Here is a 120,860-nt window from a genome sequence, read left to right as displayed (position 1 = left end):
CTGTGAGCCCCCCTTGGGACAACCTGATCACCTTGTAACTTCCCCAGCGCTTAGTCCAGTGCTCTGCACATAGTAAGCGCTCAATACATACGATTGAATGAATAAATGCCATTACTACTGTTATTATTACAGCGTGAGCGTGTCCGGCGCATGCGTGCCCCCCAAGGCGTGGGCGGCCCGGCGCATGCGTGGCCCCCCCTCAGGCGTGGGTGTGTCCTGCGCATGCGTGCCCCCCCTCAGGCGTGGGCGCGTCCGGCGCATGCGTGCCCCTCCCTCCCGCCAGGCGTGGGCGTGTCCTGCGCATGCGTGCCTGCCCTCCCCGGCCTGTGCGTGTCCCGCGCATGCGCGCCCAGGGGCGGCCGGCACGTGGGCGTGGGGCTATGGCGAGCCAGGCCAAGCGGGCCCGGCCGCTCTTTGACCCTCGACCCCTGACCCCTGACCCCGGCGGTGACCCTGGCGACGACCCCGACCCCCTGCCCGCCTTCCTGCGCTGGGGCCGCCGGGTGGGCCTGCAGCTCAGCCCCAAGGTGAGCGGGCACCAGGGAAAAAACCCTCCTCCCTCTGCCCAATGATAATAACAACAACCATCATCATTATCATCATCATCATCATGGCACTTATTAAGCGCTTACTATGTGCCAAGCACTGTTCTGAGCGCTGGGGAGGTGACAAGGGGATCAGGTTGTCCCCCGTGGGACTCCCAGTCTTCATCCCTATTTGACAGAGGAGGTCACTGAGGCCCACAGAATAATAATAATAATAATGGCACTTATTAAGCGCTTACCATGGGCCCAGCACTGTTCTAAGCGCTGGGGAGGTGACAAGGAGATCGGGTTGTCCCCCGTGGGGCTCCCAGTCTTCATCCCTATTTGACAGAGGAGGTCACTGAGGCCCACAGAATAATAATAATAATAATAATAATGGCACTTATTAAGCGCTTACTATGGTAATATATTAATTTTAATATTAATATTAATATGATAATTGATACTTAAGTGCATACTATATGTGCCAAGCACTGCTATATATGATAATAATTATGATACTTAAGTGCTTACTATGTGCCAAGCCCTGTTATATATGATAATAATTATGATACTTAAGTGCTTACTATGTGCCAAGCACTGTTATATATGATAGTAATTATGATACTTAAGTGCTTACTATATGTGCCAAGCACTGTTATATATGATAATAATTATGATACTTAAGTGCTTACTATGTGCCAAGCACTGTTATATATGATAATAATTATGATACTTAAGTGCTTACTATGTGCCAAGCACCGTTCTAATAAGTGCCGTCAAGTTGTTTCCAATTCTTAGTGACTCCATGGATATATTTCTCCAGAACATCCTGTCTTTTGCCCTTCTAGACTGTGAGCCCACTGTTGGGTAGGGACCGTCTCTCTACGTTGCCAACTTGGCCTTCCCAAGCGCTTAGTCCAGTGCTCTGCACACAGTAAGCGCTCAATAAATCCGATTAAATGAATGAATGAATAATCCGCAGCCTTTAAGCGCTCAATAAATACGATTGATTGATTGATTGATTTCTAACGGTTCTTCCGTTCCCGTGGTCTGGTCTGCCTCTTCCTTGTTTCCCCTGGACTTTTCCCAGCCTGAGCGTCTTCTCCCGAGAATTAGCCGTCCTGATGCTGCGTCCAAAATATGCTCAACTAAGCCGAGTCCAAAGACCACTTTGGCTTAATTTGCCCTAATATCCATTTGTTCGTTTTTCGGGCCTTCTCCGACACCACATTTCAAAAGAATCGTTCTTTCTAACCTGTTTTTCCACCGTCGAGCTTTCGGGGCCATACGCTGTCCCTGGAAACACCGTAGAATTGATGATTTGTATTTTTGTGGCAGTTGTCTATACCAGCATTATTTCATGACTTTTTCTAGGCTCTTAATAGCAAATCTTTCTAACATTAATCTTTGGCACATTTCTTGACTACCAGTTCATTTATTATTGATCATCGATCCCGGGAGAGATAAATTGTCAACTGTTTCAATCCTCTCTCCAACCACTCCAAGTATGTGTTAAAACTTCCAGTTGTCATGATCTTTGTTTTCTTGACATTCATATCTAGGCCCATATTTTTGCTCTCTTCCTTAACTTGCAGTAATGATATATTTACTGCATATATCCATATCTATCTATCTATATATATATATATATCCAGCGCTTAGAACCGTGCTTTGCACATAGTAAGCGCTTAACAAATGCCATCATTATTATTATTATTGTTTATACATACAAACAAGTACATGTGTGTATGTGTGTGTATATAGGATAATAATTATAGGATTTGTTAAGCACTTACTGTGCCAGAAGCAGCGTGGCTCAGTGGAAAGAGCCCAGGCTTTGGAGTCAGAGGTCGTGGGTTCAAATCCCGTCTCCGCCACTCGTCAGCTGTGTGACTTTGGGCGAGTCACTTCACTTCTCTGGGCCTCAGTTCCCTCATCTGTAAAATGGGGATGAAGACTGTGAGCCCCTCGTGGGACAACCTGATTACCTTGTATCTACCCCAGCGTTTAGAGCAGTGCTTTGCACATAGTAAGCGCTTAACAAATACCAATATTATTATTATTATTATGTGCCAAGCACCGATCTAAGTGCCTAGGTAAATACAAGGTAATCAGGTGGTATGAGGGAACTGAAGCACAGAGAAGTTAAGTGGCTTGCCCAAGGCCACACAGCAGACAAGTGGCAGAGCCGGGATTAGCATCCATGTCCTCTAACTCCCAAGCCCATGATCTTTCCACGAAGCCACGGTGTGAATATATTCATTCAATCGTATTTATTGGGCGCTTACTGTGTGCAGAGCACTGTACTAAGCGCTTGGGAAGTACAAGTTGGCAACATATAGAAGCAGTGTAAATAGAAGCAGCACGGCGGACTAGCTAGAGCCTTGGCTTGGGTGTCAGTCAATCAATCGTATTTATTGAGCGCTTACTTTGTGCAGAGCACTGTACTAAGCGCTTGGGAAGTCCAAGTTGGCAACATATAGAGATGGTCCCTACCCACCAGTGGGCTCACAGTCTAGAAGGTCATGGGTTCTAGGCCCAGCTCTGCCACATGTCTGCTGTGGGACGGTGGGACTCTGTGCCTCAGTTCCCTCATCTGTAAAATGGGGATTGAGACTGTGAGCCCCACGTGGGACAGGGACTGGGTCCAACCCGATTTGCTTGTATCCTCCCCAGCACTTAATCAATCAATCAATTGTATTTATTGAGCGCTTACTGTGTGCAGAGCACTGTACTAAGCGCTTGGGAAGTACAAGTTGGCAACATATAGAAACAGTCCCTACCCAACAGTGGGCTCACAGTCTAAAAGTCTTAATACAGTGCCTGGCACACAGTAAGCGCTTAACAAGTACCGCAGTTATTATATGCTCATATATGTGTGTATATCGGAGTGTGTGGGTGTGTGTATTTTGGACACACAATCAGGAGGACTAATTGTCTGGAGAAAACATGAATGGTAGGAGAAGTCCAGGGAAAACGTGAAAGAGGCGGACAGAGGGTTAGAGACCCTAACAACGAGAACGGAAGAGCCGTTAGCAAGGTTACGGATTATGGCACAATCAATCAATCAATCAATTGTATTTTTTGAGCGCTTACTGTGTGCAGAGCACTGTACTAAGCGCTTGGGAAGTACAAGCTGGCAACATATAGAGACAGTCCCTACCCAACAGTGGGCTCACGGCCTAAAAGTCTTAATACAGTGCCCGGCACACAGTAAGCGCTTAACAAGTACCGCAGTTATTATATACGCATATATGTATATATATCGGAGTGTGTGGGTGTGTGTATTTTGGACACACAATCAGGAGGACTAATTCTCTGGAGAAAACATGAACGGTAGAAGTCCAGGGAAAACGTGAAAGAGGCAGACAGAGGGTTAGAGACCCTAACAACGAGAACGGAAGAGCCGTTAGCAAGGTTATGGATTATGGCAGAAGGCGGGATACTCTGGGGAAAAAAGGATCCAAAGAGTCAGTCAATCAATCGTATTTATTGAGCGCTTACTGTGTGCAGAGCACTGTACTAAGCGCTTGGGAAGTATAAACTGGGAACATATAGAGACAGTCCCTACCCAACAGTGGGCTCACCGACTCGGCGGCACTTGATGATGATAATATATGTCGGGGCGGGGTTCGCGGCCTCTGACTTGGCCGCCCTTTTCCTCCCTCCGTCCGTCCGTCCGTCCGTCCGCCCGCCCGTGGTTGCCCGGCGGCGGCAGGTGACGGTGAGCCGGGTGGGCACGGTTTCCGGCTACGGGATGCTGGCGCTGGAGGACCTGCAGCGGGGAGAGCTGCTGTTCTCCGTGCCGCGGGCCGTGCTGCTGTCCCAGCACACCACGTCCATCCGGGCCCTGCTGCACGCGGGTAAGGACGCGAGGCCCGGGCCGCGGGGGCCGCGGGGGCCGGGGGGGGGTGGGGTGGCCCTCAGCGGGGGACCGGCCCCGGGCTGAGATTGGGAGTTGTCGTCGTGCAGAGCGCCAGGCCCTGAAGAGCCAGTCCGGTTGGGTGCCCCTCCTCTTGGCCCTGCTCCACGAGTACCAAGCCAGCGACTCGCCCTGGCACCCCTACTTCTCTCTCTGGCCCGACCTCAATGACCTGGACCACCCCATGTTTTGGTGAGACGCTCAGCCGCCTTCCGGCCGCCGCTCGGGGCCGGGAACTCCCGAGCCGGGCGGGCCGAGGAGGAGAGGGTCGGGAGAGAGAAAGAGATTCCGGGCTGGGGCGGCTGCCGGCCAGAAATTTCACGCGGCTGAGGGTCCCAAAACGGACCTTGGGCCGGATCGGCGAGTGGGCTTTCCCCAGGTGGGCAGGAGGAGGGTGGAAAACGGGTCTCCCCCGAGGAGAGGCAGCGGGATCTGGGCCCGGGCTCTCCGCCTCTTCCCATCCGGGGCACTGCCAACCGCCGAGAGGGCGGGACCGGCGGCAAAAAACATGGGAAGCTGCCCGGCAAGGTCACACAGCCTGTTGGCACCACGGCTAGCCTGTAGCCCAGAGACAGACTGGGGCTCCTCAGGTGTCTCCCACCCATCCCCGAAAAGGCTCACATAAGCAGGGAAAAAGATGGTCTAGATACGATTTTTACCGGGAAAAAGCCCCGACCGTCAGTCCTCCACAGCTTCCCGGGTGAGCCGCTGCTCTGAATCGGTCATATTTATTGAGTGCTTACTGTGTGCGGAGCACCGCACTACGCTTGGGAGAGTACAGTATAACGGAGTTTGTCCAAGGACATTCTCTGTCCCCGTTCATTCATTCAATCGTTTTTATTGAGCGCTTACGGTGTGCAGAGCACTGTACTAAGCACTTGGGAAGTCCAAGTTGGCAACATGTAGAGACGCTCCCTACCCGACAGTCCCAGAATTCACCCACTGAGTTCCCGGCGCTTAGAACAGCGCTTAACAGATGCCACCGTTATTATTATTTACAGGACATTCCCAGGGAGGTGCTGGGCAGGAATAGCCTTCCGCAGCCACCCTGCAGGGTAGGATCCCGGAGGTCCCGAAAGCGGAGGGCTCGCGTGTCGCTAAGAACTGGGCGTCCCTCTGGCGCGGGTGAGAGAGGAGCCCGGGCCTGCACGCGTGCGCACGCGTGCGCGTGTCCCCTTCACAGGCCCGAGGAGGAGCGGGGGCGGCTGCTCCGGGGCACCGGCGTGCCCGAGGCGGTGGAGAAGGACCTGGCGAACATCAGCCGCGAGTACAGCAGCATCGTGTTGCCGTTCGTGGAGGCCCATCCCGATCTGTTCCCCGCCAGCTCCTGCTCGCTCCGGCTGTATTGCCGACTCGTGGCGCTGGTCATGGCCTACAGGTGAGGGGCCCGGCGCTCCGCCAGCTCTTCTCGGGGGGCGCGGGGGAAGGGGGCTGAGCCTCAGCCGGCCACGGACCCGGGAGAGAGTCGCCGGCCCCGTCCGGCTGGGAAGAGGCGCGGGCTGAAGAAGGGCCGTCCGCCACGCTCAAGGTAACGGGCCCCGTTAGGCGGCGTCCAAAACGGCATCCTCCTCCTGAAGGCCGTCGCGGGGAGAAGGAACACCCCGCCGTTTACCACGGTGCCCGGCCTATAGTCGGTGCTTCACGAGCCCCTCCGTTATTTATTACGGAGAAGCAGCGTGGCTCAGCGGAAAGAGCCCGGGCTTTGGAGTCGGGGGCCGTGGGTTCGAATCCCGGCTCCGCCACGAGTCTGCTGTGAGACCTTGGTCAAGTCGCTTCACTTCTCTGAGCCTCGGTTCCCTCATCTGTAAAGTGGGGATCATCAGTCGTATTTATTGAGCGCTTGCTATGTGCAGAGCAGAAGACTGTGAGCCCCGCGCGGGACAACCTGATCACCTTGTGTCCCCCAGTGCTTTGCACATAGTAAGCACTTAATAAATGCTGTTATTATCATCTATCGTATTTATTGAGCGCTTACTGTGTGCAGAACACTGTACTAAGTCCTTGGGAAGTACAAGCTGGCAACATATAGAGACAGTCCCTACCCAACAGTGGGCTCACGGTCTAAAAGACATTATTATTATTATTATTATTATTATTATTATTATTAGTATTAGTATTAAGCCATTCAGGGCTTGGTGCTGTTCCCTCTGGCCTTAAGTCCTTCTGGCTCCCGTCAGACCCCGCTCCAAGCTCGGGTGAGGGTGAGGATGAAGCCGCAGCCGGAGACATTCCCAAACTAGACTGTGAGCCCACTGTGGGGTAGGGACCATCTCTATATTGTGCCAACTTGTACTTCCCAAGCGCTTAGTACAGTAAATACAATTGATTGATTGATTGATTGATTGATCACTGCACCCGGACTTCGGTAGCCACGATGCTCCGTCTCGTACTTGTCGCCGTCCCGGTTGCCAATCTCCTCCGTATCCCCAATTCCTATCCTCCGATCGTGAGCCCTTCTGGAGGCCGGGGAGTGTCTGGTTTTTGATTAACGGTGCTTGGCACGTAGTAAGCGCTTAACAGACACCATCGTTATTATTATTATTCATTCATTCATTCAATCGTATTTATTGAGCGCTTACTGTGTGCAGAGCACTGGACTAAGCGCTTGGGAAGGACAAGTTGGCAACAGATAGAGATGTTATCAGTGACCTGTTTTTCCCGGTGCTTAGTACAGCGCACCATAGGTGCTTAGTAAATCCCGTTGAACCGAAAGGCTCGGTCCTCAGCTCGGCCCAATGTGGTCGGGGGTCTGTCCGGCAGTTTCCAGGAGCCTCTGGAGGAAGAAGAGGAAGAGGAGAAGGAGCCCAACCCTCCGATGATGGTGCCGGCCGCCGACCTCCTCAACCACGTGGCCAATCACAACGCCAACCTGGAGTACGGCCCGGTGAGCAGCCCCCTCTCCCTTTCAGGTTGAGCAGCGGGGCTCAGTGGAAAGAGCCCGGGCTTTGGAGTCAGAGGTCATGGGTTCAAATCCCGGCTCCGCCAGCTGTGTGACTTTGTCACTTCACTTCTCCATGCCTCAGTTCCCTCATCTGTAAAATGGGAATTAAGACTGTGAGCCCCCCCGTGGGACGGCCTGATCACCTTGTAACCTCCCCAGCGCTTAGAACAGTGCTCTGCACATAGTAAGCGTTTCACAAATACCATTATTATTAATAATATAATAATATATTATTATTATTATTAATAATATATTATCATTGCATTATTATATATCATTATATATTATAATATATTATTATATATAATATATTATTATATTAATAATATTATAATAATATAATATTGTTATTATTATTGAGCATCCCAGCTCTGTTCCTTTGGACCGGCAGAGGCCCCCTGGCCTGAGAAAAGGCCCCCCCCGGGGACAGGGTGAATCGGATCCGATAGAAGCAGTGTGGCTCAGTGGAAAGAGCCCGGGCTTTGGAGTTAGAGGTCATGGGTTCAAATCCTGGCTCCGCCACTTGTCAGCTGGGTGACTTTGGGCAACTCACTTCACTTCTCTGGGCCTCAGTTCCCTCATCTGTAAAATGGGGATGAAGACTGTGAGCCCCCCGTGGGACGGCCTGATCACCTTGTAACCTCCCCAGCGCTTAGAACAGTGCTCTGCACATAGTAAGCGCTTCACAAATACCATTATTATTAATAATACTATTATAATAATATTATGCTATTATTAATAATACATTATTATATTATATCATTATATATTTTAATATAATATATTATATAATATTATATTAACAATATTGTTATTATTATTATTATTAAGCATCCCAGCTCTGTTCCTTTGGACCGGCAGAGGCCCCCTGGCCTGAGAAAAGGCCCCCCACGGGGACAGGGTGAATCGGATCCGATAGAAGCAGCGTGGCTCCGTGGAAAGAGCCCGGGCTTTGGAGTCTGAGGTCATGGGTTTGAATCCCAGCTCCGCCACTTGTCAGCTGGGTGACTTTGGGCAACTCGCTTCACTTCCCTGTGCCTCAGTGCCCTCATCTGTAAAATGGGGATGAAGACTGTGAGCCCCCCGTGGGACAGCCTGATCACCTTGTAACCTCTCCAATGCTTAGAACAGTGTTCTGCACAGAGTAAGTGCTTCACAAATACCATTATTATTATTATTATTATTATTATTATTATTATTATTATTATTGAGCATCCCAGCTGTGTTCCTTTGGACCGGTAGAGACCCCCTGGCCTGAGAAAAGGCCCCCCACGGGGACAGGGTGAATCAGATCCGATAGAAGCAGCGTGGCTCAGTGGAAAGAGCCTGGGCTTTGGAGTCAGAGGTCATGGGTTCAAATCCCGGCTCCGCCACTTGTCAGCTGGGTGACTTTGGGCAACTCACTTCACTTCTCTGGGCCTCAGTGCCCTCATCTGTAAAATGGGGATGAAGACCGTGAGCCCCCCGTGGGACAGCCTGATCACCTTGTAACCTCCCCAGCGCTCTGCACATAGTAAGCGCTTCAGAAATACCATCATTATTATTATTGAGCGTCCCAGCTCTGTTCCTTTGGAGCGGCAGAGGCCCCCTGGCCTGAGAAAGGCTCCCACGGGGACAGGGTGAATCGGATCCGATCGCTGGGTCCTTGTCAGGGCCCGGGAACCTCCCCGGGGAGCGGGACTCGGTGAGCACTGCGCCTTGTGAGACGGGGTTAGGGAGAGGGAGGCAGTCCTAGGGGCCCAGCCGCCCCCCAGCCGCCCCTCCACCTCCCGTTGCAGGAGTGCCTGCGGATGGTGGCCACCCAGCCCATCCCCAAGGGCCAGGAGATCTTCAACACGTACGGGCAGATGGCCAACTGGCAGCTGCTGCACATGTACGGCTTTGCAGAACCCTACCCCGGCAACACGGACGACACGGCCGACATTCAGATGGTGACGGTGCGCGCCGCCGCCCTCCAGGGTGAGTCCCCCCGCTCCGGCGGCCCGGCTCGGCCCCGGCGGCTGGGGGCGGGGGGGGGGGGGGGTCAGCCTGCTTTGCCTTGACCTCTTCGGAAGCATCGCGCTACGTGTTTAGCGCTCACTATGTGCCCAGCGCTGTTCTAAGCGCCGGGGCGCTTTCAAGGTGATGGGGTCGGACACGGTCCCTGTCCCATACGGGGCTCGCCGTCTTAATCAATCAATCAATCAGTCGTATTTATTGAGCGCTTACTGTGTGCAGAGCACTGGACTAAGCGCTGGGAAGTACAAGTTGGCAACACATAGAGACGGTCCCTACCCAACAGCGGGTTCACAGTCTAATAGTCTCACAGTCTTAATGTGAGACTTAACCATGAGAAGCATGGTTCTAGACAGTGAGCCCGCTGTTGAGTAGGGACCGTCTCTATATGTTGCCAACTTGGACTTCCCAAGCACTTAGTACAGTGCTCTGCACACAGTAAGTGCTTAATAAATGCGATTGAATGAATGAATGAACCATGAGAAGCATGGTTTTAGACTGTGAGCCCGCTGTTGCGTAGGGACCATCTCTCTGTGTTGCCAACTTGTACTTCCCAAGTGCTTAGTACAGTGCTCTGCACACAGTAAGCGCTCAATAAGTAGGATTGAATGAATGAAAAGCAGCGTGGCTCAGTGGAAAGAGCGCTGGGCTTTGGAGTCAGAGGTCATGGGTTCAAATCCCGGCTCCGCCAACTGTCAGCTGTGTGACTTGGGGCAAGTAAGGTGGGGTGCAATCTGAGGCTGGCTCTCACCTACCGAGGACTCCCCCTTCTAGACTGTGAGCCCACTGTTGGGTAGGGACCGTCTCTATATGTTGCCAACTTGTACTACCCAAGTGCTCAGTACAGTGCTCTGCACACAGTAAGTGCTCAATAAATACGATTGAATGAAAGTCACTTCACTTCCCTGGGCCTGTGTTCCCTCATCTGTAAAATGGGGATTAAGACTGTGAGCCCCCCGTGTGGGACAACCTGATCATCTTGTAGCCTCCCCAGTGTTTAGAACAGTACTCTGCACATAGTAAGCGCTTAATAAATGTCATCATCATTATTATTATTATTATTCTCCACTTGATGATGATGATGGCATTTATTAAGTGCTTACTATGTGCAAAGCACTGTTCTAAGTGCTGGGGAGGTTACAAGGTGATCAAGTTGTCCGAGGGGGGGCTCACAGTCTTAATCCCCATTTTATAGATGAGGGAACTGAGGCCCAGAGAAGTGAAGTGACTTGCCCAGAGCCACACAGCTGACAATTGGTAGAGCGGGGATTTGAACCCGTGACCTCTGACTCCAAAGCCCAGGCTCTTTCCACTGAGCCAAGCTGCTTCTCTTTATGGATGAGGTAACTGAGGCTCAGAGAAGTTAAGCGACCTGCCCGAGGTCACACAGCAGACCGGGGCTCAGAACCCACGTCCCCCGGCCCCCAAGCCCGCGCCGTCTCCCCCGCCCCCAGGGCCCGGCTGCTGAGGGACTCGAAGGCAGGATTGGGGCCGGGTGGAGTTTCCTCCCACACCCCTTCCCGCTGGTTTTCCAAGCAGGCGCCGAGACAGAAGCGGAGAAGCAGTCGGTCCGCGAGCGCTGGGATCTCCTGTGCCGGCTGGAGATGGTGGGAGAGGAAGGCGCCTTTGTGGTTGGCTGGGAAGAGGTGCTGACCGAAGAAGAGCTGTCCGCCACGCTCAAGGTAACGGGCCCCGTTAGGCGGCATCCAAAACGGCGGCCTCCTCCTGAAGGCCGTCGCGGGGAGAAGGAACACCCCGCTGTTTACTACGGTGCCCGGCCTTTATTAAGTGCTTCACGAATCCCTCCGTTATTTATTAAGCCGTTCTGGGCTCGGTGGTGTTCCCTCTGGCCTTGTTTAGGATTGGAACTGGCTGGCCAATCTCAACTCAGTTGGAGTCTTCCCTCCCGCACCCAACTTCCTTTTCATGGATTTTAAGCGTTTACTATGGGCCGGGCACCGTTCTCGGTGCTGGGGTTGATCAGGTTGGACACGTTCCCGGGGCTCACGGTCGATCCCCACTTTACATATGAGGAAGCCGAGGCAGAGAGAAGTTAAGTGACTTGCCCAAGGTCACACGGCAGGCAGCCGCTCTTCCTCGGATGGCAGTCCGGCCTCCCCCACACTGCTGTGCCCCGAGATCCGTTTGGATCGGAGAGGATTTTGGCGGGGGGCAGAGGAGCAGCCAGATACCAGTTAGGTGTACTGGTCTAACTGGGGCAACGATGCCCGCCTGCCCTCTGCCTCTTTCCTCCACCGTCCCTCGGCCGCGGGCCCCCGGAGCCCCTCGGCCACTGGAGTTTGGGGGTCTTGTCCTTATTCCGACACGTGAGGGTCCGTGACGGTGCTAGTGGGGGTTTTGGAGGCAACGTCTTCACCCAGAGTAAGTGTTGCAGCACCAGTCTGTTGCAGAAGCAGAAGGCCTGCGTTTTTCCAACGGGACGTTTCGTTTTCCCAGGCACTTGGAACACCAGGTTAAGGTAGGATGACACAGGATCCCCGGAGACTTAAGGGGAAGTTAGACCGCTGTCTTTAGATGCACCGGCTAACCGCTGAAGAGACTTCTTTCCAGCGGCTCCCATCGTCCGCCTCTCTCTCTCCCTGGCTGCAGGTACTGTGCATGCCCGCCGAAGAGTTCAGGGAGTTTAAGGAGCACGAAGGCCGGGAGGAAGACGACGGTGAGGACGACGGCCTGAACCTGACCACCGAGACCATCCCCAAACTCAGAGCCTCGTGGAGGAAGCTCCTCCGCGACAGCGCGCTGCTCACGTTGCGGTCTTACGCCACGGACCTGAAAACCGAGCAGGAGCTGCTCGACAACGCGGCCGCCTACGCCCGACTCGGCCCCAGGGAGCGGCAGGCCTTTCAGGTTCGCTACGGCCAGAAAATGATCCTGCATCGACTGTTGGAACTGACTAGCTAACGGGGACCGTGCCACGGGAGGGGTTTTTTTTAACATGTACATAATCCTGCAGCTTTTCCCTTCCAGGTGTATAAAGTCCTACTCTTGGCCCGCCTATCTTCCCACTTCATGCCGGTTGCAGCTCAGGTCCAAACTTCCTCCCGCGAGCGGCAAGGGGGTAGGTGAAAACCTGGGCCACAGTGGCACTCGGTTTGAATTCGCGATTCCACGGCAGGACATCTTCCCTCACAGGAAGGGATTTTTCCAACAGCCCGGGTTAGAAAGCTCAGGGCCCCGACGGCCTCTTCCGCCCCCGCCACCTTTCGTCTGTCTGTGCTGTGACGGGAGCAGCATCGTAGGACTAAAGGCTTCCCTGCTCTCCAAACCACAAGTACGGCCTTGCGATAAGGCTCTCTCCAGAGAACGGAAGGCTGACATTTGCTTAACTTGCCCAGCTTTCACCGTATGGGTCCAGTTTAGATGGCACCGGCCCTTGCAGAACAGAAGGGCAGGTAATTCAGACTCTGCCCACTTCCACTCATTTATTATTTCTATTACTGGCTTACCCGGCGGGTGATTCTGAATGCCGCTTAACGAGGCACTTGGGAGAAGGGAAGATGAGCCCAAACCAGTCAAAAACCAGTTTGCCCCAGTGGGGTCCCAGTCCAGAATTAGGGGCCCAGGGCAAATCAGTTCAGACCTCTAAACGACTGTCCACTTTTGCCTTTCCTGCCCTTGCTGGCTGCTACCGAGAAAGCCACAGGGGACCGGATTGCATGTCATGACTTTTAATGTGTAACTACAGTATGCATACATACAAGAAGTGGGAGAACTAAAGCCCAGGAACTAGAAAGGCTACAAAATACAACACGTGGACCAATACATTTACAAAACATTCAAAATCCTTACAAAATGGGCTGTATTGGTCCTTTGTTTCTTTTTACAAACTTAGACTGTGTGGCTTCAGGGAGTAAGGAACGGGAGGAGGGGGAAGGCAGTTCAGAGATATATATAATTTTGTTCTCTCTCTCCCCACAAATTTACAAGTGTCAGGAAAAAAAAAAATAAAGCAGCTCTGGGCCTGGTCTGGGTTCCTTTAATACAAAGAGCTGACCCCGTCCCAGCGGGCCCCGAGGTGCATCTTCTCCAGCAGAAACGAGAAGTTCTTCCAACTGCAGCTCTCCCTGCCGACAGCTTTTGAGGGAGTCAAAAATGAAAGCCGGCAGGAGAAAAAAGCCCAAACAACTCAAAAAACAAACCAAAACCCATTGGGCCTTAACCCCGGACCCTCCCCCACATTCCATCGTATCCCATATTCCAACACGTCCACATTTTTTTTTTTAAACAACTTGGTGATTTAAAGGTCCCCTGTCGACATAAAAGAAAAAAAAAATAAGTTACATAATATTTAAACTGGCTTTTCAGTATTCTTTGGGAGTCCAGGAATGTCGGGCCGAGGAGATGTGCCCCAGACAAGAAGTGCTTGGCATCAGCAGCTGCCCCTTTATTACAAGCTCGACAGGTGCCAGTTTACCCCCCCTGCCTTTAAACACAATTTGCACAAACCCAGAAAGTCCAGACAAAAGGTTTTCGGTTTTCATGTATTTACACTAGTTCAAAACGATATTCACAGCATCTTCTAAATTTTGGCCAAGAGTCAGAAAATGTGTTTAAACTTTGGAACGTGCCCACGGGAGACTCGCCCCCTTCCCCCCTCCCGAGGGGGGTGGTGTGTACCCAAAATCCAAGGGAAGGCCGGGAAGAAGTCGGAAGGATTCTCCGGTTGGGGGGAACTCGGCGGAACGGGGACCTGCGAGGCGCGCTCCGTTTCTAACTGGCACCGGTCCCTTCCATCACTTGCTGAGCCTGCTTCTGCCCCATGCAGCATTGTGCAACCGACTGGAACAACCTGAACAGACACAAGAGGATCAGAGCCCTTCCTTCACCCCAAGACTGGCCAGGGAGCGTTGTTCGGGCGGTTGTTGGGGGACGCTCCCGCCGGGTAACCCTTGTAGATGCGTTCGGTCCCATCCGGGAGCTTACTGGGGGCCAAGCTCCGTACGGAGCGTTTGGGAGCGTGCGATGAAACAGTGACCGGACACGTCCCCCGCCCGCGACAAGCTCGCAGTCATAAGAATGAGTCCCACCCGAATACAACCTTGAAAGCAACCACTAGTAATCTAGCTCTCCAACACATTTAAGCGGCCATCTCGCTCTGGAGAAAGCACGCTTCGGTGCCAGGCGGTGCGCTCAAATCCCAAGACGGGCACCTGTGGCTCAACAGGCCTCCCCCTCCGCTCCGCTCCCTCTTCCGAACATTCAGAAGTCCCAGGAGCAGCTGCTTTGGGAGACCACTCTGATCCCAGGGCAGCCTTGCGGGGGCAAACGTGGGCCTCCTCACCCTCGGTTACGGGCACCCTGGCGCTGCCAAGGCCCTCGAGCCGCCGCGTGCTCGGCCCGCCGCCCAGGTGGGATCCCCAGCCCAGGCCCGGACGCGTCGAAAGACCCGCTCGACTCACTTTTCGATTTCTGGGGCACAGTGAACGAACTCGTGGTTCCAGAACTTAAACGCTGGGTTTTTAATCAGCTCGATGAAGGTAATGAGGAGACCCCAAGGATGTGGCCTATTTACAATCAACCGTTCCAAGAGAACCCTGGGGTGAAGAAGAAGGGAAAATTAAAAAGCGTCAGCCGAGAGGACGTGCAGATTCAGCTTGCTCGGCGACTACCGTAGTCATTCACCTGGGCGTGGGACAATTGAAGCAATTTTAGCGCCGAAAGCCTCCAGGAAGAGGCAAGGTTAAGTCACTGACAACGGAGGAGCTAGAAGGGTTGAAGACCATCCGCTTGACGCCCCCTCTGCCCCCCGCTTACCTGGTGATCTGTTCCTGGATAGCTTCAGTGTTGGCCTCTGCGAAAAGGTACAGCATGGTACAACTGAAGTAGTGAGTGTGGCTGTTCGGATATCGCAGCTGGTTAGCGATGGCATTCAAGAACAGGTACCGACCTAGAAACAGAGAGGGCAGCTGAGGCAACTCTGTCGGGGGAGGAGAATTTAAGCCGAACCTCCAAGTCCCGGACTGGAATTTCCGATTTGACTAGAGCGCTTTTAATAATAATAATTATGGCATCTATTGGGACCTATGTGCCAGGCACTGTACTAAACGCTGGGGTGGATCCAAGGAAATCAGGTCGGACACAGTCCCTGTCCCGCATGGGGCTCACGCTCTTCAATCCCCATCGTACGGAGGCACAGAAGAATGAAGCGACTCGCCCAAGGCCACACAGCAGACAAGTGGCAGAGCCGGGATTAGATCCCAGGACCTCCCGAGTCCCAGACCAGGGCTCTGAAGCGGGTATGAAGCAAGGACTTCATGGGGTACGGCTGTTGGGAGAGCGGACAATTACTGTGTCGAGATTACGCTGGCCGGCCCTCGGGACGTTCTCGCTACAGCGCACGCGTGCCGGCTGCAGGTAGTTCCATCGGAAGGAGTTAAGCAACCCCAGGCTTCCAAGCTAGTCGCTGTCGGTCACGGGGCCCTGGGATTCGGAACGGTCCGGTCACCTTCGGTGTCCAGGTCCACGGCCAGGTTCTGGAAGATGTCCATGTGCGCCGAATGGGTGATGGTGCTCATGGAGGGCGTGCTACCTTTGTTGTGGATGTGGGCGATGGCTTGCGTGCCCACGTACAGCACCAGGGCGTTGATCAGTTGGATGTTGTAACGATTCCCGGGTTCATTCGATACCTGGCGAGCCAAACAGAACGAGGCCGATCGGCTTGAGGAGGCCTCACTTCCTAAACCTGCCTCGCCACTCCTCTTTCCAAGCAGGGAACAGTGCTCAGCGCTTGGAACGGTGCTTCACACACAGTAAGTGCTTAATAAATGCCGTTAAAAAAGAAATACGTCAGTCCGCCATATTCTACCAGCAAAGGACTTTGAACCCAAAAATCCAATCGTGCTCCCCGGGGTATTTAGGCATACGGTGTCTATCTGCAACCGTTCCTCTATTTGGTGCCCACCCGAGCCACCGTTCGTTCATTCAACCGTATTTATTGAGCGTTTACTGTGTGCAGAGCACTGGACTAAGCGCGTGGGCAGTACAAGTTGGCAACCTGTCCACGTGTTTTGTTTTGTTGTCTGTCTCCCCCTTCTAGACTGTGAGCCCGTTGTTGGGTAGGGACCGTCTCTGTATGTCGCCAGCGTGTACTTCCCAAGCGCTTAGTACAGTGCTCTGCACACAGTAAGCACTCAATAAATGCAACTGAATGAATGAACATCTAGAGACGGTCCCTACCCAACAGCGGGCTCACAGTCTACAAGGGGGAGACAGACAACAAAACATATTATCAAAATAAAATAAACAGTAAATATGTACAAGTAAAATAGAGTAATAAATCTGTACAAACATATATACAGGTACTGTGGGCAGGGGAAGGAGGGAAGGAGGGGGCTCAGTCTGAGTGGAAAGTGAGTCTTAATAGCCCGTTAGTTGACCAAAGGTACAAGGTGAAGCTGAAAAGCAAGTTTTAAATGACAACCACCCTTCCACATCTCTTGAAAGAAAAACAGGGCTGGTTTTATATCGACCCTCTGGGCAAAGTTCTCCCGTCCTCATGCGTGACAGACAGGACTATAGTAAATCGGTGGTATTTACTGAGCACGTAATGCGGGCGGAGCACTATACCAAGCGCTCGGGAGAGTACAACAGAGTTGGTAGACACGTTCCCCGCCCACAAGCTGGGAGTGTAGAGACCTGTTCCCGTTTAAACTGAACAACCAGAGAACAGCTGGGCCTCTCCCACCAGGTCTTAGGAACTGGGCGGGTGGTTAGTGACATTCTACATCATCGGGCTCATTCCCAAATGAACAGTGATGCCAGAGATAGGAGTCCCAATTCGCTCTTAATCAAGGCTCCGCTATAAGTTCCTGCAGTTTCCACACAGATTAAGTGGTATAACACACCCCACAGGCCACAGCGATTTTTAATTTGACGCCCGGACGCTCGTCTCCCCAAGGTACCCCCCTCGACGTACCTGTAGGTTGCTGCGCAAGTCCGAAAGGAACGTGACCGGTGAGCGAGTTTTAAGGTAGGAATCCAAATCTTTTTTGAACTGAGGTGGCATCACTCCTGTGAAATTGGTGAGGATTCTGGGAGCAATGTTAATTTCACTTAACATATCCACCTGCCAAGGACAAAACCAGAGTCAGGGGAGTTTTATTCCGTGGCCCGCCTTAACCACCTTCTGGAAGCTTTACAGGGCACGCGGCAGGCAGGACACGCCGGTGCATCATCGCCTGTTAGTTTGACCGTACCCACAGCGACCTTCGCTCACGGCGTACAAAGCACTCGGGTATCGCCTGTGGCAAGAACCCTCTTTCCGAGACTTATCCGGTACGTGTGGCGTTCAGTGAATCTTGGCCTTGGAAATGGCAGGGATCTGCGGTATTCACAGTTGGCTTGACGACTGGCTTCTAAATGACTAGCAGCTCGTGCCCTTACGACTATCGCCCGGAGACTCTGTTCAAGAGTCACCGCCAACCATCTGAATCTCTGTTCTCAAAGACCCCCCTTGCGTGAAATAAACCACCCTCTGTAACACGCTGCTTCTCTGTAACAGTGAAGCAGCATGGCTCAGTGGAAAGAGCACCGGCTTTGGAGTCAGGGGTGATGGGTTCAAATCCCGACTCCGTCAACTGTCAGCTTGGGGCAAGTCACTTCTCTGTGCCTCAGTAACCTCATCTGTAAAATGGCGATGAAGACTGCGAGCCCCCCGTGGGACAACCTGATCACCTTGTAACCTCCCCAGCGCTTAGAACAGTGCTTTGCACATAGTAAGCGCTTAATAAATGTCCTTATTATTATTATTACGTGACACGGGGTTCAGATAGACACTTTTAAAAGCCAGAGAAATGTTGGATGAGATGTTAAGTCTGTCGGCTTAGGGTTCCCTAGAGATGTTTCCATTCCCCCCAGTAGTTAACATCTAAATTATCTTTATAAAGCTTTTCATGCCAAAGGAGAGCTGAGAACGGTGAAATCGAATACCCAAATCAAGACGGAAACTATCAGATCTATGGTATTTCAACACCTGCTACGAGCACTGTACTGCTATCGATGGACTGTCGGAAATACCCCTTCACCACTCGAGCGGCCGGTACAAAGTAATTCAGTTTTAATTCACTGGCTTCCCAGGGAGCTAGCCTACATTCTGCTGAGCGTGTGCTGTTCCTCAAATTCATTCAATTGTATTTATTGAGCGCTTACTGTGTGCAGAGCACTGGACTAAGCGCTTGGAAAGTCCAAGTTGGCAACATAGAGAGACGGTCCCTACCCAACAGCGGGCTCACCGTCTAGAAGACTCAAATGTAGCTCATTACCTTTAAGTTGGGAGTGAACGGGTCTGGGAGCCTCATGTTGCGTGGAAAGGCACTCAGGATCAAATTTCTTAGCTGGATGCAATTGGGCGGGATGACGTCACAGAACCCATAATGGTAATCACAAAGGAATTCTGGAAAGTCATGCAATAACACCAGGAGCACTCGTAAAGTACCCTATGGGGAAAAGACAGACACCCGGGGGAAGTTCAGAACCAAACATAGGAGAAAGACTTTTCCTGCATGTATATGAAATATCTAACGAGGCAAAAGGAGTTTGAGCCAATAACATATGGGCTCACCATTAGGAATGATCACTGCCTTCGTTATCTTCAAAAGAACAATGTATTATGAAGTAAATACCATAATGCCAGATTAAAAAAAAGTCAACAGAGCTACTTTTACCCTTTTAGGACTCCCCCTTTTCCCCAAAACAGACCTGCCAAATGTGAGCTTCAGATAAACTGAGAAGCAATTTATAAGATAACTGAGAAGCAGCGTTGTTTAGTGAAAAGAGCCCGGGTTTAGGAGTCAGAGGCCGTGGGTTCTAATCCCGCCTCCGCCACTTGTCAGCTGGGTGACTTTGGGCAAGCCACTTCACTTCTCGGTGCCTCAGTTACCTCATCTGTAAAATGGGGGTTGAGACTGTGAGCCCTCTGTGGGACAACCTGATTACCCTGTATCTACCCCAGCGCTTAGAACAGTGCTCGGCACATAGTAAGCGCTTAACAAACACCAACGGTATTATTATTATTATTATATATTAATACACACATACCAAAATAACATACCTTGTACAGGATTTGCATAGGTTTGGTAAGTTCCACATTTCTAAGGAAGGGAGCCAAATACTTGAACAAATCAATCAGTAGTTGGGCATACATGGGCCAGCCCTGAAAGAGGAGAAAGAGGGCACGAATCCATACATCAGGCACAAACTCATCATCAACAATATTTTAATCATCAAGGGGCTTACTGGGGAGTGGTCTTCGATTAAACCAGCTCTCCCAAAATCTCTACATGCATACTATTGCCTGGACTTTGACCCTCTCCATTATACACTGTCACCATTCTAGTCCACAAGTGGTTTTAGAGTATCTGAACAGAACAAGCTATCCCGGCCCTTGAATGCCTAGGACATTTCTGGTAAAACCTGAAAAATCCTGATGAACTGACAACCGGGCTACCCTTCTAAGAGCTGTTTCTGAAAAAGATACATCCCATATCCAATCGCTTGTGTTTTTCCTGGAATCTAAATGTCCTGTTCCTCCTTTGGCTTTTTTCCTTGGGGTCTTTAAGTACCTGATTTGAAATGATTAAAAATTCCTTCCGAGAGGCTGTTGGATTTTGCTCGATTTATGCTCAGAGGGCATCTTGGTACGTATTTACTATTCTGTGTTAATCTGTTTTGTTTTGTTGTCTGTCTTCCCCTTCTAGACTGTGAGCCCGCTGTTGGGTAGGGACCGTCTCTGTTGCCAACTTGTACTTCCCAAGCGTTTAGTACAGTCCTCTGCACACAGTAAGTGCTCAATAAATACAACTGAATGAATGAATGAGTGGAACGAAGGGTGCCTTATAAATGAATGAAGCTAACCAAAAGCACCCGCAGCTGGGCTTGCAGTACGTGGCTACGTATGAAACTAAATCGACCACTAATTAAAAACTGCTGAACATGGGTGCTGTCATTCACAGAAAATAAAGTGAGGCCATACCTTCTGCTGCGGTGTATGCGCCAGCATTCGTGCGATAAATATCCGGTGGGAGATCAGCTCAAGCCAGGCATACACAAAGCCCGGCGCTTTGGTAGGCCTCAAGATGTGGAATGTATTGCTGAAAAGAGACATACCAGTTAACAGCATAGCTCCTGATTTGATCAAATCAACAATAACTGGACCTTATAATACCCATTAAGAATACAGTTCAACTTAAAGCTTACCAAAAGTCTTTAAGAGCAGCGGCGACTGAAAGTATTTTGGTGGTCTCACCCAAAACGCTAAGCAAATTACCTTAGGTGGAGAAAGTCACATGCCAGACCCCAACCAAACCAAGGCCGAAACCCTCCAGAAGAAAATCCTTATTATTCAAAGCAATGTAGAGGGAGTAATCAGTAACATACCAGAAAGCTGTGAGCGTCTGAAAATTAATCGTCTCCAAGACATGCTCGGGGGCATTGAGTTCCAAAAGCAGCATGATGAAAATACGGTGGTACGGAAGCTGCTGAAAATCGTTTTGCCGAACATCGTGATCCTGCAGGAGGACGCCCACCACGATCCCGAGAACCTGGAGGAAGGGGACAGGTTTCAATGCCGGGCTTGAGAAAAACATTTCTACTCCCTCTCATTGGCTCTACGCTTTAAATGTTTCAAAAGTCATGAAGACACAATGACCAAACTGACTTCTCCCATTATTATCAATCACTTGGCTGGATTCCTCTCCTCATGCAGTGACAGATCAAATGACTTCCATTTTCTTAATGCTCTACAATCTAGACTTATTACACGTAATTGGAGGGGGCAGGGGAGAGAGTGCGTTTCAGAAAACAGTACACTGGAATCTTCATTCCAGGAAATGTTCTAAACTAGTGAACATCCAAATTTCCCTATCCTGCCCTGAAAATTAATCGTCTCCAAGACACGCTCGGGGGCATTGAGTTCCAAAAGCAGCATGATGAAAATACGGTGGTACGGAAGCTGCTGAAAATCGTTTTGCCGAACATCGTGATCCAGCAGCAGTGCCCTGCTTTGCACTTGTCCGTCCACCTTCATCCTTTACGGAGATTCCTTTTCTTACTCTGAATTTTACTGTCCTTCTAAATTTAGTAACTCCACCCAGATTGGTGGGTGACACTAAATGAGAGGGTACTGTAAGCCAAAATTAAAAATCAAATTGAAGTTGACATTGCTAGGACAGCTCACAGATTCATATATATATATATATATAGGACAAGGGAATATAGGCTAAGCATGACTACCGTCAAAAAGCTCAGGTCAAAGTCAACTACAAAAGCAGGCTCCTGTCCCGGAAGGACAGTCCAATCACCTCAGCCGTGTCTTCTCCAAGTCCAACCTGAATTCCTCAGAGGCACTATTTTCTACCCTGGACTTTTCCCGTTTCTCCGGACCATTTTTCAAAATAAATGGACCCAGTACTCTCATTTGGATTTTCACTTTTCTAGTCAATGGCTTGTTAGGCTATTTCAAGCTGAAATAATTATGTATCTACCTCCAAATATGTTCTCTACCTGTATACAGACAGGGAGATTACATTTGTGAGCTCCCTGAGGGCAGAGAACAGCCATCTCCCTTTGGCTGCACTCTTCCAGGAGCTCGGTACAGTGCCTCACACTCATTAAACACTCAATAAATACCACTGTTTGAACTAGAGAAAATAGGTACTAATATAAGCAGGAGAGAATTTGGGTGGTAATCGACTGGAGCTCCTTGGCATCAAACGGCCCGCCAACCCCGCTGCACTGGACCCTGAGGCGTTTGGTAGTGTTCCACATAGTGAGTGATTAACAAACTCTATTGCTTGATTGACTACAGTCGGAAATTTTTAAAGATAAAAGACTACAAAACATTTGAAAAGGACAGTGATGATGCAATGACTTGGTCTTTCTTTTTTTTTTTAAACCCAATTCCCCCTGAATAATCCCTAGGGACAGCTTCCCAGGCAGTGGGGCCTACTGGAAAGAAGACAGTTTTTTAAACCCAATTCCCCCTGAATAATCCCTAGGGGCAGCTTCCCAGGCAGTGGGGCCTACTGGAAAGAAGACAGGCCTGGACTTTTTTGATGGCATTTGTTATGTACTTTTTGTGCGCTAAACACTTTTCCAAGCGCTGGGGTAGGTAAGAGTTAATTTGGACACAGTTTAACTAGCGGAGTTTAATCCCAACTGCCAGTTGCCTACTGGGTGACCTTGGGCAAGTCATTTAACTTTTCGGAGTCTCCGTTCCTCATCTGTAAAACGGGGATTAGATTGCAAGCCCCATGTAGGACAGGGACTGATTAACTGGTATCCCCTGCAATGCTTAACACTTGAGCACCTGTCACCCGTCCCACAGTACACGTTTAACAAATACTACAGTTGTTATTATTATTAACAAGCTCCATCATTATTTACCTGCCTGGAGGAAGGGGGGAAGAGGTGGGAGGCTGGGCCCAAAGCCCTCTGGTTTTCCTTCCAGCACTATGCATGACCAATACTAAATTCTCCCAAAGCGCTTTAAGCGGTGATTCATTACTCCACTTAAAAGGCAACAGTGAAGTCAACCATCATTCAACAGGGAACACACAACTCAGAAGCTCAAGCAAAGGAGCGAGTGGCCCAGAAGCTCCGTGGGAGCTGTGCTTTACATCTTACCATTAGGCAAAACCTTCCATTTAACTTTCTAGTTATGAGAAAAACACACAAATGATATACTACTATCCTGGCCCAAACTGAAGCTCTTGAACTTAAAAGTAGGACAGACAACAGACTGGGGACAAAGTAGTTTTAGCCCTACACCTTACATTACACGCTGAGAAGCAGCGTGGCTCAGTGGAAAGAGCCCGAGCTTGGGAGTCAGAGGTCTAATCCCGGCTCCACCACTTGTCAGCTGTGTGACTTTGGGCAAGTCACTTAATTTCTCTGTGCCTCAGTTCCCTCATTGAGAAGCAGCGTGGTTCACTGGAAAGAGCACGGGCTTTGGAGTCAGGGGTCGTGGGTTTTGAATCCTGGCTCTGCCAATTGTCAGCTGTGTGACTTTGGGCAAGTCACTTAACTTCTCTGGGCCTCATCTGTAAAATGGGGATTAAGACTGTGAGCCCCCCGTGGGACAACCTGATCTCCTTGTAACCTCCCCAGCGCTTAGAACAGTGCTTTGCACATAGTAAGCGCTTAATAAATGCCATCATTATTGTTAATGTTGAGCTCAAGTCTCCCGGTGCCTAAAATTACTCTGATATTAAGTTTGGCATGGTGAGAGGAGAACGTTCTTTTAGACCACAAGAAGCTAATTGGATGCATTACCGCAGTCTGAAGCAATGTGCTATAAGCAGTCCCCGTTGTGGTCCGAAAGACTTGCCGTTCCTTCCGACATGCCCAACCTATCATCAGGGAGTAATTTTAGGCACTCAGAGAACTAGCCTCCCTCTTAACCTCGTTAGCCCACTCTACCAGTCGCCTATCGATCTAGGAAGCTGAAACGGAGTACTGCTCGGGGCAGCTGCAGACCGAAGGACCGTTCACCTTATTTAGCAGGTTTATCTTGGTGACCGTATTGGTGGCCTCCCCCGAGTGTTTGACCAGAAGGGCAATGAGTCGCACAAAAGCATCCAGGTTATGATAGCATTTGGCTCGGATCATGGTAGGGTTAGCCGCAGGATTGTGTTGCTGCTCGGCCTGAGCTCGATAGCTGATCTCAACACACATTTCTGTGCACAGGCGAAAGAATCTCGTTATGAGGTCGTCGGTCTTCAAGATTCCTTGCTGGTGCATCTATTATGGGGAAGAAAAGTAAACCCTCAGTACAATAAAATACAAAGAAACAGTCACTTAGATTCAATTATACTGATGTTCATAAAGAGACCCCACACGCCCAACCCTCCACCCATGTTTTACACCAATTAGGTGGCACAGAGTCAAGTGATTATTCCCAGGATTATTGGCCCCGATTTCACAGGAAATGGGTAAAGATGGGAAGCAATGGAAGTAAACGGTTAGACCAAGGATTCCCATGCACTAAATGGGCAATACAAGCTAACGGAATTCAGCTTGGTAATGCACTCAACGTCCCATCTGTTTTTCTCCAGAAAAATAAAAGTAGAGTGATACCCTATTAACATATGATTTGGCACAGCATAAAGTTGGGCCAAAGATGATGGCAACTCGAGGCCACTTTTAAAGGAAGTCTGTCGTCACAAAAACCCACTGAACTGTGCAGAGATTTAACATTGTTTTCCTTGGAAATTTTTTTTCAATATATAGAACATAAACAATTTAGTGTGGTAGACAAGCACCACGGAGAACAGACCGAGCCCATGAAATTAAATTAACTGCATTAACACATCTGGACATTAACCATCATATTACTTATTAAATATGCTAAATAAAAGTAAGAAGAGGGAAGACAGACAAGGTGATTCAATACATTAGATTAGAGAAGTCTTGGAAGTGTTTCCAGGAGATTCTTGCCATTGGAGTGGTCAGATCAAGAGAGAGGAAAAGTGAACAGTTTTCAGAAAACCAAGAAACGGAAAGTTTGAAAGAATGCCCCAATCTAGAAACCCAAAGGCGAGTTCGGTTCTCTAACTGGGGCCAGAAAGGCAAGAAGTAGGACTAAAGGTATCTGATACCAATGATGGGCTCACATACCCCTGGGCCAAGTGAAGAGGTGGGTAGGAGACTTTTGCATGGATTTGAAAGCTATATTTCATAGGAAAAAAAGAGATGGGAGAAAGGAAAGATACCAAAATCCCGCAGAGGAAGAATTTTTAAGCCACCAGGAAGAAAGAGTGAACATAAAAATACAGCAAATATTTTTTGTAAAGGGGCCAGGAGAGCAAGAAGCAAAACAAAAACCAGGAATAGGAGAGCTACAAGATTTGACAGGTTGCCTCATCCATACCCATGAAATGTTACAATTGTATGCTATAAATGAAATTGGAACGAATATCTTCCATCCAATCAGAAGCCACAGAACCGCCGTGTAGTAATGGCTGGTCACAAGTTACTTTCCCGCCCCCCTCTCCTCTCCCAAGCATGAGGGAGATTTTTTTTTTTAAATGTAATTCATTTCCTTGGGGGTTTTCGGAGATAAATTTGTTTGGAAGTAGCACGTAATAGTGTTAAACTTGTAAATAAGCCTCATTTGATTTTCAGACTTCTCTGAAAAATAAAGCTTCGTCTTCAGCTTTTCACTTATTAAACCTGTCCAGGCCAGCCCTATCATTCTTCTGTGGGATATTCCACTTTGTTTCTTAATGTATGGATATGAGACAATCTTAAAAAGGTCAATCAAAACCCCTGCCTTGTATGTCCCACCTTAGCCAGACTGCACTGTACTTCAGAAACGGCGGGACCATTTTGGTTCCATTTTTGCCAGGGTGTCACTGGGCAAAAAGATGCGTTTAACAGATGTGACGACCTCGCCCACAGTCTCTTAAACAGACTTCCAAGGAAGGGTACGTGGATATACTAATGAAGACCTGGCATGGGGAAGCAAAACTGCTCTGCTGCAAAATACTGGATAGGTTCCCTTCCTCTATTAAAGAAAAATTTTGGCGACCTAAATTTAGTTACGGTGTGTCTCCTGACATATCCAATTGAAGTCTACATTAAACCCAAACTCTCCAAAGCACTAGTTTGGCGAGCAGACTAGCTAGTTTACTTAGTATAACATTATTAAGCGCTTTGCCATTCCAAATTTTTTTTTGTCAAGTTTTGCCTTAGGTAATCCGAAAATGTGGAAAGTTAGGCAACAAAAACCCCATCGTGTGTTTCATGCTGATTTAAGTGTGCATTCCTCATGACTGCTGATCACCAAGGTGCATCCCAAGCGCTTAGTACAGTGCTCTGCACACAGTAAGCGCTCAATAAACACAATTGAATGAATCTCAGTGAGGCTCTCGGTTCCAGATTTACCCGGGGGGGAAAAGAAACCACCTCAGAATCGGACCCCATATTTAATATTTACGACCACTGAGCTGAGACACCGATGAAGGGATCCGGTTAAACACAGAGAGGTCTTGATGCAGTGATGACAGTCAGGGATGAGGAATTCAACAAGTATCCCGTGAATTTAATCGGGTTTCGACAAATACAATTTTTAGTTTGCATGAGTATGGAGGTAACTGTCCATGGGTACATATAACACTATGCTTTAACATTGGGGGTGGGGAGGGGGGGATCACACCCTACTTATGTCAAATAAAAAGCACCTTTCTTTCCAAAAGCTCTACCTGTCCAACAAACGCAGAGAAAGCTTTGGTACTGTCACGACCAGCTGCGGCTGAATGGTAGAGATTCACCCACTCCCTCAGGAGATACTCTGCCTTCTCCCTTAGGCCTGGAGGGTCATCATACTCGGAGGCTTGAGAGATTCCAGAATGCATCATGAAGTTAGGACCTCCATGAGCACGATCGATCATGGCTTCGTAGTTGGCCCGCACAACTTCCATCAGCTGGGGTAATCTGGGGTCAAACAGACGGTAAAAATCACATCGCTCATCTCCAAACTGCCAACGGCTGAACAGCCTTGCTTTTAGAGAAACAATACAGTAAATCACTTCGGTAAATGACACTCTTCACCTACTGTTTACTTTGTATTCGCACTGAACGGCACTGTTCGGCTACATGACTTATTTTTTCTCCCCCCCCACTGCGGGCTCGGCCCAGACACAAGGATGGTCTTTTAGTGGATCAACCACTGCTCGCAGCGCTCATTTTCCCTCTCTCCCGACATTTGAAGCCAATCCCTAAAATCTGGCTCCACTGCTGTAGGTTTCTACCTAGGAAGAGGCAACCGCAGATATGTTTCAGCTCTGCCCAACGCATTCGTCCAGGCCCAATTTCTTTTGGGCGAAATGGTCATCTTAAACTTTCTTAACGTTATAGATAGAGCAGAGTTATACAAGGAAATTTGTTTTTGAGTTCCCTCATTCATTTCCAGAGGATTTAAGGAGGTCGTTGAACAATGAAAGTCTACCGCACTATTTCATTCTCACCCTTCGGGGGCATTTCCTCTGGAGTGAGCATTAATCCTCATCAGAGTTTCAATGGTGTGAAATAAATCTGCCTCTGTTACATGGGCTACAGTCCTTTCATCCACCAACAGGATCTTCACCAACTGCATAGCAAATGCCACTGCCATGTAGTTCAAACCATTCTCCATTGACTGGCAACATGGAAAAATCACAAGATCAGGAGATTTGACATTTTCAGCAAGAACGCATCACAATTCTTTCTTTATGGCTCTTCGGGCTAATGCTTCCTTACCTGAGCCAGGTGCAGGTCATACTGCTGCATGTTAACTAGATGGTTCCGAATCAGCAGTTCCACTGCTTCAACGTTATACTTATATTCGTCTCGACACTCAATCAGGCACCTAATAAGAGTCAACATGTCACTCGTGTACGTGTGAAATAAATGAATGACAAAGACGAAGCGGCATCTCAAATTCGACCCAAGTGGAAGTCCGTACTCCCATCTAACCGTGAACCGCATCGGATGTCTGCCCTCTCTTTCCACATTTCCATCCAGGTGCTGTTAAACCCTTCCACTTCTACGTTAATGAGGTAAATTTCACTATGAACCACACTATGAATAAGTACCCAATTTTGCACAGAAAAAAACAAGACAAAACCAACATCCCACAGACCCACGGGGCTCCGACATTTGTTACACTTGCCCTTACTGACCTCGTGATCTGTTTATTACACCATGGCGAACCATAGGCCCGACCATCCTGCAGCGCTTTCAGGACGAGTAGATGACACTCTCGGTAACGCAGCAACAGGTCGGCATCCGCGCCGCTTGTGGCATCCAGTAAACCCTCTACTGCCTACGAGGAAGGAAACATCCAGCACCAATGATGAGAATGGGGTAAGATACGGTCTCTGCAATAGGTTTTTCATTCGTCACATCGGCCTGCCACAAAACTCTCAGCAGCCGCCCCCTCCACTCTTCTTCTACCTGAAATCCCATCGTTAACTTTCACCACCTTTTGTTCTCAGCAACAAAGCTTTTTTTTTTTTAACCCACCGCCTGTGATTTTTGCCCTGATTCCAAAGTCACCACCCTGCTACTCTCCACCCCTCGGTACAGAAGGAATATGTGGGAAAGCTAATCTGCGGGGGGTGACCACAAACGGATAACTGACCATTCTGCAAAGGGGAGGGTTGGGAGGTATGACTTTCGAAAGGCCATCTGACAAGACTCCGTGCCAAAAGCTTGTTTTTTTTTAAAAGAAAAAAAAATCGGAGTAATCTGGGGATGAAAGCTGGCAAGTAGATAGAAACCAAAAGGCAGAGACAATCAAATGGATGCTTTTCAGGATCAGGAAGTGAATAATGGGAAAAATAAAAGCACTATAAAAAAAAACAAAACAAAGCATTCTATCAGTGATGGGACTATTGTTGATTAGCACTTTCATAAGTGACCTGGGAAAGGAAGTGGACAGTGAAATCTTCAACTGTACAGATAACACTGAGCTGTGGCGAAGTGCAATGGAGACAGAAATAAAACCGCATAAACCACACAAAACTGAATGAGTGGCTGAAAAATTGCAAATGAACCTGAATGAGAGCATGTGAAAGACAATGCCCCTGGAGAAAAATCACCCAAATTACAATTATGTGATGATGGGCTCTGAGGCCTAAGTCACAACTCGGGACAGACCTTGAAATCACTGCGGGTCGTTCCCTTAAATCAGCCTAATGTGCAGTAGCAGCCCCAAAGGCCATCGAGAAAGGGATAAAAACACCCGAATGAATAGCTTGCCATCATAATACTGTGGTGTGTCTGCGCCTGGCATACCCAAGCAACTTTGTAACCAAGAATGGCAACCAAGGTGACAGGGAGACTATGGAAACGTATGATCGTAGACCTCATTCAAGTCCTCCCTCCTGCATGGAACTTCCTCCCCCTTCATTTCGAACAGAACCCCTCCTCTCAGAAAAAGCTCTCCCTGCCTCAAGGTCCTTCTGAAATCACACCTCCTCTAAGAAGCCATCTCTGATTAATGCATAATCTCCCAATTATATCCCCTCTGCCGCTTGAACACGACTTCTGTGCCACAGAACCACTCAAACTCCCTCACTACTTTGTTCCTACGTTCCATAAATACTTAGAACCCAAACTCACGCACAGAGCCCCCTTGCCATTTTCCTTCTAACAATCATTTTAGTACCTGGTCTCTCCTGTTAGACCGTAGGCTCCTTGAGGCGGTGATGTCGTCTACTGAGTTTACTGTACTCCCCTAAATTCAGGACTGGGCGCACAGCAAGTGCTCGGAACAAGTGATTGAAGCCTGAAGCCGTTCGGCTCCGAGCAAACAAAAACAAACACTTCTTTCACCCAGCTATTACTTATCTGTACTAACGGGACGTTAGGTTGGTGGAAAACAAGAGGAGGCTCAGGAGTGGTTTGGAAAAAGTCACGGATGACAGGCTCACAGCTGGTAATGAGAGAAGAGATAGGGAGTTGAGGCAGAAATTTGGGGACGCTCCACCCTGAGGGTTCCAACTGGGCCAACAAAGCAGGTGGCAAGGTCATCTGGCGTGAGAAGTCTAGACACATCCCTAAGCGTTATCCTGGAGGCCAAAGAGGGGCACCCAAACTACGGAAAGCCACGATTACCTCGGCTACTAGCTTAGTCAATCGAGTGAAATGCATCCATGGAGTACGATTAAGGTAACTAACCTTCTGAAGCAACCCAAGTGCCGCTATGGCATCACGAGAGTTGCGAGACAGCACCACAGCTTCCAAAAGGCTGCGAAGAGCCTGAGCTTGAGGGTTCATGGCCAATGCAGGTGGAATGGCATGCAGGTGCTGTTCCAGTTCTGTAATACACTTGTCATAAATCTGGGCTACATCGTCTGTGGCCCAAGCTTGCTGCTCCAAAGGGGGGGCGGGGGCGGGGAGGGGAAAGAACGAAACCACAATGAACAAGTGTTTAAACGTACAAATGAAAAAGCAAACAAAAACAAGGATTATGGTAGGCAACCTAATTAGCTTTCTCGACAGAACTGTTTGGCATTTGGCAAAGAGTTCAGGCAACGGTAGAGAGCTAGTTTTCTAGAACTATACTGGTAGGGAGACTTGCCAGTCCTTCCCTTTAGGCTTACCATGTGAATCCCTGTAAGCCCAAGGAGCCAGCTTTATGCCCTTAACTACTAAAAGCATTACCCCGCAACAAACATTTGGCAACACTTCCCAGGGACTAAAACCCGCCGAGCACAGGCACTAACGCAACTTAGGCTAAAACAACCACTTGTCAGTTCATCGGAACATCTCTCACCGAATACTTACTTTCATAGGCTGCGCTAAGAATCCCGTGGGCTGAGTTAAATCATTAGTAGGCAAGAAGCCAGGGACATTGCGAGCAAACTCCTCATAAACAGCCAGCTGTTTTGGGTCCACACCTCCCACCTGTAGAAGAAAAGCCAAGTCACTGGAGAGGGCCTATTAAGTTCAATAAAACAGAGGACGTTTTCTATAACTGAGAAAAACTACACCGGTACCCTCAAGAGTGACACAACTGGCAAATAACCCCAGGATCAATGCTCTGAGCTACCTGAAACTCGGTAAACTGACGAGAGAAAAATCGCATCAACACACTGACTGGAAACACATGGAATTAGGAACGTTTCTCTCGGTAGAGGCCTTGGACCACCAGTCCCAAAGATTCATTCGTTCAATCGTATGTATTGAGCGCTTACTGTGTGCAGAGCACTGTACTAATCAATCAATCAATCATATTTATTGAGCGCTTACTGTGTGCAGAGCACTGTACTAAGCTCTTGGGAAGTACAAGTTGGCAACATACAGAGACGGTCCCTACCCAACAGCGGGCTCACAGTCTAGAAGGGGGAGACAGACAACAAAACAGATTAACAAAATAAATAGAATAGTAAATACGTACAACGATGCCCTCTGAGCATAAATCGAGCAAAATTCCAACAGCCTCTCGGAAGGAATTTTTAATCATTTCAAACCAGGTACTTAAAGACCCCAAGGAAAAAAGCCAAAGGAGGAACAGGACGTTAAGCTCCTGTGAACTCACCTTCAGCCTGATCTGTTCTGGCATCCGCTCGGCCTGGTAGGTTAATACAACGGGATCACAGTACCTTCGGCCCTCCTGCCTAGCATGCTTGCGCAGCTCAAACTCCTGCAAATGAAAGAAGTCGCTGAAATGCCGTCTTCCCCAAAACCTCCGCGAGAGCTATTTAAAAGGAGCCAGGCACTTACAGTTGCTAGCCTCTTGTCCATTTCAGGGCCTGCTTTTTCCACGGCAGTCTTCTGAATGAAGCAGCAGGCTAATTCACAATTGTCCTGAGCTAACTGCGCAGCTGCCTGCTCCATCATTTCCCTTTGCTGAGGAGATGCAGCCTATTGAAGCGAGGCAAAGCATTAAAGATTAATGAGCAGTTTTCCGCTGGAAAAACCTGCCTAAACAACAGACCTGTTTGGACTGCGAGTAATTCGTCTGTGAGAGAAGCCAGCTTATTTATAGTTTTAAGCCATTTTTCTCCATTCTGGCTTCTTAAATCTAAATGATTTTAGCGTACAGTTTGATTGTTGAAGGATGGTTTGGGTGAAAGAAAAACGGATCTCATGCAGTAAACTAGTTGGTTTATCTCCCTAAATACCCTAATTCATTCATTCATTCAATCGTGTTTACTGAGCGCTTACTGTGTGCAGAACACTGTACTAAGCGCTTGGGAAGTACAAGTTGGCAACATACAGAGATGGTCCCTACCCAACAGTGGGCTCACAGTCTAGAAGGGGGAGACAGAGAACAAAACAAAACATATTAACAAAATAAAATAAATAGAATAAATATGTACAAATAAAATACATTTTATTTTATATATATAAAATAAAAAAGTAAAATAATATCCCCTTCAGCATGCATCAAAGTGAGTAAGGCTGATTTACTTTAAGTGTTTGAAAGGTTTTAAGTTCAAAGAGAAAAGAGTAGCATCAAGCGGGACCCCACAATTAAATAAGGGGCCACCCTAACGGCACATATTCTTATGGTCTTGTCCTGCACTTGCACACAGTACAAGAATCGTGACAATTTATCATTTTTCCACTATGACAGATCAAACTCAAGACTTAAAGGAGTTCTGCCCTTATGATGAATAACAGGAGCTGAACTCCTAACATCAAATGGGAGAAGATGGTGGGAAAGGCAGTGGGCTGGAGCAGACACTATAAATCGCTTTTCTACTTCAAAACCCCAAAGAAAATACAAGGTACAGACCTAGTCCGCCCCCCACCTCTTAAGTTCACAGATTTCCAGACAACACAAACAGATGCAAGACGTACTACCCACGGATATCTTACCCGCAGCGCAGTGGCGAAGCTGTTTTTCAGGTTGGTAGCTATACTCATCAGCAAAGGTTCCCTGCAAGTTATCATAGCCATTCCGGCTGTCAGATTCCTCATCATGTGATGCGCTGCTATTCGCATGCGTGACTCCTCTGAATCCAGTGCAAAATCCTTCCTGACTATTTGCTCACAAGTAGTCATGGCGATCTTAATGGACCTATCCACCACGGGGTGGACAAGCTCTTGTACAGCACGTTCGATTGCTTGGCGTACACACTGCTTTAACTGTGGATGGGCCTGGAACAATGGAATCTGGGGAGAATCGGGATGAGGTTAAATAAGCAAGATCAGATTCGTTTCTACAACCCACGCCTCGCCGCCGGTATACACTAAAATGTGTTTTCCCATAAAACACGTTCTTCGCTAGGGCATTTTGGACTGGAACGGTGTCAGGGAATTAGGGAGTATTTCTCTGACGACACGAGCCTGTTGGGGCTGGGGGGGCTGCTTTATCCCAACAGGCAGGTAAATCCATCAATCAAGGGTATTTACTGAGTACTCACTGTGTGCAGAGCACTGAATTGAACCCCAGGGAGACTACAGTCTAGAGGGGGAAACAGACATTAAAATACAGATGGGGGAAAATGGCAGTGGAAGGATATGTACACAATGCTGTGAGGCTAAGGATGGGCAAATATTATGTACCTGGTGTCGGGGGGTACAGATCAGCGTGTATAAGCGACGCAGAAGGTGGGGGAAAGTAGGGGGAATGATGGTCTAAGTCAGGGAAAGCCTCTAGGAGATATGATCTTGAAGGAATAAGGTTTTGAAGGTGGGAAAAGTCAGATGTCAAGTGGGAGGGAGTTCCAGGCCAGAGAGAGGAAGAGGGCAAGGGGTGGGCAGTGAGCTGGACGATACAGAGGTACCGCGAATAGATTTGCGTTAGAGGAGCGGACAAAGTCTGCAGGCTGGGTTGTAATAGGAGATGAGTGAGGTACTGTAGGAAGGGCAAAGCAGACTAAGTGCTTTAAAGCCAGTGAGAATATGAGTTTCTGTCTGATGTGGAGGTGGACAGGCAAACCCTGGTCGTTTTTGAAGAGTGGGGAGCTGTGGACTGAACTTTTTTGGAAACTGATGTGGGCAGCCAAGTGGACATGTCTGTAATATATTTATTTATATTAATGTCGGTCTCCCACTCTAGACTGTAAGCTCCCTGTGGGCGGGGAATGTGTCTGCTGACACCGTGCTCTGCACACAATAAGCGCTCAATAAATATGACAAACTGAAGTATAGACCGGAGTGGAAAAAGGCAGGGAGGTAAATGAGGAGGCTGATGTGGCAGATAGAGAAAATATAAGCATTTGGATCAGCACGGTAGCAGTTTGGATGGAGAGGAAAGGGTTGATTATAGAACTGTTATAAAGGATCTGACGACAGATCAAATAAGTGGGTTGAATGAGAGAGATGAGACCAAGACAATGCAAGGTTATGGGCTTATGAGACAGGGAGGATGATGACAGAGTGTCTACAGTGGTGGGAAAATCAGGGGGAGGGCAAGGTTTGGGTGGGAAGATGACTACTATAAATTGAGTTTTCCTTGATTTGAGGTTTTGGACGATCACGAGCCTTCCGTTTTAGGACAGCTGGGAGCATTGTTTTAATTTTGAAATGCCAGCAGCCGGTAGAGGGAAGATAAATAAGGGGCAAAACAAAACTAAGAATAAGAATCAGTGCTCTATAAGCCTTGGAAATATGCGAAACCCACATTTTTCCTGCCGTGCCTATTCCGACAGACATGAAGTCTCTGTACCACCAAGATTCCCCTCCCCATTTTGGATTCTCATTCTTCCCTGATCAAAGGGTCTTTATGGGAGCTGAGATGCACGGCTATTGCTTTTAAGGAAGTAAATGAGAGCAGGCAATAAATTTAAACAATAAGTACTTTCTTTTGAGGGCCCGGCTTAACCTGGAAGACCCTAGGTCCGCACTTTCCAAGGCCACTCCCTGGGAGTAAGTTAGATATTTAGGGAAGAATATGCATTCATTCATTTAAACTTTGTAGTGACCATTTAGAGGATTATTGCTAAAGCTAGAGGCTGATTCCACTCCTAAACCTTGTAATGATCATTTAGAGGATTACTGCTACAGCCAGAAGCTGATTCCACTCCCTCAAGAGCTAACAAGGAAAAGTTAAGAGCTGGAAGCTCATTATGGGCAGGGAACGTGTCTGCTAATTCTGTTGTATTGTACTCTCCCAATGCTTCGTACAGTGCTCTGCACACAGAAAGCGCTCAATAAATACCACTGATTGAAGGAAATGTATGATTCATAGAAATAATGACAAAAGATTACATTCACTAGTTCATTCTCAAGGAAGTCAATCAAATATTCTATTAACCCTTTTAACTTCCAACCAGCTTCAAATTATTAGTGGTTTGGCTGGCTAAGGAATAACAGTCACAGGGACCTACATATCATAATTTAATTCATCCTGGGCTTCATTTTGGAAGCATACCTGGGCCCACCACTTGCTCAAAGAAGCACAGAACTGAACCTAAATTTATACTTAAAAACCAGCAAGGGCCCACATTAACTTCCAAACTGAAAATCCTCTTCAAGGAGTTACTAAGCAAATCGGTTGATTTAATTGTTTACTGGTTTTGTCATCAGAAACATTTCTGATAGAGGGAGACACAACTCCACAGAACTGTTGGGAAATTTTTCCGGAAATGTGATTTCCACTGCCATGTCCACTGGCCCTTAATGTCATGGCATATGATTGTGATGTTACGCGGGGATGTGTGGTGTGAGTGAGAGAGTGTGTATGTGTGTGTTGGTTAAAGACAGTTCCATCAATGTAGGACTAAAAAAGTCAAGGAAAACATCTGAGGGGAAATCCAAGAACTCCAATACATACCGTGGGATTTAGAGTAATGTGTGGGGCCAACCCTCCAAGTGAGTACACATTGATGTCATGGTAACTGTACTGTGGTTGTGGAGGAACTGTAGCGGTACAGGTAGTACTAGTAGCTGGTGTTGTCGAGGCAGCTAAACACACAATAAAGATTTCATTAGAACAACCTCACACAGACAGTAACTTTTACAAAAGAGAACCATCGCTAAGTTGGGAGTACTGGAAAACTGAGTATTTTAAAAAGAACTTAAGCCTGCTCTGGGTTTAGGTGATGGGTCTGGGGAAGGACACATCATTTCTAGCTTCATTTTAACCCACTGGTTGAATGAGGAGTTGACAGTCTTCATCAATCAATCGTACTTATTGAGCGCTTACTGTGTGCGGAGCACTGTACTAAGCGCTTGGGAAGTACAGGTTGGCAACATATAGAGACAGTCCCTACCCAACAGTGGGCTCACAGTCTAAAAGGGGGGGACAGAGAACAAAACCAAACAAAACTAGAGCCTCCTGCATACAGTACCAGTTTGTTTTAAATCACCTACTTTAATTCAGGATAAAGGAACTTTTACATAAAAGTGAGACTCTACGACAGAATGTCACAGCTGCTATTTCTAATCTTTCTTCCTCAATACATTATGCTGGGTGTATTGGTAGCACCTAGGGTAGGGATGGGAACATTAAGAATATGCCTGGCATAAAAATGAGAACCCTGATGCCTTCCTTCAGCAGCAGTTTTGCCACCTGTCATTTTCTCTTAGAGTAATTCTAGCAAGAGTCAGAACTAAGTGGTTTCAGAACTAAGTGGTTCCATCACCTTAGTACAGTGCTCTGCACACAGAAAGCGCTCAATAAAAATGGTTGAATGAATGAATGAATCACCTATCATCACCCAGCTATTTTTTAAGACCGTCAGAGTTCCTTGACAGGTTTACTCCAAGTTCTACATTTAATACCCTGAGACAGAAGGATCACTGCCATAGGTTTTCCCACATAACTGACTTTTCTGTTTTTCTGGACACTTCTATTTACTCCTTCAAATGTGACCCCGTCTCAACATCATCCTTTAATGATAATAATTTTTAAAAAATATAGTGGCATTTACTGGCTTACAATGTGCCAGAGTGCAAGATAAGCAGATAGGACACAGTCCCTGTCCCACACAGAGCTGTTTAAAGAGGGAGGAACCCCAATTTTACGGAGATGAGGGAACGGAAGCACCAAGATGTTTAGTACCTTGCCCACTGTCACATAGTGGACAACTGGCGGAGTGGGGATTAGAACCTAAATTTCCTGATTCCCAGCTCGAAAGCTTTCCGTGCTAGAAAATCTTTTCTGTGCAAATCTTTTCCAATTCTTCCTCCCATTTCCACACCGTATTCTTTGTGAATTTAAATTTCATGTTTCTTTCTGCCAATACCTGAATGGATAAAAGTAGGACCGTTGGGTACTTTTTTTTATAATTGTACTCTGTTACGCACTTACTATGTGTCAAGCACTATTCTAGGCGTTGGGGTTAGACACAAGCTAATCAGGCCCTGGCCCACAAGGGGATCGGAACTTCACTTGATTTTTACATGTTCAGGCTACTTACTAGTTGTTGTGATGGCTGGAAGTTCTTCTGGTTGTTTTACGTCTTTCTTTGGAGCAGACAGCTGTTCTTCTAAGTTTTTTAATCGATCTTTATCCTTCAGAAGACTCCCGGGTTTTAGCTCACTGATGTCTAATGCAAGGTTCTTGCACAGCACCTCAATTTCAAATTTCAAGTTTAGCTGCAAGACAGTTACCTCAATTAGCATCGTCAGGCAGGCTTCGACTTCAGATCACACCTCAGATAGCTTTCTAGAAATTATGGGTCTGCGGATGTCATTTAGACACAAAATAAAGGATTGAGCCCACGCTTTAAAGTTCTAGACCATGAAATTTTGATTAGGCTAAAAAAGAAGTTACGGCTTTGACTTTCGAAAGGAGAAATCAAAAAGTTTTCTTGTATATTTCACGGAATGAAAGCTGGCTAACACCAGTGCATAAAGTAAGCTTACCTTCAGGTCATGTTCTTGATGTAACTCAGCTAAAACGTTCATAATGGCCATAGTCCAGGGGTTTGGAGGCCTGAAAACCTACAGAATAATTTGATTTTTGTTTTATTTAGGGAAGTCTTAAGATACTAACTTTTGCAACATTAGCCCCCATGCAAAATCTGTTCTCCCACCCACGCATTCCAAAGCAGAGAGACTTAAAAGCAGCTCTACCGCATTTTCGGGCTTTGATTTGAACCATTTAGCACTGAAGGCTTGAAAAATATAAGGAGACTGAGTTGCACGTTTAATGGCCTGAAATCTTACCACACTTCGAACACTGGATTCCAGTACTTTGGCAACAAAGGGCACCACATAAAGCAATTCTTGTTGTCCTTTAACGTAAGCTTCGAGCAGCAAAGATTTTACATCCAAGTCCTACAATACACAGGTAAATATCATTTAGAAGCTACTGAAAAGATGCTTGAATATATACTGGCTAAAAAAAAAAAAATGAAAATATGCTCATAAGTCTCGAGTAGCAAAGGCTTTTACACCCAAGTCCTATAATAGGTAAATACCATTTAGAAACTTCTGAAAAGATGCCTGAAAATATATTGGTAAAAAGAATGAAAATATGTTCAGAATTCCTTCAAGGCCAAGTCACACGACTCATTCATTCACTCGTTCAATCGTATTTATTGAGCGCTTACTGTGTGCAGAGCACTGTACTAAGCGCTTGGGAAGTACAAATTGGCAACATCTAGAGACGGTCCCTACCCAACAGTGGGCTCACAGTCTAGAAGGGGGAGACAGAGAACAAAACAAAACATATTAACCAAATAAACAGAATATGTACAAATAAAATAGAGTAATAAATACGTACAAACATATATACATATATACAGATGCTGTGGGGAGGGGAAGGAGGTAAGGCAGGGGGGATGGGGAGGGGGTCTCGCAAGTAGTGGTCTCAACAAATACAGGTGGCATCCCCCAAAAGACACAGAGAGTGGTTGAGGGGAGCCGACCTGAGGAGCGTGCCACATAAGCTGAAACCAAACAGACAGACTGAGAAGGCTCTGAATGTGGCTGGCGACTAAAATTCTAGGTGGCTACATTACAAGCTCAGAGAATCACCAATATCACCTGGTGAGTTCAATCTTAGACCTAAAAACGGCTGAAAGAAAGCCCGGGACATTTGGCGATAAGATTATATACAGCCCCTAGCAACATTAACTTTTCATTTTGCCACTTAAAAATTGAAACTCACAGTGTGCAAGATGGGTTTATTTTTAGCTAGTGTAATCATTCCCAGCCAGTGGCCCAGGTTCTTCAGTAGGGAACGGTCTGAGAAATTGGCTGCAGCTTTATCTGATGTCAGTAGCACCTAAAATAAAGAGGTCACGTGTGAAATGTTTGAAGATGGACACTTCGTACGTAAAACTACCCCAGACTTCACATTTGACATCTATTGTCCTCTCCCGTCCCAGTGTGTCTACTTCACTTCTGCTCATCTTCCACCTATTACTTTAAAGAGAAGCCCAGCTTCTATCTTCCTTTTAAGGAAGGAATTGAAAGTTTTGCCGCAACGAATTTCAAATCTACTTGAAAGACCCCTAAAAGGCCTTTAAAAAAATGGTATTTGTTTAGCACTTCCTACGTGTCAAGCACTGGTCTAAGCACTGGTGTAAGATACAAATTAATCAGGTCAGACTAAGTCCCTGTTCCACGCGGGGCTCACAGTCCAAGAAGGAGGGAGAACAGGTACTGAAATCCCTATTCTACAGATGAGAAAACTGAGCCACAGAGAAGTGACTTGCCATGTATGGTCACACGGCAAAGCAAGTGGCAGAGCTGGATTGAAATCGCAGGACCCCTGACTCCCACCCAGGCTCCTATTCTTTCCTTATGCCCCCCTGCACTGCTAGAGAAAGCATTTGTGCTTGAACCTGTCTCCTGGAACAGCCCACACAGTCATCTGCAAAATGAATAAGTTGACAACATCACTGAGTGATCTCTCTGAAGGCCCATTATCCATTAACACAAACATCTCGGAGACCTTCTGCACGCAGTAATGTTTCTTTAACTCCACCACAGCATCAGTATAAAGGAACAGTCAGCTGTGCCAGGAGAGCCAAGAAATTATTTTGCACCACAGCGTAACCTACGATGGTGAGGGTTTCCATCAGCAGGTTTAAAAATAGTGCTTCTAAAGAGTGACCTTCCACCTTGTACTCTCCAGACAGTCTTTTGCCTCTCCAAACACCATAGTTTTTGGCACAATATTCATTCCAATACAAAAATACCCTTCAAAATTAATTAAATGAGGTAAATGTACAGTCATATCAATAGGTCTTGAGAGGTCATTGATGGGTTTGGTATAGATTTCCCAACAACTAAAAATATACTCTTACTGGATCTTTTATTTTACCTGTACGAGTTCCCTTAAGATATGTGCTCTCAGTTATTCTTCTCAAAGTTAAATGCTTACACTGTCGGACACATGGGATTAATATCTCCAATAATTAAAATAAGGGGAAAAACTAAAATTACCACGGTGGGTTATGACACTGCCGAGTAATTTACATTAGGCATTTTACTTTTTTTAATCCGACGGAAACATTAAGATGCTATCAGTTACGGTTCTTGAGTGCTTCAACTGCAACTTATGCAACCAATTTTCCAACAAACACAAAACTCTAAGCACTAACCGCGGTACCAGTACAAAACTTCACTTCCAAGGGTGCCGCAAAGTGGACAAAGGACTCGAATGAACTCTGAAAGACTTGCTACTCACTTTGATGTTTCTGTAGGTTTCATTCAGAACCATCTTGTTAAATTCAGGATTCTTAAGAGTATCGAGGAAATTTGAATACAAGCTGTGGAAGTTTGGCTCAATACTGACTCTCTTCATTACCAAGTATTGTGAAACCCAAGGCATAAATTCCTCTTTTACCGTTTCTTTCAGCTCCTCAACCTAGTCAACCCAACCAAAAGAGAAAAGCAAATTATAACGTGAGCGCGGCTACACAATTAATACATTTAATGCATTCAGGACCATTAATGTTAAGTTTCATTCAGCTCAGTATTACTCATTTCAGATTTAACTTCATTACTAAAACAGAATGCAGTGCTTCGAGTTGTGCTATGTGAGTCAGTGGACTACTATGCTAAAAATTTCCCTAGATAATCTTAGCCCCACCCGCCTTCCTATCCCAAACTGAGAGTGAATGATAATATATCATGCCTAACCAAGAAAGGAAGAGGGTAAGGGGTACTCCTATAATCTGTTTATGCAGATCATTGTAGCATCGTTGCTCCAGCCGAGAGGGGATGCATATACCATTCTTGGGTACTTGGGGATTGGATTTCTTTCCAAACTTCAACCAGAATGGGGATAGTGACCCGAGCGTGGAACTGAAAACACGCCTCAAGAAACATTTTCTTACCTTTTGCGGCATTTCCACAATTCAGCGCAGGTTTTGATATTATTATTCATCAACCACTACAGCTAATCAATTCTACTCATTCTTGGCACACCGATCCCCAGCCCTGAATCACCTCCAAGGATTGTTCCCTCTACTTGTGCTGTAGAGCACTACTGGAAGAAATTCAGACATCAAACGTCTGCCACTTCGAATTCACCCTCGCCTGCTTCTACTCTGCCCTTTCTTTTGCTCGGTAAAATTACTTTTCCTCCCTCACCACGCCCACTGCTCCCAACAATCATTTCAGACATTTAGCTCCTTTTCAGGAACCCTCATCTTCCCTCTTGCTTCTGGCAACCTCATCAACTACTGGGAAAACTGAAACCAGACATGAATTCCCCAAAGTCCCTCCTCACCTCCCCATTTCCATTCAACTCCTACATCCACCTGGCAAGAGATTTCATGTCTGCTTCCCAAATTCCCCCCATTATCTATACCTTTGAGAACCATTCCCTCTCTACTTCTAAAACACTTGCTCCACTTTTCCTTCCCTCCACACCTGCCATCTTCAACCTCTCGCTATCTTTTTTCCTTCTAGCTTCAAATATGCCCACATTTCTTTAACATTGAAAAAACCTTGGCTGGTGGCTGCAGTAAGACCCAGAAAACAGCTCCATCTCCCTGCTCCTGTAGAAACTCCTCCAACGTACCAAATACACCCCGCCACAGACTCCCATTTGACTCACTACAATAGTTTCCACACCAACACGAACTTTATATACTCAAGACTGTAAGCTCGTTGTGTTCAGGGAGTGTGTCTACCAACTGCTGTATTGTACTCACCCCAGTGCGTAGTACAGTGCTCGGCACAGAGTAAGTACTCAGTACCACTGATTGATTTGTCTCGTATATATAAAACCGTGCCCTCAATTATGGTTTCACTTCGTATTTGATAGATAGTTCTGCTTTGAGCAAATGACCATTAAACCATTAAACCCTCACTAATGAAGAGTTTTCCCCTCTAATGAAAAACCGAATCATTTTTCAAGGAGCGTGGCTCAGGGAAAAGAGCCCGGGCTTTGGAGTCAGAGGTCACGGGTTCAAACTCCGGCTCTACTAACTGTCAGCTGTGTGACTTTGGGCAAGTCACTTCATTTCTCTGGGCCTCAGTTCCCTCATCTGGAAAATGGGGATTAAAACTGTGAGCCCCCCGTGGGACAACCTGATCACCTTGTAACCTCCCCGGCGCTTAGAACAGTGCTTTGCACATAGTAAGCGCTTAACAAATACCATCATCATCATCATCATTACTATTATTATCACACTTGCCTTCTGTGTCATGTTTGATTGAGAGAGATTGTTGAAGATGAAGGCAATTTTCTCTTGCACATTTTCTGGTGGTTCCACAATTCTCTCAGTCTGATCAGTCGCCACTAGCAGTGTATCTATGTTGGTAGTATTAATAGAAGGCTAGGAGAAAGAGAGAACAAGTTCCCATTATTTCTAGGCTCCCCCCTTAGGCACTTGCTAATTATTCCAAGTTGATACTTGAGGGTTCCTAAGAGAAATGGTAAGGCCGTAACCACCAAGAAAAAAAAAAAAGGAATACACCACTTACTGGCACATCCTTTTTGAAGCTGACTCCTGTTGGCCGGGTGATCGTGATGGTTTTCGCCGTGGTGGTGGTGGAGGTGGTTACGATAGTGCTGACCTGACCAGCAAGAGGAGGTTTTGCTGGGACCTGGGCCTGGGCCTGAGCCTGGGCAAGTGCAATACTTCCAGGGGTGGTGATGGAACCCTGCATTTTCACAGGAGGGTCTCGAGACTGCTGGCCATATTCAATGTACTAGGAGAGAAAGGGAGAGTAGCCGAAGACCGGCGATCAGACGGACACATTGGTACCCGCTGCAGATTCAGATGAATGCCGCATCTATAGGGCCCTCTCTGCGACGGGAACCACGAAACCCATTCGGTCCTACTTGGTTTTCCGGTGACGGTTGGATGAATAATTGCAGCGTGGCCTGGTGGAAAGAATACGGGCCTGGGGGAGCCAAGGGATCCGGGTGGTTCTCCTGGCTCTGTCACCTGACTTGTTCTGACGATTTTGACACCTGTCTCCGTGTTTTGCTTTGTAGTCTGTCTCCCCCTTCTAGACTGTGAGCCCGCTGCTGGGTAGGGACCGTCTCTGTATGTTACCAACTTGTACTTCCCAAGCGCTCAGTACAGTGCTCTGCACACATAAGCACTCAATAAATTGAAATGATTAAAAATTCCTTCCGAGAGACTGTTGGATTTTGCTCGACTTATGCTCAGAGGGCATCTTTGCACATTATTTACTATTCTATTTATTTTATTATGTTTTGTTTTGTTGTCTGTCTCCCCCTTCTAGACTGTGAGCCTGCTGTTGGGTAGGGACTGTCTCTATACGTTGCCAACTTGGACTTCCCAAGCGCTTAGTACAGTGCTCTGAACATAGTAAGCGCTCAATACGATTGAATGAATGAATAAATAAATACGATTGAATGCATGAATGACTGCTGTAGGACCTTGGGCCAGACACCATTTCTCTGGGCCTCAGTTTTCTCATCTGTATAGTTGGAATTCCACTATTATTAGTAGTGGCTTGCTTTGGTTACTCCATCAGTTTCTTTACTGTCTTTCTGAATGAGGCCCTAAAACATTTTCTTTAGCTTTACTAAATTACAACAGTGCACGTCTCACCCTCCCAAAACAAACCTAACCGACGATGACTCTTCCTGCTCTGGTGAGTCGCAAGCATTTAAGAGTAACTCAATAAAGTAGGCTGCAGGGGAGTCTTTCTGTTGTTCACTGGGTGTGTCAGAAGTGAGGCAGACTTGGTGAATTCCACCTCTTTTGCAAACTGGAGGACAATTCAGTCACAACCACAGGAACTGAAGTTACTGAGGGCTCTTTCTCCTGCAAGTGGGTGGGGGGAAAGCTGTCTTGAGCTGGCAAGCCCTCAGAGGAATGTCTTTTGAATTTGATGGTGGGAACTTCTTCCCCACTGCAGTGCCCAAAGAACAGCGGCGACAGCCACTTGGAAGACCATTTGGGATGGGCAACAGGTGGGAAGGGTAGCGGTTGCTGACTGGCCCTTTCCAAGGGCTCCCACAATGTCAGAAAGACAACCCGTGACACTTGGGTTATGAGAGGCCATGCCGACTTTGACTTCCCGGGAACGTATTCTCCGCTTATACATAACTCCCACTGAGGCACAGAACATGGGATTCGTAGATGGAGGCAAAATCTCCACTCTGGAGTTCCGAGAGGTATAAAATGGTGCACCCCAGGGGTTTGGACAAAAGGGCTGTTTTTCCCCTTGATCAGTACGGTATTTACCCACTACACAACATTAACACTTGGCCAAGAGGGAACCGCCAAATAAACCTGAAAATAATTTGACAGGGCTTCACCTGCCCTTAAAAAAGAGATACTGGGCATCGGACACGAGATAAGTGGATAGCCGTATCTCCAGAACAGTAATGCTTGCAGACCTCATAACTTCACTGAAATCAAAGACGCCATGGAAAGCAGATAACTATCGTTACTATCTTCTAACACAAAAAAGAAGAAAAAATTACATCCGAGGAATCTAAAGATTAAATGGCGTTGGTTTGAGAGCTACTAAGTGAGCTCTCCTCAGCAAGGACATACCTCCTGTAGATGATGAGGAAACTGTATAAAGTGACTAATAGAAGCCAAGTGCTGACAATACTGGGGATAGTCCTTCAATCTGTCAAGAGATAAAGGACAAAAATTTTAACAGGCACCTTTTCCCCTTTCCCACATCAAACCAGCACTTCCTAACCATGTAGACATTGATGAAGTACACACCGGAATTAAGTTGTTTCCTATAGCACATAATTAAATATATTGAGTCCAATTCTCCCGGGACATAGCATTATTCCCTGGTAATCAATTAGGCACTTTGGGAGAAACTCGTCCTGACAGAGAACTGTCTAGTGCAGAGCTGCTTATATTGGGCATCGTTGCTCTGCTTTGGGGGATGTAAAGCTTAATTTGTTATGAGAGAGTAAACCTTGGGAAGAGAGGTTTGTGATTCCTAACAATCGACACTTTATTTAAATTATGGACAAACATTTATTAAGGCCAAAATAGGAGAGGGTACGCAGGGTTGGCTTTGTTGGGATTTCATGCCAGATTTCATTCTGGCAACTTAAACTATTCATCGTGGCCTGCTGAATGACTAGCAGCACTCTCGGGTAACACCCTAGTATCTCAGCTCGGTTCAAATGGGGAAGAGGAACAGAAACTCCAGCCTTAAAAATTACAGGCCTCAACTACACTAGAAACTCAGCAGAGGACTACTGACTTTGGACGATATTCACCGATAAATGGAAACCACCCAGTAATATAAAGGCTACAAGAATAAAGGAACTACAGCAACCGAGGAAAGAGGCAAACAGCTGGGTAAAAGGCGTTTTCTGTATGTACACTGCAAGAAAGAGTCCGTTGTGACATCACTCTTTCCCACTTACACAAGCAAAAATCTGTAACATCTTTAAAAAAAAAACAAAAACCAGCGAGCCAGTCAAGCACCCTTCCAAACACTCAAATATTTGAGAAGGAAAAGGGACAGATTTTAAAAGCTGTTCCCAGAGTATAAAACTGCTGGCATAGTTTGAGACAGTCTTATTGTGTACTTTAGTAAAAAAAAAAAAAAAAAAAAATTTAAAAAAATTGAGCTACCTTTAGTTCTTTCAGTCATTGGAAATACTATTTTCTTTCCCCAGTTTAATACTAAAGGAAAAGATGTTCAGCTAGGTATAGCTATGAACAGCGCTACCAAAACTTGGTGTGCTTCACGTGTGGAGCCGGAATGTTGTTGGGGAACGGGAATTCCTATGCCTCTTGTTCTAGGACCAGGAGAGTGGGTACTGGGGGAATTTGGGGAGCATCAGCTGAGTGGGTGGGGGAAGAGGGCTAGATCTCTCAGGCTTGCCCCTCTCTCTGCCAGACTCCAGTTGGCCAATACTCTGGCCACCTCCTCCCAACCAGACTCGCCCCCTGCGCCTTTCCCACCATCGCTTAAGAGGAGTTTTGCTTGGCTTATTGGGTTCAAGTGATTCTTCACAAGAGTTCTGTGTGAGTATACTTAGGCACACCGTAGTTAGAAGAGGAAATCTAATACTTAGAGGCAACATGCCAGTGGGGGAAAGGCTTGCTAATGCTAACTGCATTTTTACCATTTGAGAGTTTTGGAGCAAACATCTCCGTGTCTGAGAAGGCAGATTCAGATTAAGTATTTTTAACTGGCTATAGCCAACAAGCTGCTCAAATAAAGAATTCCAAATCTTCAACGTGATTACATTTTAAGACAGAATCTATATGAAGATTATTAAGATTATTAATTATTATTAAATCTATCTTAAGATTTATAAATTGCCATCACCCTGACATTATACAGGCCATTAAAAAAAAAAAAAGGAAAAAAAAACACAGGCCAGGAACTCAGACAACCTGAGTTCTAAACCCAGCTCTGCTACTTTCTGCTAATATGACCCTGGGCAAGTCACCATTTCTCTGTGCCTGTTACCTCAACTGTAAAATGGGGATTAAGTTCCTCTTCCCCCTCCTACTTACAGATTGCAAGCCCCCAACATGATTATCTTGAATTTACCCCAGCGCTTAGTACAGTGGTTGGGACATAGTGAGCACTTTCACTATTATTATTATTATTATTATAAAAAACCAAGTCCATCTACATGGGGATAGGCAGAAGTCATGAAGTTACAGAGCTGAACAGAACAGCAGCACTGCTTACATTTCAAAGATTATATGTATATATGAAAGCACACTCACCTATTTTTAAATCTATCTAGTGCAGCAATTCCAAAATAATACATTTTGGATGCAAACGGCTTGCGTAACGCTTCAAGAACATAGCGCAGGGCCAGACCAAGAGCCATGTAAGTAACCAGTCCTTTTTCTATTATCCCACCAAAGAGGCAGGCTGTTATATGCAGCTCTTTATCTGGGTACTGGGGGAAAAACCGATACTCTTCAAACAAGTTCCTCAGCATGCAGTTAAACACTTCTCGTTCCCGTTTTATGTTGGAGTCTTTAAACCTCTGTAGCATTTCTAAAACCTGCAAAGAAAGCAGAAACCGTTACCAAAAGCCTTACGCAACTCGCCTAACCCTTATGGGAACAGCAGCTACTAACTGGTCATTATCCACACTAGAAGGGAAACTTTTAAATACCGCAACGTGATATAATTAATCCATACGATAAACACAGAGATAGGCGCCAGGGCTGCGTTCCAAAGAAGATGTTACCCACATCCAACAAATGTAGAAGACTTAAAACATTAGAAAAAACCTCGGCTCATTCAAAAGCAAAGTCCTTTTCATTCTAAAACTCATTAAACGCTCCTGCATCAATTGCCTTTTAGTAATTAACACTTGCTGGGGTGGGAGAGCTTCCTTCAAGTGCGCTTCCAGTTTACTGATCGGCAACTACCCCTGCGGGGGAAGAGAAAGTGATAAAGCTAACTTAGGGGAGTTAGAGAGAACGCAGAAGGAGTTACAGAAAAGCCCAAAGAGACAAATCCTTCCCTTCAAAGGGGTCAAATCTCTCAACGGCACTCCGGCTTCACCTTCAAGACAGCCTCTGCTGGAACTAATCAACAATGGTATTTATTGAATGCTTATTACGTGCAGAGCACTGTATTAAGAATATCGAAAAGTCAAACACGACAGTCAGTAGGTGCAATTCCTGCCGTCTATAAAGGGAGACATAAATTGGATGCTGTATTGTACTTTCCAAGTGCTTAGTACAGTGCTCTGCACACAGTAAGAGCTCAATAAATGCGACAATGAATGAATGAATGGATATATAGAGATTAAATGGATAGCGGGGGTCTCACTACTTCTAAAACCATGCTTGCTCCACATCTTACCCCAGCCAAGACTCCCATTATTCCATAAGGCCTTTAAGCAACTCTGGTGATTTCTATTAAAACCACCTGGAAGCAAGTTTCCAATTCACAAGAGCCGTTTTTTTTCTCTCTAAATGTCACTATTTCCCTAAACTTTCTGTATTACTGTTGAAGTTTCACTTAGCAATGTTTTGAAACGAACATAAGCCCGTGGCAGTTGACCTCGGCTGCTCCCTCGGCGAGGGAGCGCTGCAGGCTGCCAAGCAGCGTGACTCGGTGAAAAAGAGCCCGGGCTTCGGAGTCAGAGGTCACAGGTTCAAATCCCGGCTCCGCCAATTTGACTTTGGGCAAGTCACTTAACTTCTCTGTGCCTCAGTTACCTCATCTGTAAAACGGGGATGAAGACTGTGAGCCCCCCGTGGGACAACCTGATCACCTTGTAACCTCCGCAGCGCTTAGAACAGTGCTTTGCACATAGTAAGCACTTAATAAATACCATTTTAAAAAAAAGGCCCGGGGAAACCTGTGGAGCTTCCCCTCCTCCCGCTGGGAAAAGGGAAAAACTGCTCTAGAAAGCTTAATACGAAGTAACCTCAGGAGTCCATCTGGAATTGGTTTGCATAAATTTCTTTTCATAGTCTGTACTATAAGATTGCGACACCTATGCCCTTAAAATGCTTGATACCATTTAACTTTGCGTTTAGGCATTTTTCTTGGACAATTTTTTTCCAGAATAAATGTCTCGCTAAGATCTAGGAGAAATTCTTGGAGGCTTAACCTACAGAACTGCACAACTACGTTACTTATCAAGGCAGGACGAGGAGCAGTACAAAACAACGAGGGTACTTGGGTTAATGCTAGAAAAGGCTCTCTGGGGAAGATATTTACTGAGTGCTTACTATGTGCAGAGCACTGTATTAAGAATATCGAAAAGTCAAACACGAGAGTCAGTAGGTGCATTCATTCATTCAATCGTATTTATTCAGCACTTACTGTGTGCAGAGCACTGTACTAAGCACTTGGGAAGTACAGGTTGGCAACATATAGAATTTCTGCCATCTATAAAGCGAGATATAAATTGGATGCGGAGCAGGGCAGCATGGCTCAGTAGAAAGAGAGCGGGCTTGGGAGTCAGAGGTCACGGGTTCAAATCCCTGCTCTGTCACTTGTCAGATATATGACCTTGGGCAAGCCAATTAACTTCTCTGTGCCTCAATTACATCATCTGTAAAATGGGGATTAAGACTGTGAGCCCACGTGGGACAACCTGATCACCTTGTATCCCCCCAGGGCTTAGAACAGTGCTTTGCACATAGTAAGCATTTAACAAATACCAACATCATTATTATTATTATTATTATATTTTGTCCTGGAGAGTTAATTTTGGCCTAAATTTTGAAGACCAGGCAAGGCAAATGGTAACAGAGAAGGCAAGACAATTTTGTTGCTCTCAACACTAAAGCGTGGCTGTGAAGAAAGAGGGGAGGAGGATAGGGTGGGTAAGTTAAACCTTGGGGTCACATCACCCAGGAAGAAAGAAAAGCTCTATGGATAGAGAAATAAGAGGCTTACGAATGCTTTTGTTACATAAAAACTTACTGGAGGAGGAAACGTGGTTTGTAGACTATTGGTAAGGGGTTCGTTATTTGTTAAGTATATTTTTCTAACCAAACAACAAATCTTCAGAGCTAAATCACACTCACCTCATCAACAGACATGGTTGGGTGTGGTGGATGGTTATAAATACGCTGAAAATAGCTGTTTGCTTCATCATCTATCTCTTTGCTAAAGTGCTGATTTGCTTCTGGCCACACCTGAGACAAGTCCGCTGTTGAGGGAGGGAAAGAAAAAAAGAAGTAACTGATAAGCATATGGATCCCCCAAAACCCAACCCCTCCTAACTGACAAAATCATGAGTCAAGAGCCAAAAACACTGAAGACACTCGGCCACCCTAGTATATGCCTATTTCATTAACGTGTGTGGCACAGGTAGGCTGACACCATACTCAACATACTCTAGAAAAGGTTTGAAAGGACACAAACTGGTGAACATTTAGTCCCTTATATGTGCACTTTTTCAGAAACCTAAAATTGTAAGATGCTCATCCTCAAAAAAGGCTAAACTTGTGCAATGCATTTGGTGGAATCAATAGCACTGTAAAATGGGGATTGGATTTAGTTCACTCATTGAAGCTAATGCCCTGAATGTGCAACACAGGGAATAAAAACACAGGCATGCTACACAACATTTAACATGCAGACACGTCTTTCACACTGGTACTTTCAGGACAGCTGATGCACTTCTGAACCAGGTTAAACGATGCAGAGCCCAAATATCAGAGAGGTCGCTCACATCACATCAGCAAGTTCTAAAGGCTTATTACATCATTTGTGGAAGCATTTCTTTTTATGAGGCTTCCAGGAAGCAAAGTGTCAGATTAAAAAAAAAAATCTCACTAATTAACTATTGCCTGATTTACATCTTAAAGTCCCAATGACCTCGGTCCAACTGTCTTACACACTACCGTAAGACAGAAGTCGGGAACTCTGCTCTTGAAGCTACGGTAGCCTACTGCTCTAAACAATTTTTTTTTAATCACCTTCCTGTTGTTTCTGTACCACTGTTGTTGCACTTCTCCTTATGTGTCTGCCACTGACCCCCTCGGAGCCAGAAACTGTGTCTAATTCTCACCTATGCATTTTTCCCTGGTGTTTAGTACAGTGCTCTGCGCATGAGGGCATTTAAATACCACCACTACTACTACTACTAGGTAACAGTATTAGCCAGAAAGAGTATCTACAACTAGGCAGGGAAGATTTCTACAACATCTCCAAGTGAGACACACACACACACACAAACACACACCTTTAAGTGGTTTCTACTTACACAAGTCTTATTCAAGGCATATTTTATCTTTAAGAGGATCACACCAACTACCCTGCTTCAAAAATCTTAACCTGCTCGCTCTTAATGACTGAGAAGGGAACAGTCCCAGGGCAAAATTGACATGTGATCCAATTAAGTCCTACATAAACCAAGAACCAATATTCTATTCCAAAAAGATGGGTTGGGAAACAGCAACAGATCCTAAGCCCTTCCAAGACCCAAGCTCCCTCCTACCCCCGCCATCTCCCCACTCCCCCACCCCACTCACACACTGACTCCTGGAGAAAATCATCAAGGCCAGACTGCATTTGGGACCTCCCGCTTTCTCGGCACCAGGTTTTTTTTACGTCTCTCCGGCAGCCCCCGAAAGGCAGTCGACCATGAGCACAGTCACACTTCACAATCACAGACAACACTACCACTTACAAGGTTTCATCTTACTCTGCTGGAATGTAGGCTGGTTCAGTCCAGATGTGCCCAGTTTCCTCTGCACAAACGGATCATTATTCACTGCAGGGAGCCCAAGAGCTGCAGTTCCTATACCAGTCAGGCTGCCTGTACCAAGGCCACCTACTAAACAAAAGGAAGGTAACCGGCAGTCCAATTACATTCATACCGCTGGTGCACCAGTCTCAACAACATCAACGCTTCCTTGGCTCGCCACTCACCATTTCGATACAATTATTCTGAAGTCAGAAAACCTCTAAAACCCACCAAGTTACATTCCTTTTCGCACCTGAATACGCATTTAGGAATACCTGACTGGGGTTGACTGACTGGTTTCTGAAGACACATTTTTAAGTAGATATGCCAAACCCCTCGCGGGCCCATTGTAGGACTGAGGTGGCAAATGTGTTGGCTTTTGATCTTTAAGGCAGTCTTTATTCAGGGACACCCACTAAAACCTTACGCCCATTTCACAGGTTCAAAATAGGTCAAAAGAGGCGGTCTTTTGGGGGGCCCCACCAGGTGTCCTGATTGGTTAGAAGATGACTCCTGAGCTAACTGCCAGGGGGCTAAACCCCAGAAGAGCCTGAAGTAGGCACTGGGGTAAAGGGAGTGGAAAAGGAGGGCGGGGAAGATGAAGTAGGACAGCAATAGTGGAAGGATGGAGAGGCAGAAGGGTGGGGACCTACTAAAAGAGTGGAAGGGAGTTCCTCTACAGAGGGAGCAGAGCTAGCTGATCCGGCAGAAGCACGGACACAGCAAGTGGTGAGAGAGGCCGGGGCCAGGGGAGGGACCCCTAGCACAGACCGTGAATTTCTAATATTTTCATTACAACACGATAATCTGACCCGAAGGGAAGCTGCCAGAGACTTCTCTCCACTTATAATTTCTATTAATAAACTTCCAATCCCTGTTGTGCTAACCCCCAGCACGCCACCCCCCACCCCCCACCACCACCACGCCCGCCAAAAGTAATATTTCTCAACTGTTTTCTTACCTGGAAGTTGTGAAGACAGCCCTCCGATACCGCTGAAAGCTGTGGTCTGATTTGGGGTAGAAAGGGGTGGAAATGCTTTTGCTGGTGACTGAGGGGTACTGAAGGCAGAACCCAAATTTGGAGGAAAACCCTGCATACTTTGGGTGTGGGGGGCAGCTGAACCACCTATACTAAGAGATGCCATCCCACCAAGAGAGTCAATCTAAAGAGAGAGACATTATAAACCAATATTACCATGTTTATCAACCAAGGAAATAAAGACATATTTAAATGGCATTACCACATGAGTAAAACAAACAAACAAAAAAAAAAACAACTTAAGCTGGCAACAAAATTGACATTTTACAAATACCTCTCCCCCAATCCAAAATAAAAAGCCACATGCTTTTACGGCTACTAGAGTCTAAATAGTCTGCTACTCATTCCTTTTAGCACAGATGATCGCAATTCTAAGAGGGCTGCTATATTTACAGTCAACAGGCTAAAACTCCACAACTGAAAAATGAAATCTATTTTTCATGTAAGACTTTCACCTCGTTACTACCATGCAACATCATACCTAATCATTAGCAATCTAGTATAGGAGCTCTTGCTTCTACTTTAACATGACCAAATCCCTTAAATAGCCATCTTTTGACCACTTGGCACAAAGGGTCACAAAACCCATTAGGTAGCTAGGAGAAGCTAAACATCCTGACACTGGGAAATGGAAGCAGAGTCACACGAGAACCGTCCATCCAGATGGATCGGTAATCTACTCAAGATCTGTGGATGACTGGGCTGCTCTGACGACCATTAAAGCAGAACGTACTCATTCGCCAAGAATGCTTTCGTTTTGGGATTAGCTAAGGAGTAATCGTCCAACCCCGTTCTGCACCTTCCAGATAGCAGCATATTGATGAGATCAAGAACCGTTCTGGATGTGGGGCTTTGTAGGTTTGTTGGCGTGTCACTAATTCAAATAGGAATTATTCATTTCCTAAAACCCCAGTCTGCCATTCAATGTAGCTGAAAGTAGGAGAAGCTGAATATGCTGCTCCCAGAGGAGAAGAGGGGTGGTGAGTGGCAGGGAGTAACTTAAATGTACCTTGTTTTTAAAAGAGCAGTTCAGTTGAGAGCTGAAGAGCCCCAGTTATAACAAGTCCTTATGCTCTAGCACTGTTGCTTGGCCCGTGAAGCTACAAACAAGACATATCAGGTTCAAAGGCAGTGCTTATTCCTCCAAAGTCTAAGTAATTTTTTCATCATTTAAAAAAAAACACAAAAAAAAAACAAAACGAAAACCAAAAAACAAAAACAACCTTAGCATTATCTAAAAAATAGTCGTTTCGTATTTTTCTTCTCAAAACTGAGATAGAATTATAGCAAAGATTAAAGCCAATTCTGAATTACGCCCCCTGTACCATCTACTTTAACTTAAACAAGTTCTCTAAACATGCAGTTATATCAAAACTGAGTCAATTTTTCCCATTTTGCTCACGGCTAACATACTGTAAGAATCCATTCTACTCTAGACACGGCAACAATAGTACCTCTCTAACGACGGTAGTTCGCAGGGTTTTATCTACCTGTACAGGAGAAATGGCGTCTAGGCTGCTTGCACTGGGGGGGCGTCCCTTTGGCATGACTCCAGGGGGGGGCTGCCTGGCCTTGTTCATGACATTGCTGCAGTTGGCCACCATAGTGAGGATGGTCTCCGAAAGCTCTTGAGAAACACTCCTGAGGACGAAAAGGAAATCGGTCGAAATGGTAGGCAGGACTTTTAGGTCTGACGAAACTGCGGAATGAAACAGGACTACGGTGGCAAACGCGGAATGAAATTAAGATGACAGGATCCCGAACTGAAAACTGCGAATTTCAAGGGTTTTTTCAATGGTACTTAGGCATCTACTATATGTCACGCTGGCACTTATGAACACATTAAACCCTCATATATGTATTTTCACTCAGATTACGTATTTGGACAATTTTGTAAATATTTCTGTCTCCCCCGTTAGAGCATAAGCTCCTTATGAGGCAGGGAGCATGTCACTTCAGTATTCTCCACTTTCCTAGCATTTATTCATTCATTCATTTAATCGTATTTATTGAGCGCTAACTGTGTGCAGAGCACTGTACTAAGCACTTGGGAAGTACAAGTTGGCAACAACTAGCTCAGTTAGCAACATTTAGCTCAGTTCACCACATAACGGGACATTCAGAAAGTGCTACTCTTACTACTCCTCATTCTAGCTCTCGCAATTAGGGATGGGGGAGAATGCAAGTTGCAGTCCCCATTCGGAAGACACAGAACTCCTTGTTTGCAACCAGGAATGGAGGGAGACCAACTTTTAATTCAGAAAACTAGATCTTGTTAGAACCATTTTAGTACAAGCCACAAATATGGTTTGAGAATTTTGCTTACTGTACTTGTATCTGCTACAGGCCTCTGACAGATAAAACGTTACTAGTACAAAAAGATGTTCTCAGAAAGGAAAATTCTGAGTGTTCACAGTTTCCTCTGAGTCAAAAGTAAAAGTTCATTAGGAAAGGATTGGGTGGAGGGAAGGAGTTAGGGAGAAGCAGATTCTTCAAGGTAGAATGGGTTTATTGATGTACTTTCCTCAAGCGCTCAATACAGTGCTCTGCACCCAGTAAGTGCTCAATAAATAAGATTAAATGAACATTTCAAATCCTCAAGGCAACAGGGAACGCTCATTTTCCTTAGATGTCAAAACTCTATTATCCAAAATATCACTTAAGAGGGAAATGCCGAACCTTTGAGACGATACAAAATGATCACTATAAATTCATAACTGCCCCTTTATATCTTTTCCTTATAAATCTGCAATAACAGTCACTATTCAGATTCCCAAAGGTTTCCCTGCAAAAAGGGAACAAAAAGCAAAGGAGGTATGGCAAGAATTACACGACCACAAGATCTTTCTTTGATTATCTGGAATTTAAATAGAATCTCATCCACTCGTTGCTATAAAATCTCAAGCAGAAGCACTTTTCCCACCAAGTTTTTGCTTGTTAAAACAGTCTCTGACAGAGATTGAAGGGAACAGCAGCTATGGCCACAACACTTCTCTGATAGAGGTAATAGGAAGTAAACGTTCATCACTAAGAGACTCCCTCAAATGTGTACATGGATAAAGGGGAGACAGATCTTTACTTCAATTCCAAGATGTTGCTGCTGATTGAAGCTGCATCCACGGGTGTGTGTCAGACGGAGAATCTTTTGCACACTGCAAATACTGTACTTCACTTTTTACACACACATACATGAGCACATACACACAAGTCTCTTATAAGGCTGGGGTTGCGTTCTCACAAATGCCACAAGAAAACTGGTGTTGCAATACTCATAAAATTGGCCACATAAGCGTACAACCATTTCTTCTGATATCACGACACAATGTATCAGAACAGGCTCATGCTTTCAGATAAATGACAACCATCCCCCACCAAATCCCTACTCAACATTCAGTCAAAACATATTAAGTGGAAACATACATTTTAGCAGAGTTGAGTGTGTATGAAGGTGTCCTGTAAGATGAAACTCCTGAGGTTTACCTATGAGTCTTATGAATGTCCATTTTGGAGAAAGCCAAGAAAGAGCTAAAATTGACATAGTTTTGATGACTGAAAAGTCAAGGCCTACAGACTTCAAAACTACCTGTTAGGGTAGTTAGGGGTTTACTTTAGGAAGCTGAAAAGGCAATATCAGAGACAGCAGAGACATAAAGATCCTCTTGGGTCTTAGTTTTAATTTTATATCAATGTTGCTCATATATTTTCCAGTACGAAAATTTATTTCCATTATGAAAAGTGTGACCTTTAAAAGAAGGACAAACTGCTTATGGGATGACTGAAAGAGGGATTAATATATTACCCTTAAAAGAGTAGCAACTTAGGCTGCTTCCTAGATATTAAAATCAATTATGTTTACGTTTTCAAAAGCCTGCGTCCGTTTCCTGAATTTCCGTAAGACTTCCTTGGGACAAAGGTGACTATCCCAGAAGAACACCAGTAAGCTAGGAGTTTAGCATATTTGATAACCGAGCATCTTCGCCTATCTACAGTCAACTTGGAGCTCCAAAAAAAGGGAAGCCATTTTTCAGATATAGGGGTAAAATTTGTAGCATTCCATAACAATTAACAGTGAAGCTTTCCTATGGACAAACCCACAAAGTTTATAATGGATGGATAAGAAGCTATCCAATTTCACGTCTGTCAGTCACTGGTTGATCGATGCAAGAAAAGCCCACAAAAAAACTGAGGCCAATTGATATCTCCGGATTAGAAACTTGAGTTCTGACCTGTGCTTTTAAGTGCCTGGTATTCTTGCTTTTGTTTTCGTTTTTTAATTAAATTACCTAGACCACCACATGGCTACACCACAAGTTCAAAAATAATTGATTTGAACCTGCTACTAATCTAATCTTACTTTAGCAAAGGTCTGCCAAGTACGGCTTCATTATTGAGAGTCAAAAGAGATTCCTTAGAACAAAATGAAATAAAATTGAAAGTTCTTATCAAGAGTAAACTATAAGCCCTAACAGATTTCCACCACATGAAGACAGATATAAATACCCAGGAGAGACTATTTAAAGAGATGGACGCACAAGGATAAAAAGCAGAGAGCACATAACATTTCTTGAATATTTACTAATGTTTATGCCCCTGAGACACCTTCACTAAATTACTGAAGACAAGTTCATAAACATATCTCAGGAGCTCAGGGGCTGAAATAGGAACTTTTGGCATTTGGTAAATTCTTCGGCTGAAAAAAAAAATGGATACCAAGGTTTATTCCTTCCCAAGCAAATCAAGTCAGGAAAAAGTCTCGTGCAGATAATCAAGAGGGACTTGGGCTACCTTAGCACTAAATGTTTTCAAACATTTCTTCATTTCAGGAATCGTTCAAATCTTGACTGCCAGAGATAAGCTCCCTTTGCCCCCAGCCATTCTCCTCAATCTTATCACAATTACTTTGGCACTTCTGAAGTGCCATTATCTGGTTCTGACATATGACCACATCTCTTTACAAGTTTTTATCAATGATGCTAGGAGGAAGCACAAATATGTCATTCTTTTCATTCATTCGTACTTACTGAGCACACAGCTCTGTACTAGCGCTTTGGAAATTACAACAGTGACATTCCCTGCTGACAGCGAGCTTACGGTCTAATGGGGGAGCTTACTGAATGAATGAATGTCATTCTTGCTCAGTGGACCCACACTTAGCAGGGAAAGGAAGGCAGAAGGAAGAAATACAGCTCAAGAAAGCTCACAGATTACAAACATCACAATGTGCACAGAAAACAAAAACCTAACAATCCCTTCCCAGGCAGTCACGCTAAAATGTACAGTCAGTAGGCTGAGGCTGGGCTGACAATTGCAGAGGGGAGATGTGCAGGCCAAACTGCTTTTCTCCTTCTAAGGGAGTCCAAGAGGCCAGAAGGAGTAGGCATCAAAGGACATGCAACACTCACTCTGAATAATGAGCACTTTCAATCTGCATCCCCTCCTAATTACTTAAGGTTATTTCCAAATTGGAGAGCCTGAGGTTCTAAAACACACCCTAGTTTAAAGGACAAAGAGGCACAAATTCAGGAACCTTCCCAAATTTGGTATTTGTGGAGGATGTAGATTCATGAAGAAAGTTTTAAAAACTCCAATACTGCACCAGACCAATAATCCTTCAAGTGCAGGATTCAACTTCCACTTACAACAGAATGCTTGCACAGATCTCCCCATCCCTGTCTACACATCCCAACTTCCCTTCTAGTAATCTTTCATGGACTGTTCAATTATAAATGTATTCAAATCCCTCGAGCCTACTGATATTTCCTTCCTAGTTTTTTCTACCTACACCAGTTACTGTACCACCAAATTCCAGGGGTTTACAACTCGCTGTGTGAAACGTTTCCTTTCATTTGTTTTGAATCGTCACACTTCAATGGGTATTACCACATCCCGGCACGGTGGGACTTTATGAACAACAATTCTGTGTTCACCCTGTCCAGACCCTCCACGATTCTGTTGCCATTCATTATGTTCCTTCTTGACAGTTATCTTTCCATACTAAAAAATCTAAACTCCTACAGCCTCAAAAAGGGGGGTTTCTCCATTCCCGTCACCATACTAGTGGCCCTCCTCTGTTAACACTTTTCCTACGTCCAAGCCAGGTTCTGGATGAGGGTATATCACGTTTTTATTAGTAGCAAAATAATGGCTTTTATTTTCCTTCCCCCTTCCAGATGATGCCCAACTGAATGTTCATTTTATTTTTAAATTGACATTTTTCCCCATCAATCGATGGTATTTCTTGAGCGCTTAACTGTATGCAAAGCACTATACTAAGCATTTTTGAACTGCTTAAAACAGAAAAGTGCTTGACATAGCGCTTAAAAGCCATTTTAAAAAAGCTTAATGGCTCCAAGTCCATTATCATGTAGTTTCATTTATGTTATACTGCTGGTGCTTAGAGATTTTTCCCTGCACATCTGAGCATTAATATTGCTCTAAAGTTATGGCCATGACTTACTGTTACGAGAGTCTCACTTGGTAGTGCACACTGCCAAAGTGTTCACAACACTATGCTACTGATTTTTAGATTGCAAACTTTACCAAAATGCAAATGTTATTCTCTAGCCAAAGAAAGCTATGTAAATTCAACCAGTTCTTGGAGCACATCTGGCTGTGAGAAGCAATATGACCTAATGGAAAATGCGGGGGCCTTGGATTCTAATCCCAGTTCTATCATTTGCCTGCTGTCACCTTGGGCAAGTCACTTAATTTCTCTGTGCCTCAGTTTCCCTACTTGTGAAGTGGGGAATACCTATTCTCCTTCCTACTTAGACTGTGACCCCGGGTGTGGGACAGGGGCTGTGTCCGACCTAATTATTTTGTATATATCCTAATGTTTAATACATTCCTTGGCCCACAGAAACCACTTAAGTAGTCATAATCTTCCTCACTCAAGAGAATGTTTACACACAATGGCCTGCTTTCTCTCACTTTCATTCAGTTGTATTCATTGAGCACTTACTGTGTGCAGAGCACTGTACTAAGCGCTTAATCTGGTTTGATAAAATATGTAGTACGACTAGAAATTTTCCACTCACCCATTAAAAAATGTTCATAATATTCTATCACATAATGTATGACATGTGCAATATATACCTGTTAAGACATAACTATATGTATACATATATAACTTTGTTTTACTCTATAGAGTAAAACACTCTTTGCTTTTACACTTTACTAATAGAAATGGGCCCTTTGACTTAATTACCAATTTATTCTGGGTCCATAGCACTTTTTTTTTTTTTAAAGGTATGTACGCGCTTGCTGAGAGCCAGGCACTGTACTAAGCGCCTGGGGTAGATGCAGGATAATTAGGCTGGGCACAATCCCTGTCCCACATAGGGCCCCCAGTCTTAATCCTCATTTTGCAGATGACGGAACTGAGACACAAAGAAGTGAAGGTCATACGGCAGAGAAGTGGCTGGGTTGGGATTAGAATCCAGGTCTTTTGACCCCCAGGCCTGGGGTCTTTCCACTAGGCCACACTCTTCTCAGCCTTTGGTTCTGGGCACTTTATCTGCATGAACGACAAGCACTGGGGGGGGTCTGACGTGATAACGCTAGATTTGCCAGCTCTGTGCGGACGAAGACTCCTTTCCGCTTCAGACTGCAGAAAAGGTCGGACGCCAAATCTTTGGGGGAAGAACTCCTAAAATACGGCAAATTGGTTGCTCAAACCAAAAGATCCCAAAAGCATTGGTTAATGTCACTTAAACCAGAAAGTTTCAATCAACACACACACACACACAGTACAGAGGTTAGTGATACCCACGATGTAAGTTCTAACACTGTTATTCCGAGACTTGATGCGGACTAGCAAATCTGCCTAATGCCTGGGCATTTTAAAACTCAAGCAGACATCTCTCATACCCTCACTTTTATTCCTAACTCCATCAGCTACAGTTTAGCACCACATGAATTTAAGCCTTCAGTTATTATACACTCCAGAATTCTTACCCGGCACACGCTTGAAGACAGGCCAACATGGTCGCCAGTGTTTCTGGAGGAAGTTGGGCGCTTTTGGGCTGATCCTTCTCTGGGGCAAGGCCACCCAAGATAGAAGGGCACCGTCTCTTTAAGAAAGTCATACACGCCTGGATGAAGGGCTCCTGAGGAAGACAGATTTTCTCAGTCTATTTGGATTTCATCTCCATTGTTGCAATACACAAGCGATACGTACTATGCTACCGTGCGATATTTGCGCTAAACTATCAGACTGCAAACATTTTCCATTTCTTCAATGCTACTTTACTAGGTCACTTCTTTAGCAATTTTAATCACCAAAATTAAAATGCAGAAATGAAAGGAAAAATCCTGCTTTACCCCATGCTCCCGAATTTTATCTGTGAGCCATTTGTCAAGTTTGAGGTATTCCCGACGAGAGGCAAGTGCAGCAAGGTCAATAACAAAGGCAAATGGAGTACCATTTAGCAGCATTGACAAGGCCTAAAGAAAAAAAATTAAGACACTACTAGTCAAAAGATCAAGTAACCCTTTCCCTTCTTCTGTCCTGATCTTTCTAATCCCTACTTTATTTTCATGAATAAGCCTAACTAACATGCTGCTAGTATTTTCTTGGTCTACGACGACAAAAAAAAATGGCTTGGTACTATTATTTAGTTGTATAGTGTGATGTCTTGCTTACAGTGAGAACAATTGTTCTAGATGTGAAAGCATGACACTACCTTCAAACTAAACGACCTTGTGCTTTTTAAAATTTATCTAAAAACCTACATTTAAATGACCACATAGATAGAGCAAGACAACTAGTTCCTCGTGCCAACCACGATAACGTGCAGCTGGTTATGAGTTCTACTGTAAAGGTCTCAGCACAGGCTTACCATGACCAAAGCACAACTAAATGTCACAGCACTAAATGTGCCCAATCATCAATAAAGTGCAGAGGAACATGTGCTTTTCGGAACGTCCTACCGGCCCTGTCAGACCAGCTAGTCTACCAAGAGTTGCATCCTAAATAAAACTAGGGAAAAAGCGAAACCCCACCACATAGTGATACACACCTCCAAGAAATATTTCAGAACAACTGAATGATGTCAATAGTCCACAATGAAAACGGTGAGAACCTCCCAAATGGCTGTAACAGCCTCACAAATTACAATTCAATGCCTTTTAGCTCAGTTTTAGTGTTGTAAGTTTTCCGCATTCTATCACACCCCCCAAAAAGTACTAAAATTAAACTGCAGTTCTAATTAAGCAAAGCACAGTCTAAAGAGCTTTAAACCAAAACAAAAATTTGAATTCCAACACTCTACCTATGTTCAACTTGCTGACCCATAGTTCTAGAAGCAGGACGACTTCATATTTCAAGGTTTTTGTACTTTTGTTTTTTGGTTTTTTTTTAAAAAAAGCATTTTGAGCAAAAAAGAGAAATGGCAAAATATCACTAAAAAATTAACCTTCAGGTCTTGGGCCACATCAAGAATCCGAGACAGTTTTGCCTGGTCGTACTGCTCCCCTCTCATGTACCATTCTGCCATTGCATGCATGATAAGTTGGCGAATTGAGGGAGACTGGCCCTAAGGAAAGAAAAAGAGAAACTTCACAGAGGCATACGCAACTTTATGTAAATCGCTGAACTGAAAAATAATACCTAGGTACCTTTCTTTGACTCGCTTATAGCCCACTTCACCTGGATAGCAAAGATATGCTAAGAAAGTTTATGGCCAGAAATGCAGGGCAACTGTCCAGTAAGATTCCACATTCAAAACTCAACAGCCCTCGACTTCCAGAACTACTGGCCCTCGGGCACTGGAGCACCCGTCTGCATTACATTAATAAACCGGACAAAATTAAGAAGTTTCACTTTTAGACGGGTGTTGAAGCATTCCTGGCAGATTGTAACATGTTACACACAGCCCTCCAGCTTGTGCCACATCTTTTTGGAGGATAAACTGTAGGTTTCACTAATCCAAACTTCCAGGGCCAAAAAAGGACTGCCCACTACTAGTCATGTCATTAATAATTTAGATATATCAAAAAAATAGATTACCTAGCAGCAGGAAATAAAATACACTGAAAGTAGTGACGATCTTGCTATTTTGCATAGGGTGTAATATATGTATGGCTAATCTCAAAGCTATTTAGAAATGTTCCAGAAAAAACCTTAGGTCATCATAGAAAACCTCCAAGTCCTAGGTAAACTCATCTGACTTTAAAAAAAAAACAACAAACCACCCTCATCTGGCTCCTTTAGTTAACCTCCTCTACTATAGGAGGCTATCATATTCAATTCAGCAGAAAGAGCCTGGTCAAAAACTTCACGGTATACAAGGTAGGGCACCTGGGGCAGAGGGGGGAAAAAGAACCCCAAAAACATGCACTACTGCTCCCATAAAAGTATGGTTCTATTAAGAAAAGAGTTCTGTATTAACACTTGTATGCCACTTACACTGCCAAGGCTCTCTAAAAACTCCTTAGGGAGAAAGCATGATGGAAGGCTCCCCTGTCTAAAATGAGAGACTGGAAGCTACTTCAAATGTTAAATTAAGAAGTAAACACAAGCAACAAAGGCAGTTGGCGCTCTCCACTTCAAAGGCACATATTCAAGAAAACCTCCGAGGGCTACCTTACGGTATGGTTTCTGGAGGCCAAGGCCCATGTGTGGCCCTAAATAGGAAAGCTAAAAGACAAGCCTGTGGTGTACCACAGAGAGAAAAATACTTGTCGACTGCCGTACGGCTTTGAAAACTTTATGCCATCCTTTCTCTTCCGGTTAAAACACTCAAACTTAAATGTCAAAAAGAACAGCACTGCTACCTCTTGCTCCGAAACCAAGTTTCCATTTCTCCGGCAACTACTGGTGAGCCTGTACCCTGGCAGGGACGTTAGTACCGCTGAGATAACTGAGGCTTCTAGACACAGGGAACACTGAAGTTCTGTCCACGCGGGGCTTTGCTTGCAGACCAACTTACCTTCAAAAGTTCTTTAACTAATTCTTCTGAGAGCTTTGGGTCCGAATGAACCAGCCTGGATCGTTAAAATTCACAGAGCAGTTTATCTATTGGCTCTGGATTACTTGCCACATACGGAAAAAGAGAACAGAAGTAATAGACGCTGAGAGCTTACCTGGCCATGCCATGCATAGTGCAAAATAATGGCAGAATTAGGGTGGTTTCCAAGGAAAATTGGCATCAGTGTGGAGATGAGTTCGTGTCGCAAGGTATGCCAGGAGGTGTTGATTTGCAGTAAGGCTAATACCAACATATCTGGGCAGTGTTTGATAGGGAAGTTGAAGAGTTGTTTGACCTGCTCATACTGGCCCACCTCAGCCAGTCGCAAGAGGGATTCAATCAAGTCCAGGCTCTTCCTAACCAAAACAGAATTATGCTCCACATGAATAAATTATGGGAGAGTGAATTTAAGTGACAGAATCAATTTAAAGTAAGCTTTGGGTGACCGGATGATTAATTAACTTGATATCAATTTTCTGAGTGTTAGACTGGGATTTGGTCCAGACGAGACACCCCAATTGTTTGTTAAAAATGCTTAAACTCCTGGAGGGCAGGGAGTGTTCAACTATTGTACCTCCCTAGGCATTTAGGACAGTGTTCTGTACATGGCAGGCATGCCTTAAATACTGACTAATGTAAATTAGATGGATAATAAAGATGGTGAAAACATTTATCCAAATCCATCCAAAAGGGTTGAGGAATGGATGGGCACAAGGACTTTCTGCTTAAAAAGACTCATAGGATTTTCAGCTAAGGGGACAGCCGTGCAAGTTAAATTATTGCAAAAAAATAAAGATCCTTTACAGAGGAGAATGCTTGACGACTAGAATTTTGTGATCTTTGATTTGTATTTTCAACATGTCCTCAGATGGAAGCAGATTAAGGGGAGGAAAAAAGGGCACTTCCTCCAAAGTCCTGAAGCTAAAAAATGCTAAAGGTCAAAGCCACAAAGAATATGGAAGCAGTTTCCATTTCCCTAGTTAAGAAAAACCCAAAAGGACCTCACCCCAAGAAAAATGCACTCATTCTAATGGAAAGAAAACCCATGGGTTAAGACTGTTAAATCCAAGGCCAACTTCTCTCTTTTTCATAAGGACCAAAATAAATGTAATGTATTGCCACCTTGGGAGGTTAGGGGGGATAGGATGCTTTCTATTTCCCTCCAACAGCACAGTGATCAATAGCAAAAGCTTACTTTTCCCCAAAACTTTAACATGACCATTTATGCCAGCTACAATTAAGGACCCTAAACAGTAATGAACGCTGAAAGAATTTCTCCAAGGTACCGATATATGAGTGCTCTCAAATATTCTGACAAAATTCAGTGGACAGAAACCACTGAAAGCTCACAGAAAATACAATTATTTGTTGAGAACTTCCACTAGCTCACCTTGTACAACAAATGTGGAACAGTGGCCTACCAAATAAATGTTCATGGGCCATGTTCACATGGGCTTATTACCACCTCCAAACAGTACTAGTGAGGACAGTTTCATCATTTAACCAAAGAAAGCATCTCAGAAAAAAATCAAATTAGGTGATGGAAGTTACCATGTGGCTATTTCTCGATTGTCATCTTCTGGTGGTGCTTTCAGGATATCAGTTGCCACGGTATGACAGGGATAATCAGCAAAACAGAAGATCTCTGGATTTATGAGGGAATGCTGAATGAAGGAGAGCTATAACAACAAGCATCAAGAACAGAAAACCTTTAAAGTTGTAAATGTAATTATGTTGAAAACAATAGACACAAACAGAACCACCTCTTTTATTAACCTCCAAATTCAAGAGGGGCCCACTCTGATAAGCAGCCATAGGCTTTTCAATCAAAGGATTTACTTAGGCCACAGGAACTTCAATTCCCTTGGAGAATGAGACTGTTTTCTTAAAAATGCCAGTAGCGCTGCCACATCCTACAGATTATTCAGATAATAAGTTGCTAAAGAAGAAGTGTTGGAGGGGATGTGATGCTATATTTTGCCGTGAGAATTCTTGAGGAAATCCAGTCTTTTATCCAAATTACTTAAAACACTTCACATTTCTTGTCTTCACAAGTGACACGCAAAGAGAAGTTGTAAGACTCAAATGCAAACATTTGCGGGTTTGCTGGACAACATCTTACATGTCTAGTACTCACCTGGCCCTCAGCGTGTTTCCACGGCCTATAAATGAGATCTACTGGGAAGACTTCCATGCCAAGGCCTCTCTGAATGCCAAACACCACATTCTGCAGCCCCTTACTGTCACGAATTTGAAATCCAGGGTGGTCCAGTTCATAAGTTACTTCCTTGAAGTTCAAACTAGGGTTCTAGAATGACCAAAAACATTTTCCATCATCATTTATGCTCACCAATGGTACCGACCGATAGCCTGAGGGCAAAGCAACATAAGCACTCAGAGGTTTTGGACTGGATCACAATTTAGAACATGAAAGTCTACAGAAAGGCATACCCCACAATACAGCCGTTCAGTCGATGGTATTTACTAAGCGCTTACCCTGTGCCAAGCACAGTACTAGGCACTTGGGAAAGTGCAATACAATATAGTGGGCACACAAGTTCGCTGCCCACAAATTGCTCACGGTCTACAGGGGGAAGAGAGTAACATTAAATTTAATACTGAGCCCATTCAGAATAGATGAACAGAAAGTTCTTCTGTAGGGGCCTGTGTGTCAGATCAAAGAATATGACTTGCCCTAAACTCAATCCTGGCTTAGTTAGAGCAGGCTCCAGGACAGGTCACTCTAGCCTAGACCAGCGCTTTCACCTCAGCTGCACAACCTCAGGTAGCATTATTTCCCAGTGGAAACCCCGGTCTGGGCTGAAGCGTTATACACAGAGTTGTCAAAGTTGTGAACCAGACATACCCCACTCCACAGAGCACATTAAAATAGCACTATGAGGGCCCCACAGAATTCTCCTACTACTTTACTCACTGCCTATGAAACACTATGAATTCTTCGAATACAATGAATTCTTTTTCTTAAACCCATCTAGACTAGCTCTCCCCATGGTCATTGGTTCAAGGGAGGACATAGTTAAAGGCAGAATGGCCAATTGGGTTTAAAAAAAGAAAAAAATCAGTGAAAAATTCTGTATAGCCCATGTGAAGCACAGAGGAAAGGAAGTGACTTGTCCAAGGTCACAAAAATGTTCGGGGGTGGGGGTAGTAGGGGTTGATTTAAGACAAAGGAGAGTGAATAGTGCACAGAAAGCTCAAATTTGCTCATTAAGCACTTTGTACTGTCTATTTTCTCTCTGTTCCTACCATTCTTGGTAGGTGAATGGCGTTCCCCAAAATTAGTTTAGGCTATCTTTACATTGTGACCAGCCAAAATAACCACTCTTATCTGGACTTGAGAATAGGTATTCAGGGGTCCCTCTGTTGTTCTACACACCGGTGCTTGTCTCTGCTTCTGCAAGTTTTTTTGGTACTGTGGGTTTAAAAATTTCACTTTGTTCCCTTATTAGACAATGCTTTGTTGATTATCTCCTCATATGAGCCCCTCACTTGCTTCTCTCTTCATATTCCCAGTCCTCTCTTTTCTATGCCTGGAAAGCTCTCCCTCCTCACTGCTAATTTTCTTCAGGGAGGATATTTTCAGCCTGAAAATACACTTGGGGCTCTTGGGAGCAATCTCACTTGGCTCACACACTTGGCTTTTGGGACTGCTATTTGATCTGCATTTTCAATCTTCCAGCTGGATTCTGCTTTCCTGCTTTCCCTGTGATGTTTTCATCCTGGTGCCTCCCTCGCCCTCTCCGTCCTCCATTTTTTTGCTTTCTCCTTCTTTTTCCCCCTCTATGGAAAGGGCCCAGGAACCCTGGTAATTTGCATCGTCAGAAATTATGAAAAATAGTGTTCCCAGACTCACCAGCTCCTTCAAGACATCAATTAAGACTTCCACATTCCAGGTATGGGCCTGTGCACCATCACTTTTATCTTTTCCATCGCTCCATATCCCACTGCCAGGGGCTGAAATGGACTGTAAAAAGCAAAACACGGGACATAAACCATCTAAATGATCCTTTTTCACAGCATGCAATGCTCGGTGGCCACTTGTTAAAACTGCTAGTTAACCTGAGGCACTTACCTGTAATGGAATTCCATCCGTCAACCCTGAATGAGTTCGGGCCATCATTCCCAAAACCCTGGCAACCTGGGCTGCTGTAACCTCCCGAACACCAAACTGCCTGATTATACTGCGACATTCTTCAATACTGAACCAAGAAGACAAGATGAGAAAGCGTCACCAACTTTCGGCGAGGTCGCATATTTCAGCAAAACACAAGATCCTTCTTCATAGAAGTATCCAGCTAGACGAAGCAGGCCTCTACTAACGGGTTAGGCCTTCATCTTCCCAAAACATGGCTTAAGTATCCACTTCAATTTTGGTGGTTTACAGAAAAACAGGTTGTATGGGTCTTGGAATGAAAAAAATCAGATGTTAAGAAGCCTCCTGATAGTTACAGTTTTGGTATGGTGACACAATAGCTGCATCACAATACACTGGAAAACAAGAGATATGAGAGAACCAATAAGCCTTTACAGTTAGCGGGCTGCAAAGGAATCAGAGAACCTTCTTCTGACAGTGCAACCCTGTTTTGGATACAGCACACTGTGATGCTACAAAACATGGTGTTGAGACACCAGAGAATACAATGCAGGTTCTCATTAACGGGTTTTACCAAGACAACTTAATAAACACCATAATAACAATAATATGAGCTAAGTGCCAAGCACTGTACTAAGCAATGGGGTAGAACTACAATAATCAGACTGGATGCAGGCTAAATCTATTACAGGAGAAAGGAGTGTTGACAATTTTGTGTGATTGTTACAGCAGACATCGCTAAACACTAAGCTGTATATAGTATTTCAATATTATATTTAACTATGAAAGGAAAAACAGCAAGAAAACACTGCCAGATCACACTGAACTCAAGAGTTAACGAGTCAAACGAGTGAGACTTCTTACAGTCTAACTCTCTAGACACTTTAAAGTAAGTATAGGTCAAAAAAAACTCCCTTGGATTTTTAAATGCAAGATAATGCGATGGAGAACGCCACTACTTGGCTACCCTCAAAAGCCAAATCAAACCAAATAACCTATTTGAATTAAATTGCTCTGCTTCAAAGTGACAAATAATCAAGTCAAATGTCAGAGTGGATTTTCAAATCTAAGTATGAACACTGAAAAACAGAAAAATCTGACTTTCCAGAGAGGCTACACTGCTTGAGTACTGGTTTCCAAAGTCTTCTGCCAAAACCCCCTTGGCTGAGGACTATCTTCATGAATCCACCTTTTATTTTTAAGATATTTCCTTCTTCCTTTTGGCCCTACAACTTCTTAAAGCTATAATTTGGGGTTTGAAATCTTGGAAAACAATTAAGTGAATTGAAGCACCTTGCAGCAGAACGCTATATCAGGAAATTTCACTGGGCTAAATATTATAGTAAGCATCTTAATAGCCCATATTCCACCAACCTTGCACAAAAGCCATAGCCAACTTCTTGCATGAAGTCTGCAAGAGAGCTCTCCATCATGGTTTTAGCTATCCCTCCAGAGTCAGGCAGGATCCTGTCCATTAGAATGTCCCGTTTTTCAGGGTATAAAAGTGGTGCAAGCACCACGGGACAGCGTTCCTGGGGAAAATCTGGGGAAGAGATAAGTAAAGTTGACAAGATTATTAGTCTGATCAAGTGCAAGACAAGCATTCTCTATTCAGTCAGCCCTCAGAATTTTAGCATAAGTTTGATGATAGCAATATTAAAAGCAGAATTCTTCCTCAGTTGCTGATTTCCATTAATTCCTTCAGTATTTCTACCCCAGATTAAGTATAGTTGCTAATCCCTTCTATTTATATGCCCTTCTATTTCCTATACAACATTCCACGGATAGTAACATTCTCATACATTGAGACGAAAATCAGACTGTATTTAATGAATCAAAGAAATCAAAAACAAACAAAATGTGGATGTTATATATCATTGAAACCAAACTTTTTTTCCAGCTGACAGAATGGGCAATTTCAGCCCAGGAAGTCAGTGATGCCATCAAAATTCCTTAGAGACTGAGCCTGTGGGTTGCTGGGCAGAAATTTCAATTTATAAGACTGAGATATCAGAAAGTTTGGGAATTAATCCAAAACCACTACCAAGTCAAGTGGACTCTGCCATAACAATTAATCAAACCTGGCCAACTTAACACTGAGGTCTCTCTTAAAAGCAGGATAATTAAAGAAGTATTCTAAGCCCTGGGTGACAGAATGCATTCTGAGAAAAGCATTTTGCTTAAAATGGGGGGCTTACTTTTCAAACCCCAAAAATACACGTGCAGGTCCATTCCAATAAGAGTGCAATTTTACATTATTAATGGTCTGCCTATTAAAGCTTTAGATATTCATTTGAAAAGGGGGAAAATTTCAATTTATCTTCAATTTTAGTAAACATGTGCGTTTGAATCATTTAAGCTTAAATGCTACAATATTCCACTTTTTAAAAGCTACAATATGGAATTTATCCAACCACCTACTGTCCTCCACCCCTCCCTATTATTTGTGACACCTAGAGAGAGTTGGGGGAAGGAGAAGAGTGAAGAGGGGAAATAGAGAAAAGGGAATTTTCATTCAGGGGGTGGGAGGGTGGAAATGCACCCCTTTTATTAAAGAGTTTCTTGGAATTTGCTCTGGGGTCAGAAATATGATGGCTCCCGGCTACCCTTACAGTCCCAAATTTTTTTTTATGGCATCTGTTGAGCTCTTACTATGTGCCAGGCACTGTACTAAGCTCTGGGTCAGATATAAGCTAATCAGGTTTGGACACAGTCCATGTCCCTCACGGGGCTCACAGTTCGTAATCCCTGATTAACAGATGGAGTAACTGAGGCACAGAAGTGAAGTGACTTGCCCAAGATCACACAGCAGACAAATGGCACAGCTAGGATTAGAGTCCAAGCCCTTGTCACTCCCAGGCCTGGGCTCTATCCAGCAGGCTACACTGCTTCTCAATTGCACACCTCCACCCGATATTTGGGTTTGCAGGGGGGTCGGCTGGGTCCCGTTTCTGACTCTAGTCCCCAAAAAGCATGAGGGACATGCAAATAAGCGTGGCGTTTTTCCCCGCCGAATACTCTTCTTAGTAATTTTTAAATATTGTAAAAGCATCCTCCCAAATTGTGGGTGGCGAGGAAAACAGCAGGGTCTACCTGGTCACCAAGGAGCCGCCGTCTCCGGATCCAGACACATACCAACGACCCTTTTATCCTAGAGCATCTGATCCGACAAGACAGTGCCCAAACTCAAATCAGCTGGAATGACGGCTCACCTCTACGCAACGTCTTGAGGAATGCGTCGATCTGTTCCTGTCCAACCCCAAAGGCTCCCTTCTGCCCAAAGAGGAGATGGGAGAGGAGGAGGTGCAAGACCTCTATTGCAATATCTTGGAAGCCACCTTCTTGATTTCCGCTGACGTCTGCGTCAATGTAAGAGCGCAGAAGATCTGGAAGCTTTTGTTTGATAAACTGGGCAGCTTGAAGGGGGGGAAAAAAAGAGAAACTCTTGCCCAAACATGAACATTTCTTTAGATATATATACTCTCCCAAACTTGGTTGCCTTTCTCTTGCCTTCATATTTCTCAACCTCCTCCCACTGCTTGGTTCTTAAAAATATTAGGACTCACGGGGCTATCCCTGACATGGCGACATCTAAATCTTGTAAAGAATCTGCTTTGAAATAGCGATGGCTCCTTAAACTGCCCGTGCTGAAGCTGGACTTAGAGATCTTGTTTTGATGTTCTGTCGCAACGCCTAGGAGCTGACGCTGCTATGAAGTTATAACTTGTCCCGTTTCAAATGGCCCTGGGTCAGGGAGCATTCTAGTACTTTGAAGGTAGCTCTAAAACCAGGGAACTACAACAGCAGCACATCAGGGAAGTTCTCTTAGCCTTGATCTTCTCTATGGGGTTGGAGGTATCCACTGACATGCTTTAGAAGCCTGGGGACCAAGACAACAGCTCTTTCACAACACACACACACGTGACAACACTCACTCACTACTGTTCTGTGTAAACCCCTACTTTCGGCCAGTTTCTCTACTTTTATACCTGTCCCTCCTCCTTCCATTAACCAGACTCTCTCTCCCACTCTGTCTCTGCTGTTATTCTCTTGCTAAGCTGGAAGTGCCCCACTCACTGGCTCCTTGCTCCCTTTTCCCAGTTCCCCTCTGCTCCTACTTTCCTGTGGCCAAACTCCTACTCAACTGCACCTGACAGCAGTCTCAGAGCCCCAGGAGTCCCCTAGGAAGGGATGGCCATATCAGATCCCAATACACACATGCACGTGGAAAAATGAAAATTGTGGCTCTCGTATTTCAGCAAACCCAACTTACCAAAACCTCGTAGATCTGAGCTAGATGAATTCAAGAGCGCAAGACCAAAAATTACCTGCAACAGTAGAGTAATTAAAGATGAAACTCTCAAATTTAAAACTTTTATATAATATACAGTACAAGTCCAACTGCATTATAAATTCACCTACCTCCTGCACTTTGCTTAACTTGAGAACTTTACTCAATTGGGCAAATAAGTGGGGTGACGGCTTTAGACTCTGAAATAAAGAGAAGTACTTTAAAAACAAAGTTTCCATATATCTCTGCCCACCCCATGTGCAAATTACATACAGACAGGCCGTGCAATTCATTCAGTCGTATTTACTGAGCGCTTACTGTGTGCAGAGCACTGTACTAGGCGCTTACAGTGAGCCTGCGGGGAGCCTACTCATTCTAAGATGCTATAACCCATAATTGTGAGTGTTTTCCCTTCACGCTTTAGCTTAATGACCCAAACTTTGCAGAGCCCAAACCAGCCCAAAGTTGTTTGCATTGCATTAGAAAAATGAAATGGCAACACCAACATGAAGTTGACTCACTCTGAGGACAGCAAAATAGTCAGTGCATTAAGTCGGCATTAACAGACCTTAAAAATCAATGCTATTTGAACACTTACTATGTGCAGAGCACTGAACTACGTCCTTAAAACCTCTGCACTACTATTTATGATTAAGACAAAGTCACTCTCACAATGCAGGTGTAAAAACAGTAGAATTCAAAATGAGAAAAAAAAAACAGGCCAATTTGCAAGGTGTTTGGGTTTTTTTTTTTTATAGCTGCTTGCCACCACTATCATCGTCCCTCTACAACAGTTTCCGCTTCCTTCACTACACTGAAATCACCCGCTCCAAGGTCACCAATGAGCTCCTTCCCATCATGACTGACAACCTCTACTCTGTTCTAATTCCCATCAACTTCTCGGCTGCCTTCGATTCTGTAGCTCACTCCCTTCTCCTGGAAATAATACGGAAGCTTGGTTTCACCCCCACAGTTGCCTCCTGTGACTCCTCTTACGGCTCTAACTTAGCCTTAGTCTCTTTAGTCAGATCTTCCTCTGCTTCTCAACTGTTGGCTGCACTGTCCCTCAAAGCCCCGTTGTGGGTCCTCTTCTCACTTGACATCAGTCACTCCTTTAGTGAGCTTATCCACTCCAACGGCTTCAACTACCACCTCTCTACACGTTCTCAAATCTACCTCACTAAGGCCAGACTCCTCTCGCTCTGCAATCTTGCATTTCCGCTTGCCTCAAGGACATCGCTATGTGAGATATTCTGACATCTCAGGTTCATCTGTCCCCAGCTGAATTTCTCAACTTAGCACCCGCATCAGGGAGAAGCGGCCTGGCCTAGTGGATACAACATAGTCCTGGGAGTCCAAGGACCTGGTTCTGAACCCAGCTCTACTACACGCCTGATGTGCGACCTTGGGTGTGTCACTTCACTCCTTCGTGCCTCAGTTTCCTCACCTGCAAAATGCGGATTCAATACCTGTTCTTCCTACTTAAGGATGAGCCCCATCTGGGACAGGTACTGCATTTGATCTGATACTCTATCAACCCTAGTGCTTAGTACAGGGCTTGGCTCCTCCTAAGCACTTAAATACCGTTTAAGAAAATCTCCTCCTCTACCTAACTTTCCTGTCAGTTGACACCACCTTCATCCTGCACAGCTCTACGGCTCACAACCCTGACGTGATCCTTGGTTCCAGCCTCTCTTTCAACCCCAATAAACTTGCTGTATTGTGAGCTCCCTGAGGACAGACACCTATTAGTTCTACTGTATTCTCCCACCTTTGTAGAAAAATGTTCTGCACACAGAAGACGTTCAAATAATAATAATAATGGCATTTGTTAAGCGCTTACTATGTGCAGAGCACTGTTCTAAGCGCTGGGGAGGATACAAGGTGATCAGGTTGTCCCAAGAGGGGCTCACAGTCTTAATCCCCATTTTACAGGTGAGGGAACTGAGGCACAGAGAAGTTAAGTGACTTGCCCAAAGTCACACAGCTGACAAGTGTCGGAGCTGGGATTTGAGCCCATGACCTCTGACTCCAAAGCCCGGGCTCTTTCCACTGAGCCACACTGCTTCTACCAAATGCCACTGATTGCTATTCAGTCTGTGCCCTCAGCCTCCCCCCGCCACCCGACCCCCTGACACACACAGAAGCCACCCTGTAAATTTTCCTCCACAATATCTCCAGGATCTGCCCCACTTCCATCACCATCTTCAATGGCCTCCTTGCCTTCAGCCTTTCCCCTCTCTGGTCCAGATTTCATTCTGCTGCCCGGAATGTTCTTCTCAAGTACTGCTCTGCCCATGTCTCCTCACATCTTTCCCTCTCAAATGGAGACCCCTGACCACTGGTGCTGGGGGCAATCAGTCTCTTCCTCCTTAGCCATTCTTTTTTCCCCACTCACCTACTCAATGAGCCTCATTCTCTTCCCTCCCATCATTCATCACCTGCTCATGCCCTATCCCTTGCTTGGGACCTCCTTCCCCTCCTTCATATCTGGCACACCACTATTTTTCCCCATCTTCAAAGCCTTCCTGAAGTTGCATCTCTTCCGGGAGGCCTTTTCCAATTTCTCAAAACCACCTTGTACCTCTCCAACCCACTGGCCCCTACCAACTGCAACTTCAGCAATCCCACACCACCTAATCACTTCTGTTCCCAAAGCATTTATGTATATATCTAACTTACCCTACTTATTATTAAAGCATTGACTAGTATAAATTTCCTTTTCTCCTCCAATCTGTAATTTGTTTTAGTTCTTGTCGCCCTTACTAGATTGCAAACTCCATGAGAGCAGGGATTACATCTGATTCTGTTGTTTTCTCCCAAGCACTTATAAGTGTGATGCACCAGAGCAGGTACTCACATTACTGATTTGAACCTCATAATAGACCACCTTCTTAGACTAGATAAAATATGATACTACTAAAAATACAAACCTTCTGATAATGCAATGGATTATCAATGGCATAGGACAGCGTCGAGATAAAGTTTGGCTTCGTAATCAACGACGCACACTCCTGAATCAGAAACTGAGTCTAAAAAGAAAAAACAATTTTTACAAAACTAGTTCAATAGGCTATTTTCATTTTTTTTTCCTCCTTTTCATTTCTAAAGAAATTTCTCAATATTCAAAACAGGAGGAACTTAACTTAGAATATGCCCTTGAATTTGAGTGAAGAGAAATTACATTACTAATTAAAAAAAAACAAAACCTTGCATTAGGCCAAATCAAAGTTACTCCCTGGTTGCAACTAGTTTACTACTAGCTACCTGGTGTGGCCAAATAGTTAAAACACACATTTTAAATCTCACACATCAAATTTACCTGATGAAAATCTTTGCCACTGCTTTTACCATCGCCACTGAAATCCACGTGCGAAAATAGGCAGCGTAATAAATGCCTGTCTGCTTCGGGGCCGTGCCGATTCACAATCTAAAAACAGAGAAATACATTTTTAAGCTTTAAAATCTGAATGACACGGAGGGATTTAATGAGGAATTGAAGTCAAGGGAATGTAGGTCCCATCAATTTTCAAATAATCTGTTTTGAAATTTGTTCTATGTGGTTACAGGCAGGATGAAGGGAGAAAAATCACTGATTAGAGCTGGTACGCTATAACACACAAATCAAATTTTAAACAGCTAAACCACAAGTAATACTAGCTGGTACATTAAAAAAGGAACACTAAGCTGAACTGAACACCAATATGAATTAGAAACTAAATCACAAATATTTTGCATCAAATGTTGCGAAAGTCAACTCACTTAGAAAGAGTGATTTATAATTTACATTATACCCCATTGGCACCTGATTTACATATAGCTGTGGGAAGGGAATGGGGGGAATAATCCAAAAAACAGTCCAAGTTTAATATCCAAAATCTGGGTTTAACAATTGCACTTAACTCAATGAACGTGAGTGTTCTATCCAACAGGGATCAAGTTTTACAATACTCATTAGAGAGTGATTACCTTCACTTTGGTTATACAAACTAATCGACTGGATAAATTACCTTTGGCTCAGGCAGCTACACAAAATAAACGGGTCTAAATATCCTAACTCGATTCTGGTCAGTTATTTCAAATTCCGATTATCTGGACTGCCTCTGGACCCAATTAGTTTAATCTGCTTACGACAAGTTTTCACCAAGGAAGTCGGACAAGTCTTAAGTGCAAAGCAAAGCATCCAACTTTGTAGAAGTCATCTCTGTAATGGATAAAACTCCCCCCAAACCACCACCTGAGTTGGCAGGTTTCACTAATGAGACCACCCTCAATCCCCAAACAACTTCGTCTTTTTGCCAGATGGTCTTACAATACAGGTTCAAATTATGCTCCACTGTTTGCAATCAAAGCATAGAGTACCCACCACATTTCATTTTCTGAAGCAACATTTCAAACCCTATATAGCCTACACCGCCCTAGGAGTTGTTGGGATTCTTGAAAATGGAGTCACTCCCAAGGATCCCTTATAATAGAATACTAGCCTCACTACTAATCAGCAGAGACCAGCTGTGCTCTCCTAATGAGAGCAGGCGTCCCCCCTTCCTTCTGAGAATAATGAGGTAAAGCACTGGTTCCTTCTTACCCTTTCCTCCACCCTGAGAACGAACTTCTGGGCATTCCAAAGAAAGCTTTGGAAAACTTCACCTCAACTGTCTAGGGATGACCCGCGGAGGCAACCAGCCATTCTTGGGAAGCCCCGCAGGAACTATGTTTTCTTATCCGAAGACTGAAATGCATTAACTAGCAGCCTCCTTAATGCAAAATGCATTACCTTCCTTAGGGAAAAAAAGTGAGCCAGATACTTCACTTTTTTATGGTATTTGTTAAGTGTTTACTATGTGCGAGGCACTGTACTAAGCACTTGGATAGATAAAAGGTAATTGGGTCAGATACAGTTCCTGTACCATATAGGGCTCACAGTCTTAATCCCCATTTTACAGATGAGGTACCTGAAACACAGAAAAGGGAATTGCCCGTGGTCACATGGCAGACATGTGGCGGATCCAGGATTAGAATCCAGGTCTTCTGACTCCCAAACCTGTGCTCTTTGAACTATGCCATGCTGCTTATCTTTTAGGCCAGGAGAGTCTAATGGGCAGCAAAGTGCGGCCACCTAAGATTTTTAGCAATTTTTTAACCTACTTAGCACACATAATAATAATAATAATAATAATAATAATGGCATTTATTAAACACTTACTATGTGCAAAGCACTGTTCTAATGAGGTAACAGGCACAGAAAAGTTAAGTGACTTGCCCAAAGTCACACGGCTGACAACTGGCAGAGTCGGAATTTGAACCCATGATCTCTGACTCCAAAGCCCATGCTCTTTCCACTGAGACGCGCTGCTTCTCTAAATAATATTGGTATTTGCTAAGCACTTACTATGTGCCAAGCGCTGTTCTAAGTGCTCTGGTATAGATACAAGGTTATCAGGTTGTCCCACTTGGGGCTCACAGTCTTGATCCCCATTTTACAGATGAGTTCACTGAGGCCCAGAGAAGTTACGTGACTTGCCCAAAGTCACACAGCTGACAAGTGGCAGAGTCGGGATTAGAACTCACGACCTTTGACTCCCAAGCCCGGGCTCTGTCCATTAAGCCACGCTGCTTCAGGGGCTTGTCAAAACTGACACGTGCCCTGACAGTACTCTCTATAGTCCTTGACAATAGTTCAGTCTGGTAAATACCCTTGTTTTCATTAAATTGATCAAAAGCTAGGACTAGGCTTGTCACTGTCCTAACAAGTTTTTTGTACTAATGAAGTTTAAACTTTTAAAAACTTTTTATTAATGTTTATATATATAAATAGCTGGCAGGCTAGATACACATCATCATTGCTCTCGATAAAAATACCTGCAGCCCACACAAATATGGATTTCCACTCACAAGGCCCATTCCTGAAAACTTGGGGGCAACCCGGTTTCAGGCAAATTCCTACATGCAGCTTTCATCCATTAATGAATTCCTAAACAAAGACCAACAAGTTATTTGAACACACAAGTCCAAATGTTTAATTTTGCCACTTGGGCCGAAAGATGAGTGGTTATAAAAAGTTGAGACTTATGTAAGTTAAATGGACTCAGCAGCCTTGAACTCAAAGACAGTTTCCATCCATAAATTAATCAATTTATTCTCTCTGGGAAGCAATCCCAGTACATCTACCTTCATTTTTTTTCCTTTATTAGGACAGAGACTTACACCTCCTTTCCCCCAGTGTGCACGAATGGTCCTTATTTGCTGCTTGAGTGGGGACAGCCAGAGTCGGCACTGAGGGATGTCTGGAGAGCAGAAGGACAATGAAGTGTCTTGCCACGGACGTGGCCCAGCCAGGATATTCTCGCATTCACTACACTCCAGTATATACGTTCATTCAATCGTATTTATTGAGTGCTTACTGTGTGCAGAGCACTGTACTAAGCACTTATACATGCAAGGAACTGCTCAGACTAGTTTAGTACCTACCTGAAATTACTACTTCTAAGATTTGTTTCCATATGACAATAATAATAATGGTATTTGTTAATAATAATGGCATTTATTAAGCACTTACTATGTGCAAAGCACTGTTCTAAGCGCTGGGGAGGATACAAGGTGATCAGGTTGTCCCACGGGGGGCTCACAGTCTTCATCCCCATTTTCCAGATGAGGTAACTGAGGCGCAGAGAAGCTAAGTGACTTGCCCAAAGTCACACAGCTGACAGTTGGCGGAGCTGGGATTGGAACCCATGACCTCTGACTCCAAAGCCCGGGCTCTTTCCACTGAGCCACGCTGCTTCTCTAAGCACTGCTTTGTTAAGCACTTACTATGGGTCAAGCACTATTCTAAGCACTGGGGGGGATACAAAGTAAGCAGGTTGGACGCAGTCCACGCCCCTAGTGCGACTCACATTCTTAATCCCATTTTTACAGATGAGACAACTGAGGCACAGAAAAGTGATGTGATTTGGCCAAGGTCGCACAACAGACAAGTGGCAGAGCTGGGATTAGAACCTGGATCCTCGGCTTTCAGTCCCGTGCTCTATCCATTAGGCCATGCTGCTTCCCTATAACACGAGGAGAATCTCCCAGTCAACAGCAACCAATCAATGGTATTGATTGCCTGTTCTTTGCAAAGCACTTGGGAGAGTACAACATAACAGAGTTGGTAGATACGTTCCCTGCCCACAACAAGCTCATGGTCTAAGCTAAGGCAGAAAATCAAGAGGTCCCACAAGCGCAGACACAGCAGTGTGGTGCAACGGAAAAAGCACCGGCCTGGGAATCAGGCGACCTGGGCTCTACTTCGGCTTTGTCCTTAATCTGCTGTGTGACCTTGGTCAGGTCACAGCCTCTCCTTACTTCGGTTTCCTCACCTATAAAATGGGGATATCGTGTGCATCGCTGTACCTTACAAGGATGTTGTGTGGGATAAAATGATAGTTGAGGTGGACGCGCTTTGGAAAACAAAGCAGTATACAAAGACCATGACGTTCTTATTTTTATTGCTATAATGATCACTTATAAAGCCTGAGAAGCCGCCTCGCCGGAGAGCAAATGACTTCCCCGTGGCTCAGTGGAAAGAGCCCGGGCTTGGGAGTCAGAGGTCGTGGGTTCTAATCCCTGCTCCGCCACTTCTCAGCTGTGTGACTTTTGGGCAAGTCACAACTTCTCTGGCCTCAACTGCCTCATCTGTAAAATGGAGATTAAGACTGTGAGCCTCACGTAGCACAGGGACTGTGTCCAACCAAGCAAATCGCTTGTATCCACCTCAGCGCTTAGTACAGTGCCTGGCACATAGTAAGTGCTTAACAAATACCACCATTATTATTATTATTATTATTCCCCAGAGAGTTCAAGCTCTAACAGTCCCATGGTCCTAGAAAAGTCAACACCTTTTCTTTCCTGTTTCCCGACAAATATGATTGAGTGACAGAGTTGAACCCTGTCACGGAAAAGCTCAAAGTGGGGACAGAAAGAGCCCCTGTGGAGAGAGATGGGAGGCGGGCACATGTGATCACTTGGTACGTCCTCACACTTAATTTAATCTGAGTTCTTGGATAAGGGACAAACTAATTGATCAATCTGACAGATTCTACGGCTGGTCCCCTAGAGAAGGGGAATGGAATAGGGACAAAGCTACTAAAATAAGAGCAACAGGATGGACTTACCTAAACCCACCTCTACCCTAGATGTCTTAGGTAAATAACAGTGGATGGCATAGGTGGACGGGACTACATGGGGGCCTTGCAAGTTTCTATGAGGACTTTGCTCAGCACCCCAGTGCCAACTGCCTAACCCTAATGGTTTGGATGACATTGACCCAAGGAGGGTAATCCCAGCCCTATATGATGATGATGGTATTTGTTAAGCACATACTATCTGCCAAGCACTGTTCAAAGCACTGGGGTAGATACAAGGTAATCAGGTTGTCCCACGTGGGGCTCACAGTCATAATCTTCTTTTTACAGATGAGGTAACTGAGGCGCAGAGAAGTGAAGTGACTTGTCCAAAGTCACACAGCTGATAAGTGGCGGAGCTGGGATTAGAACCCACGACCTGTGCTCTTTCCACTAAGCCATGCTGCTCTCACACAAAATAAAAATAAATAAAGCAGTATGCCAGCCCTGAGGAGAAGGACTACAGTGCTGGGAACCAGGAGACTTGGGGTCTAGTGTCAGCTCAGTCAGCCCCCGGGTGATCTTGGTTTCCACTTAGCTCTCCCATCATTCCTCACCGATAACTCACTCTGCTCCAGTTTCCACATATGCAAAGAGATCCCTTTGTGGGACACGGTCTGAGTCTGACCTTGAATCTATCCCAGCACTCAGCACATAGTAAGCACTAATACCCATCATTATTACTTCACCATTTCACCAGTCCCAAGAAGCAAAGAGCCGCTCTCTAGCTTGATGGATCCAAATCAATCAATGGCATTTATCGAATGCTCACTGCATGCACAGCGCTGTATTCAGCATCTGGGACAATACAATCGACAGAGTTGGCTGAAGTAGCCTGGCCAAGGGGATACAGTATGGGCCTGGGACCCAGGTTCTAAGCCCAGCTCTGCCACTTATCTTCTGGGTGACCTTGGGCAAGTCACTTTACTTCTCTGTACTAGTTACTTTCCCAAATCTGTTATACTGTACACTCTTAACTACTTAGTATAGTGCTCAACACATCGTATCCACCTCAGCACTTAGAACAGTGCCTGGCATAGTAAGTGCTTAAATTCCATAATTATTATTATAATAAGCGCTCAGTATATTTGACTGATTGAATCTTGTTGATATCCCCCCTGCCCCTAAATGCCTCAGCACTTAAAACTGAGGTTTTTCTACCTGATTTAAGGGAGGTTGGCCAAATCAATCTCAGCAGGGGTAACCTGGGTCAATAATAAATGGTGGCCATGGCAGTCGCCACATCCTTGCCCACTCTAAGCTTGATCTGGCCACAGCTTGCCAGGACCTAATCAGCATCACGCATGGCCTGATTACCTCCCCTGGTTGGGAGGAATGGATACCCTCGGGTAGCCCCACGCGCATCTTTTGCTGATCTTTTACTTGGAGCTTCGGCTAAATAATTTTGCTCTAAGGCTTCCTACCTCAATGAAGATGAGGAGAAGGGATCAAGTTGGCCAGCAGCAAAACAAAACTCTCCCAAGTCCGTGGACTAACTGAAATGGGAATCCTGCAAATAACGGGACTGAGAACAAAGGGAGAGGAATCCCAGTGAGAAGATACCTATTTGTCTATCTTAATTGATAACGGGTGGTAGATTGGGGAGTTCCTGAAGGGACCAGGGACCGTTTCTCTGGGGAATGGATGGCAGAGAGTTACTGAGCATGTTGATTGCTGATGGGCTCCAGAGGTGGTTCCTCTGAGTTTTTAGGTGCTTAGTAGAGGAGCTCAATAAATAGCATTTATTGATTGATTTAGGCTATGGCTTTACTACACCTGCCTTTTCAAGTAGGCCCGTTTGGGGGGCGGGGGGTTGGATTCACTCAAATCCCATGCGAAGAGGGGAAGTATTTCTAGGAAACAGTATTTCCTCTGGTAAGAGCTCAACAGGCAGGAGAGCCTGAAGCTAAGAGGCCAGTGAATGAGTGAGCAGACAGTTGGTGACTAAGCAGTCTGACATACTGTCAAGAAGGATTCCACTGTTTTAGATCACGTGGCTAATTCATGCAGAGCCTGGGTGGGCCAGGGAGTGGGGAGAGGTCAACCGTACTAATTGAGCCCTTACTGTGTGCAATATAACTACGTAACAGACTCATTCCCTGCCCACAACGAGCTTAGAGTCAAGAGGGTGTGCGAGTGATGAGTACCTGAAGGAAATTTTTGATCTAGGATGGGAGACAGGGGGCTAACCAGGAGGAGACTTCATAATTTGGACTCAATGAATTACAGGAGGATTAGCTGAACGTATGTCTCGGCAACTTCAACATGTTTCCCCACAGTTACCAGAATAACTACGGAAGGAAAAGTAACAAAAGGGGGAATATTTGCTTGAGCGTGGCTGGGGGCAAGGGAGGGGGAGCGAGGCCTTAAGTTTAGAGGAGGAAGAAAAGGAAAAACCGCTGAAAAGGCCGGAGGGGAAAGTAGAAAACACTCAATTTTTATCTTTATTCTAATTCTCTCCTAAAGGAGTGTGTCAGTCCCAAGAAAGTATGAGGAAACCAAAAAACAAGGACTGCAACATAGAAGGCTTGCTGAGGCTGAGCGTTTAGCAAAAGAAAACCCTCTTGTTTTAGTGGAGTGGAAGAGAAGTGAGAAAAGGAGCGTAAGGACTATCACAAGATGCTGGAAGCCACATGTGAGTCTGCACAGAAATTCACATGTGAAACTGACCCACTAAGGTAGAGGGGAAGGCCCTAATGGCAAGACAATAAGGGCCTCTTTCTCTTCTTGGTGAGAGGCATGGGGATCCTACCGCTGGGATTAGAACCCACGACCATCACCCTCCCTATAAAGCAGGGAAAGAAGTCAGCTCACTGCCCAGGCCAGGGATGGCGTGTCCCCAAACCTCACGCACAGAGGCCTTCCTGAGGGTAGAACAACTGTGGCCCAAAAAGACAGTCCTGCTTAAACTGTGGGGACCTTCCCACAAACCCTGGAGAGTCTGCAATGATGGGGAGATACTTGGCTCAATAGACTTCCATTCTTTCTTTACCTTATTAACCTTTTAAAATATGCCACACCTGGATGAGTAAAGAGTAATAACAACAACTGTGGTGTTTCTCAAGTGCTGGGGAGGATACAAGTAAATTGGGTTCGACACAACTCCTGTCCCACATGGGGCTCACTGTCTCAATCCCCGTTTTACAGATGAGGGAACTGAGGCCCCGAGAAGTGAAGTGACTTGCCCCTGGTCACACAGCAGACAAATAGCAGAGTCAGGATTAGAACCCACAACCTTCTAACTCCCGGGCCCATTGCCATGCTGCTAAATAAAATAGATAGGAAAATAAACTAGTAGAAACATGGGTGCTTAAGTAATCAGAAGGCTTGAGAAGTAGCATGGTGTAGTGGAAGAAACCCAGGTCTGAGTCACAGGATCTGGGTTCTAATCCCTGCTCTGCCACTGCTTCCTGTATGAAACTGGGCATGTCACAACTTCCTCAATTTCCTAATCTGGAAAATAGGGACTAAATACCTGTTCTCCTGCTTTGTTGAGTATCATGCGGGCAGCACAGCTCAGTGAAAAGAGTCCGGGCTTTGGAGTCAGAGGTCATGGGTTCAAATCCCCGCTCCGCCAACTGTCAGGTGTGTGACTTTAGGCAAGTCACTTAACTTCTCTGTGCCTCAGTTACCTCATCTGTAAAATGTGGATTAAGACTGTGCGCCCCCCATGGGACAACCTGATCACCTTGTAACCTCCCCAGCGCTGAGTACAGTGTTTTGCACATAGTAAGCGCTTAATAAATGTTATCATCATCATTATTATTATTATTATTAATAGCCTTACTTATGCCAGTGCTTGGCACATAGTTAGCACTTGAATACCATGACTTTTATTGAGCAAGTAGCTGCACCTCCGGGAACTTCTCACATTCTTCCCAGTCTTCAAGTGAAATTAGGAGTGAGAGGGCCTGTGACCTACATTTAAAGACTCCGATTCCACCATTTCTCCCATCTATTTGCAGCAAGCAGTAATAATGATAATGATGGTATTGGTTAAGCGCTTCCTATGTGCCAAGCACTGGTCTAAGCGCTGGGGTAGATACAAGGTAATCAGGTTGTCCCACGTGGGGCTCCCACTCTTAATCCCATTTTACAGATGAGATAAATGAGGCACAGAGAAGTTAAGTGACTTGCCCGAAGTCACACAGCGGGTAAGTGGCAGAGTCGGGATTAGAACCCACGACCTCTGGCTCCCAAGCCCGGGCTCTTACCACTAAGCCGCGCTGACTGGAGTGGGGAGAGGCAGGAGGTTTATCCAAATTGGATAAACATGTACGTGATTGGGCTGTCTGGAGGTGGAGGCCTATTCAGTCATTTCGTCCCAGCTCTCCACACTCCTCCCTGCCCCTTTCCAGATCTCCTTTGCAGACTACGGCCCGCTGGACGTGCTGCCGAACCATGAGGTCCTCGCCCCCGGCTGCCTTCCCGCTGCTGCATGAAATTCCAAATGAATGCAAAATGATTTTCCTGAGAATTATTCAACCAAACCCCTGGTTTTGGTAGAAGTGAAAAGTAGGAGAACCAAAAGGATGCTCAGTCAAGATCCCTCTCTCAAATTGTTACAGCATCAAAGAGGAAGAATCAGACTGGATAATTCCCCTTGCCCTTCTCTGGTCAAGAAACGGTTGAATTTCTCATGTAACAGAACACAGTAAAGTGAGATTTGGACAGAAATACCATTCAGTTTTTCACCCACGGACTGGTTTCTGTCAGGTTCGACACATGGCAGGAACCAAGTTCTTTCTCCAAATTTCTTCCTCTATTCTTCACCAACTCGTAAAGTATGTAAAGTAGGGAGGCGCTAAAATGGCTGCACTGGGGGCCAACTCTACCAGCAAGTTACACCACAATCAGGAACACAGTGGGGAATGTGGGTGTAGTGCACTCCAGTAACTTCCTGATCCAGGGGAGGAAGTGGGATAGTTCTCACCTGTTTCTCAGCCTGGAGCTCAGAAGTCCCTTCTCAAGCAGCTATATCCATACTTTTGGGAAATGGCTGGGCACATGTGAGCCCAGTCCATCCTAAAAATGGTGCCAATGCATTAGAGGCATATGTAAGAGAAAGACTGCAGGTGGGCATACCTTCTCCGAGCACGTCTGGCTTTAAAGCACCACCAAATCAGTGCTCTACCTCCTGCATATCCATCCTCTTTTCCCACTACTTCCCAGCTTGCACTCTTCATTCCTTTCCAGGCAATCTGTTGTGTCTCATTCTCATCCTTCCCATCACCAACCCCTGGCTCACACTCCCCAGCCCTGCCTAAAACCCCCTCCTCCTTCCTATCCAATGGACCAATTGGATCCATTTGATTTATTTGATTATCCATTTGATTATGGATTTGAAAATCCATAAGATTTTCAAAGTCTTATTTAACATGGGCTGTGGATTTAAAGGCAGCTGCCCGAACATCTGAATTTATTTAGAATAATAACTTGTTGCTTTTTCACAAACGGGATCTATTCAATCCTTGGGTGATGTTGCTTAGGAAAATTAAATCCCACTGTTCACAAATATGCACAGGGAATTAGAGAATCTTGGGAACTTTGAGAAGCAACTCAGTCCAGCCCAATTATTCCAACCAAGGGATATTCACTAGAGATGAAAGCCAGGTTATAAATTTTCACAACTCGAAGGGTGGGTGATCCTGAAAAGCAAGTTGGCAAAAGGCTGCCAATAAATGTTTCTACATGACATTATTAAAATGGTAATTTGTTTTTTTGTTTTGTTAATTATACCTTTATTCCTGTAAGGGTGCTAAGGGCGACGCCTTAGGAGGTAGCATGGAATAATGGAAAAATAACCCTTACTAAAGTGGTGGGGAGGGGACTTCGGACAAAAAACTGACCTCCCTCCAGGCTTGCCTACTGGCATTTTTTTGAAAACTGACTTAAGGATTTTTAACCACAGCTTGTGAATATTTAATGCCTTTCCAATGCTACTCTGCCTCATCAATTCTTCTCAAAGCACCTAGTTTATCTTCATGTGTATCTGCTCTAAGTTATCTTTAATGTATTTAAGATGACAAAGAATCAGTCAATTGTTGGTTTCTAGGGCACCTGTTCCTTGGGTTGTCTAGAATTGCATTCTTTAATGACAGCTGGGGATAAATTCGATACCTTAAGAGTGTTTTTTTGACTTGTAAGCCAATAAATTTAGGGATTTTACTCTCAGCACACTTCTAGCAGGCAGACCTATTTGCTTGAAATGACCTTCTACAAAACTGGAACACTTGAATGCTCAGAGCACAAAAGCAAAAGGCAGACCTTTCAAGGAAAAGGTCCCCCACTAAATGCAACAATTGTTAAATGAAGTTATCACTTCTGCAGAAAAAAACATCGTTTCTCAATCTATTTCTAAATAAGCCAAAAACAGGAGCAAAGAAACTGACAGGAAGGAGAGAGGGAGAGAGAGATTTGAAAATGTTGGCCTCCCTCAAATCTACCTGCCTCGAAAAAAGGAGTGGAGAGACAATAGAGGAAATAAAAACTTGATTCTACAATGAATTATTTGCATACAGAATAACTGTGTGTCAATCTAAAATGACCTTAAGATGATAATTACAATCCTGAATTATTAAAAGTACAAGCAAGATGACTGACCAGATTTGATTAAAAGCTTTTGGACAGATGACTTAAATTGCTGCTCAGTGGTGGGGCCTTTAAATAAAACCACATTAAATCATATCTTTATATAATATAAATTATTTCATCATATTAATGTCTGCCTCCCCCTCTAGACTGTAAACTCACTATGGGCAGGAAATGTAATTCCCTGCTAATTCTGCTGTACTGTACTTTCCCAAGTGCTTTGTACAGTGCTCTGCACATAAGCACTCAAATAGCATTAATATAGAAAAATTTGTGATCTTATTTATTACATGATAATGTTATAGATTTCTGGGGTAGATTTGTAGGACTTTACCAGATTCCCAACCTCTAAAATTTAGAATAAATAGTTACCATGGCTTATTCAAGTTGATCATTTCTTTGATGCGTCAATATCTCTAAACAGACTCAAGATACTTTTGCAATGTGATATTTAAGAGGCATGGCATGGTCTTAATGCATTCTCCCTTTAGATCGTTGGAAGAAGGGAATTATTTTAATGGTATTTGTTTAGCACTTACTGTACACTTAGCACTGTACTATGCGCTGGGGTAGATACAAGCTAATCAGGTTGGACAGTCCACATGCGGCTCACAATGTTAATTCCCATTTTACAGATGAATTAACTGAGGCACAGAGAAGTGAAGTAACTTGCTGATGGTCACACAGCAAACACGTGGAGGAGCCAAGTCTAGAATCCAGGTTCTCTGACTCCCAGGCTGGTACTTAAACCACTAGCCTACGCTGCCCGAGGTCTCACTCACGGCAACTAAGTGGCAGAGCCGCGACTGGAACCCGGATCCTTCCACTAGGCCACACTGCTTCTCCACGAGTCTGGAGTTTCCAGAGTTAACTGGCATCTCTGTTCAGTTTTTAATCTCTTGGGCCGGTGTCATCTTTCTATTCTCGCCAATACAACTCAAGCCAAACTGTGGGTATTGTAAGTTTTTTATTAACCAGAGTCTCACCCACTAAAGGAAAATGCCTTAGTATTCCTTTTTTTGCAACAGGTGGCTATGATATCGGGCAAGCTTGGCCATCTGCATCATCTGCACACCAGATTAATTAGGTTTTAACAAGATTAGAAAAAAAAAAAATACCCCAAGAGTTGATTTCCAAAATGTCTCACTTCAAAGTCCCTTACCCTCACTGGCCCAACTTTTTTAGTTTAATATGTTAAACCATCCCAACAAGCTCAGCAGCTGCTTTAGCACCCCAATCAGGAATAGTGGAAGACAAGGTGTCCCTTCATTGCGTGGTGCAGGGTCACTCAGGTCCCACTGCAACTCCCCCAAAGCGACATTAGGGTAGGCGCCGTGGCTACCCAAGCGCTTAATACAATGCTCTGCACAGAGTAAGCGCTCAATAAATAACGCCTGAACGAATGAATGGCTAGCCAAGTCCTAATAAAAGAGGAGAGTGTCCACAGGTCCCGTGGGTACTTCTCTACCCTCTAATCTGGGCTAAACTAGCCCGATATTCGTACCAAATCTACCAGGTCCTCTCGGCTTCCTTCCCGATGGGTTTCTACAAAGTCTCTTTAGCCTAAACATTCAAAAGGAGAACTGTTTTGAATATAAACTTAAGTCAATCCAAGTGATCTAAATATAATTTACTTAGTAATTAGATACCTCAATCTTTACAATGGAGACTAATCCAGTTAGATAGCTACACATTTTTATTATTCCTCTTGTTGTTTGGCTGGAGACACCTTTGTTACTTCTACTGCTTAGCTGGAGACCTCCCCAAACAAACAAAACCAAGTCCAGATGAGAAGAACAGATACAATTCTATTCTAAAGGATTCTTTAATTAAGGCTTAACAACAACAACAACAAAAACCCACTATTCAAGGAATTACATAAGCAAAACCCAACAGGATAGAAACTAAGATTATTTATGCTTAAATACTAGGATAATAACCAGCTAAATATTACTTTAGGTAATTACTTGAACATCTTGAAGGATCTCCAGGCAGGGCAATTAATAATTAGGAAAAAAAAAATCAGAATTAGAAATAAACTAGAAAAAGGTTAGCAGGCCTGTTCACACAAAAGGAGAAAAGGACAGCAGAGACAGGTGCCCAGGTTGCTTCTGGTGGGCACACAGCTAAAACCACCCAAAATTAAGATTCTCTGAAACAATAAATAGGCAGCGGCTGTCCTCTTTCGGATAAGGCAAACCATCACACCAAGGAGCTTCCAAACACCACTTAAAGTTATTTGTTTCGCTTTTAATAGAAATACTTTCTTCTGCCAGTTTACTTACATGCTGTATTTCCTGCTGGCTGGCTCGGTAGTTTTTCTTGGTTAAATTGTCCACCAGGTAGCTGATTTGAGACAAGGCCAGCGAGAGCGAGTCAAGATTCATTGCTGGTTGGGGCGGAAGCAGGCGGCCGAGCCCGGCGCAAAATCACCATTATTCCCCTTTAGTCACCTCAGAGACAGGCTAATTCTTTTTTGTTTCAAGGTAGCGTTTAACTGGTTTTCTGTGCCGTTTCTTCAGCTCTTTTCCAGGGGTCCTTTTACCTTCTGAAACATGGCACCTGAAAAAGGAATCCTGAATTACAAGGTGGTCTCTGTGACATGGAAAGTCTCTTTGAAAATTACTTTGCTGATCTTCCTTCCTAGTTTATTATTCCTGTGAGGCATTTCTAGTGCTGATTTTGGTTCAACCAAAATCTTTATTAAACATACACATAAGTAAGGCAAAGGTGCACAATGGAGGCGGCACAGGATTTGACATCATGAACCAATGACAAGAGAATTGGTACTTCAAATTAGTGGAGGCCTGAACTGTTGAACTGTCAATGCCAGATCCATACACACTTGGGGACCAAACGGACAGGACTCCTACACGGCCGGCGAGACGAGATGGTTTAGAATAGTGACTTTCAAAGGCTTCATACACTTCATTTTACCATGTTTCTCCAGTAAGGATTCCTGCCTTAGGATGATTAATAGAATCATCATACCGCTATGAAGCAGTTAATAGGTTCCTCAACTGAGTTCCATTTCAAACGGAGAGATATGATGATATTCCTCATTTCCTTAATCTCTAAAGAATAAGGCTGATTGCGTTCTCAGATAAGGACAAAAGTGTTTGGGGTGGGTCCTTTTTAAAAGTTATTTGCAAGCCTGGCTTAAATACAGGGTAGGACTGAATTTTACATTCCTTCTTACATTCACTCAATCGTATTTATTGAGCGCTTACTGTGGGCACTGCACTGTACTAAGCGCTTGGGAAGTACAAGTTGGCAACATATAGAGACGGTCCCTACCCAACAGCGGGCTCACAGTCTAGAAGACTGGTTACATGGTTGGAATTGTTCAAGTGAGAATTTAGCAAGAAGGGACTGAAGAAGTGACACAGCTACAGTGATGAAATATTAATCCATTTAATTCTTGCCACATGCTAGGCCCCCCAAAAAATTATGTAAAGCAAAATGGGCTTATGTTTAAATTCACCAGGTAGAACTGCCATGGGGAAAGTCTGATTTCTTGGAAATTAAATAGAGGGGAAAAATCACGGGAGGCACACAGAATTTAAATGGAAAGCTGGAGTTCAATTTCAGTGCAGTATTTTTTGTAATGCTAATATATTCAGATAATGAACTCCCAAGTCTATTCAGGTGGCATGAACCCCCAAACTAAGCAGTGGGACATCTTATTTGCATAAACTAAGATCAGATTTATTCCTAAACTGTTAGATACGGCGCCTCTGATCAAAATGTGCACTGGTGACTGTTGAACACGCATTTCATTCATTCATTCATTCAATCATTCCATTAGCAGGCCATGTTTTATTACAGTACAGCTAGAAGTTGCATTTAAGAACTCTGCAACCTATCCTTCAAAGCCTGAAAAGCAATATATAGCCTTCCCTTCATCGGTACAGATAGAACGAAGCCCAGGTGACCTCTCCTCGAAACGTAAGGCTAATTTTGAAACTAAAGAGATTAAGAATTCTCATTTAAATATGGTGATACCCTTCATTACTTGCTAAATTTTGTTGTGGGATTACACTCCGTTATAATTCTAACAGCATGATGATCTCTTCGGGGAAAGTTATCACAGCTAATTCTCACCTGTGTTTCTTTTCCCCTGTGCTTAGTACAGGGCTCTGCACATAGTGTTTAAATACTGTTACTCTGCCAGTCTAGTAATAATGAGTAAATCTGGGCACTTCAAAATTGTTGATCTCAAGTCTCAGCTCTCAAAAATGTGCATAGCTACCTAGTGCCCAATTTCTGAATCAAAAATGTAGTGCAGCCTAAAAAGCAGGTAGGACTGATAGCTGTTCTAGTGGCCCGTTGAGTCAAAATGTCTCATCTTACAGAATCGTTCAACAAAGCATAGGTCTAGGGACCACGAGTCCTGGGGTCTAATTCCAGTTCTGCCATTACTCAGATATAAGACTTGGGCAAGTCACAACCTCTCTGTACATCAGTTTCCTCATTTGCAGAATGGGGATAAAATATGGGATCCCTCTACCTCTTCTCAGACTGCAAGCTCTGTTTAGGACAGGGACTATGTTTGAGCTGTTTTGTACTACCCCCAGTTGTGAGCAGGGAGAACAATAAATAGCATAATTCTAGCTGCAGGACAGATATTCCACTTTAACTTCCTCCCAAGTCCCAGTTTTTGTCCTGTCTTGTGCTGTCGAGTTGTCTCTGACCCATAGCGACGCCATGGACACATCTCTCCCAGAACGCCCCACCTCCATCTGCAATCATTCTGGCAGTGGATCCACAGTTTTCTTGGTAACAATACAGAAGTGGTTTACCATTGCCGCCTTCCGCACAGTAACCTTAAGTCCCCGCCCATGTCACTACTGCCCAGCACAGGTGAGTTTTGACTTTTAGCCAGGATGCCTTCCACTTGCTAGCCACTGCCCAAGCTAGGAATGAAATGGGTATGCCTCTGCTTGACTCTCCCTCCCTCAGTCGAGACTGGAAAAGTACAGGAAACAGTTTTTAGGCACTCAAATTTGCGCACATCATTCGAGTTATCTTCATCATCAATCGCATCTGAGTGTTTACTATGTGCAAGGCACTGTACTAACCACTTGGACTACAATACAGAGTTGGCAGAGATGTTCCCTGCTCACAATGAGCTTACCGTCTTCAGAATACTCAATTGCTTAGGTAACAGTCACTGATGACAGAAAGCACAGTAGCTACATCTGCAAGCACTAAAGTAGCAGTAATATTTATCACCCACTTTGGTGCATCGCATTAATAATAATATTAATGTGGTATTTGTTAAGCCCTTACTATGTGCTGGGCACTACAGTAAGCACTGGGCTGGTTGAAAGGTAATCGGGTTGGACACAGTCCCCATACCCATCGGGCTCCTAGTTTCAATCCCCACTTAACAGATGAGGAAACTGGTACAGGGAAGCCACGTGACTTGCCCATGGTCACAGAGAAGAAGAGAGTAGGAGTCAATCAATCAATCGTATTTATTAAGCGCTTACTGTATGCAGAGTACTGCACTAAGCACTTACTAAGTAGGAATTAGAACCCAAGTCTTTTCGACTCCCAAGCCTGTACTCTTCACAACTAGGCCATGCTGCTGCTCATTATACTAAGCACTTGAAAAGTACAGAAGTGACAAATTCTCAGCCCAAAACGAGCTCACACCCTTAATGGACTAGACAGTCTCTCCAACCTGAGGCAGGAGAGTATCTGCCTGTCCAGTCTTAAAGAGAAAGGTTAAAAGCCTTTTAAAACCAAACATACCAAAGGCATAGGTCTTATCCTACCGGAGAATGTGCACATTTGCCTTTTAGCAATTGTGTCCTTTAATTTTTGCAGTTATTTCACTGAAGTGGCAGAATCCTTCCACAGGTTCCCTTGGCAAGAGACTAGGTCCACAATTGATTTCAGCATCACGATATCATTTCTTTGGCCCTACTGAGGGTAGATGGAATCGCTCTTTTCAGTGTGTGGTTTCATTTCCTCCACTTCTCTTTCTCCTCCCATTCTCCCAAAAATGTTTGTTTTCATCCCATCTAAAATACATGTCTGCTTCCTTGGACATGCCCACTAAGTTAAAGAATTACATTTCTAAATTTTTTAGATGAGAACAGAATGATCCCAAGCCTCAGTAGGGCCAACATGCATGGCCAACTCAATAATGGTTTAGGAAATGAGTGAGGGTGCAGCAACTTCTGCTGCAGAGGTGATCCAGAGATTTTTGCTCTCAGCCACAGACTGCACCCACTATCCCTGCCAGATATTTGGCAACAGGTGCTACAAGCTACTTGAGGATGGGACAAGATGAGTTTGAAGGATTCAGAGCAGCCCGTTGACAAATCAAATAGATGCCCCCTGGCAAGGGATGTACCCTTCCCCATAACTCTAAAAAGCCTATGAAAGTAGACAAGCCAATATTGGCCTTTTGGTTGTGGAAAAAAACCATCAGCAACCGTAGTGTCTGTACAGTTTCTGTTTAGGAATGTACTAGGCTCCATTGATGAAGGGGCTAGAAAATGCGTTTGTGTGTACATTGTTCAGGAGGCTGTGTTTTCAACACTAGGAAGATGAAATCTTAACAGTACCATCAGCTTTGAAAACAATCAGATGGAGCGGTCCCCTAATCCCCTTCGAATGGATGTGTGGAAAGTGTCCCCAAATGGTGCATGAATCAATCTGGATAGTAGAGGGGCCCTTAACTCCTCCAGTCACCTGGACTGCCATCTGCTCTTCCTACCTGAAGGGTTTCTGTGCTGTAATTGATCATTGAATCAGTGACTAAGTTGGATTACAAGGCAACAGACAATATTTCATGCTTAAGTAGCCCACATACCTTTCCCCTACAGAGGGCAGTTCTCCACCCCCAACAAGTTACCGTGAAACATCTTCAAAAACGTACCTATACTGGTTTAGCACCAAAGAATATGCAGGAGATGAAGGTGCAGAAGGCTAAATTAAAACTGCTTTAAGTAAAAGCCTGCCAACTAAAAATCAAATCCTGAAAAAAAACTGTTGATTTGTGTCTAAGAGTTTGAGGGGAAGTCCCAAGACGCTTCAAAACTGGCCAACACATTACGGCCGCGGGATGCGTGCCCAAGACCACCCATAATATAATCCAGGGATCTTGATTTACGACGGGGCGAAAACTTTTGTGCATTTCTCAAGTACTACATCTAAACTCCTGGAGGAAAGAGCACATCTAACAAAATACCATGGACACCATGAAGCACAACTAAATATACCTTTCAAAACAACGTAAGGAAAAAAAGACCAACATCAACCAGAGGTTTTAAGAAGTAGGACGCTGTGCACCACCAAAGTTAGGGGGCCGATTCCAGCATAAATGGTAAGATATTACGAGTCTGGCTCTTTAAGTAACTTGCTCTAAAACTAATCCTTACAGGTCTGTTTCCTTACCTGTAAAATACAGATGATTAAACAATGTTTAAACAGCCTAAACAGAATATTTTGAACCTAAAAAATACACTAGTTTGCCCATCTATAGCATCTATAGCATCTGAAGCCCGAAGGCGACAAATGGCTTTAAATATATTCAGAAATACAAAACTTCCTCTCAAGGCTTTCTCCTTTCTTGAAGTAGGACTGAGTCGGTGTGGCACAACCAGAGACCTCTTTTAGAGGTGGCTGTTTCCACTCTTTGTACATCATTTTCATCTGTCCACCCCATTAAACAGCAGTGATCTGTGTATCTTGCTTCTATGGTATTTTCAAGCACTTAGTGGAGTCAATAAATATCACTGATGATGATGATGAGACTAACCTGTGTTTCTGTAATACCTAATGGCACTTTGTATTAATACTCTAAACTGCTTGGAGATCTTCAGTCACCTCATCGCTATCACCCAATTAATATTTGCTAACGAAATACTGAGAAGCTAGAACACAGAGAGCTTAAGTGGCTTGTCCGGAGGCAAGTCAAAATAAAGCCAAAATTCTGCTCCAAAGTCCTCACCTACCATTCCAGTGGCCAAATATAGAGTCCGTACATTAAGATATATTGAAGGGATCCCATTTATGATCCTAGAGGGCAGCCACTGTGCTATTTAGTCTTACTTTGTTTTTCCACCTACAGTTGTATTTCTTGAAGTGTGTAGGAAGCTTTGTTTTTAACCTATCAGAAAAAGAAACCAGTCCAGTAGCATCAGCTTCCTTCAAGGCTTCATAAAAGTTGAAAAAAAGTATAGCATCACATACTCGATTCTAACTATGCCAATTACCATCATCAACTGAAAAACACCAAGTGTAACCCAGAGCAAAATACACAGATTTGAATTCCTAACTTTTGAACTTCTTCCATTTTGAAAAAACAAATATTTTGAGGTTGGTCCTACGATTTAACTAAGCATGTTTTGGTTAGTGTGGGGAAAACGCCACACTTTTGGAGATCATGGAATTAACAATTTTTTAGAGAGAATTTCTCCATTACTAAGAAGTCAACAGTTTTGGTACAATTCCCTAAAATTAACAGGCTTTGGAACTTTATCCTATGCACTGTACTCTCCTAAGCACCTACAGTGCCTTCCAACCAGTAGGTACTCAATAAATACTACTGATTAAATTTAAAACCTGAGGAATGAGGGAAATAGCTTTTTTAAAAAGAAACTAATTCCTTTGTTTTTACCAACCTAGAGTTTTTGATTTTCTAAACTCGAGCGCTATGCTGCTGTTCCTACTTAACCCACAGGATCTTCAAACACAATTATGAAGTGCCCAATAGCCGTGGAACTATAAATATGGCAGATGAGACACAGCCCTTGCTAGCAGGGAGATGAAGCTACACTAAAAAATACTGTGTGGTCATGCAGATTTCTTAAAACTTCACAGCCATTGAAGCGTGTGAGAAGGGGCCTGGGTGCACTATGTGAGAGGAAATGCCATTTCAAATACACCTGAACAAGAACCGGGACTGACAAGAAAACTATTCCTGTGAGGGGAAATTTCCAGAGAATGTGACTGAACCCTCCCTCCCACCATCCAACCTATTTGGGGAGTAAAGCCACCCCTCCCCGTCTCACCATCTCCTTGCCGAAAAACAAGGAGGAGTTTATTATTTGCACTGGAGTAGGGCTTGTGATGTGGCTATTTTCAAAACATTTCAAGGTGCCTGAACCAAGTCGCTAAGCCCAGAGTGTAAGTAGCCTAGTCACCCTAGGCAATGTGAAGGGTCACGGTAAACTCTTCTTTAGGGTTAATCAATACAAGCTAAAACTCAATGCTGCACCTACGTCTCCTCACTTCAACTACAAGTTTTTCACACCACTCTATCTTTCCAAAGGTAAACATTCAATTACATTTTCTTCCAAGTAGTTAACTGTTGAACAGCATCCTCACCAAAAAAAAAAAAAATGCTTTAAAGTGAAGCACGGTGGATAAGAATTGGTAATTAGAGAATAATACAGGTTTCACCTATGATTTGGACACTGCAGGGATTTTAATAGTACAACGAAACCATTCGACAGAAATTAGCTTGTGGCAATCGTACTTCGTATTTCATGGCAAGTGTCTGATGCATGCCCAAAAGGGTTTACCAAGAGCCAAGTTTATTCACTAAGTTTTTTCCTCTACTTATGTCCAACCCACACTCAACTCACACCCCCCTGACAAACTACTACATGATTCCAAAATAAATAAAGGTCAACAGGTTCACAGACTAGTCAGATTCACATCAGAACATCGTTTCAAAAACAATGTCTTTCAGTGATCTTGTTTCACCAATTTGTGTTTTCCACAAAATATTGGCCCAAGTGTATGAGTGCAAAAAATAAAAAAGTAACTATGAACCAGAGTATTTGAAGGGAAAAGCTTAGAATAAAACTTTACAAGTTGTTTCAGGAAAGAAGAGAGAGTAGATTCAAGACAACCAAGGCAAAAATAACCACCCCAAGTTTTCTACACCAGCTGTGATTGATGCAAGGCTCAGTGGGATGCCATTTTAAAGTTTCCCAGCAGGAAGTTCAGCTCAGCCTAAGGACTTAGCTAGGGGTAAGGAATGTAGTATAAATCCAAAATTTATAACTTAGTCAACACTATGATTCAATTAAATACCATTTATCAAATTTACATAAATTCCACCCAGGTGCACTAGTCCCTTAGAAATGATGAGCTAAATTAGTGAAGCATGGGTTCAAAATGGCAACCTATCATTTTTATTATCTCTTAAGGAGAACTGCAACGTTTTACTAAAAAGCTAGTGTATAAAAACAGAAAGCAGAAGACTGTTTTAAAACCTAGTCCCACACTGTGTACACCTATTTCTCTAGGAGAGTATCGCAGTGATTGTTTCTTGGGTTTTTTTTTTTTTGCAAGTTTGTGGAGGCAGGGCTGCTGTGGGTTTCCCTAATTAACCCGCTTCAACGCAGGTAATCTAAAAAGAACTTTTCAAGACCAAAAAATAGAATACGCTCTCCCCTTTGTGAACTTCAGCTCTCTTGGAACGAGTTATTTTCACTTCAGGACCAAAGTCTGTGAGCGGTTCTACAGAACCACAAGAACTTCGGGGTAAGTTTGGGCATCACATTTTCCCGGACCCGGTGACAGTCCCGATTCGCAACTACCAGATGCCTCCGTCTCATTCGTTTGCAGAAAAACAAGAGCGAATTTCAGACTCCTGCAATGTGGTGCCTCCTCTAAAACGAGCCCTCTCCCGCTGCTAACCCACGGATGACTTCATTTACTACTAGTTCCAGGGGAAGGAGGGATTCCTGTCCTTATATGAGGCAGAAAAAGGGAAGGGAACCGAACACGGGTCACTTACCTTCTGGCTGTGTCGTCCTTTCCAAGCGCTTAGGACAGTGCTCTGCACCTTCTGAGCGCTCGATAAATACGACTGTGTGCATGAAGTTGGGCCAGATAGCCCCGAGGGTCACACGTAACCCTTTGAAAGGACGGAAGGGGACATAACGCACGCCTTTCGCTTGCCAAACTTGACTTGACACTTGACAAGTCAAAAAAAAGAAAGATTTTATAAGAGTAAAAGCAAAATCGGAAGGGGAGGAAGGAGTCGCTGGCTTGGGCTTCGCTTTGGGGGACTTGGAATCGAGGAGAAGGCCCGGCTGAGTTTGGTTTTGGCCAAAGTTACGCCTCTGGAGAGGAGAAGGATGGAGGAAGATGAGGAGGAGGATAATAATAATAATGATGGCATTTGTTAAGCGCTTACTATGTGCCAAGCACTATTCTAAGCGCTGGGGGACACACAAGGTAATCAGGTTGTCCCACGTGAGGTTCACAGTCTTCAACCCCACTTTCCACATGAGGGAACTGAGGCTCAGAGAATAATAATAATAATAGCATTTGCTAAGCGCTTACTTTGTGCCAAGCACTGTTGTAAGCACTGAGGTAGATACAAGGTGAGCAAGCTGTTTCATGTGGGGGCTCCCAGTCTTCATCCCCATTTTCCAGATGAGGGAACTGAGGCCCAGAGAAGTGAAGTGACTTGCCCTAAGTCACACAGCTGACAAGTGGCGGGGCCGGGATTAATCAGGTTGTCCCACGCGGGGCTCACGGTCTTCAACCCCATTTTCCAGATGAGGGAACTGAGGCTCAGAGAATAATAATAATGATGGCATTTGTTAAGCGCTTACTATGGGCCCAGCACTGTTCTAAGCGCTGGGGGGCAGCGGATACAAGTTCATCAGGTTGTCCCACACGGGGCTCCCAGTCTTCAGCCCCACTTTCCAGATGAGGGAACTGAGGCACAGAGAATAATGATAATAATAACAATAGCATTTGTTAAGCACTTACTATAGGCCAAGCACTGTCCTAAGCGCTGGGGGGATACAAGTTCATCAGGTTGTCCCACACGGGGCTCCCAGTCTTCAACCCCACTTTCCAGATGAGGGAACTGAGGCACAAGGAATAATAATAACAACAACAGCACATTAAGCGCTATGTGCCCAGCACTGTTCTAAGCGCTGGGGGGGGGGGGGGGATACAAGATCATCAGGTTGTCCCACGTGGGGCTCCCAGTCTTCAACCCCACTTTCCAGATGGGGGAACTGAGACTCCGAGAATAATAATAATAATAACAATGGTGTTTGTTAAGCGCTTACTATGTGCCCAGCACTGTTCTAAGCGCTGGGGGGGATACAAGGTGATCGGGTGGTCCTACACGGGGCTCCCAGTCTTCATCCCCATCTTCTAGACTAAACAAATCCCATCATCATCAAGTCACTTCACTTCTCTGGTCCTCAATTCCCTCCTCTGGAAGATGGGGATGAAAACTGGAAGCCCCACGTGGGCCCACCTGTTCACCTTGTCTCTCCCCCGGCGCTTAATACAGTGCTCTGCACACAGTCAGCGCTCGATAAATACAACTGGGTGAACGAATGAATCAACTGAACAGGAGGAGGCAACTGAGGCCCGGACTCGCCCAGTCGGCGAGTGGCGGGGGCTGGATTCGAACCCGGGCCCTTCCAAGAGGAGAATGAAGGAGGAAAAAAATAAATTTTCCAAGAGGAAAATGGGGGAGGAAAAAATAAATTTTCCAAGAGGAGAATGGGGGGGGGGGGGGGGTTAATTTTTGAAGAGAAGAATGCACCGTGGCTCAGTGGAAAGACCACGGGCTATGGAGTCAGAGGTCGTGGGTTCAAATCCTGACTCCGCCAATTGTCAGCTGTGTGACTTTGGGCAAGTCACTTAACTTCTCTGGGCCACAGTTACCTCATCTGTAAAATGGAGATTAAGACTGTGAGCCCCCCGGGGGACAACCTGATCTCCTTGTAACCTCCCCGGCGTTTAGAACAGTGCTTTGCACATAGTAAGCGCTTAGTAAAATGCCATTATTATTATTATTAGAATGGGGGAGGAAAGAATGAATTTTCCAAGAGGAGAATGGGGGAGGAAAAAATAAGTTTTTCCAAGATGAGAATGGGAGGGGGAGAATAACTTTCCCAAGAAGAGAATGGGGGGGGATAAGTTTTCCAAGAGGAGAATGGGGGGGGGGGGAATAAGTTTTCCAAGAGGACAATGGGGGGGGGGGGGGGGAGACAGTAAGTTTTCCAAGAGGAGAATGGGGGAGTAAAAAATATATTTTCCAAGAGGAGAATGGGGGGGGGGGGGGGAGTGCATTTTCGAAGAGGAGAATGGGTGAGGAAAAAAATAAATTTTCCGAGAGGAGAATGGGGGGGGGGGGATAAGTTTTCCAAGAGGAGAATAGGGGAGGAAAAAATAAATTTTCTAAGAGGAGAATGGGGGGGAAAAATAAGTTTTCCAAGGGGAGAATGGGGGGAGAGAATAAATTTTCCAAGAGGAGAATGGGGGGAGGGGGGGAGAATAAGTTTTCCAAGAGGAGAATGGGTGAGGAAAAAATACGTTTTCCAAGAGGAGAATGGGGGGGAGGAATAATTTTTCCAAGAGGCGAATGGGGGGGGGGGGGGGATAAGTTTTCCAAGACGAGACTGAGGGAGCAAAAAATACGTTTTCCAAGAGGAGAATGGGGGGGGACGGGGGACGACACATTTCCCAAGAGGAGAATGAGGGGTGGGGAGGGACTAAGTTTTCCAACAGGAGAATGGGGGAGGAAAAGATAAATTTTCCAAGAGGAGAATGGGGGGGGGGGGGACGACTAAATTTCCCCAAGAGGAGACTGGGGGAGGAAAACTGAATTTCCCAAGAGGAGAATGGGGGGGGGGGGGGTAAAAACGGGAAAGTGGTGACAGGCGGGAAAGGAGGGTAAAGTCGGAGTGAGGCGAGCGTCCCGTCGGGGGCGCGGGGCCTGAGCGAAGCGTTGTGCTGGCGGAAGGGGCGGGTGGGGGGGGCATTTTGTGGCCCCGTAAGTGCACAAAGGAGGAGCCCCCCCCTCCCTCCAGGCCCCTCAGCGCGGCGGCTCTCCCCCCCCCCCCCCCGCCCGGGGCCCACCGGGCGCCCGCCCCTCAGCCGGCCGTGCCCGCGGTGCCCGCGGTGCCCGCGGTGCCCGCGCCGCCCCGTCCGCCCGGTCCCCCGTGTCCGCCGCCTTCCCCTCCGCCTCACCTCAGCCGGCTCCGCTGGGCCCCGCTCGGGTCTCCCCCCGCCGGTCCCTCCACAAAATGGCGCCCGAGGTCGCGCGCTCCCGTCGCGGCCTCCCCCCCCCCCGCCTTCCCTCCTCCCTCCTCCCTCCCCGTCCCCGCTTCGCCATTCGCCGCCTCCCCCGGGCCAATCGCCGCGCCCCCCGCGCGGCCCGCCGGCCAATCACGGGGCGGCGCCCGCCGGCCGGGGCCAATCGCCGGGCGGCGGCCGCTCGGCCAATGGGGGCTCGGGTTCCGCGGGCCCCGGCCAATGGGCGCGGGCCGGGCCCCGGAGACGGGGGGACGGGGGTCCGCGCCTGCGCGGGCGGGCGGGAGCCAATGAGAGCGCCGCCTTGCCCGGGCGCGGGGTATCCGGGGCTGCCACCAATGGCAACGGCCCGTGCGCTTCGGTCCTACTTACTGAGCGCCTACTGCGCGCCGGGCACTGGACTGAGCGCTTGAGAAGGGCAACTCATTCATTCAGTCGTATTTATTGAGCGCTTACTGTGTGCAGAGCACTGGACTAAGCGCTTGGGAAGGACAACTCATTCATTCAATCGTATTTATTGAGCGCTTACTGTGCGCAGAGCACTGGGCTGAGCGCTTGGGAAAGACAACTCATTCATTCAATCGTATTTATTGAGCGCTTACTGTGCGCAGTGCACTGGACTAAGCGCTTGGGAAGGACAACTCATTCATTCGTTCATTCAATCGTATTTATTGAGCGCTTACTGTGCGCAGAGCACCGGACTAAGCGCTTGGGAAGTGCAAGTCATTCATTCAGTCACATTTATTGAGCACTTACTGTGCGCAGAGCACTGGACTAAGCGCTTGGGAAGGACAAGGCATTCATTCATTCAATCGCATTTATTGAGCACTTACTGTGTGCAAAGCACTGGACTAAGCGCTTGGGAAGGACAAGTCATTCATTTAATCGTATTTATTGAGCGCTTACTGTGCGCAGAGCGCCGTACTAAGCGCTTGGGAAGTGCAAGTCATTCATTCAGTCACATTTATTGAGCACTTACTGTGCGCAGAACACTGGACTAAGCGCTTGGGAAGGACAAGGCATTCATTCATTCAATCGCATTTATTGAGCACTTACTGTGTGCAAAGCACTGGACTAAGCGCTTGGGAAGGACAAGTCATTCATTTAATCGTATTTATTGAGCGCTTACTGTGCGCAGAGCACTGGACTAAGCGCTTGGGAAGGACAAGTCATTCATTCAATCGTATTTATTGAGTGCTTACTGTGCGCAGAACACTGGACTAAGCGCTTGGGAAGGGCAACTCATTCATTCATTCATTCAATCGTATTTATTGAGCGCTTACTGTGCGCAGAGCACTGGACTAAGCGCTTGGGAAGTGCAAGTCATTCATTCATTCATTCATCCATTCAATCGTATTGAGCGCTTACTGTGTGCAGAGCACTGGACTAAGCGCTTGGGAAGGACAAGTCATTCAATCATTCAATCGCATTTATTGAGCGTTTACTGTGCGCAGAGCACTGGACTAAGCGCTTGGGAAGGACAAGGCATTCATTCATTCATTCAACCGTATTGAGCGCTTACTGTGCGCAGAGCACTGGACTAAGCGCTTGGGAAGTGCAAGTCATTCATTCATTCATTCATTCAATCGTATTGAGCGCTTACTGTGTGCAGAGCACTGGACTAAGCGCTTGGGAAGGACAAGTCATTCATTCAATCGTATTTATTGAGTGCTTACTGTGCGCAGAGCACTGGACTAAGCGCTTGGGAAGGACACGTCGTTCATTCATTCAATCGCATTTATTGAGCACTTACTGGGCGCGGAGCACTGGACTAAGCGCTTATTGAGCGCTTACTGTGTGCAGAGCACTGGACTAAGCGCTTGGGAAGGACAAATCATTCAATCGTATTGAGCGCTTACTGTGTGCAGAGCACTGGACTAAGCGCTTGGGAAGGACAAGTCATTCATTCATTCAATCGTCTTTATTGAGCGCTTACTGTGCGCAGAGCACTGGACTAAGCGCTTGGGAAGGACAAGTCATTCATTCATTCAATCGTCTTTATTGAGCGCTTACTGTGCGCAGAGCACTGGACTAAGCGCTTGGGAAGTACAAGTCATTCATTCAATCGTATTTATTGAGCGCTTACTGTGCGCAGAGCACTATACTAAGCGCTTGGGAAGGACAAGTCATTCATTCATTCAATCGTATTTATTGAGCTCTTACTGTGCGCAGAGCACTGGACTAAGCGCTTGGGAAGGACAAGTCATTCATTCATTCATTCAATCGTGTTTATTGAGCGCTTACTGTGCTCAGAGCACTGGACTAAACGCTTGGGAAGGACAAGTCATTCATTCAATCGTATTTGTTGAGCACTTACTGTGCGCAGAGCACCGGACTAAGCGCTTGGGAAGGACAAGTCATTCATTCAATCGTATTTATTGAGTGCTTACTGTGTGCAAAGCACTGGACTAAGGGCTTGGGAAGGACAAGTCATTCATTCAATCGTATTTATTGAGCGCTTACTGTGTGCAGAGCACTGGACCAAGCGCTTGGGAAGGACAACTCATTCATTCAATCGTATTTATTGAGCGCTTACTGTGCGCAGAACACTGGACTAAGCGCTTGGGAAGGACAACTCATTCATTCATTCATTCAATCGTATTTATTGAGCGCTTACTGTGTGCAGAGCACTGGACTAAGCGCTTGGGAAGGACAAGTCATTCATTCATTCAATCGTCTATTGAGCGCTTACTGTGCGCAGAGCACTGGACTAAGCGCTTGGGGAGTACAAGTCATTCATTCAATCGTATTTAGTGAGCGCTTACTGTGTGCAGAGCACTGGAGTAAGCGCTTGGGAAGGTCAAGTCATTCATTCAATCGTATTTATTGAGCGCTTTCTGTGCGCGGAGCACTGGACTAAGCGCTTGGGAAGGACAAGGCATTCATTCATTCAGTCGCATTTATTGAGCGCTTACTGTGCGCAGAGCACTGGACTAAGCGCTTGGGAAGGGCAACTCATTCAATCGCATTTATTGAGCGCTTACTGTGTGCAGAGCACTGGACTAAGCGCTTGGGAAGGACAAGTTATTCATTCATTCAATCGCATTTATTGAGCACTTACTGTGCGCAGAACACTGGACTAAGCGCTTGGGAAGGGCAAGTCATTCATTCATTCAATCGCATTTATTGAGCACTTACTGTGCGCAGAGCACTGGACTAAGCGCTTGGGAAGGACAATTCATTCATTGAATCGTATTTATTGAGCACTGGACTAAGCGCTTGGGAAGGACAATTCATTCATTCAATCGTATTTATTGAGCGCTTACTGTGCGCAGAGCACTATACTAAGCGCTTGGGAAGGACAAGGCATTCATTCAATCCTATTTATTGAGCACTTACTGTGTGCAGAGCACTGGACTAAGCGCTTGGGAAGGACAAGTCATTCATTCATTCATTTAATCGTATGTATTGAGCACTTACTGTGCGCAGAGCACTGGACTAAGCGCTTGGGAAGGACAAGTCATTCATTCATTCAGTCGTGTTTATTGAGCGCTTACTGTGCGCAGAGCACTATACTAAGCGCTTGGGAAGTAAACAGGCATTGATAGCATCAATATAAATAGAGTTACAGATGTATACACATCATTAATATAAAGAAATAGAATTATAACTACGTACATATATACACAAGTATATAGAGAAGCAGCGTGGCTCAGTGGAAAGAGCAGGGGCTTTGGAGTCAGAGGTCATGGGTTCAAATCCCGACTCTGCCAATTGTCAGCCGTGTGACTTTGGGCAAGTCACTTCACGTCTCTGGGCCTCAGTTCCCTCATCTGTAAAATGGGGATGAAGCCTGTGAGCCCCCCCGTGGGGCAACCTGATCACCTTGTCACCTCCCCAGGGCTTAGAACAGTGCTTTGCACATAGTAAGCGCTTAATAAATGCCATCGCTACAAGTCATTCATTCATTCAATCGTATTTATTGAGCACTTACTGTGCGCAGAGCACTGGACTAAGCGCTTGGGAAGGACAAGCTGGAAACATTGAGAGACAGTTCCTACGCAACATTGGGCTCACAGTCTAGAAGGGGGAGACAGACGATGAAATAAAACATGCTATCAAAATAAAATAAATAGAATAAATATGTATAAATAAAATAAATAAATAAATAGAGTAATAAATAGGTACAAACATATATACAGGTGCTGTGGGGAGGGGAAGGAGGTAGGGCGGGGGGATGGGGAGGGGCCCGTTCGTTCATTCATTCATTCAATCGTATTTATTGAGCGCTTACTGTGTGCAGAGCACTGTACTAAGCGCTTGGGAAGTCCAAGTCGGCAACATAGAGAGACGGTCCCTACCCAACAGCAGGGTCACATTTGTCATATCATGCTCTTAACTTCTCTGGGCCTCAGTTCCCTCATCTGTAAAATGGGGATTAAGACTGTGAGCCCCCCCGGGGGACAACCTGATCACCTTGTAACCTCTCCAGCGCTTAGAACGGTGCTTTGCACATAGTAAGCGCTTAATAAATGCCATCATTATTATTATTCATTCATTCATTCATTCATTCATTCAATCGTATTTATTGAGCACTTACTGTGTCCAGGGCACTGGACTAAGCGCTTGGGAAGTACAAATTGGCAACATATAGGGACGGTCCCTACCCAACAGCGGGCTCACAGTCTAGAAGGGGGAGACAGACAACAAAACAAAACATATTAACAAAATAAAATAAATAGAATAACTATGTACAAATAAAATAAATATAGTAAAACTCCATACAAACATATATACATATATACAGGTGCTGTGGGGAGGGGAAGGATGTAAGGCGGGGGGGATGAGGAGGGGCCCGTTGCCTCAGAGCAACAGTAAATAGGGGAGGGGAGCAAGCACCATCCCATTAATAATAATAATAATAATAATAATAATAATGATAATTGATTATATTGAAATATATTGAATATATTGAAATAATGATTGATGATGATGATGATGATAACAATAATAATAATAATGGAATTCTGTAAGCACTTACTATGAGCCGAGCACTGTCCTAAGCGCTGGGGGAAATACAAGGTGAACAGGTTGTCCCACATGGGGCTCCCAGTTTTCATCCCCATCTTCCAGAGGAGGGAACTGAGGCCCAGAGAAGTGAAGTGACTTGATGATGATGGTACTTGTTAATAATAATAATAATAATGATGGCATTTGTTAAGCACTTACTATGTGCCAAGCACTGTCCTAAGCGCTGGGAGAAATACAAGGTGAACAGGTTGTCCCACATGGGGCTCCCAGTTTTCATCCCCATCTTCCAGAGGAGGGAACTGAGGCCCAGAGAAGTGAAGTGACTTGATGATGATGGTACTTGTTAATAATAATAATAATGATGGCATTTGTTAAGCGCTTACTATGTGCGAAGCACTGTCCTAAGCGATGGGGGAGATACAAGGTGAACAGGTTGTCCCATGTGGGGTTCCCAGTCTTCATCCCCATCTTCCAGAGGAGGGAACTGAGGCCCAGAGAAGTGAAGTGACTTGATGATGGGATTTGTTAAGCGCTTACTATGTGCAAAGCACTGTTCTAAGCGCTGAGGTAGATACAGGGTGAACAGGTTGTCCCACGTGGGGCTCCCAGTCTTCATCCCCATCTTCCAATCAATCAATCAATCAATCGTATTTATTGAGCACTTACTGTGTGCAGAGCACTGTACTAAGCGCTTGGGAAGTACAAGTTGGCAACGTATAGAGACGGTCCCTACCCAACAGCGGACTCACAGTCCCCCAGTCTTCATTCCCATCTTCCAGAGGAGGGAACTGAGGCCCAGAGAAGTGATGTAACTTGATGATGATGGGATTTATTAAGCGCTTACTATGTGCGAACCACTGTTCTAAGCGCTGGGGGAGACACAGGGTGAACAGGTTGTCCCACGTGGGGCTCCCAGTCTTCATCCCCATCTTCCAGAGGAGGGAACTGAGGCCCAGAGAAGTGAAGTGACTTGCCCAAAGTCACCCAGCTGACAAGTGGCGGGGCAGGACTCGAACCTCTGACCCCTAAGCCCGGGCTCTTTAAAGAGTGGAGCGGGAAAGGACTTTTCTGAGACTTTTTTGGAAGGCCCAAAGTCAATCATCAATCAATCAATCAATCGTATTTATTGAGCGCTTACTGTGTGCAGAGCACTGTACTAAGCGCTTGGGAAGTACAAGTCGGCAACATCTAGAGACGGTCCCTACCCAATAGCAGGCTCACAGTCTAGAAGGGGGAGACAGACGACAAAACAAAACGTATTATCTAAATAAAATAAATAGAATAAATATGTACAAATAAAATAAATAAACAAATAGAGTAATAAATACGTACAAACATATATACAGGTGCTGTGGGGTGGGGAAGGAGGTAAGGCGGGGGGGATGAGCATTTTGCTTAAATTCTTTTTGTTCTGACGACACCTTTCCACATGTTTTGTTTTGTTGTCTGTCTCCCCCTTCTAGACTGTGAGCCCATTGTTGGGTAGGGACTGTCTCTGTATGTTGCCAACTTGTCCTTCCCAAGCACTTAGTACAGTGCTCTGCACACAGTAAGCGCTCAATAAATATGATTGATTGATTGAGTGGAGCGGGAAAAGACCGTTAAAGAGGCAGCGGCCTACTGGCTCTGCTCCCAAAATTCCCAACCTTCCCAGAGCAGCATGGTTGGGAAGTTCAAAAGCGAGGGAATCTCGGCTGAACCACTGCCCCCCCCCCCTTTTTTAAATGGCATTTATTAAGCGCTTACTATGTGCAAAGCACTGTTCTGCTTCCATTTCTCCATGCGGAAAAAGAAGGGCTCCAATATAATAATAATAATAAGGATGGCATTTGTTAATAATAATAATAATAACAATGGTATTTGTTAAGCGCTTACTATGTGCAAAGCACTGTTCTGCTTCTGTTTCTTCATGTGGAAAAAGAAGGGCTCCAATATAATAATAATAATAAGGATGGTATTTGTTAAGCACTTACTATGTGCAAAGCACTGTTCTGCATCCATTTCTCCATGCGGAAAAAGAAGGGCTCCAATATAATAATAATAATAAGGATGGCATTCGTTAATAATAATAATAATAATGGCATTTGTTAAGCACTTACTATGTGCAAAGCACTGTCTGCTTCCGTTTCTCCATGCGGAAAAAGAAGGGCTCCACTATAATAATAAGGATGGCATTTGTTAATAATAATAACAATAATAATAATAATAATAATAATGGTATTTGTTAAGTGCTTACTATGTGCAAAGCACTGTTCTGCTTCCATTTCTCCATGCGGAAAAAGAAGGGCTCCAATATAATAATAATAATAAGGATGGCATTTGTTAATAATAATAATAATGGTATTTGTTAAGCGCTTACTATGTGCAAAGCACTGTTCTGCATCTGTTTCTCCATGCGGAAAAAGAAGGGCTCCAATATAATAATGAGGATGGCATTTGTTAATAATAATAATAATAACAATGGTATTTGTTAAGCACTTACTATGTGCAAAGCACCGTTCTGCTTCTGTTTCTACATGCAGAAAAAGGGCTCCAATATAATAATAATAATAAGGATGACATTTGTTAATAATAATAATAACAATGGTATTTGTTAAGCGCTTACTATGTGCAAAGCACTGTTCTGTGTCCGTTTCTCCATGTGGAAAAAGAAGGGCTCCAATATAATAATAATAATAAGGATGGCATTTGTTAATAATAATAATAATAATAATGGTATTTGTTAAGCGCTTACTATATGCAAAGCACTGTTCTGCTTCCGTTTCTCCATGCGGAAAAAGAAGGGCTCTAATATAATAATAATAGTAAGGATGGCATTTATTAATAATAATAATGGTATTTAATAATAATAATTATGGCATTTATTAAGCACTATGTGCAAAGCACTGTTCTAAGCGCTGGGGAGGTTACAAGGTAATCAGGTTGTCCCATGGGGGGCTCACAGTTTTAATCCCCATTTTACAGATGGGGTAACTGAGGCCCAGAGAAGTGAAGTGACTTGCCCAAAGTCACACAGCCGACAGTTGGCAGAGCCGGGATTTGAACCCGTGACCTCTGGCTCCAAAGCCCGGGTTCTTTCCACTGAGCCACACTGTTAAGTGCTTACTATGTGCGAAGCACTGTTCTAAATGCTTTGCGGGGGGGATACAAGGTGATCAGGTTGTCCCGTGTGGGGCTCATAGTCTTCATCCCCATTTTACAGATGAGGGAACTGAGGTTCAGAGAAGTTAAGTGACTTGCCCAGGGTCATTCATTCATTCATTCAATCGTATTTACTGAGCACTTACTGTGTGCAGAGCACTGTGCTAAGCGCTTGGGAAGTACAAGTTGGCAACATATAGAGATGGTCCCTACCCAACAGTGGGCTCACAGTCTAGAAGGTCACACAGTAGACATGTGGCGGAGTCGGGATTAGAACCCATGACCTCTGACTCCCAAGCTCGGGCTTTTCCCACTGAGCCAAGCTGCTTCTATGCCCGTTGCTTCCATTTGCCCCCCCTTATAGTAATAATAATGATGATGGTATTTGTTAATGATAATGATGATGGCATTTGTTAAGCGCTTACTATGTGCGAAGCACTGTTCTTAGCGCTGGGGTGGCGATCAGGTTGTCCCACGTGGGGCTCACAGTCTTCACCCCCATTTTCCAGATGGGGTCACTGAGCCCCAGTGAAGTGACTTGCCCAACGTCACACAGCTGACAAGCGGCGGAGCCGGGATTAGAACCCATGACCTCTGACTCCCAAGCCTGTGTTCTTTCCACTGAGCCTCGGTAAGCGCTTACTATGTGCCAAGTACTGTTCTAAGCGCTGGAGGGGATCTGTGTGACTTTGGGCAAGTCACTCAACTTCTCTGTGCCTCAGTTCCCTCATCTGTAAAATGGGGATGAAGACTGTGAGCCCCACGCGGGACAGCCTGATGACCTTGTAACCTCCCCAGCGCTTAGAACAGTGCTTTGCACATAGTAAGCGCTTAACAAATGCCATCATTATTCTTATTACTACAAGGTGATCAAGTTGTCCCACTTGGGGCTCACAGACTTAATCCCCATTTTCCAGATGAGGTAACTGAGGCCCAGAGAAGGGAAGTGACTCGCCCAAAGTCACCCGGCTGAGAAGCAGCGGAGCCAGGATTAGAACCCACGACCTCTGCCTCCCAAGCCCGGGCTCTTTCCACTGAGCCATGGTGCTTCTCCTTATAAAGTTGGTAAAATAGAACAGTGCTTGCACATAGTAAGCGCTTAACAAATGCCATTATTATTATTAAAATGATACAATCCAGGGTTTGCTGCTGAACTTCCCAAGCGCTTAGTACAGTGCTCTGCACACAGTAAGTGCTCAATAAATACGATTGATTGAAAGAAAGGCATTAGACCAAAAAAAAAACCCAGCTACTTTTCATTTTTATTAAAGATCCATACAGAGTAAACTGCTACCTCTTGGTCCTCAGACTTATTCTATACTCAATAGGAAGACTGGGAAGAGAGGAACAAAACTTCCTTAGTAGATTCATTCATTCCATCATATTGATTGAGCGCTTACTGTGCGCAGAGCACTGTACTAAGCGCCTGGAAAGTACAATTCAGCGACAAATAGAGACAATCCCTGCCTAACAACGGGGTCACAGTCTAGAAGGGATTTTCCCCACCAAAGCCAAGTTTGTTGCCACTTTTCAATCTATCGCTGGAGCGTTTTCGGAATTACAAAAAATGGAGAAGCACAGGCTTGGGAGCCGGAGAACCTGGATTCTAATTCCGGCTCGGCCGGGTGCTTGCCGCGTGACCTTGGGCAAGTCACTTCCAACTTCTCCTTGCCTCAGTTTCCTCATCTGCAAAATAGGAATTCAATACCTGTTCTTCCTCCTACTTGGGCTATGAGTCACATGTGGGATAATAATAATGATGGCATTTATTAAGTGCTTACTATGTGCAAAGCACTGTTCTAAGTGCTGGGGAGGTTACAAGGTGATCAGGTTGTCCCACGGCTGGGCTCACAGTCTTAATCCCCATTTTACAGAATGAGGTAACAGGCACAGACAAGTTAAATGACTTACCCAAAGTCACACAGCTGACAATTGGCAGAGCCGGGATTTGAACCCATGACCTCTGACTCCAAAGCCCAGGCTCTTTACACTGAGCCACTCTGCTTCTCTTGGATAGGGATAGGGACTGCGATAAGCCTTGTTAATTTGTATTCACTCCAGAATTTAGAACAGTGTTTGATACATAGTAAGTGTTTAACAAATAGAATAATAATAAGAACAATAATAATAATAATAATAATGACATTTATTAAGCACTTACTATGTGCAAAGCACTGTTCTGAGCGCTGGGGAGGTTACAAGGTGATCACGTTGTCCCATGGGGCTCACAGTCTTAATCCCCATTTTACTGATGAGGGAACTGAGGCCCAGAGAAGTGAAGTGATTTGCCCAAAGTCACACAGCTGACAATTGGCAGAGGCGGGACTTGAACCCATGACCTCTGACTCCAAAGCTCGGGCTCCTTCCACTGAGCCACGCTGCTTCTCAAATATGCAAAGATACTTGGACTAAATATACCAATCAAGTCGTATTCCAATGCCATTGCCTCCCAAAGCTAAAAAATGTACTCTGCATAGTTTTAGGAGATATTTAAGGAAACTCAACTACCTAGAACCCTGAATAGTGAACCTGTTTATACACTTAATAAATGCCATTATTATTATTATTATTATTATTATTATTATTATTATTATTATTATTATTATAGACGATTCCTACAGGTTTGTGTGTGGCTGAGAAAGTATTTAATGCAAGAGCCGCAGTTTCAGTTGTGCGCTCGCAAAGGATATTCTTTGCGAGGATATTCTTGCGAGATATTCTTTGTGAGAAGCAGCGTGGCTCAGTGGAAAGAGCCCAGGCTTTGGAGTCAGAGGTCATGGGTTCGAATCCCAGCTCCGCCACATGTCTGCTGCGTGACCTTGGGCAAGTCACTTCACTTCTCTGAGCCTGAGTTACCTCGTCTGTAAAATGGGGATTAAGACTGTGAGCCCCACGTAGGACAGCTTGATCATCATCATCAATCATCATCAATCGTATTTATTGAGCGCTTACTGTGTGCAGAGCACTGTACTAAGCGGTTGGGAAGTACAAATTGGCAACATATAGAGACAGTCCCTACCCAACAGTGGGCTCACAGTCTTAAAGGGGGAGACAGAGAACAAAACCAAACATACTAACAAAATAAAATAAATAGAATAGATAGGTACAAGTAAAATAAATAAATAAATAGAGTAACAAATATGTACAAACATATATACAGGTGCTGTGGGGAAGGGAAGGAGGTAAGATCACCTTGTATCCCCCCCAGCGCTTAGAACAGTGCTCTGCACATAGTAAGCGCTTAACAAATGCCGTCATTATTATTATTATTATTATTCATCAATGGTATTTACTAAATTCTCGCTCTGTGCAGAGCACTGTAGGGAGAGGGCACGAGGGTTGATAGATGTAATACCGGCCCGTGAGAAGCTTCCAGTCTAATGGAGGAGCCGGGCGGGTAAAGAAGGCCACGGGGTTAAAGGATATGTACCTAAGTACTCTGGGGTGGGGTGAGGATCATAATATTTAGGTGATACAGACTTAAGTGTGGAGGTGACACAGATGGGAGGGAGAGCTGGTTTGGGGAGATGAAAGGTTTGTCACAGGTGATGCAAAAAGGAGGGAGAATTGGGTGGGTGGATGAGAGGTTCGTCAGGGAAGACTTCTGGGAGAAGGGCCGATTTTAGAACGGCTTTGAAGACTGGGAGAAATGGTGGTCTGCCGGAAATAAAGGAGGAGGAAGGACACGAGCGAGGAGGTGACGGGGAGAGAGACGAGATCATGGCCCAGTCGGTCGGGTGGTCTTAGAGGGCTCCTCCCCTAGACTGTAAGCTCGTTTTGGGCAGGGAACACGTCTGCCAATTCTGTGATATTGTAATAATAATAATAATAATGGCATTTGTTAAGCGCTTACTATGTGCAAAGCACTGGGGAGGATACAGGGTGATCAGGTTGTCCCACGGGGCACACAGTCTTCATCATCATCAATCATCAATCGCATTTATTGAGCGCTTACTGTGTGCAGAGCACTGTACTAAGCGCTTGGGAAGTACAAGTTGGCAACATAAAGAGACAGTCCCTACCCAACAGTGGGCTCACAGTCTAAAAGGGGGAGACAGAGAACAAAACCAAACATACTAACAAAACTTTCCAGATGAGGTAACTGAGGCACAGAGAAGTTAAGTGGCTTGCCCAAAGTCACACAGCTGACAGTTGGCAGAGCTGGGATTTGAACCCATGACCTTTGACTCCAAAGCCCGGGCTCTTTCTACTGAGTCACGCTGCTTCTCTATTGTACTCTCCCAAGCACTTGATACAGTGCTCGGCATAGAGTAAGTGCTCAGTAAATACCACTGACTGGTTGATTGATTGAGTGAAGCGTGCAGGCTGGGCTGCAGTATGAGGGCCGAGAATAGGTAGGAGGGAGAAAGTTGATGGAGGGCCTTAAAGCCGACGGCGAGGAGTTTCTGAGGAGATGGGTGAGCAACCGCTGGAGGTTTTTGAGGAGAGAGGAAATGTGCGCAGAATGATTTTTTAGAAAGATGGAGAACAAGGTGAAGAATTTGACTGGAGATGGGAGAGGCTGGAGGCAGGGAGGTTAGCAAGTAGGTTGATGCAGTGGTCGACACAAGATACGATAAGCCCTTGGACGAGCGTGGTGGCAGTCTGGATGGAGAAGAAGGGGTAGATGTTGTGAAGGTAGGACTTGAGCCCACTGTTGGGTGGGGACTGTCTCTATATGTTGCCAACTTGTCCTTCCCAAGTGCTTAGTACAGTGCTCTGCACACAGTAAGTGCTCAATAAATACGATTGATTGATTGATTGGTGACTGACTGTGTATGCTGATTGTATTTATCATACGGTTTTGTTTCATTCATTCATTCATTCAATCAATCGTATTTATTGAGCGCTTACTGTGTGCAGAGCACTGTACTAAGCGCTTGGGAAGCACAAGTTAGAAGCATAGCGCTTAGAACAGTGCTCAGCGCCTAGAACAGTGCTTTGCACACAGTAAGCGCTTAATAAATGCCATTATTATTATATAGAGACGGCCCCTTCCCAACAGTGGGCTCACAGTCTAGAAGGGGGAGACAGAGAACAGAACAAAACGTATTAACAACATAAAATAAGTAGAAAAAATATGTACAAGTAAAATAAATAAATAGAGTAATAAATCCGTACAAACATATATACATATATACAGGTGTTGTGGGGAAGGGAAGGAGGTAAGGGAGGGGGGATGGAGAGGGGGAGGAGGGGGAGTTTGTTGTTTCGAATGCCTGGCGCTTTTCCCTTTCGCCTTATGGATGCACAATCTTTCTCTTCAAAAAAGCCGCTCTTGATTGCTGTGTAACATGCTGATCTATCTCTCAGTTTTTATCTGAGAGTGCAGTCTGTGACCGTAATCATAATAATAATCGTGGCATTTGCTAAGTGCCTAGGTGCAAAGCACCGTAATAAGCACAGGGATAGATACAATATACGCAGATCAGCTACAATCCCTATCACACACAGGGCTCGCGGTCAAAGAGGGAGGAATTATGAAGAGTTTTCCGGTGCAGCAGATTTCTGCGCGGAGGTTCTCTGTTGCATCCTTCAGCATAGTTGTGTAGAAAAACCTGGACAGGACTGGGCCTCTACACACCTTGCTTTGGTCCATTGGTGATGGGGAATGAGAAGCGGCGTGGACTACTGGATAGAGCACGGTCCTGGGAGTTCAAATCCCGGCTTCACCATCTGTCTGCTGCGTGACCTGGGACAAGTCACTAAACTTCTCCGAGCCTCAGTTACCTTATCTGTAAAATGGGGATTGACACTGTGAGGCCCATGAGGGACAGGGACTGTGTCCAACCCGATTAGCTTGAATCTTCTCCTGTGCTTAGGAGTACCATCAAGTACTGTGATGGTACTTGTTAAGCGCTTACTATGTGCCAAAGACTGTACTGAGCGTGAGGGCAGATACAAGATAATCAGGTTGGAAACAGGCCGTGTCTCACAAGGGGCTCACAGACTAAGTAGGAGAGAGTAGGGTTTAGTCCCCATTTTGCAGATGAAGAAGCTGAGACACAGAGAAGCTAAGTGACCTACCCAAGGTCACACAGAACTCAAGTGGCAGAGCTGGGAGTAGAATTGGGGTCCTCCGACTCTCCGGTCCTTGGTCTTCCCACTAGGCAACACTGCTGGCAAATTATAGGAAGCTATTTGAAACAACATCGTTTGAAAGTACATTGGTAATATGTTTTGTTGTCTGTCTCCCCCTTCTAGACTGTGAGCCCACTGTTGGGTAGGGACCGTCTCTATTTGTTGCCAACTTGGACTTCCCAAGCGCTTAGTACAGTGCTCTGCACACAGTAAGCGCTCAATAAATACGATTGAATGAATGAATGAATACAGTGCCTGGCACATAGAAGCGCTTAACAAACACCACAAAAAAAAATTTACTTAAAAATGTGACTCCACTAGTCTCCCCCTCATCCCCCTCTCCATCCCCCCATCTTACCTCCTTCCCTTCCCCACAGCACCTGTATATATGTATATATGTTTGTACATATTTATTACTCTATTTATTTATTTTACTTGTACCTATCTATTCTATTTATTTTATTTTGTTAGTATGTTTGGTTTTGTTCTCTGTCTCCCCCTTTTAGACTGTGAGCCCACTGTTGGGTAGGGACCGTTTCTATATGTTGCCAACTTGTACTTTCCAAGTGCTTAGTACAGTGCTCTGCACGCAGTAAGTGCTCAATAAATACGATTGATTGATTGATTGATTGATTGATTGATTTAAGTGCCTTGAGGGGAGGGGATCATGACTACCAAGTCTATTGTATTCTCCCAAGCACTTAGTACAGTACTCTGTCCACGGTAGGTATTCAATAAATAGTAAGGATTGGTTAGTTGATTGAGTAGCACGGGAACTGGAGCTTTAATGGGAAACACAAAGAGTCAAAGTGAAAACATAAAAGAGTAGAAACAGCCCTCTCTGGAGATAAAGAGCAGTATCTTTAAATCTCAGCCCCATTAATCTCCCTGTTCTAGTTTGGAACACAGATGCAGAATCTTGTACCTGCATTTAGAGGATGGGTGTGTGTTTGTGTTTTATGGTATTTGTTCAGCATTTATTATGTGTCAAGTACTGCATTAAGTGCTGGGGCAGACACAAGATAATCAGATTGATCCGTGTTCCACGTGGGGGTCTCATTCTTAATCCCCATTTTACAGATGACAAACCTGAGTCAAGGAGAATAATAATGGCATTTATTAAGCACTTACTATGTGCAGAGCACTGTTCTAAGCGCTGGGGAGGTTAGGTTACGAGATGAGCAGGTTGTCCCACGTGGGGCTCACAGTCTTAATCCCCATTTTACAGATGAGGTAACTGAGGCACAGAGAAGTGAAGTGGCTTGCCCAAAGTCACACAGCTGACTATTGGCAGAGTCGGGATTTGAAGGCATGACCTCTGACTCCAAAGCCCGGGCTCTTTCCACTGAGCCACGCTGCTTCTCAGTTAAGTAACTTCCCCATGGTCACCCAACAGACAAGTGGCGGAGCCGCGATTAGAACCCAGTCCTTCTGTCTCCCAGGCCCATCATTCATTCATTCATTCAATCGAACTTATTGAGCGCTTACTGTATGCAGAGCACTGTACTAAGCACTTGGGAAGTACAAGTTGGCAACATATAGAGACGGTCCCTACCCATCAGCGGGCTCACAGTCTAGAAGGGGGAGACAGACAACAAAACAAAACGTATTAACAAAATAAAATAAATGGAATAGTAAATATGTACAAAGGTTCCCTCTGAGCATAAATCGAGCAAAATCCAACAGCCTCTCAGAAGGAATTTTTAATCATTTCAAATCAGGTACTTAAAGACCCCAAGGAAAAAAGCCAAAGGAGGAACAAGACATTAAGCTCCTGTGAACTCACCTTCAGCCTGATCTGTTCTGGCATCAGGCCACACTGCTTTCAAACAATAATTACAAAGGAAAAGGGGAGTTCGAGTTATTTTCTAGGGACACTTCAAACTCATGGTCTGGAAATGCCATCCCCAATAGGGTGGCTACCTCTCCCGTGTTTTACAGGACGGCCAGTTTTTCAACTAATTTTTCCTAAAAAAAAAAAGAATACATCCCATATTATTTTCGTAAAGTGGACTCAAACTGCTCTGCCCCACACCAGATCATCCTCCCGCTGTTATCGGACCCAATGCCGGGATTTTATTTTTTACCTTTGTTCCACCTGGGCCAGGCCTCCATCCCACCTGCTCAAGGCCTTCCAGCCGGGCTAGCCTTGGTGGGACAAGACGGGACCAGGCAGAGGACGAGGCGTGGGAAGGGGCTGTCGTTATTCCAGTCCTCCCCATTCCCAGCCACTTTTTGGGGAGTCCCAGGTGGCCCAGGGTGGAAGGGCTCCCAGTGGGCAGGAAAGGCAGGGGCAGCCCCAGCAGCCATGGGGTTAAAAAAAAAATTCCACATAGGGCAGTTTGGATTACTAAGCGTAGAGCCAGCCTGGCTGGGGATTATAGGAATTTATGGGGGTGGGTGGTACAGGGAATTGGGGATGCGGGAAGGTCACAAGTAGGAACGGCGAGGGGCATGGGAAAGTTGAGGAGTGACTAAAGAAAAATCAATTAAAAGGATTGACAGGATGATAAGCAGAATTTGGTTAAAAATGCAATATAGGAAAAACATTTTTTAATTTGGAGAAGCAGCGTGGCTCAGTGGAAAGAACACGGGCTGTGGAGTCAGAGGTCATGGGTTCAAATCCCGGCTCCGCCAATTGTCCGCTGTGTGACTTTGGGCAAGTCACTTCACTTCTCTGGGCCTCAGTTCCCTCATCTGTAAAATGGGGATTAAGACTGTGAGCCCCCTGTGGGACAACCTGATCACCTTGTAACCTCCCCAGCGCTTAGAACAGTGCTTTGCACATAGTAAGCGCTTAATAAATGCCATTATTATTTATTATTATTATAATTGCTGAACTTCCGAGTTTAAAAGTCCCCTAAAAATGTTTAAGTCCTTTATTTTGGATGCTCTCTCCCTTAAAAATTCTCAAACAGGTGGCCACCACCTGTCCCCATGTAACTAGTGTCGTTGAAGCCTCAGTTCCTCTGCCCTCCAATAATAATAATTATGGTATTTGTTAAGCGCTTACCGAGTGCCATGTACTATACTAAGCGCTAGGGTGGATACAAGCAGATTGGGTTGGACACAGTGCCTGTCCAATGTGGGGCTCACAATCTCCATCCCCATTTTACAGATGTGGTTACTGAGGCACAGAGAAATAAAGTGACTTGCCCAAGGTCACCCAGCAGACGAGCGGCGGAGCCGGGATTAGAACCCACAACCTTCTGAGTCCCAAACTCGTGCTGTATTCACTCTGCCATGCTGCTGCTCTTTGGCCTTCCCTTCGCTCTCCCAGAGGTGCCCCCATTTCCACAGCTCGCTTATTTACAACCATTTGTAAACGGTTGAGAGAAATGATATGTAAATGTAAATGAGAAATGATAATTTCTCATCAAGTGACCGCTGTTTATACAAGGCTCAGGAAGAAACAGACTGGCTTCACACCCACTCCACTCACTGTTACGATTTTACCCTCTTGTTTCAACTACACCTCACCGTATTCAAGGGGAGTAAGCCTTTGCTGTTCTTCCCATTTTACAGAGGGGCAGACCAAGACCCGGATTTTCCCACGGTCACTCCGAGACGCAATACTAAGGTCGGAACTCGAGTCCCAGCTCCGGTCATTATCTGAGTGAGTCTTACTACTTTTTTCTCATCCTTTTTCCCCCCCTCCCTCACCATAAGTCCCCACCTAAGTTTCTCCCTTCTTTTTCACAGCTGGTTTTCAAAGAACTCCCAGAAATCTTAAGGTTTGCAAGTACTTCTGTTGGGTGTTGTTACCTTCCATTGCCTGGATCTTTCTTGCTGGGAGGGAAGAAGTGACCAGAAACCTTCCTTCCACTATCCCTTATTAAGGAGCCACTTTATCTAGAATCTACACAAAGGATTCACTAGATAACTTTATAACTCACCTATTTTATATCCTGTGGTTCAAAGGTACAGTATTTGTGAACAGCTGGGATGTGCTAATTACTCATCAGGCCTCTCCCACTAATAATTACCTTTGCTTTCAAGGATCTTGAGGCCACTTGACAAACTCGCTCATTGATGCGGAGAATAGCCTGCAGATGGAGAGCAGTGGTATAAGCCTGATTTTAATAGGAGAGGGGGGAAACAGATCACAGAAAACCCACATGACTTGTACAAGGTTGGCGCCTGAGCCAAGGGTTATAAAATCCTCAGAGGTGTGAGGTAAATAGAAAACTATATGGGTGTTATTATAATAATTATTATTATGGTACCTGTTAATTGCTTACTCTGTGCCAAGCACCATTCTAAGTGCTGGGGGAGATACAAGTTAATCAGGTTGGACGTAGTCGCTGTCCTACTGGGGCTCACCCTACTTAGGAGGGTGTAGATTTTTATCCCCATTTTATAGATGATGTGACTGAGGACCAAAGAAATGAAGTGACTCGCCCAAGGTCACACAGCAGACACGTGGAAGAGCTGGGATTAGAACCCAGGGCCTCTGACTCCCAGCCCCGTGCTCTTTCCACTAGTCCACGCTGCTTCTTTCCTTAGAATAATGTATGTGAGACATGTGGGGAAACTGAGGCTCATAAAAGGAGGAAAATCACCTGTGCAGGGTCACGTGATGATTTGGTAGATCAGGGCATCAGGCTTTGTCCTGGCAAGTTACTCTCTGGCACTCATCCTTTCTTCAGAAATGTATTTCCAGGACACTTCTCCGCGCTGACCTGTCTCTCCTGTTTCCGTAACCTCTGTCCAACTTTTAATCAGGGAACTTTTCTAGTCATCCAGACTGTAAACTCACCTCTAGATGACTGTAAGCTCACCGTGGGCAGGTTACGTGTCTACCAACTCTGGGCTCTCCCAACTCTGGGTCTGTATAGAGCTCTACACACAGTAAGCACCCAATAAATACCATTGAGGGATCTGAATTTTTAAATGAGTGTCAGTATGGCTTTTAGGTGTCTAAGTCTACGGCAGAGTTGTCTTAAATAGTAAGGCCCTAGGGGACAAGGACTGTCTTTTTAACTCACGTTGTGGCACCAACGGCAGGTGGGCAATTAAAAAAATGCCATCAAGGGCAATATCGATAGCCGCCAAGCAAGAGATTCTGACCTTTACTGCTTGCTCCCACCACCTGCTTTATAGCCATTAGGTCCTGCCTCCCCCTTTTAAACTGTGAGCCCACTGTTGGGTAGGGACTGTCTCTATATGTTACCAACTTGTACTTCCCAAGCGCTTAGTACAGTGCTCTGCACACAGTAAGCGCTCAATAAATACGATTGGTTGATTGATTGATTGCCTTTTTTACTGGTCACTGCCGTCAACCCTTGAAGAAACCACGGAGGCCTTTCTCTCCTGACCTCCTCCCTCAATCCCAGCAGTCTCGCCTCAGAATGATGTGCAGTTTCATAGTCAGTTTTCTTCTGGTCCTTCAGAGTAATAGAGCGCTGCTGCATGAATCTCCTCTCGCATCTTCTGTGGATCTTGGCCCGTAGAAACACTAACCCTCTCCACATCTCTGAAGGCCCCAGGGCTAATCCCAATCTCTCCACTTCACAATCCAAGAAACTGACATTTGGAGATGGGTAGTGAGTCAGCGGTAGAGTCTCAACTCCTCAGTTTTACACGCACCCCCCCCAACCCCAGCCCATTTTCCTGCATTTGGAATGCTCTCTCTAGTAAAACCTTCCATGAGGAAAATGCCCTCTAGCATTAGCTGAGCAAGGCCTCCCAAGATGCCTCTGATCCTCATCCAGAGAGCTGGAATGTGGAAGAGAGGAGTCCCTAATTTCCGCCTCGGAGTAGCGTCCAGGATGCTGACGCAGACTGGCTTGTGAAAGAATAAATTGCTTTACTCGAGCCCATTCACCATTCATGTGTCTACCAACTCTGTTATACTGTTCTCCCCGAAGAGCTTAGTAGAGCTCTCTGCACACATTAAGCACTCAATAAATACCACTGATTGATTAAGTGATTCACCAGCGAAGCCTGGAAGGTTCCAGGGATAGCGCCAGGATTTGAGGATGGCCAAGAAATTATGCTGACTGACCCTGTTCTTTGTCCTCTTATTTTAGCATTACGGGTTCTGGGCAAATCAGCAGAAAAAGAAATAATAATTATTATTATTATGGTATTTGTTAAGTGCT

At 45.1% G+C, this 120,860-nt stretch overlaps 2 protein-coding genes and 2 non-coding genes across 13 annotated transcripts; 1 reads left to right on the top strand and 3 right to left on the bottom strand.

Moving 5' to 3' along the window:
* Positions 1–373: 373 nt before the first annotated feature.
* SETD6 (SET domain containing 6, protein lysine methyltransferase) lies at positions 374–13,369 on the top strand. The gene is made up of 8 exons (XM_038753383.1): positions 374–527; positions 4,246–4,390; positions 4,500–4,641; positions 5,633–5,827; positions 7,210–7,333; positions 9,169–9,349; positions 10,925–11,067; positions 11,996–13,369. The coding sequence occupies exons 1-8, from the start codon at positions 381–383 to the stop codon at positions 12,305–12,307; spliced, it is 1,389 nt and encodes a 462-aa protein (XP_038609311.1). The 5' UTR covers positions 374–380; the 3' UTR covers positions 12,308–13,369.
* Positions 13,370–13,766: 397 nt separating this feature from the next.
* Positions 13,767–100,549, bottom strand: CNOT1 (CCR4-NOT transcription complex subunit 1). 10 transcript variants are annotated; one of them, XM_038753373.1, is made up of 49 exons: positions 100,501–100,549; positions 88,803–89,079; positions 75,087–75,194; positions 74,698–74,796; positions 71,896–71,964; positions 71,747–71,801; positions 70,686–70,889; positions 68,848–69,016; positions 67,453–67,579; positions 67,234–67,344; positions 65,497–65,667; positions 64,911–65,038; positions 63,475–63,715; positions 61,806–61,925; positions 60,712–60,834; positions 60,346–60,497; positions 53,880–54,030; positions 52,312–52,513; positions 51,294–51,440; positions 49,684–49,808; positions 46,903–47,189; positions 44,734–44,812; positions 42,677–42,904; positions 42,388–42,528; positions 40,428–40,607; positions 38,901–39,017; positions 37,955–38,065; positions 37,652–37,729; positions 37,204–37,381; positions 35,616–35,746; positions 32,714–33,010; positions 31,613–31,753; positions 31,428–31,532; positions 30,674–30,793; positions 30,065–30,256; positions 28,063–28,205; positions 27,641–27,749; positions 27,370–27,539; positions 26,584–26,836; positions 23,894–24,142; positions 20,780–20,943; positions 20,376–20,493; positions 19,455–19,556; positions 18,667–18,840; positions 17,322–17,471; positions 15,852–16,032; positions 15,161–15,293; positions 14,806–14,940; positions 13,767–14,195 (listed from the first exon to the last, which is right to left on the bottom strand). In XM_038753373.1, the coding sequence occupies exons 2-49, from the start codon at positions 88,902–88,904 to the stop codon at positions 14,117–14,119; spliced, it is 7,149 nt and encodes a 2,382-aa protein (XP_038609301.1). In that variant the 5' UTR covers positions 88,905–89,079; positions 100,501–100,549; the 3' UTR covers positions 13,767–14,116. The 10 variants fall into 10 exon arrangements, with proteins under 10 accessions (XP_038609301.1, XP_038609305.1, XP_038609303.1 ...); XM_038753377.1 differs by having other exon boundaries at positions 26,605–26,836; XM_038753375.1 differs by having other exon boundaries at positions 51,309–51,440.
* LOC119935463 lies at positions 39,703–39,838 on the bottom strand. Its single transcript, XR_005453344.1, has one exon. It is a non-coding gene; the product is annotated as a small nucleolar RNA SNORA46 (small nucleolar RNA).
* LOC119935465 lies at positions 53,391–53,526 on the bottom strand. The gene has a single exon (XR_005453345.1). It is a non-coding gene; the product is annotated as a small nucleolar RNA SNORA50 (small nucleolar RNA).
* Positions 100,550–120,860: the final 20,311 nt, after the last annotated feature.

This window comes from Tachyglossus aculeatus, chromosome 11, assembly GCF_015852505.1.
Source record: "Tachyglossus aculeatus isolate mTacAcu1 chromosome 11, mTacAcu1.pri, whole genome shotgun sequence".
NCBI lineage: Eukaryota > Metazoa > Chordata > Mammalia > Monotremata > Tachyglossidae > Tachyglossus > Tachyglossus aculeatus.
Note: the sequence above shows the minus strand (reverse complement) of the source record. Positions and strands in the feature narration are given on the sequence as shown.

Coding starts and splice junctions, on each gene's coding strand:
- SETD6 (XM_038753383.1), top strand. CDS start 381: ATGGCGAGCCAGGCCAAGCGGGCCCGGCCGCTCTTTGACCCTCGACCC. Junction 4,642..5,632: donor CTGGACCACCCCATGTTTTG/GTGAGACGCTCA, acceptor TCCCCTTCACAG/GCCCGAGGAGGAGCGGGGGC. Junction 7,334..9,168: donor CCAACCTGGAGTACGGCCCG/GTGAGCAGCCCC, acceptor CTCCCGTTGCAG/GAGTGCCTGCGGATGGTGGC.
- CNOT1 (XM_038753373.1), bottom strand. CDS start 88,904: ATGAATCTTGACTCGCTCTCGCTGGCCTTGTCTCAAATCAGCTACCTG. Junction 47,190..49,683: donor CAACCATGTCTGTTGATGAG/GTGAGTGTGATT, acceptor CTTTCTTTGCAG/GTTTTAGAAATGCTACAGAG. Junction 15,294..15,851: donor CGTGGACCTGGACACCGAAG/GTGACCGGACCG, acceptor CTCTGTTTCTAG/GTCGGTACCTGTTCTTGAAT.